Below are 134740 nucleotides of genomic sequence, written 5' to 3'. Positions count from 1 at the left end.
TGAGTTATTTTTTTTAACTGTTGCAGTTTGCATGATCAGTGTAACACATGTAACAGAACATGAATTAATATGTCAACAATACAAGAAGTTTAATAAAGCGATTCACTGTTACCATGATTAGATTTTGAAAAAAAAAAGAAATGTCTGTAGCATGTTGGAGATGCAACTATACCCTACCGCAGCATTGATACAAGACATTCTGGAGTAGTTTAATAGTTCATTTATCTAACTGTAAAAATATACTTTCCAATAAATAAATATATAACATAAATATATGCATCTAGAGGGAATAAATAATTTGTTACACGAGTTGCTCTTTTTCAAACGGGTGAACACAGACGTAAAGAGAAACAGAACCATTCCTTCAAAGTCCTTCTGAACAGACCACGGCGCTCCTGCTGCAACCGCTGCTAAAAGAACCATTTCAGAGTTCCCTCTGGCTCCATTCTTCAGCCCAGCTGGTATCTCCACTGGACCCGATGAGACCATCCTCCACACAGCTCTGGTTCCAGTCATCTCCTATTCCAAGCAAGAACTTTTCAGGTCACCTCTAGCTCTAAACAAATGACCCGCTCAGGCCAAGTGCTCAGACATTCTAGCCCATCTTCTTGGCTGTTGAAAAATGGACCACGCATCCCTTTAAGAGGCGCCGGTGCCTTTCCCCACGTGGGTCGGCCTGCTGTCCCTCAGCCTGCTGCGGCCACATCTGCCTCTTCTTCCCTGTTCCCTGCCTTCCAGGGCTTCAGCAGCTACTCCTCAGTGTCACCAAGTCCTCCACGTCTCAGCTGTGTCCTAAAATATCCCTGTACAGCTCTGGCACACGGTCAGGGTCCACCGGCCTGGGCAAAAAGTGGGTAAATTTCTGGTGCCGCCTGGATTTAGTCCCATCTCTGGGGGTCCCATCTTTGTTCAAAGCCACAAAGTAACGTGCCCCTTTTTCCCCATGTTTGTAGAGGTTGGAGGAGTAGGTGTTGTACCAGTTCTCTTCAAACTGCTCCCTGAAGACACATTCTGATGTGAGTTTATCCTGAAAGAAAAACAAGCAGGTAAATAATAATGAAAATAAGGGCGAGAAAAGAACATATCTGGTTTATTCTGCATGCCCCGTGACATATCTGATATGATTAAATGATATTAATATAATATAAAATGGGATGGGCGGTACGTACAGAACCATAAAGTTCCCCTTTGTCATTCATGCCCAGATAGAGTCCACTGTCCACCCCTCTAATGCTGATCAGTCCAACTGCCAGGCTGATGAATTCTAAAATACCTGGAAAAGAAGGCACATAAGAAAATGTATACTTTTAAAATAAACACAACAAATACACTATTGGCACTATTTAAACACGAATCACTCTCTTATTGGTTATGTTATTATTCTGACCTGGTTTAAAACAAGTATCCATTTATAATACGCGTAACGATCGGTTTCTTTACCGAAACGACTGTGGTCCCTCCTGGTGCCCTGCACGGTGCCGTCCGGAAGTATCTGCAGGTGAAATCCAGTCCTGCAGTACAACTGTCTCCTCCGCAGGATCCCCTTGAGGTGCGTCAAATCCGTCGCTGCGCCCCGAGAGAGTCGGTCCCCGGCGATCAGCGGCTCCCCGAGCAGCGAGCCGGAGCTGTCCCCGAAAGGTGTCAGCACAAAGCGGGAGCCGACCTGCGGGATACCTTCGATCCCGAAAACGCCTCCAACTTCCCCCAGAAAGGCAGCAGAAGCCACCGCCATCGTGTTCAAGCGCAGCGGGTAAAGTTCAGAGAGGAGGTCCTGAGGCAGCGCTCCTGCGTACTTCACCTACTGCATGTTTACTTCCAGGAACGCGGACACACGCACGGCCCAAAACACCGAATCTCCGCTCGCGAGTGCGCCGATTGTCAACAGTTTTGTTTGTTGCGGTGTTGATGGGTCTGCTGTCAGTGGTGGCGCCGCTGCTGGTGCGCAGGTAGTCCCGCGGCAGAGAGGAGGCGTTGGGAGGGTTTGCGCTCGGAGTGCCAGCGGTGGAGAGGCAGGTGCAAAACCCACAGGGTTATTAATGGGCGGGGCTTTACAGTCCGGGCGTGCCCGGGCAGGCTCTCACCCCCCCCCACCTCTCTCTCTCTCTCTCCAAGATAAGAAGAGAGACGATGGTGGAGCGTTCTATTTCATGCAAAATCCTTCAGAAAACAAAACATGCACAAAAACAACAAAATAATGAGCGTGTTTTTGATCCTTGTTGGAGTTTACTTCCCCTAATTTGGACAACCTGTCATTGTTCATCGTCCACGCTGTCCTTCCTCAGCAGGAGCTGCATCTTATCGGTTACTTATCGGAAACAGATTAAGTGGACTCGGACACGCAGCCCCCAGCGCCTGCCCCCCCCTGCGGGTGGTGCTGCAGTCTTGCCCTGCAGAGGTCGGTGGAGGCTTCGGCTCCAACAACCGTCCCCGCCTGACATCATTACCTCCACGTCCAGGCAACAGGGGGACATTTGTGGGGGCCACAATCATCACACAGTCAGGAAAAAAGAAAGAAAATCTCAGACGAGCTTTGCAAATTCCCGCTTTGAGTCAGAACCAGGACCTCGTGACAGTCCCGTTATGTTAAAGGTTCTGGAGCTGTCCTCCACCTTTGGTGCTGAAATGGTCAGTTTATATGATGTCACATAACACGAGGGCGGCAGAATCCACAGAAAAACCCAGAGTTGTGCTGCAGGTTTATGGAGTAACCGCAAAAAAAGGAAACTAGATGAAATCTAAACTTTGCAGGGATCAACTGACCCATTCGTGTTTTGTAAGATGCAGCCTTGTGATGTTGGCGCTGCTGTTGACCTGATGAGGCTATTCTTTTTAAATTAAAAATACCCAAAGAGAGTTTAGTTAATTAACTAGTAAGTGATTCCTGCATTAACTTCTCCAGAATACTATATGAGCCTGTTCCATCCACTTGTTGAGGTTTTATAGATTGAAAGAAGTTCATGTTGGCTTTCTAAAAATTGGTTATTGCCTGTAGAAAGGTCAAAGGTTAAAGAGTTAGATCTCCAGGATCACTTGGAAAATATGTATGTAATATATATGTTCTTCTTTCGTAGTCCAGCTTTTACTCACCTCCTTATTTATACCGTTGGGTTTGTTATACAACTGTATTTTTAACTACAGGTCAAGACATATAATCAATCTATAATCAAACGTGTTCATTTTTATTATTCAGATGGATTTGGTTGAACTTTCATGCTGTAAGATTTTCAGGTATTTCTTATATCACAATGCTGTGTTTACTGTCTAATATCTGCATTAGAGCCACGTTGCATTAGTCCCCAACATGAGATGGGGGTGGGGGGGAGCAACAGGGCTTTAATGTGCATCTGCTGGCGTCCAACTTCTCCCAGTAAACAAACATGGAAACTAAATCTGGTTGACACTTAAAGATAAAAAAGCTTCTTGTTTCTTATCTATTGATGCTTTAATTTGACAAGTGTTCACAGGCAGCAGGAATTCGGGGACATAGGAAACCAGACACTGGGACTTGGCGGAGGTGTTGACATCTGATGAGAGAGGGGGTGGTTGGAGGGGGTTTAATGGTTAAGCAAAGGGGGGCAGGCATTCCCTGGCTGTTTGCTCTGTGCCCAGTGGACCTGGCACTGTTCCACCTGATGGAGAGATCCATTCTGTCTTCACCAATCTGGCCTTCTGATCTGGCTGAGGTTGAGCACTTGTCTGGACATTATCTGGTGGACAGAGATGAAAAATAGAGCTGGCATCACACGTACCCCATTAAGGTCCGGGGCTCTTTGTTGCTCCACATGACTGAGACTTTTCATGTCCGAAAAGCCTCAGTAGATTTTATTAAAACATTTATCAGTCGCCCAAATCAACAAATCGCTGCTGTGATTGAAATGTCACCGCAACAGCAATTTGTTAACAAAAGGTGTTGCTTCAGTACCATGAGAGCATCTGCACTGTTGTCTCCTGATGTGAGGGGCGTCTCAATAACCCCTTGATCAGAAGCAAACACACTCACAAACTTTTGAGAAACTAACTGAAAGATTCTCAATGCTAAAGGCTAAAGCTGTTCGTCAAGCTCTCGAGGAGTTCAACCTTAAATTAAATCAAATTAAATGAAACAGCTTTTGACACTGTTACTCACGCCTTTGGGCAGAGGTTTTTGTCTCCCTCCTGTGGCGCCATCATTCATTACACAAACATTGTTGCCAGTCCTTCACACAGGCTTTAGCTGTCTTTAGCTTTAGCAGCTATCCAGTTGGCCTGTTGGCCAGCAGCCAGGGGAGCCTTCGCTTCTTCCATCACATCTATTCCCTAATTTAAAAGGAAAGTTGTTGTCGCTGGACAAAAGGCAGTGACTTGATGAGTCACTATCAGTCAGTCATAACACCTGCATAAAGATAGACATCTTTACCAGCAACCCCGCTTTTATGGCCCATTTATGTGGCAACAACCTCGTAGACACAAGGCGAGATGTTATGTGTTCGCGTATGTGCCATTGTTCTCTGCTGCCTAATGGCGTGCCCTACAAAATCCCAGGCATGCTGTTTTGCAGTTTGAACCTTTTTAAGACATGATTCCACGTTCTTATTTTTATAAAGTCCCGAAGCAGCAGTGATTGTTTTTAGAATAAATCATGAAGGAGAAGGTGGGTAATGGCCTTTAAATGTCAGCAGTTGATGTATGTGTTTGTAGTCAAAGATGAGAAAGTGTTTACAGCCTTTTACCTTTTTTCACATGTTGGAATATTGTTGATAATAATTAGAAAATACTTCATTAGTCTAAACTCAACACCCCAGAGTGACACAGAGAAAATTATTTAACTGACTTGAGCATCAGCTCCTGATCCTGTAGTTCTCCTGATCATATATATATATGTGTGTGTGTGTGTGTGTATGTAGATATATGTGTGTATATATATATGTGTGTGTGTGTGTGTGTATGTAGATATATGTGTGTATATATATGTGTGTGTGTGTGTGTGTGTGTATGTGGATAAATGTATATATATGTGTGTGTGTGTGTGTATGTAGATATATGTGTATATATATGTGTGTGTGTCTGTCTGTGTATGTAGATATATGTGTATATATATGTGTGTGTGTGTGTGTGTGTGTGTGTGTGTGTGTGTGTGTGTGTGTGCGTGTGTGTGTGTGTGTGTGTGTATGGAGAGAGAGAGAAAGTTCCAGAGGGTTCAAGGCAGGACTGCATCAATCTGAGCTTTATGGAAGGTGAAGCACTTGAAAGCTCACCTGGAGTGGATCTGAAATAAAGCACCTTCATGAATCACTAAACTTAACTAAACAGGATTCTCTGATCTGACCAACTCAGTCAGTGTCATATTAGGAAGCCCAAAACCCAACAATGAAGTATGGAGGTGGAAGCACCAGAGAACCTGTTCAGAACATGGTCAGGATCTGAGACTGGGCTAAATGGTCACCTCCCAACAGGTCAGTGGGCTTAAGGTTAGGGTTAGAACAAGGGTCTGGTTAGGGTTGGGGTTAGAACAAGGGTCTGGTTAGGGTTGGGGTTAGAACTAGGGTTTGGTTAGGGTTGGGGTTAGAACTAGGGTTTGGTTAGGGTTGGGGTTAGAACAAGGGTCTGGTTAGGGTTGGGGTTAGAACAAGGGTCTGGTTAGGGTTGGGGTTAGAACAAGGGTTTGGTTAGGGTTGGGGTTAGAGCTAGGGTTTGGTTAGGGTTGGGGTTAGAGCTAGGGTTTGGTTAGGGTTGGGGTTAGAACAAGGGTTTGGTTAGGGTTGGGGTTAGAACTAGGGTTTGGTTAGGGTTGGGGTTAGAACTAGGGTTTGGTTAGGGTTGGGGTTAGAACAAGGGTTTGGTTAGGGTTGGGGTTAGAACAAGGGTTTGGTTAGGGTTGGGGTTAGAGCTAGGGTTTGGTTAGGGTTGGGGTTAGAACAAGGGTTTGGTTAGGGTTGGGGTTAGAACTAGGGTTTGGTTAGGGTTGGGGTTAGAACTAGGGTTTGGTTAGGGTTGGGGTTAGAGCTAGGGTTTGGTTAGGGTTGGGGTTAGAACTAGGGTTTGGTTAGGGTTGGGGTTAGAGCTAGGGTTTGGTTAGGGTTGGGGTTAGAACAAGGGTTTGGTTAGGGTTGGGGTTAGAACTAGGGTTTGGTTAGGGTTGGGGTTAGAACTAGGGTTAAGGTTAAGGTTAGGGTGGAGTTACGGCAGAAAAACTCCAAATCCACGTGTGCAATGCCTGTAACATCCTACAGGATGACTGGAAGCTGCAACTGTTGCCAAAGTTACTTGAATTAGGTTCTCAATAAAGGCTCTGGGTACTAATTGTTCAATAATCTTTTCAATTTAATACATTTTATAATTGTTGTTTTTCCCTCAGGCCACCAAATAACAACGTGAGAGAAGAGACACTGAAAAGTTGCCAACTGAACTGTAAATGTCCACGCTGACCATGAAGACCCTCTTTCATCTTGTCGCTCAGGCATCAGACTTTTGTGGAGGTCTTAACAATCAAAATTAGTTCCTGGCTTTAAAATGTGTCCGTGGTGGGTTATCGTCAGTCATCAGGACAATTTCTTGGCCATTTTTTAACAACACCTTCCATCTTATCTCCTCCTTTTATTGACCATTGGAATGTGTCCATGGCGATATGTCGTTGTGTTTCCCTGCACACCAACACCCGTTTTCACTTTTGTCTCCTAGTTTTACATTCTTTGTGCTCAATTTAGTGCTTACATGCTTTATTATGTAATTTATCTCGAGGATCTGCTAACTGCTAAGCTTTTGGCTGTGTTCAGCACTTAAACCTCTAATGAATGCTGGTTACCTGGGATTTACAGCTAAAGGAGTGAATTAGGATTTTCCTCTTCTCTCGGGAATTACAAAAGGTCGGCTAATATCTGTTTGCAAAGGAAATTGCAGAAGAGATCTTCAGTAAAAAGGATGATGGGCCACAAAGGAATCCACTCAGATTAAGGGTTTATTTCCAACCTTAACTTCATCGCAGGAAACATGACATCAGCCCATCCTGTTTGACTTTAGAAAGTGAATTAAAAACATAACTTTGAAAGCTGAACATCACCGGTAAACACAATAGCACTTTTCTCACCCTAACGGGAGGAACAAGGCCGATTTTGGAGGTAAATTTAATTTCCATAGTCCTCAAAATTCCCTTGAAGTTTAGCTTTCATCTAATCCGGAGCTCGAGTGTGTTGTAAATACTATCTTATCTCTCCATCAGTCTGGTAACGTGCACATGTCACCGGTGTGCATGTGGATTTATTCTCCCGCTCACCCTGCAGGAAGAGAGCCTCCCGAATCCACACACACAAAGATCTCCTCAGCGTTTGGAGCTTTGTCACCCTTCAGCTGCAGGAAGGCAAGATTTGATGAAATGTGATGGGCAGCCACAGGAAACGTTCAGTGACATAGATCATCAATCAACCCCCCCCCCCCCCCAACACACACACACACACACGCGCGTGCGTTGCTGAGGAGGCCGCAGGTCCTCAGATCTGACTGTACCGCTCTGTCCTCTGTTGCTCTAAGTGCCAGCGTTGGGATTTGGGCCTTTTAATCCGGCTGTAAAATGTTGTGGCTCTGTCAGGGGGGGAAAAGGGCCGCACCGAATGGGGAACAAAGAATGAGAGAGTTGTTTGAACCCAGCTATGTCGAGACATGTCCCGCCGGCCGCTCCCGATCACCGTGGACATTATGAAGCCTGAGAATGGCATTGGATTACATCTCTGCAACTGCCACTCTCTATGAAGTGTTTCAGTGGAATTCTTTGTATTGTCTAACAACATCTACTTGAGCTCTGAGGCTCACAGAGCAGAGGGGGGGTTGCCTTCCTTTAGGAGCGAAGGTGTGTGGTATCGGAGAAACACGACTGGAATCTCAAAGCGTTTAAGCTTTAGAGGCTTTGAAGCGGGAGACTTGTGATATGGGCTGGTACCTGCCAAACAGGCGGCCTCTTTTATCTCTTCTGGATGGACGTCTTTGGGGAGGTGTTCATCGCTAATTCTCTTTTCACACCTGAGGTTTCACATCTCATTCTTGCCCTTACGTCATCGTCTTCGCATTTGACTTCCAGATTCTAGAGGAAGTTTTTTTCTCCCACCTCTTCCTGCAGAGATCTCCCTCCACAAAACTCTGTCCCCGGAATTCTTTTCCCGTAACACCAGAAGTCACCCAGAACTATCTATGCTCAATTCTCAATCTTCCCAAGGAAACAAAAGCTTGGGAATGCTTTCAGAGTCAGAGGGGAGCAGCATCCTGAGTTGAACGAGACACCTCCCGACACTTACTCCTTCCTTGTCCGTGTCACACAACAAAGGGAGCTGAAGGATGTGACACAAATCCCGAATCGGCCATTCTCCGCTAGTGACAGATCACTTGAGGGTGTATTACAACTTGTTAGTCACACATGATCAGAAGACAGGGGCCTTAAATTTGTTTGGGTTCATGTCCCGATAGGTCAGCTTTAGTTGTAAAGCCACTGTTTGTGTGAGGGGAAGGACAGAGATCAGGTAAAAGACACCTTTTAAGATGTTATCAGCCAGTGCCAGATTACTCTTGTCTGAGGAAGACCTGAGCATTTTCTTTGGAAATGGCTTATTCTTCTCAGGCGGATGGCTTTGAACACTTTGAGTGTCTTTTAGCTGAATGATTTATGCTGTTTGATGCTGCTTTGGCAGAAACGGAAGCCTTCCGGTGAGGTTTTTGCTCCTGGATCTAAACTTTGATTTCCACTAATCCAAATATAATATCAGCGAACCACACCGCAATGTGCTCAATACATAAAAAAACCAAACAATGCCCACCCATCCTCAATTTCAACATGGCCTCTGTGTCCACTGTAACATGCAGGGAAACGCCAGTGTTCCTGCTGGCAGAGTTCCTGGAGAGAACCCAGGCTGCACAGAGGTGAGTGTGGTCATACAGGGTAAAACATGCCTGAAGCTTTCATCTCTTTAAGGCTGCCCTCTGCACATGCAGGTGGATGTAAACAGGCAAGGCTGAAGGGAGCGATAAAAGCAATTCTTTGAGGTCTTATCACACAAACACAGCATGCACAGCGCCGGGGCAAACGTTAGCATCTAAAGACGGCCTCGCAATAATCTGAAGCCCGCAGGAGCATCAAAAAGATCATTAAAAAGGCCACTTGAGATTTAGAAAAATTATGATGCTTTGCAAAGACACAGCTCAGGATAAAGGATCTTGAAAAGGTTGTTGATTTGGGGAGTTTTATAAATAAAGCGTTATGCACTCCAGCATCTGTGCAGCCATCATACGTACAATATATTAGATAATTACTGTCCGTCGCTGTCTGACAGGGAAAATATCATCTGGGACATTAGCGAGTCCATACAGAAGACTGTGTGTGTGTCTGTGTGTGTGCGTGTGTGCGTGTGTGTGTGTTAAGGGTTGACAGGACCCGTATTTGTCGCTGTTAACAACAGATAACCTCATTCACGTTCACTGAAATTGAAACACACTGTATGATCTGGAATATTGTGTGTGTGTTGGCGTGCATGTGTGTGTGTGTGTTCTGTCTTCACATGGTTCTTAACTGAAGAGTGACAGGGTTCCCCCAGACCCCCGTGCTTTATTTTTACAGTTCCTGAAGGATCGGTATTTTGGCTCAGGTTACCTTTTGTGGCAGGTTTGACCATGAAAATGCCCATCATGGAGAGGCAGCACGGTGGAAACCACTCAACAAACACAGACGTGCCTACAGCCAACAGGACATGGCCATTGTTTCAGAGACCGAAGACACACACACACACACACCGGGAGTGTCTTTTTTGTTTTTGCAGGTAAGGTTCAAGCAGAAAGTTGAAACGTCAAAGCTTTGGTGGAACAGCAGGCGTGTGTTCAGTGTTGTGGTTGGGCTTTCCCCACAGCGTCCTAATTACAAGTGAATCGGGACTTTTTTTTTCCCCCCCTCACAGGATGAGAACAGAGCTGTTCCACAATTAGTTGAGGGATCAGGCAGTAAATCTCTGCCTCACAGGAAGAGTCATGTAGCGTAGAGGGGAGCTGTTTCATTAGCCTCAGATCCACCCTGAGGCTCTTCACATGAAAAACAAAAAACATAGAATAAACATGATGGAATGAAGTCATTCTGAGAGGGATGTTGAGACCTGAAACATCGTGATAGATGGAGCCGAATGAACGTGGTTCTCGTCGGGGATTTTCATCTCCACTAGCTGAAAAATAGCATCTGACACCTGCTGTAGGATCCTTGAGGGAAAGTTCTTCTGAATACAAAAAGAGGAGCGATTTCTACTGATCGACTCATTCCGTTTGCTATTTCTCATAATTTTCAGTGTTATATCGTGGATTCACTTATTACTTATATTCCTAATATTAAGATGCTTGAAGTAAAAGTGCAGCACAAACCAAAGCTACACCTGAGCAGATGTCTGCTTGTGTCCGAGTTCTCTTTTTTACAGTTTTCTCCTCCTTCTGATTTAGATTTTACTCTGAACTATAATCTGATCCTGCAGATTACACCTCTTTTTCTCTGAAACTCTTCCATCATCTTACATAAGCGGTATTATATTCAACTTCTGCTCCGTCCAACGTGAAGGTTTGTTTCCTCCTCCTTTGTAGGAGGGTTTAGGGTTAGGGTTGTAAAACATTTCTGATAATGACAAGAAGCGGGCATTCTGCTGAGATGTGTTACCTAACCTCTGGAGGTCTGACTGCCATCCTGCTTTCAGCATGTGTGAGCTGTGCCAGGTCGGCGTGCTGCACAGAGGACGCACGCATGGCTGCAGAGCTCGCCGATGGGCCCCTCAGATACTCCGCTGTCATCCGTCGTCTCGTTCTGCCTGTCTCCACCTCCTGTCTGACACGTTTGTCTGCTGCAACATGTCTGCCTCTTCAGTGTTTCTGCCCATGCAGCTCTCTTATACTGCTGCAACCAGGGGCTGGTATGTTTTCAGACACTTTAATGCCTCACTGATGACGTCGCGCTTGTGAAAACAACCCGACCTACAGCGATACTGCACATGCCCGGCAGAAGCGTAACATCTCCTGGAGCACCTATGCTTTTAGTCAAAGGAAAGCCTCCAACAAAACTGCTCTGTTTTCTGTTAAAAGGTTTAATAAATGACTAACGAATCTGTCACACATTCTTATCGTGCAGAAATGAGAACTGCCAGTTTAGTTTCAGGCACAGTGAAGCATTAAACATTAACTCCAAATAATTATTCAATAGCAGAATCGAGGCATGGCTTTGCACATCCTCACTTACATCTTGAAGCACGGTTAGATAAATGGCATTGTTAATGTTTACCGGCTGCTCCCATTAACATATATTAAAACGGAAGAATCTGGCTTTAAATCGTACTGGTTGTTAAAGGGATTCGCTGGAAGGTGCTCCCCTCTGTCAGCAGGTAGCATGAGGATGAGGAGACGCAGCCAAAGGAGTCTCAGAAGACCTGGAACGTCTAAGAGCTCAGCCTTCACTGGTTCTGCTGGGCGTTACGTGGACCTGCTGCTGTCCACCTGTACTCAGCTGTCTTCCCGTCCACCTGTGCTCACAAGGGGCTCACGCAGGAACCTTGTCTGTTGATTCAAAGTCTCTATTTCTAGCTCGAACGCTGCAAAGCTATCTGTCTGGTTCACATCGTAGTCAACGTGAAGACATTTAAATATACACCCGGCATTTACAGAAAATAAAAACAGCATTTCATTGAATGAAATTTTTCATTTGCCTTCCCCAGCACTTAAATGAGGAAAGGTTAGAGATGACTGTGCACTGCAGCCCTGTGGCGGTGTTTTCCACCTCAGGACAGTTCTGTCCCGCTCTTCCCCCGATGCCAGCCTGCTCTCGTAGCTGCTGAGTGAAATGGGCTCTGTTTAGCTTTAATTTGTTTCCCCTCTTGGCCTCTGGGCCTGTTTCTTGGCCACCTCAAGTAGCTCGTTGCTAGATCTCCATTGATTATCAAGTGGGTCTCATGGTTGAGCTGAGAGATATTTTATGGCCCACGTCTGGTTAAAACAGCAAAGTGTCTTAAATTAGTCATTACTCCATTTGTTGGGCCATGTTGCCTGTGTGTCGGGGGCCCCGGTGAGGGAAGGAGCTGGTAGCTGTGGGATGGTTGAGTGGAGATCAATAGGCTCGCTGTTTGAGTCGTCACTGGAGCTTGAGGTGTTTGGGGGTTCTTCACTTTTTGTTGTTTTTGTTTATGGGAGTATCGGGTTAATCTGCCTTAGAAAATGGCCTGACCTCTTCACAATTGCAACAATCCCCTCCCCGCTGCTGACAACTCGGCAGCATGTCCGTACTGCGCAGGGGAAAATCCAGCAATGTATACTTTGTCTGTTTGGGTGTGTTATCTAGCTGATGGCTTCAAAGTCCCCCCACACGCTAAAGGATCCTGTGCAGGATGAAAGGAGGCAGATTATGTGCTGTGAGAATCGTAGCACTAGCCTGGGCTCCGGTGTTGACACATGCGGCCATTAGCTTTATGTGCCACTTCACATGCTGCAGGTTTGATAATGAACACATTGTTTTATTGTTGTTATCTGCAAGGGGATCGACTCTGAGGAGGTCAGGGCTCACTCGGGGCAACCTCGGCGACGTAAAAAATGTAATGTAAATGTGCGACTATGCTAGTTGTTGGAACAGCCAAGGTTAAGTTGAGGGGAAGCAACTTCGAAAAACACTCCTAAATAGTAAAACCATGGGAGCCCATCTCCTGTCAACTCCACAGGGGATGCTGCAGCCTTCGCCACTTGTGTATGAACGCTGAATATCGGGAATCCGCCCATTAAGGGTCACCCTGTCTTCGTGATTATTAAGGTTCATAGCAACAGAAGTTAGATTAGCAGTTGGACTGTGTCTGAAGCTGTTGTCCTCCCAGTGTTGGCAGAAGTCTGGCGGCTCATTTTGGGCCTTTATCAGTCAGGTCCTTCAGGACTTGCTGCTCCAGAGTTCTGTTCAGAGTGTGACATGTGGGCCAAGGTGTCCCTGAGATCTTGGTACGGTGTCTTCTCCTCTGTTCAGCTCTTCTCATCTACTGAAGAGGCTCAGAACTTCAGAGATGACAGATTAAATCAGGTGATGTTTGATCTTCCTCATCTGCTGCTTGGGTGAAGGACAGTTTCCTCCAAAGATGATTGCTCTCCTCTTGCAGCCTTTGCGTTTCTTACTTAAAGTTCTCTACTTCCTCCAGATTTTTGCAACCGTCCTTAGATCCTCCCAGCTTTTCCTTCTGTCCTTGCCTCCGTTTCTCCATCACACGAAGATATTAAAGGAATATTATCCAACAGAAATGCACATTTTGGCTTCTCCTTGTGCAGAACACAACCTTGAAATCTGACGTCCTTGATTGATAAATGTTAAAACACATTCAAATGGAGACCTGTAATTTTTAACACATGAGCTGTTCCAGGATCAGTTGTGCATCTACACTGTAATCATTCACTTGCACTATCACACCAGCTGCACCTGAACAAACTGAGATGGTTTGTTTCCGTCTCTGACCTCACTGTCGGCCTTCCTTCTCTTCCAGGAAGCGGATCGAGCAATAATGTCGCATGGGCAGCAAAGCGCTACACAACTTGTCTTCTTCAGTCAGGATGGTGACAATGAGCTTTTTCACCAAGAGTTCTGAGGTATAATTCATGCACGGCTGCACTGTTGGTGCTGCACGGCAGATCCATTATATCTGTGCATGGGATGGCTGCTGCAGCTACTTCTGTTAGCTGGATGGAAGCAGAGCAAATATGGGAAGATCCTCAGAGAACAATGATCTTTCCTCAGAAACTGACGTACTTGAGAAAACAAGAATCAAACTTGTCTGAATTAAAGCCCTGCCAGTTGTTACAAGTGTCCACTGAAGAGAAGCTGTCTGCACTTCCATCATTTCATGCTTTTTTACAGCTTAGAGTGATTGAACATCAATCGTTATTTTCTGTCGTTTATTGTCGTTTATTAATGCAGTATGTCACATAGCTGATGCCAGCTGGGAGCAGCCCGCTGGGGTAAAGGTCTGCGGGCTGTTTTCTAGAGGAAACAAGGTGAGATGGTGCTGCCATCTTCTGGCTGAGCATCCTTTAACAGACAGGAAACTCAGCACCGTTTACTGCTCAAATCAATAAAGTAAATGTTTGAAATAAATTGATCATTTCATAAATCCACGACAACTTCCGTCCAGCTAACGTAGCTCATTAATCTGTCATCAAAAGCACAGACATTAAAAGTAAAGGACTTTTTCATCCTGCTCTTGTGCATTCATACTCTCTGCGTTTGGGTGGTTTAGGTCAGGGCTGGAGGGTTCGTTGCTGTACTGTACAAACAACAATATCTATACATACACAGGAAATTATAGATATAAGAAACTGAGATGTGTGAAACCAAATGTCTTTGTCAAATTTAGGTTTTCAATCATGGAGAAATCGTGAAAGAGACAGTTTGAGATAAGCTTCTTGGCTCTTGACAAGACTTAAATAATGTTCAATATGTGTTGCAGTTGTATCATGATTTATTATTATTGGTGTTATTATTACTATTATTGGTGTTATTCCTTGTTATTATTGAATGTACCGCGGATTAACGGCTGCCTGTAAACGCGCACACATGAAAACCTGATGTCTGTGAACTTGTTGAACCCATGTGGTCGCAGACAGAAATGTGCCAGACTTGCAGCATCGCAAGAGTGTCATGGCAACCGGTGAGGAGGCGGTCGCGTGCGTATACACCTTTTCTCCTTCTCCTCCTTCGCCTCCTCCTTCTTTCCTCCCGGTTTTCGCCCGCCTGTGTGGCTGAACAGGGCGGCGGCAGCGGCGGAATTAGCGGCATTAGCAGGAGAATGGTGCGATGTTGCGTCTGTGCGGCCCAATAAGCTGATAAGCGCCGCTGCAAGCAGTCACACACACACACACACACACACACACACACACACACACACACACACACGCGCGCAAGAGAGAGAGAGAGAGGTGGGGGGTAGGAGGGGGGATAGGCTTGCGCACAAGAAATGATCCGCCTGCTCAGACTATGGCACCGACGGGCTCGCGTACTATCAGGAATGGCTGTGAGAGAGTTTTGTACTGGATCCCAGTTCTCTTCATCGTCCTCATAGTGGCGTGGTCATACTACGCATACGTACTGCAGCTGTGCGTAGGTAAGCAAACCTGGGTATAAACAGAGGTAGTGTGTGTGTGTGTGTGTGTGTGTGTGTGTGTGTGTGTGTGTGTGTGTGTGTGTGTGTGTGTGTGAGCATTTTTTACAGCATCTTGTGTTTGCAGCTCCAGTCACACTCCCTGTCTATTCAGGCTCAGGCAGCATTTTCTTGTGCTAACATCATTTCTGTTTAAACCGAGAGGGAAGTTCACCGTTTTGATTCTGACTCGGGGCAGAATCGTCCCGTCTGATCTTATCTTACACTCTCATCTGTATGGGTTTCTATAACTACTAATAATCACTGGAGCTTCTCTCACAAGTTATTGCAGCGTTCAACACCACCACATCAGTATATTCCATCCCCGGAGGCTTGAGGTCTGGATTCAGTGGATCTCTAATGGTCTTCTGTGGTTCCAGATGATCCTTCTTAGTGAACACACATTTTGACCCGGATAGAGAGGAGTGGTGAGAATGCATCAAGGTGTGTGTTCCCTGAGAAGGATCATCTGGAAACACGGTGCTCCACTGTCAGGTTGACCCAGAAAGAGAAATGTCTGCTATTAGTCTTACATCTGATCCAACTGCATAGAACACATCAATAGGTGTGTTTACATACATGCAAAAAAACTGTGTTAGTTCCCTTACATCAAATGCATGTGGTCGCGCTGGTCCGAAGGTAGCTAGAGCATGTTGTGAGCATGACGGCGCACTAGCCTCTGCGCACGCGCTACATTTCACTTATATTTCGCTGACCTGGGAGCAAAAACGTCCCACTGAGTTGTTTGCAAACAGTCCGGTGTGTGGGGCATGTAAAACAATAGCAGGTGGCGGACTTCACCCATAATCCGACGACTGCAAACTGCTTTGTGGGGGGGGGGGTTGTACACAGGAAGTCCGGTTTCAATTATTATTCACGCCAATCGGGCAACATAGTGCAATCCAAAGACCATAACTGGTGTCCATACTGTCCCACTTGGTGTCCCACACCTAACTGTCAGGAGACCAAGAACAGCAGGCGCACAAAGAGCAACCTCATTTAGCCTTCAGCTGTCTGAGCTCCATGCAGAACCTTTTTTCTACACAGGTAGTTTCAACAGAATCAGTAAACACGAATACGATCAGCTCCTGGTGGTCCAGATCTTTCCAGATTCGTCTTCTTTATTGGGTTTACTGGCTATCCACACTGCATAGTGTCTCCTATAACCAAACCAAGGTGTACTGTTCCAAACTGTGTCATTCTGAACAGATGTTAGAACTCATGACCACCCTCTACCCTCTATGTGGCCTTCAAGCTCCCCCAACCCTCTTAGCGTGGAGGCTTGGCATTCGGGTTTCCAGCGTGACCTTCTTGCTTCCACCGATCGGCCGATGTGAGACGTGCTGGCTCTCATTTGTCCCTTCAGACCAACAGAACGCAGCAGCACCCACTCTGAGTTTGCAACAACAGAGCAAAGTTGTGTTGCCTTCATGTCACATGGGACAGAGACATAACCAGCAGCGGGGCAGCAGCGTTGTTGCTCAGGGCCGGCATGTGCTCTGCTGAGAGACACTCAGACCCTTGTGTGACTGTACTATCAGCTGATACCTCTCATTCAGCATCTCAGTTAATCCCATTGTCTGCCTTATATAATTCACCCCAAGAAATCTGTCTTTGACCCAGTTATTTTAGAAGCCCTGAACGCAGCGCAGTGCCCGGGGGATGGGGGGTGGGGGGCTTCGTCTTCCTTTCCAGTTTTAATGTGTCAAATGTTTCGTTCCTTCATTCTGACAGGAATGTTTTGGAAGATGAGTTCAGGGACACATGGTTATGTGGGAAAATTTGGAAGCGGCAATCCAGCCTAGAGGCAGCACAGGCGCACATGCACATTCTCTGCCTCTTTTGTGGCACAATATTCCTGTTTTGCAGGAGGCTAAAGTTATAAATACCATAACTCTAAATAAGTGCTGGGGACAAAACAAGCAGAAAAAGAAAATTTCATTATCTGCTGCTTCTGGAACACTCAAGCTCTCTCCCCAGCGATTTCAGAACTGAAGAAGCCTTCTGGATAGAAGGCGAAACGTCTTCAAGAGAAGAAACCCAGTCCAGTTGACATAGAAAACTACCTTGGATACAATGACCTGGATGATTGAGAATCTACACAGACATCTGGAACACAGGTCACCTGTGGCTGGAACATCAGCCATAAAGAGTCCTCTGGTCACCTGGTCCTTACTCAGGATCTCCACTGAGGCTTTGGGCTCTAATGCCCAGGTTGTTGGTTCTCATGTTGAGTCCCATGCTGAAGATTTTGGTTCTGATGCAGTGTACATTGGTTCTATTGCTAGGGCTTTTGGTGCCAATACCCCATTTTTATAGTGCTGAGGCTTTTGGTTTTAATGCTGTGGCCCATGGTACTAATACTGAGGCTTTTGGTTCTAATACTGAGGCTTTTGGTTCTAATGCTGAGACTTTTAACTCTAATGCCCAGGTTGTTGGTTCTAGTAATGAAGCTTTTGGTTCTAATGCTGAAGGGTTTGATTCTAACACTGAATCTAATGGTTCTAATGCAGCAACCTTTGGGGAACAGCCAGCCAAATATGCATGTCTGACACGGCTTTTGTCAGCAGAACAGCAGATTCTGAAACGATTCATCCAGTTTCTGCCATCTCAGACTACAGCTGTCCCAGTGGAACATCTGCACTTACTTTTCCAGACATATTGGTGATTCCAGAAAATGCAGACCATCATTTTCTTTCTGATGAGTAAGATTCATCTATAGATGCTCAAACTGCAGCTGGTCGAACTGAAGAGCATCAGCTCTTGTACACAGAGTTGGCTCATAGTCGTGTTATAACTGACATCTGTAATAACTACTGTGACTGATGGGTGTGACATCACTGACTAACTGGTCAGACTGGTGCATCTGGCTTCATGTTGGCAGGATCTGTGTTGTGGCAACAAATCAGTTAAAAACTTGGTGCTTGGAACTCCTGGAGTCTCTGTGTGTGTGTGTGTGTGTGTGTGTGTGTGTGTGCGTGTGTGTGTGTGTGTGTGTGTGTGTGTGTGAAATCAAATCAAATCAATCTTTATTTATATAGCGTCATCAAGGCGCTTTCCAGAATCCCAGGGCCTGACCCCAGACAAGCAACAGTGGCAAGGAAAAACTCCCCTTTAACAGGAAGAAACCTTGAGCAGGACCAGGCTCATGTAGGGGGACCCTCCTGCTGATGAGAGGGGGGTAGAGAGAGAGGAGAGGAGAGGAGAGGAGAGGAGAGGAGAGGAGAGGAGAGGAGAGGAGAGGAGAGGAGAGGAGAGGAGAGGAGAGGGAGAAGGAGAAGGAGGGGGAAGAGGAGAGGGAGAGGAGAGGAGAGGAGAGGAGAGGAGAGGAGAGGAGAGGAGAGGAGAGGAGAGGAGAGGAGAGGAGAGGAGAGGAGAGGGAGAAGGAGGGGGAAGAGGAGAGGAGAGGAGAGGAGAGGAGAGGAGAGGAGAGGAGAGGAGAGGAGAGGAGAGGAGAGGCACAGAGCACAGAAACACACACAAAAATACACTATACAACGGGTCAGTGTGTGTGTGTGTGTGTGTGTGTGTGTGTGTGTGTGTGTGTGTGTGTGTGTGTGTGTGTGTGTGTGTGTGTGTGATTGGGTGAAAGAGGAACTCCATGACCGCCAACCAAGCAACAGGAAGAACCCTCAGGACCAGGAGGATATAGGATATATTTGGAAAATAATCCACAAGGGGTCGTTTGAGAATTGCCTAATTGTTTCAACAGAATCTTGACTTGCCTTTCATTTGTTTTCAGATTCTATCGAGGACACAAAAGAAAAAGGTGATTAAGACTCAGCACAGCAGAAATCACATCAAATACAATCCAACGTAGCAAAGACGCCGAAGGACCAGACACAGAAACAGCAACTCAAGCCGAGTTAAAAAGGACACTTTACATCTAACTTTAGGACTCAGCTAATGTTGTCCATCCCTAACATTTTCACAGAGATTTCAAATAACTTGACAGTGAATCAAAGTGATATTTGGGGGGGGGGTCTTGTTAATAACGATCAGCTGTTTGTGGTTGTTTTTAGTCGTCTACCTGCTGGTGTACCATCTCATCTTCATCATGTTCATCTGGACTTATTGGCAAACCATCTTCACCAAACCAATGACACCCCTGAAGGAGGTTAGTGTGTGTGTGTGCGTTATGTGTGTGTGTATATGTGTGTGTGCTTTCATGCATATACTCTACAGGGAGAACGATTAATAATAACACAGCCTATTAATAAATCATAGGTGTTGTTTGTGTGTTCTGCCCCACGTAGTTTCATCTGTCCCACGCTGACAAAGAGCTGCTGCAGCGGGAAGATCGGGAAGAGTCCCAGCAGGAGATCCTGAGGAGAATAGCCAAGGACCTGCCAATCTACACGCGCACCAACTCTGGAGGTGCACCGCAGTACTCAGCACTGATGCTGCCAGCAGCAGGGCCAGTATAGAACGATGTGGTCAGGGCAGGTGTTGGTCTGACCCATGTGTGTCTCCTCAGCCATCCGATTCTGCGAGCGCTGCCAGTTGCTGAAGCCTGATCGTTCTCACCATTGTTCAGTCTGCGATAAGTATGAGGCCACATAAATATGGAATAAAAACACCACTGCGTTTTCATTCAGACCCCCCAGATCAACATGTGTTGACTGTTACAGATGCGTCCTGAAGATGGATCACCACTGCCCCTGGTAGGTGCTGACACCCACATCTTCGTCTAAACGGCTCGATCAACATCTTCCCCGCTTCTTTACATTGTATTGCACAAACCCGTATATCGGGACGGTACAAACTGGATACTTTATATATTTTGGTCTGTAATTTCCCCAGCACCAGCAGAAACACACACTAAGTAGACCAGCAGAAATTAAGAATTTCTTCTTCTTGTAGTCAAAAGTTGGATTTTTTATGCTCATGCATGAGCAGAGCCAGTCATGCTTACAGGCCGAGCCTGTAAACGCGACATTTTCCCACTCTGACCAGTACTTTCCTGTTCCAGGGTGAACAACTGTGTGGGATTCTCCAACTACAAGTTCTTCATGCAGTTCTTGGCTTATTCGCTGCTCTACTGTCTTTTCATAACTGCTACGGATTTCCAGTACTTCATTAAATTTTGGATGGTGGGTATTTTTTGTCTCAGAAACTTCATTCATGATGATCTAGATGTCATGGTTTTTAATTCTTCTGAATCGGTTCTATCAAAACCAGATATTTATGATGGGTTCTCGCATCGTCGCTAACATTTCCTTGTATTTATATCTAAGCATGAAGCTCTGGTCCAGATGTGTCCTCATTAGTATTCACACTCTGGTATTGATCTTCCTCACTAGGCCGGAGGTAGAGCACATTTCCGACTGAAAGAATACCTGGTATGAGCCGACAGTAGCCAGCTAGTAGCGCAGCTGTAGAAGTATTGTAGCGGGATCGGCTGCTGTGGTAGAAGCTCTCAGAGTGGGAACGTGCTGTGCGTTCCAGCCGTGCTGATGTTCTGTTGTTGTTTATCTTAAGAACAAACTCCCGGACACTCAGGCAAAGTTCCACATCCTCTTCCTCTTCTTCTCAGCCTCCATGTTCTCAGTCAGCCTGGCGGCACTTTTCATCTATCACTGCTGGCTCGTCTGTAAGAACAGGTCCACTCTGGGTGTGTATTTACCGCCTGTTTTCAGGCTTTGGTGGCAGTCTGGTAGACGGCGTAATGGGAATACGACGCTTCCGTGGTGACTCAGTCTGTGTGTGCTTGCAGAGGCTGTGCGCTCTCCGGTTTTTGGCCATGGCACAGATAAGAATGGGTTCAGTCTGGGCTTCAGCAAGAACCTCCTCCAAGTTTTTGGTGATGAAAGCAAATACTGGCCTGTCCCCGTGTTTTCCAGGTAAGGTCTGCTCCGAAATACTGAACGCTCTCCTTAACTGAGTTACTTGGTTTGTCTGGGTCCCTTTTTACTGTTCTATTTTGGTAGTCAAGTCATTTAAAAGGTTAGAAATACAATATTATATCAATTTGACTGAATGATTGAATTATTTTATTTCAAATGTATTTAAAAAATAAATAAAACCAGAAAAAACAACAACAAATAAAGCAAATTTCAACAATTTTCTAGAATATTCTGTAATGTGTAATTAATATTAATTACAGGACATACATTGTAATGCCCCCCCCCCCCCCCCCCAGGCTCTAACGTAGAGGTTCCACAGTTCATTTCCTGTTCATGACATCCTCCATCTTCTGGGAATACTAAAGTTTCTCCCTCAAAGCCTTCATCAACAGCTTCCATTTATCTGTCTCGTCTAAATAAGGCACATCACCTGGAGCTAAGTTTGTCTGAGGCCCTTAGCTTCTTACCCTGGGTAGAGATCTCACTTTCACTACTCCATATAAGTAGTAAATCCATCTGAGCTGTTCCTCATCTTCTCATATTCTTTGAGTGCTGTCTCTGTTTCCTTTGTGTGCTACCCTTAGTTGTTCTTCTTCAGATTTGATCGTTCAAGACACTTTAATCACACTTTAATTACAAAAGCTTTTGTCTCTGTATTTAAATCTCGAGCCACCTCTGCGCTGTGCAAAAATCCATACTCATTCATCCAGTCTTTTTGCTTGGTGCCCAAACTTGCTCTTTCTGACTATCCATACATCAACCTGATTCTGTGGCGTGTTTTTGGTTGGATTGAAGTTTAGGGGATGGATGTTCGTTCCCAACCGGTCCGGTGAATCTGGATCCAGAACAGCCCTCGTCGCCCAGTGGCTCCAGCCTAAATGGGTGAGTTGCGATGATGAATAAATATAAACTAATAAACAACGTAAAATGCATTGTTTCAAAAACTTGTCTCTGTTATTTCTAACATTTTGGCCCATAGAACTCGCTCACATACGTCTGTTTCCAGGGCAACAGAGGCGCGCCACTATCCCAAGCCACTGAGGGAGTCTCAAAGCCGGTTACTCATCAGCGCCCACTCGTGGTCAGAACGTGACAATGCAACAGACAAAGACAGGGGTCAGTAAGGGGTCTCATTAAAACCCTGGTGCAACCTAAATGAACAAATAAACTATAGAAACTATACTCTGTGTGTGTGTGTGTGTGTGTGTGCGTGTGTGTGTGTGTGCGTGTGTGTGTGTGTGTGTTCAGGTGCCAGCAACCCAGGAATGGTGATGGAAAATGAGGCCTAACTAGAAGAAGATGTTGGCCTAAATGCAAAGACGTAAACCTGCATTCACTCTTTTGTCATGAATGGAATTGTCCTTCTCCCCCAACAGCTTTCTGCTGGCCTCCTCTCGCTCTTTATACCGGTGGTAGTGAAATATAACCTATTATAATAAGAACGAAGATCATCAGCATTTTAGTCCCATGATCAGAGCATCAGCTTCTATTGCAAGTGAATGTATTTGGTCTTCGGGCCTAAATTCCAATTTTCCTGATCCATCTGAGCTGCTTTGTATGTATCTGTGAGATGATCACTATTTACTTTTTACACCATACGCTGTCATAAGCCACAGCCACTGCCAAACGTTTTGCATATTACCTCCAGTTTCATGAGTATCGTGTGTGTCCAGGTTTCCCACTATGAATATAGGCGTTGATGATGTCATGATAACATTGAAATGATGCATGAGCTCATCTCAGGATATAACTTGGAAACAAACATTTGAGTGTCATGTGAATAAGGGCTTTTCTGATGTTGTAGCATGACTGAGCGGTGTCACTGCTCCTCTGCTAAACCCGCTCTGCTCCGGCAGCCTCCAGCACACAATAAGCAAACGTTCCATCGTCCCTCTGATGCTGCAGCCTGGACATCAGGCTACTGCATACGTGTCCTGCTGTGGACGTGCTGTGGCTACGGGCAGAGTCAAAACCTGTACACAAACCTCCTCGGTGAGTGTTGGTCTATATTTTTCTATTCTATATGACTTGAAACAATGTGAGATAACATCTTGTACAGTTGTGAAGCCTTAGTGTGTGTGAATAAACACCTCCTGTCAGTGACGTTCTTTCTGGGGCCTTGACAGAAACAGGAAGTTCGGAGGGAGATGTAAAGGTAGAAAACTTTCAAGCCTTTATTTACAGATATTTATCATCGTCAAAAAAAACCCAAAAACACCTTGCATATTTTTTTTACTGTTCAAACGGAGTCACCCTATGGAAGTCGGTGTGTCTGTTGCGCCTTGGCTTCAGCACAGACATGCAGAATCGATTCAAACATTTCAACAGATGCAGCTATTCTGCGCAGCGAGATATGGGTGTAGAAGGCAAATACAAAAACAAGCCCTTCCAGAGGCTACCGGGCAGCCAACCATCAAAGCTTTAATAACCCGGCAATGAGTAAAAGTCCCCTTTTATAAGTGTAAAACTACAAAATTCAATTCAAACACTAAAATGTGCTCCAACAGAATAATGTGTGGGGACTTTAGGAGGTCCTTCTTTAAACGGTTTTTATTTTAAAGGTCGGATGAAACTGGATTGAAATCAAGGCAGGACCACAGAGGTGCTGCATCAGGTGTGCTTGTCTCCTTCAAGCCTTTTACAAGCACATTCCTCCAAAGGAAGCGTACACATATACATTAAGTACTGTACATCCCCCCGTGTGCAATAACACAGCAGTATAAATAGCAAAAGCAAAACAAGTACACTTAAGATGAAATACCGGTGGGCTGGTTTCATATCCCGTTTACAAAGAAGCAGAACACACTGGCTGATTCCGTCTCAGAGGGAGTCGCACTTTTTTTTTTTTGGGGTTGATACAAACAAACTTTATATGAACGATGTGCATATAAACAGACCGGCAGATTTCCTGGTCTCGCCGTGGTCGTAAAGATTGCACGACGGCGGCCGAGCCCGCGGTGTTGCTTCCCCTGGTCGCTATCAGGTCACCAACACAATAAATAAAAGGTTAAAAGATAAGAAAACTGCTAATCTTAAGGCTGAATGTGGTGACAGCTGCTGCTGTGAGAGGTTTACACGTCCACGATGTAAACCAGGAACACAGAGAAGGCAACAAAGAAGAGAGAGGCGGCAGACACGAGTTCAGCTTTTCCATATAAAATCAGGTTAGAGCTTTAAAGTGCAAAACATCTTCTACAGAACATTTTAGGAAAACTAAAACCCCATCTTCACAACCAGGATAAATGAAAGTGCCACTATCACTGTAGAACTAAAAGGGTTATCTCATACACACACACATGCAGCGAGCAGGAGCATGTGTGAGGACATGTGGGATATTAACTGGCGTGTGTGTGGCGAGCAGAGCCTATGACAAGCAGCAAATCCTAGTGGGTTGGTCTTCCGTCATTGGCGTCCAAAGCTGGAGTAAAGGTGCATGTAGAACCAGAGGAAGAGTCCCCGGAGCCGTGTCACGACTGCTTGTTGGCGTCTTCTTCGTACGCGTTCCCGGTTCCGTTCTGGACGTACGCCGAGCCGGAGCCCAGCCCGTACAAGTGACCGCAGTACTTGGCATCGTCGATGTGGTCCTCAAAGAACATCTGTGGGGAGAAAAGGGGTTACAGGCAGCGCAGCCCATAACAATGTCGGGCACAAGAGTCCATTTAAAGGGATTTTACACAAAGCAGCAACAGAAGATGTTGACACTTTTCCCAGGACTAGCAGCTGTTCCTGCACTTATTCAACATCACTGATGACCACCGGTCGGTCCCGTTCGGCCCATTCATGGCAGAACCACAAGCTCGTCCGCCTGAAACTGTCCAGTAAGTTGCAGGAATGTTTCACAGCATGGCCGTCTTAAATTCGGGGTATTTTAGCCACGCGGATGAAAACAGCCGCTCAGTCAAACTGGGATGGTGATCTAATATGTGTTTTACCAGCAGAGGACCCACCTGTTCAATCCACACCAGCTTCATATCAGGCTGCATTCATTCCTGCCGCTCCAGCCTACCTCTCTCATCTTGAAGAACGCCATGCCTGTGAGTAACGAGTCTGAGCCGGCTTGATGCTGCGGTCCGATCCTCTCCAGCTCCAGCTGCTCTGCCACTTCCTGCAGCCCGCCCTGCAAACCAGGCATCAGTTACCGGCGTCCGCCTCAGCGTCCGGGTGAGACGGGACAAATCGATGCTTCGGCTCAATAAACTGGGAAAACCTTCAGGCTTTTGCAACTCTTCATGAGGTACTTGACATCGTAAATGACTGGAAAATACAGGCGAAGGATCTCGAAGAAGTCCACCTCCTCCTCGGGCAGGTTGGCGTTGGACAGGATTTTGATCAGGTATCCAAAGTCGTAGCCGCTGCAACACAGATTAGACAGGAGCTTGGAAAAGAATCCCTGGAAAACCCACACAGCGTTCTGGTCCATCCCAGCCTTCGGAGGCGGCGCCACCCACGCCCTACCTGTGGAAAGACAACCATTTGACGCCGTCGCAGAGCACCACTCCAGAGGTCATCAGCAGCTCTGCGAAGAAGAGCGTCTCGATCCCCTCGTCCTCGTGCTTCTTGAACTGAATCCCTGAAGTGGTGAGAAGCTCGATGGAGTCCTGCGCGTACATATCTTCACTGCGGACACACAGACGTGACAAATATATCCATAAAGAACGTTAAGGTACGAGCGAGGGTGGGACATAAACGCCCCAAACAGTTAAGCGAGTTTCAAAAAGGTCAGTTTAGAAGATCCAGATTAACAGACAACCAAACAGGACGTGTGTTGGACACCACTAACATGGGAGAAAGACCGGAGATGCCTTACGTGAGGTTAAATTTAAAATTGAACTGCCAAGTCGATGTCCCTGACGGGTATTCCCCTTGTTCATTCATAAAGGTGAGTCCCAGCTGGATTATCTTGAGCAAATCCACATTGCATCGCAGTAACTGGTACTGATAGTCGGCGTTGCTCCTGAACTCTCCGATGGGTCTGGCTACCACTCCTGGAAACTCAGTGTCCTGGAAAGAGACAGGCAGCTTCTCTTTATGCACAGCAGAGGTGTTGGCGTGCAGGGCAGCTGTGGCCCAGCTCCGCCATCACTCACCATCGCTATGTAGTTATACTTTCTGATCACATGCCGGATCCTCTTCAGCTCCTCCTCTAGGTTGTTGGCCCAAACCTCACATATTCTTTGACTGTGATCCACAGTAGCAGCGGGCATAGTGCCACTTCAGGAGAGACAATATGGATAAAGTCAGAGGCTTCCTGACAGCTGCTCACAGGACATGGACAGGCAGCAAAATTATATGGAGAATAATCCGAAGCGCTGCGACATCAACACATCCACTCTGCTCATGTCGACTGACACAACCCGCAATCTGTGCCCACAGCCGCTGGGTTTTGATCTAAAAACCCGCTGTGCGTGAACGATGAGGTGGTCCTGGCTGCTGACGGAGACCCGGAGCGCGTCGCAGGGGTTGTCTCCGTAGCTAGCTAGGTTAGGTAGCATGTAGCCGGCTACAGCCCGCAAACGGTACCGAGGGGCCGTTGGGGAGGTAAGTTGGAACACCCGTGTGGAGACACACAACTGTGCAGATGAAACTGTGTGCAGGACATGGAACACGCACACACGCACACGCGCGCACACTCGGTGTCGCTTTTAACTGTCAAAGCCAAGTGTAGCTCCGTCCACTTACCGTTCCCCAAACCGTGTTTTGTGCACTATCGGAAAACTGTTAGGTTGGTCTACGTGAATGTGTCAGGGGGGTTCCGCTAACTTTGAAAGTGTTTATTCAGTGTATCGATGTCAACCCGCGGCTGCCATCATAGCCGAGGCTGAAACACGTCACCCCGTCGGGCTGCGGGCGCGTCCCAAACTTACGCACGCACGCTGGTGTCGCCGCTCCGCGTCCGGCTACTGCCGCTCTCCGCTTCCCTCACATTTATACACACGGATATTTAAAAAGTTAGTGGTCTGTTTAATCTCAGCATTGTTTCGGCTCATGAGTGGTATGACCACAATTCAATTAAGTCAAATGTACAAACGACAAAAGTAGAATTTATGCAAATTCTAAGGCTTTGCGGATGGTCAACTTATTTTATTGTTTCAACATCAAAGAACAGTGTGCTAATTATCCAAACGGACTTTATTTTTCATTCAAAATGCTCTGTATAGTGGGATGTCTCCACGCATGGGTTCTTAACAGTCCAGACATTAGGAGGTGGTAGATAAATATCCCAGTGTGATCAAGATGGGCCAAGGTGGGACAAATGGGTCAAGATCTCAGTTTTAATTTCCTGATCAATTAGCATAAGAGTGAGATGCTTCAACAGGACACACACACACACACACACACACAGATGCGCGTGCTCCTAAGAAGATCTTAGAATCTTATGTGGTTTTGTCACAGTTGAAAACTCAATATCTTTGGAAAACATGATCCAGGCTTTCACCAGATCCTCAAGTTAGACAAAAAAGGAACAATTATTACACAAATAAGTTACCTTTAAAGCTCTGTCATCACGATGTTGATGGGGTTTGTACAAAACAACCACGCTGTTCTTTGCTGGGGAACACGAGCCGTTTGACCTTGACCTTCTCGCTCCGGAGAAGGCTACTGGAACCGGTGGTGTGTGTTTACTCTGTTATAACTTTAAGACCCTCTTTTGAATCAGACCTTTGTCTTGTTTTGCTTGCCTGGGTTTTTTAATAAATGTGCTGCTACATGACTTTGGATTGTAATAAGGAGGTCTGAATCCTGCCTGGAAGACTTGATTCAAACCAAGCAGAATACACATTTTCAGTTTTTAGATAGCACACTGTTAAAGTTTTACCATCCTGACAGCAGGTTGGAGAGGGACATGTTGGTCCGGTGGTGTTCCAGTTCTAAAATTGTCTAACTTTTTAATTTTTATTTATTTATTTTCTTGCTAAATCCCTGTCGGGGTCACAGGGAGGCTGCTGGAGTCCATCCCAGCTGCATATGGGTAGGCAGAGGACACCCCTGAATAAGTCACCCTATGTGAGCTTTTGGGGTTAGGTACCTTGCTTAAGAGTACCTCGGCAGTGCTCGGAGGGTGTCCCATTACCTCCCCCTGCTACCAGAAGACCTCTCACGTTTTTGTCCACACCAGGACTCGAACCCGTGACCCTCTGCTTCTCAGCCCAGCCCCCTCCAGACTGAGCTGCCTCTACATTTAATTAATACGAATAATCTACAATCAAAACCTCAGAGTGACAAAGTAAAAACATAAATTCTAAATATGGTTTATTCTCCATGTTGCAAACAGATCAAATAAAAACTAAAAGATTGTGTTGACACAGGTATCGAGACGCTTTGCTGTAACACTTGAACTCTGGGGTTTCTCGCTCAGCTTGGAGGTGTTTCCACACCTTGATTGGAGTTACCACGAGGTCACCAGTTCAACCTCCAGAGCTCCAGACTGGGTTGTACTGAGGCACAGGTCTGAAGATGGCTGCAAAAAGAAACAAGCTAGAGAACCTGGGGAAAAGGTTCCCGGGATGAGACATGAGCAAGAACCAGTGGGGTCACTCTGGATGAGCTCCAGAGATTCTGGGTTCCAACCATCACATTCGAAGGAAAGCAGCATCCGACCCAAGATGACCGGAGGCTGTACTGGATGTTTTAATGTTGGCACAAGGTCACATAAAAAAAGCAAACGTCCAATCATACTGATGTTCACCAGTCTTGCTTTATTACATATTAGTTAAAGTCTTCTGCTTATAATACATTGTTAAACCAGTGTTGCCTTTGTGATTACGAAGCAGGCAGCCCAGGTAAAATCAGGAGTCAGCCGACAGATACAGAATCATGTAACTCTGTAGATCTCAGAGCCTGAGGGAGTGCACACATAATCCCGTGTTGCTCCAGTGATTAATGATGTTGACAGTGATGGTTCTGTGCAGCCCCCGCCTTGGTATGAGGCTCTGCACGGAGGAAGGCTGTCAGCTGGGTGTGGAGGAGCAGGATTCCGAAGACTAAAATCAATATTACAGAATCATGTAAAACATACTCTGATTAGTTTACCAGACAACCATGGAGACCTTTTATCTTCCAGCCAGATAAAGACCATAAAAACATCAAAAGCCAGACGGAAGTAGCTCACCGTTCGATACTCTGGAGTGATCGATTCAAAGAGAAAATGTGGACTGAAAAAGGCCTCTGTGACTCTCTGGATATCTGGTGCTGAATTCACCTCTTTGTCCCCAGAGAGCAACAAAGGGTGGGGCAAATGCTCCAGACCCACTGGAGAGATTTCTGTGTCTGCAGGCTGTTATCAGGGTTTCATATTATAGCTGGGCTAAATCTAATTACCCTCATTCTAATTAACAGAGGCTGAAGGACCTAATGTGGGATGCACGTCACCTGACTGTGGAACAGGTGGAAGGATTCATCTTCCTGGACCTCAGCTCGCTCATTATTAACACTCTGCGTACGGTCAGAACTAACGTTGCGTCCGATCGTTGATTGTTTTTGGCGCTGAAGCAACAAACGTTACCCTTTAAATGAAAACACCATATTTGCTAAATCTCTCTGGGTGCAGCCTAATAAATGGCAAAGTGTTCAAGTTTATTTTGAAATGATACAACACAAAACAACGTTTCTTTTAGGTGCGTTATACAAAAGTAGGAAAATGAAAAAAAAAATCTTCGTTTACTAATGGAGGTCTTTAAAGTCAGCTGTAGCCTAAAAGGAGAAGAAGATATTCCAGATGTTTTTCTTCTGTTTGCTCAGTTCTTTCAGCTGTTCCCAGTACGGCTGCTGAACTGGACACTGAGGGAAGTTAAATGAAGACATTGTGGTTACATTTTACAGTTTTTAAATCTTACTGTAAAATCCCATAATCCTGTTTGGCTTCATGCTGAAGAGTAAGTTCAGTTCTGTCGCTGCGGTGACCTCTAGCCACCTTTAGCCTCCATCGTATCCTTTGATAAATAAATCACCCAATAGACGATGTTAAAAGCCCCAAAGGACACTGGGAAAAAGATCCGCGCGTACTTGTCGATCTTGCTCGTTCCATCGATTCCCGCCGTGCTGGGCTGAGAGCAGGGCGTCTGCTTTAGCTCCGGGTTCTTCCCCATCATCTGGACTCGCTCCAGTTTGGGTCCCAGCAAGTGGTGCAGAGACGGAGTGCTGGCCGTCTGGTTCCAGGGCCTCCCCGCGGTCACATCTGGCGTGGACGCTGCAGCCTGTGGCCTGTTTCTCACCAGCTGGGTGGAAGAGGAGGCCACGCTGAGAAGGCTCAGAGATTTGGGGCTGGAGGGAGTCAGGGAGGAGGAGCTATCGTTGGCTCCTCCGACAAGAGGCTGCGAGCAGCTCACTCTTCCCATTCCTGAAATATTGGAAGAGGACTGAGCTTTCTGTTGAGCTCTGGACGCCGGGTGGGAACTGTTATTCACGCGTTTCCTCAGGCTTCTATCGGGATTCTGTTAAGAGATTTAAATAGAAAAAACAAAGGTTTCAACTGGCTGCGGGTTTAAAATGCACTTTAACTGTTAATCACAGATTTGCTTCTGAAAAAAATGTATATTTTTCTAAAACTGCTTGGGTCTGGTTCACAAAAATGGCTTTTTACATCACATTTGACTCATTTTGACTGCTTATGTGAAATGTGAGTGTGGCAGCAGAGTAAGACGTGCACAGGCTCTGAGGATAGCGCCAGGTTTCAGTTGGATCAGCTCAATTAGTTTGACTTTATTCTAGTGTGACCTTTGTCATTTTAGAGTAGCCATTTTTGTGAGCCAGTGTGGTTTGGGACTAATATTATTGACTTTTGTCTTTTCTTGTCCATGTCTTCCTGTAATGTCCCACCTGTGGCATGTGCTCCCTCACCTCCTGTAGAAAAGCTAAAGATGTGCTCTGCATTCTGTCTCTTGCTTTTTCCCTTGTATTTCAGGTTTCCCAGTTTATTCGTGTTGAGTTTTTTTTTCTTTTTTGTGTTTATTCATGTCCGACTTGTCTCCAGTGGTAATCGTCCCGATGCTGATAGATCTTATTTTTAGTGTGTTTCATGTTGAAAGAACTGTTTTAATGTTTTCAGGGACAGTGATGGTGTATGAACCCAACACACAGGTAATTAGCAAGGATAAATGTGACTTTTTTTTGTTTTATGTAAAGGTTTTATTAAGTAGATGTTCATGCTGCTCTTGTACTTTTTTCTTTAAATTATTCTACTTTATTTGTTGTTCATATTCAGCTGGGACCATAAAAACAAAATTATGCACCATCTTGTATAAATATGTGGTGCAATGGTAAAATAATGATAAAGCTTCTTCAATCTTATGTGAGGATGTAAATACCAAATAACTTTTGTCCCTTCTCAGCATAAAAAATTGCTTTTGCATGCATTTTGCATTTGTCATTGTCATTACTGCATCATGGATGATGAACATTTGATTCAAGTTAAAAGGAATTATCCATCAATGTTCCCTCTAACTGCAAAAAAAAAAGCTAATTAAGGTGCCTGTCAGCAGGAAGGAGATTAGCAGGGAGCTGGAGAATGAAGATAAAGTGTAATAGCATCTCGCAGAGAATAAAATCTCTATTGTTATGTGTCATTTTCAAAAATGTTGACATCTCTGACACCATGGGCTCATTTAGGTTCAGTGGGTGTTGGTGAGAGTTGAGTTTCTGAACCACGACAAGCTACATCAGTGCCCCATAATACTGGTACCTTTGAGGAGCAGAGCTCAGTAACAGCAGCACAGCTATGAAGTCACATAGGCTTCACGGACTGCTGGACATTTTTTTATGTAGCAGGATCTTTATATCTTTTCACCATGGCTGAAGGCTATAAAGCTATAATTTCGAAAAGGCTTTTTTTAAATTTCAAAAATAGAGACGTAAACATCAAGAACAGTCAGGGGTTCGAGTAGGACTCGCTAAGGCGCCCCCTAGTGGTCACTACCAGCAATACTTCTCAGATTCAAGCTTGTCTAATCTTCACCTAAAAATCAAAAGGACCTCCTTGTGTCATTAAGTTCGTGGTTCTTGTAATGATCATCCTTTCAGTCCCTGTAATTAATTTAACTGTGTGTCAACAGTTTAGTTAAGACAGCAGTCATCACCTGGAGCACTTCCTGTGTGTCCTTGACCTTCACAGGTGTGGTTTGTGGTACTGGAGGACACTTGGCCGGCTTCCCTTTGGGACGTTTAATCTGTTCATCAGTAAAGTAGTTTACAGCAGCAAATTCAATAAGAGCCGAGAAGACAAAGGCGAAGCAGACAGCGATGAACCAGTCCATCGCTGTGGCGTATGAGACCTTGGGAAGCGAATGACGTGCACTGATGCTCAGCGTCGTCATGGTGAGGACAGTAGTGATGCCTTCAATGACAAAAAAAAGCAATACATATAAAAATAAAATAAAAATATATATGTATATACTGTATATAGACAAACGAAGGTTGGTTAATACTTTATTATGGCCCTATATTAAAAATGTAAAACATCATTTGAATCAAAATATTTCTTCTTCCCTGAAATCGATTGAGTTCTGTGTTTGGTCAAGGTGAGCGTGCTGGAAATCCCCCCATTTATGTCTGTGGCCGTAACCAATGGGTCAGAATCTCCCAGAAGCCTGCCTGACTGGACCATCGCCTCTATCTGCTCTAATGACAACACGTTATGACTGAAATAATCAGGCCAGGCTGAGGCTCTGGTCCATAGAGCAGCATGTATAGGGTGTGTCTGCTGTCATTTCAAGCACATTAATACACTCTTATTCTGTCCGTAATGTGTAATATACTGTATTTTTGATATATATTGATAAACCCATGCTAGGATGTATAATATTAATTCCTAATCAGGGTTATCAGGGTTGCTGGAGTCTATCCCAGTAGTCACGGGGTGAAACTAAACTGGTCAGGTCACCAGGTTGCACAGGCCATGCGCTCCAATCAACCTAATGTCTACGTTCTTGGGATATGGGGGGAGAAGCCAGGCACCATCCATCCATCCAGCATGCATCTATGAATCCACACAGAATGGCCTGAGCCACAGTGGAAGCAACATGTGTCAGAATAGACTCCTCAGAACAGGACTGCACCCACTTTAAACCTCCAGAGAAACTCTGGCTTCAGAATCCATGCAGCCTTGATATTGTGCCAAAGACATGAGATGTAACAAAAACGGTGCCGAAAGATATTCTTGCATAAAGTCTTTTGTTCCGTTTTCCATTGACCGGTGCTTTTAGAGGTTTAACGTTGATGGACCTTTTAGTGTTGTACATGATCTCTGCCTCTGGAAACACTGAGGGATGCTAACATCATCAGGTAAAAAACACAGCCTGGGTCTGTCTTGTTAGAGCCTATCCTGATTCAGCATCACACACACACACACACACACACACACACACACACACACACACACACACACACACACACACACACACACACACACACACACACACACACACACACAGGCAGAACAATGACCTTGTTTCAAGAGGAAATGCTAAAGCGGATGCAGCAAGCTCACGCTCCCTACTTCTACTTATATGCTTCCTTTAAACACACACACACACACACACACACCACCTGTGCCTTTCAAGGACATGCAGGCCCAGGCAGTACACACAGTACAGTAGAGGAACTGCAGTGGAGAACGGTAACTGTGTTCTTGATGAATGATTTAGTTCAAGGTGGATTTTCCATCTTATGTCTTTCTGGTTCTCAGGATCTTGCTGGTCTGCAAGACTAGCAACTAAACTAAAAACTAAAAAGGCAGACAGACAGACAGACAGACAGACAGACAGACAGACAGACAGACAGACAGACAGACAGACAGACAGACAGACAGACAGACAGACAGACAGACAGACAGACAGACAGACAGACAGACAGACAGACAGACAGATAGATAGATAGATAGATAGATAGATAGATAGATAGATAGATAGATAGATAGATAGATAGATTTGTGTGAACTTCCTAAAGTGCGCCTCTCTCTGCACCACCTTCAAGGTCAACTCATCGCTACGCACTTCCCTCAAAGTTATTGTTCTAATTATCGAGAAATGAGTTTCACTTCCTTTATTCAGCTTAAACCTGCCTAAAGTTCTGTCCTGCATGGCTCTGATCCCGTTCTGGAGGTATTGTTTCAGAAGCACAAAGGCACATCTGGTGGCAGAACATGGACCTCTGGGATGACACACCGTCCAGGATGACAGTGGGAGCCTGTCCAGATATTTGTTCAGGTCAACTCACTATTTTTGTTGCCAGCATAACGTCCGTTTGTCACAATCGGGGGATCGTGGGGCGTGTATTTGTTAAAACAATGTGTGTTAAGGATAAATCAAGTCTTCATTTCCCAGTTTGAGTCCCTCACAGACTTTTGTGTATGACTAAACACTTGCAACTTTCAAACCAAACCAAAGATTTAAACAATGTTTATATTTCCTTTAAGAAAGGCGCTCTAGCTCTGAATGAAGAAATGAGATAATAAACATTGGGGGCTGTGAGGGAGGAGAGTTGTGTTGTGTTGACTTACCAAAGACGGTGCGAGCAGGAACTGATTCTTTATTTATCCAGAAGGACACTTGGGACAGGATCACAGTCATTATGCAAGGAATATACGTTTGAATCAAGAAGTAGCCGAGTTTGCGCTTTAAGTGGAAGTAGACTGTCATCACCACATATTCACCTGGAGGACACAACATGAGTTACTCGGATGGGGAAAGATTTCAAACGTTGGGGGAGCAAAAGTGCAAAGAAGCGGCCTCACCTGTGATCGACTGAATGGTTTCACTGGAAACGGTCTGGCCGATGAGATCATACTGAACCAGGCTGGAGGACTCGGGAGGAACCTCCACTGAGTGCTGAGGGCCTTTGGTCCATGTGTAGATCATCTCAGATTTAGGATAAGCATCTGTGGGCAGCCAGCCAGATCCCCAGGGATTACTTATTGAGTAATCATGGAGTAGTTTTATATCCATGGTGAAACTTCTTGCCAATGTTCCCGGATGGGTGAGGTGTTGCGTGGATGCTACGCCTGCCTGACACCTACAGCTGACACCTGGGGCTTGGCTGGTTTGGCTGCTATGCATCCATCCCTCCCCAGCCACTCAAGCAGGTTCCCAGGGGCCTCAGCTAAAGGACCAAGCTGGCTGTTTGATGCCTTTGTGAGGGCTTCAAACTTCAGTCTCACTGAAATCAGTGCTCTTAACCTGAATTAACTGAAATTTTGCAATGCAAAATCAACCAGTTAGAAATAACTATTCCTATTAAGTGGCCCCCTAGCCAGAAGGGTTTGAGGTTGGAGTGTTTTGGCGTGCAGCTACTCCAGCGAAGGTGCCATTTTGGCCTCCCTTGTCAGTCTCTTTCCTTTAGAGTCAGGAGGTGTTAACAGATGGTGACTCTCAGCAGATTTACATATTTGATATACATTTATATGAACTCCAGCTGGTGTTCAGAGACTTGGAATTCGAGCCTGTTAAGTTAGGTTATTGAAAGGGCTATTTATTTTACATTTTATGTTTATAGATCATGGTATGTCCTTCCTGTGTGAAAACTTTCCTTCTGACATCAATGCTATTGTTGCCCACAAAGATAGGGTACAACTGTTTTTCCCTCATTTGGTTAATACATTCAACTGATGAGGTGAAACCATGACCTATTCCTTCTCATGTTTGATTCTACATTCTTTGGGAAGAAGAGCTTTAAGTTAAAGTTTGGTTTATCAGCCTAGACCCCACAGTTATTTCAGATCCATGTGAAATAGATAAATGTTCCCTAATAGCGCCTCAACATGGGAATCAACATGCTAAATGTGTTTAACTTTCAAGTATAACAAATACATCTTCTCTATTTTCCCTTTTTCCCCTTTAAATGTTCAATTAAATACTGAAACATTGGGATTTTACTGCAAAGTCTTGTATGGGACATTAAGAACAGAGTTTGATAAATTGTGGGAGACAACATGTGTCAATACTATGAAGAATCTAAACATTTATCCTCCATTCGGAACAATGAAACCACAGCTCAGCGTTATTGTTCATAGTGGGCCGACTGGTCAGCAGAAATGAATTATCTCAGACAGAGTTTATCAAACGGAGCAGCTACAGTCGTCTTATCAGAGAAAGGCAGCAATTTGGCAATTAAATCTGCAAGAGGAAGGAAAGAAAGGGATGACAAAGTTTGCTTTTAAACTTGCCCAATCTGCCATCAATTCTCCAGTGTGGTGACATTGCAGAGGACAAAACAGCATTTCTCCGTTATTGTCATCCTCCTCTCCTCCTTCGTGCTCCTCCTTACAACATCCTGCCTGCCAGGAGTCACAAGGAACAGACCTTACATCCCATGTGGACTAAAGCAAACCAGAAAGGTCAGAATCCTCTGCCTCAGGATAGCACAGACCTATGCTTCCGTCTGTGTGTGTGTGTGTGTGTGTGTGTGTGTGTGTGTGTGTGTGTGTGAATTAATAAATTTGAATAGCCAGAGCGGAGTATGGAGAGAAGAATATGTAAGGAAGGTGGAAATGCACTAAAAACAATCACTGACATGATTACCGGTACACACACACACACAAACTGTACTTACAGCTTCCAAACTTGAGGGGACACGCGTGTCCGTCCATGGGGAAATCCACAAGCTTCATTGGGCACTCAGCACTAATTGTCAGCCTGTTTCAGAACACACGAGTGTTTGTAATGGAACATAAGCAGGCACAGGCTTGTCCGTGGACTGCTGGAGAAAATGTCTGGCTAACTACGGCTAACCACTAACCGTTATTTGGCTTTGAAAAATAGGTCTCACACACTGTTTTACTCAATTGATTCAAATCAAATCAAACACAGAATAACTACTTTGCCCTTGACGTCAATTGACACCAAAAAACACGTCTGTACGATGTCTGTTTAAAGGGTTTAGGTGTGGAGCCTCACGGATCCTGTCTGATAACAGAGGCGAAGCCTTCACTACCTCATGGTGTATAAAATGGTGCCGTTCTTCATGATGCGGAACAGTTTGTTGGGGGCTGTCATGTTGTGAGCCACCGACTTCTTCCCGTTCCTGAAGAAGGTGTCAGGGGTCCACACTTTAGTCACCATCAAGTTATTGAGCCTCAATATCTCTACCTGGCCCTCGTACATCAACCTCCGGTCCACCCATGTCTGTCGAAAGAAGACATCCATGGTGTACTCCTAAGACAGGGACAGGGATCAGTACAAGAGACTGCTTGGAAGGACGGGGAGTCCTCGTCTGATGCAAAGTGTAGCGATTAGGGCTGCGACAGTATGTCCGCTTCATAACTAAGACCTGACCCCACCTGGCCTTTCCTGCACTGCCCTTGCACGTCCCAGAATCTCTATAATGTTCTATAAGGTATTAAAAGTGTCCCCTCCTGAGGTAAATTTAGCATCAATAACACTCGGTGTACGTACCATTTCAACATCTGACACAGGCCCAAAACTTGTCACATAAATATCTGTCTTGACCTCAGTTACAGGACCTATGGAGCAAATGAACAAATGACACAAATCTAATGAGTTTTGTTTTCGCTCTGGAATTAGAGACACAGCTTAGTAACACAAAAGGACATACAAATGAATTTGGAGGCCGTTGCTACCCGTTCTGTGAGCTAGTCCTTTTCTGACAGCATTAACATAATTACATATGCTTTGACACGCGTGCATGTAGCCCCGTCTGTTGTCTGGAGAGGACAAAGCATGATGTCACATTGAGGATCTGCATGATCGTAAAGCGCTACGGTCCTCACAGTGCAGGTCAACCACGCAACCAAGATTACAGCTTTAAAACGTAGAAAACCAAAAACCCCCTTGGTATTCACAAGCAGAAGATCGACTACTTTTAAATGTAAGTGCAGAAAATATACAAAAACTATATTAATAGATTATATTTAACATATAGAATAGAAACACTGAATAACCTAAATTATATAACAATGATTAAAAACTCAATTAAAAAAATAACTCACCCCCAAATCCAGGTCTCAGTCTGCTGTCATAGCCATCCAAAAGTTGGTCTAAAATGCGGGTGAAGTTCTCCGGGTAAATCCTCTCATCGTTCTTTGTCTGTCCAGAGATTTTCTTTATACTGGGAATAAAGAAGCTATGATTAGGAACTCCCCCCCCTTGTCAGCGTCAGAGGAGCATCTGGTTTCAGCACCATGGACAGACACACTGAGACTCACCAAGTGGCCAAAAAGAAAAAGTCCAAGAGGGTCCAAATGAAAGTCACCATTTCTTTCTTCTTGGCCAGGAGCATCTTTACATGCCATGCTTTAAGCCTCTTCACATGTCACCAAATCAGAGGTCTGAGTCCTGGGAAGAGAGGCTTTACAGCGACACAGAGAGGCAAAGTAGCGCAGAGAGGAGGCAAACTGAGCCTCTCTCGCTCCTGCAGTTTCCTCACCTACACACACACACACACGCACACACACACACACACACATGCATGGAGAGGAGGGGGGATTTGATCAACTCTTGTGTAGGCTGTCAACGTCGGTGGTGTTGGAGTTGAAGATGTTGAGGGAAAAAGAAACAATTTTCTCTCTTTTCCTTCCCTATTGCGTCTTATTTGTGCCACCCGGTTTGGTGCCTGCTTTAGTCAAGGCACAAATATTAGGTTTGAATTGCTTTTAATAGATAAAGTGAACCATGCTATTTAGTGAATAAATTATGATAAATGCCTGTTTTCTTCTACCATCCTCTGTGGCCCCTGTAGCTACCTAGCATAGCCTACATGTTGAACTAGTTTCAGGAATCTATTGGTGAGTGCCTGTATTACTCAAATGGGTCAGTCTTGTCGCAATATCCCCCCCACCACCTCTACACACCCACACACACCCACACACCCACACACACTCACACAAGGCACACAAGTCACACAAGTAGAGGAACTGGGACAAGCCACATGCTGCTTCACAGATTTCTTTGCACCTGGGATGAGTATATGACCTTCACTCTGTGTGTGTGTGTGTGGGGGGGGGGGGGGGGGGGGGGGGGGGGGGGGGGGGTCGGTCCTGTCACAGAAAAGACAAGATGTCTGAGTTCCACTACACTAGCTTTCCTGATTAGTTTTGAAGTACGTGTGGGGTAAAAGCACAAACATAAACCCCAAAGCAAACACGCATGCAGCTAAAACAGAACTAAATATTATAGATTCAAAAAAGAAACAATTAACAAGTTGGGACATGAGTTTAAACATGTTCTGCTGGGGACACAAGCTGCCATTACCCTTCCATCATTTGATGATTATTTTCTGAACTTGTTGGACTTAAATGGATGTTATTCATCCAGCATCTGTCCTCTTCCCTGGAATGTCAGAAGTAGTTTTAGGAAAAGTCACACGAGCCTAATTATGCCACAATGACCTTTCCATTTATATCCCTTGTTTAAATTATAGTCTGTGATGCAGAACTATCATCACATTTGCAGCCTAAAGCGCATGTAATTCTAATGCATACGCCTGTGGAGGAAAAAATGCTGGGGTGGGAGATATTGCACCACGAGAGCGAGGGGCTCCAGTAAAACCAGGTCATCACTTTTGCCTTTTGTCAGAGCCGCATTATGATGGCTTGATAAACCTGTACTAAATCTTCAAGCACTCATTGATGTGTTAGCTATGGTGGATTGATGGATCATGTGCAGCGTTAAAAACACGTGGCAGCAATATTGCACGATTACATGAAATGTTGTTTTGATCTGTTTTATTAGCTATTACACTGTCACAGTGGTGGGAAACACTCATGTAGCGCAGTGAAAAGAAGATATAGCTTCATTTTGTCTCCCTGTCATGACGGACTATAAAAAGGCACGCTGGAAATAGACTTTCACTCTCAGAGGAGCCTCCCAGAAGAACACCAAGACTATTAGACAGATTTTTAACACTTAAATGTAGGTTAGAATATTTTGACATCTGGATTCCATGTCACTTTCTGTGGAATCCCTTCACAGAGTTCCCCATGCCCACTGTTGTATTACAAATATATATATATATATATATATATATATATATATATACCTCCTTTCCTCACCTGGCTTGTTTAGCAGGAGCCACTCTACACTACTCTAATTATCTCACACTGCTACTGCACTAAAAAGGGATCTACATATATCAATTATATTTGATTTCTTATAGTGTATTTTTGAAATGGACACACTACAATATAAAAGTTTAATTTAAACCAAAGTGTGTTTTCCTCGATACTACTAAACCAGGATCTGGAAATCTTTCCCCCCTCAAACAAGCTCGTAAATAATTCGGTAGATTTATCTACTTGAATCACGTGTTCTTTTTCAAAACTAAAAAGTCTTGCAGCATAACTGAGGCGTTAATGTGAAAACGTTCTTCCTCGGTCGACAAAATTACAAGGCGGCCCTGAAGGCAACAGTTTCCATGGCAACGGTACACCATCGGCCTGTAACCGGAGGCACGCGAGAGGTCTGATTATAATATACATAATTATTTTATGCTAGCCATTTATTTACCGACGATTCTTTAAAACTGTTGCTAAAAGTCAATCATATGTTTCTACTGTATAAAAAAAACTAAACCTTTCAATAAATTAACGAGTTTGGCAACGACCGTCAGCTTTTATGTCGTTTCCACAGTAAACTCTTGTTTGAAAGAATCGCGTAGAATGATATAAATCAAGGATTTTACATGAATAATGAAAGCAAGGATTGAAATGAAGGCGAAATCTATCGGCTTTTTGGGGTCAATTCAATAGTATTTAAAGCAACTGCTTAGATGTCCAAATGTCTAAAGTTTTTTAGTTTGCTGCTAAATACGTTTGTAGATTAAACCAAGGTAATTGAGAATAGTCAACACTAATGTTGTGTTAATAACTGGATTAATAACAGGATTTTTACTAAACACAAACAAGGTTTTCAAACATGGACACACAAAATAGTGAAATTATGGACACATTAATGTTACTAAAAGTGATAGTGCATCAAATTGATCATGATTGATACTCCAATATGGAAGCTCTAAACACCTTGTCTAAAGAAATATATTTATTTATGTATCTGTTTGTGCATTTCCTTCATTTTTTTGGTCTCTTGAGCAGTAGGGAGAATAAACAGTGGGGCCAACAAAAGGTTGGTCTGTGTGTTGCAGTAGTGCAGAGTTAATTACAAGGAAATCAAATCACCCTTTGCAGGCTTATTTTTATGCACAGACTCATGCAAAGCAACATTATGAAATGTTGAGCAGATGATCCACACAGCAAACATGACGAGCGTAGTGGAGGATAAGAGGGAGCTGGAGAATGACCAACTCAGGAACAAGACGGTTCCGGCTGAACTGGCAGCCAGCAGACACGAGTTAAGGATGGCCCTGATGAAAAGAGGTATGCCATCGTCTACTGGTGTCGAAGCTCTGCATATGGCATACGGTGCTCACTGACTAATGTAAATGTTAATTTACCTCCAATATCTGTCTCCAGAAAATATGACAAAGGACAGCAAACATGATTTGATTGCCACTGAACGACAGAAGGCATTGTTGGAGGCAAGTACATCCAGTATCCAGTAACATTTATCCAATTCAATGTTTCCCTGCAATCTATTATGCACAGATTTGATTGATTATTGATGATATCAACCTGCTCATTAACAATAATTGTTTTGTCACGTGCTCTCTCTCTGATCAACAGTTGTCTCTGACAGTAAAGACGAGGGAGATTTCAAAGATGGACCTGGCCATTGAAAAAGAGGAGAAACGAGTGAAACAGCTGGAACAGGTCCTCGAGAGGGAGAATCTCAAGTTTGAAGAGTTCCTCAAGGAGAATGAGAAAAAGTCTGTGGAAGCCAGGACATTGTAAGCTCACCCGATACTGGCTGGGATCATAATCGTGCTTCCTTTTTTAATGTAACGTGCGAGACTTGGTTCTTGTAATGATTTAAACACTCTGTTGTTTTCTCCACTGGCAGTTTTGAAAAAGAAGCCAGGACCAAACAGATGAAGAATGCTGAGATCAAGAGGCTGACAACTGAAATAGTCACAATAAAAAGGTATTACTCTCATAATGGAAGAGCAAACACATCGCTTATTTCAGTTTTTGGTGAAGAAATGCAGAATTACAAATGGATTTGTCACCTAATCCAGATTTAACCCTATGATTGTAGTGAAATGAGCAAGTTTGAAGAGACACTGACCGACTATAAGAGATACAAAGAGCTTCTCTTTAAGCTGTCTCCTCCAGAGTGGCAGGAGGCCCACAGGACCACGACCAAGAGAGTTAAAGGCATGTACATTTAAAACTAAGGGAATCAGCATCACTGTGAGGACCGAAGACACATTTGTTAATGATGCGATTTGGTCTAAGGAGCTCTTTTCTACGAAAGGGGCCGTGTGTGATAGTGTGATAACACAGAATGTGTTAACAAGTGTGGACAGTGAGGTTTCCTTCTCTCCAGGAGGAGAGACACCCTCCATGGAAGACTCCAGCCTGCCCCAAACACAGAGTGACACACAGTAAGAAAAGAATAGCAATTTTTGAATGCTGTAAATAAATTAGGTTATAACATTTCTAAAGACCTTAGTATAAAATAATCATTCCACACAAGTGGATTTGGTGATAAGAAGCTGCAATAAATGTTTTTGAACACGTTAATACTTGGTGAATAAATATAAAAATGAACAATCACAAAGAGCAGATATTTTCCACATGAAACACTGTTTACAGATTTGTCTTGACTCTAAAACACTGCTGAAAACACTCTTGCAGAATTTTCACACTTTGCACCTGAAACTAAAACTTTCTCTCTAGAGAAAAGGAAGCCAATGACCAGGAAATAGAAGACATCTTGGAAGCCGAGGTCGCTTTTCTGAAAGAGTGAATTGTAGCTTTCTGAATCATTCACATAATCCTTTGTGGAACTGTAAATCTTGTATTTATTGCGTTGTGTGATTATTATTTTTTTTGGGTTGATTTCTGCAGGATGATCTGGATCTGTTCTTCACTGATCCACAGCAGCTTCTGGATCTGGTCACAGAGCTGACACAACAGAACCTCTCTCTGTTTAATATTTCCACAAAGGTGGAAAAGACATTAAAAGAGCTCCAACAGACCATCGAGACAACTAAAAACAACATGTAAACATCATGACGGTTGTTAGAACCTCAGTCTGACTTTACTGCTACAAATGGAAGAAATAATTAAACCCTTAATATAGGTTCCTGAAAATAAATTTTAAAGGCATAAATTACAGGCAAACCCTCAAATTATTATTATTACAGCTTATATTTGGCACCCCTGTGACCACTCATGAAATTCTATTTACCAAATGCAGTGAAAAGGATGAAGAACCACTACAAATACAGATCAGTGATATGCACCAAAAAATAATCAAGGCGAAGGAAAGAGGTGCCAGGCTCAAGCAGAAGGTTCAAATCCTCGGATCGCTGAATACAACAAACCAGGTAGGGACACAAAATGGAGGCTACATTCTAATGTAACTCCCAGTGTGCTCCAGATGGAGGAACAAAGACACGAGGGAATTACACAAGCATAGAAACATTGCTGTGGTTAAAAATAAAACCTCCTTTATTCACAGGACAGCATGTTGGAAGCTTTAGACCACAAGGTAGGTGAGGTTTACTCCTGCTGTGTGGACGATGGGGCCACCAACATCAGCACCTTGGACAAGTTAACCCAAATTGAAAGCCACGTGTCTTCAGTGCTCCAGAGCCTCAACAGCATCCCTGAAGACAATTTAAAAACACTGAATAAGATAATGAATCATGAGAGGAGGACCAGGTTTGTCATACTTCTCTCTAGATTGTGTGTGTGTGTGTGTGTGTGTGTGTGCATTAAAAGTATCCTTTTTTTAAACTTATGACAGACAACGTGAAGAAAAGCTGAGAGAGCAGAGAGAGAAACAAGAGGAAAGAATGAGGAAATATGATGAGAGAATGCGCTCCGAAGCTAAGAAAAAAGTAGGACATTCTTTGTAATGCCAAGCCCACAATTGTCTACTGTCTTTAATAAACAATAACAGTTATTATTTGTGACTGTAACTTCTCCAATAAGCTGCACTGACTTCAGTTTCTGTATTTGTTGAATATGTCACAATAGGAAATTGGTATTATATTTGTGAATTCTGTGCTATCAATCAAATAAGATGACGCAGTCAAAGCATACAGGAAGGCTTCATTTTCACATCTTTTTCTTTCAGGTTGAGAAAAAGGTCATGAAAAAATCTGTCCCTGTTGCCCAGAAGGTCAAAGTGTGCAGAGTGGACCGCAGACCGGCTGAAATGGACACCACATTCCTCTACGCTTCTGATGACACTGAGTGAAAAGAAAAAATACAAAAAACTGGATGTGTGTTAGCTTGACTTACTACAAAATAAATAAATAAAACTGATAGCAGAGCTCTGACTAAAGTACACTGATTTATCAAACATCAACACATTTTGTACTGTAGTTTAGTGTGTTTAGAACTACCTCCATACTTCTGTCTGTTTTAGTTTACTTTACATAAAGGAAAAAGATTAGAAACACTGATTTTGATATAGCTCAATACAACAGCATGGCTCCTATATATATACACACATACACACAACTATGGCTCTTATTGACTTATGACTCTTCCGTACTGGATCACGTGTGATTGCCTTACTTCATGTCAACATCTGTAACTGACGCTGTTGCTACGGCTGCTTTTGTAGTTTTTGTCTTTGTGACAATGATGAGATATTGTATAGAATGAGTTAAATACAAAATAGCGTAGGAAAATTATTTTATTCATTTTATTTTCCAATTCTGACCGATAAGAAAGGCTGGTTGCGGCTCCTGGCCTGTAGGCGGCGCTGTGGTAATAAACACGCCCTCGGTCTGCTTCCTGTTCCATTCTGCGCTCTCCGCTGCTTGTAGACCGCGACGCTCCAATTGCGACTTCCGAGAGCAGCCAAGAACTTGTGACACGCTTAAGGACCGAGGCGCGACCACTGTAAGAACTAAACCTATATAATCCACGGGTTTCCTCTGTTTCTGCTGTTGTATAGATATTTTTTTTGAGGTTTGTGGACTCGGAAGTCTGTTCGAAGTCATCAAAGGTAGAAAAACTTCATCCACTGGGATCTGTATTGGGAATGGATACATGTTTTACGAAGTTAGCTACTTAATATTCTGTCTTTGTAAAATGATATAGTACCAGTAGCTCTAATCTTAGCGATGGAGTGACGCTTAAAAATGCACGTAAATCGCAAATGATCTCCGGCTGCAGTTTAAAAGCGAGCACTAGTTTGTTGCCTAGCGGAGTGATACGCAGTCCGCCCCTTCACGCTGTGCGTTAAAAATGGGGAGAACATGGTTGGAGAGAGATGATAGTGAAAGATGTTGAAAAGATTTCCCCCCCCAGTTCGATCGGTTGTTAAACATTAGAAACACTCGGAGGATGGCGACTGAGTAGGTTGTTAAAAGGTAGGTGAGAGCGTGTCGGGAACGTTGGCGCTGATTGGCAGGATATGCTGCGGCATCGCTTGTGCACTTTCTCTCGGAGGGCTCAGTTGTGGAGTTCACAAAGTTTCTGGAATGGAGGAAGGGAGAAGTGACTCTGGATAAACATTAAGAGGTGGAAAATTCTGACTCACACAGTTATATTTAACAGACCGAACTATTCCTTTCGACCCTGGATAGTGCTACATCGTCTTGGGTGGCTCTTGATATGTGGTTAGCGACAGGCTCAACCCAAATTGTTGTGGGTTGGCTAAAGTTGTTAGCAAATTGTCGCTCCTACTTTAGCTTGCGACCAAGGCAAGACTTTGCTGATGCTGTCCCATTTTAGACAGTTTAAAAGGCATAGTGATGTCGGAGGAGCTGTAAAACTACATTCATATATTTTTCAGCAAGTTTGACGTGGGTTTTTCGTTAATAATCTCTCTTTTGCGTCGGGATTATTTATCCATCGAACGCCTGGTCCGGATTGAGACTTGACACATTTTTGTCACATTTCTTCTCTGAACCACTGAAGTAGATTTGTGACAAAACAGTGTTTCAAGATTAATTGCAGTCTATTTTGCCTCCCAAAAAATCCCCACCCGCTCCCACAGGATTTAATAATACCGGGACAAATTGACCCGTATATTAACCGCTTTAGCTAAAGTTTAAGAAGTGCGTTTTCTATTCAGTTTTAAAGGTTTTGTGTCTAATTTATTGTCCGGTTGCTTTATGGTAATCCATAGCTTGGATAAATCCCCCTTAAAGTCACAATTGACCCTTGTGATTGCCTCGTCCTTGACTCACGTTAACAGTGTTTTTTTTAAGATTCCCATTCCTATTTATTTGCTCCCCCTTGATGAACCTCTTTGACAACATAATGTCTCATTTCTGTTTAGTGTGGCACACAGATGTGTCTTCCGTTGAGACCCTTTGACCCAGGAAGTCTTGCTGCTGCTCACCACTGCCCCGAGGCAGAGGACTGACGGATGACCCCAGACGATTAAACACAGGAATCCTAGTGTTCAACCCATCAAATCTCTTTTATTCCCCTGTCCAAAAAACGTACTGCCAGAAATCTGTGCTAACGTTTGAGTCGAATCTCTCCGTCCAGCATCAGATCAATGTCCAGATAAAAACCATCCTGTAACCGTTTGACCTGGAGAAAGACTTTCCTGCCTGCCCCGTTTCCCCCCTGAGTAACTCAGATCATTGCAGTGAGTCTTTGCACAGGTTTTAATGGATGACTGGTCTCCCTGTAGCAGCAGCAGCAGTAGCGTGTCCATTTTAGAATTTTTTAAAAGTCACCGGTTACTTTACAGCCGTGTTTAGGTCCAAGAGCTGTTGACCCCACACCAGCCAAGCCGGCCTGCAGCCCGGGATCCTCTTTTAGACTCTTTTGGTTGTTCCAAAGTCGATGTAAAAGGCTTAAACAGAACGGCACTTTACGGTCAGGGCCCCTCGACTTTGGAACAACCTACCCCGGAGAGATAAGGCTGCAAGGTCAGTGAATTATTTTAGGTCTCTTTATAAGCAACACTTTTATAGACAGGTATTCATGTGATTTGTATCATCATCCTACCGTCTGTATTCAAAATCGGGTGACTGACGTGGCTTTTGTAAGATATTCTATTAATTCCAGCTGCACTGTGACACACTAGTTTATCTCATCTAAATGTGAGCAGATTATAGATCTGTGTTTCAGAAGCCGCTCTACCCTCTCCGCTGTTTACTTCCATCATCTGTAAACAGCAGTGATGGACTCCAGGTTGCAGCTATACATACAGATACATACCATAACATGCCTCCAGCATGTGTGCTGTGCGATGCGATCATTATCCATTCTTATTTGTCTGTATCTCTAATACAATATTCAAGGTTTTGTTTTTAATACATTTGAATAATTCTAATAAGAACCTATTTTAGAATTTTTTCAGAGGAACTGTTGAATGGTGCTCGTTGTTATATTTCACATCTGTAGAGGTTTATCTTTAAAGACCTTTCATAGACATCCTTAATAACTGGATTTCTCTGTGTATATGATGTAGGGATTGGTTTCACTTGTGTATATTCTTCAAAGCAATGTTTGTTGTTTCTTTTTTTTTTTTTTTTTTTTTCGTAGGTCATTTTTAAGAATCTTTCTAAGATCAATATTGGATCCTGCTGGTGCATTTAGGATACAGTGTCAGTGATACAGTGTGATACAGTGTTAATGTGTATGTGTGCACATGTGTCAGGTCATTGGTACCAAAGAAGTAGGTGATCTACAAAGACAAAGGACTTTCCTGTTGTTTGTCACAAGATTCCCTAAAGAAATTCCCCATTAAGCCCTTTCTTATTTTTTTTAACAATTGTTTCCAGGTAACGTGTGACTAATTGTGCGTTTTCCTGTTGCAGAAGCCTGGTGCAGCACAGAAGGAGGGCTGCTTTAATCCCCGCTCAGCCCACAGAGGTGCTGGGAATTGAGTTCTTTTTGTTCCTCAACACCCTACCTGTGTCAGCGCTAGGAACCAAAATTCGGGGCACTGTGCTGAAGCGTCCTTCCTGAGCAGCAGCAGCTGTGTCCTGCTTGCTGACTCCCCACCCTCGCCAGCTTCCTGTCCTCTGCTCTCTCCTACCCCACCCCTCGGCTCCAGCAGCCTCAGAGACAGACATTCAAGTGGTTTCTCTCACTGACCACACATTCACACGCTGTTTGAGGCTATTGGCAAAAGCTGAATCTCATCAGTGGGGTGGGGGCTCTAGATGTTTCTCTTCCTCCTGGAGTGACCTGCTGCTGCAGAAATCCTCCCTTGTTTTTTTTCCCCTAATCTACAACCTCAAGCATGACCTCCATGTCAAGCCTTTTTTCATTCACAAGCCCAGCAGTTAAACGGCTGCTCGGCTGGAAACAGGGAGATGAGGAGGAGAAATGGGCAGAGAAGGCTGTGGATGCACTGGTGAAAAAACTAAAGAAGAAGAAAGGCGCCATGGAAGACCTGGAGAAAGCTCTGAGCTGCCCCGGGCAGCCCAGCAAATGTGTCACCATTCCGCGGTCACTCGATGGCCGGCTGCAGGTTTCTCACAGAAAAGGTTTACCTCACGTGATCTACTGCAGAGTGTGGCGCTGGCCAGACCTCCAGTCCCACCACGAGTTAAAGCCCTTGGAGGCGTGTGAGTATCCATTTGGCTCCAAACAGAAGGAGGTCTGCATCAACCCATATCACTACAAGCGAGTGGAGAGTCCTGGTGAGTACATCCAACCACCCTCCGCTCCTTTCATTTCACAAAAAAATCAATATGGTTTGCTTTTTCCAAGTCTTATTAGATTATATGCATTAGACATCCCTAATGGGGTGCAGCTTTCTAAACCACTTAGTTCCCAGCTCCCAGTTATTGCTGCTCCACTCTGCAGTCCTCTGTCTTCATATATGCTATATCACTAACCATTACAGGTTATTGTCAAAAAACAGGGCCGTCGCCAACAATAACATGTCTTAATATTTAAAACCAAACTGTATTAGTAGGCATTTACTATGGGATGGCGTCCGTGCTCCTGTTAAAGAGAAACTTGTTTTTTCTCTCCCCACCCTGTCCTGTGTGCAGTGCTCCCTCCGGTCCTGGTACCACGTCACAGCGAGTTCAATCCACAGCACAGCTTGCTGGTCCAATTCCGCAACCTCACTCACAATGAACCACACATGCCACTGAACGCAACCTTTCCAGAGTCCTTTCAGCAGCCGCACAGTGGGGGTGGCAGTAGTAACACCGGGGGAGGCAGCTCTTTCCCCATCTCTCCCAATTCTCCATATCCTTCATCTCCAGCCAGCAGTGGTACTTATCCCAATTCTCCTGCCAGCTCAGGGCCATCCAGTCCATTCCAACTTCCAGGTATTTTCATTTAGCTTTCCTGCTTTGAATCAGCTTTTAATGCTAACAAGTAGTCTAACAGGGTTAACACAATCAATGTAATTGTGTGCATGACCAGTCACGTGCTCATACACTGACATTAAACCAGCTGCATATGCTTTAGGCTTCTGAGGACTGAAGCTTATGCAGCTGTTTTAATGTCAGCAGTAAATGTATATGAAGTGAACTGATAACTGTTATTTACACCTGAAGTACAGGAGTAGACTCCTATGGGTTCAGGAGACCTCGACAAGTTTTGCCAGTGTGATTCTAGCATAAAGTCAAGCTGTCCTGGGCATCATTTTATGTTGGCTATATGGCCACACATGATGTGGGAATAGGAGGAACTGCCTCACACATTGCTGGAGGGCACGGTATTTCCAGGGGCAGTATAAAAATAGTAATCCTGTGCCAAATCTACAATGATCAGTCACAGCACACTGTGGTAGGAACAGCGGAACAGAGTTAATGCCCAAGCTAGTGAAACATCAACTGTTATGAAGCAAAGCTCATAAAAGGTAAATGATTAGTGTAAATGCTTATTAATGCCCATTATTAGCTTTTAACTCAGGGTAAGTTAAGCAGTTGGGGGTATAATGCTCTGACCTGTGTGGAACCACCTTGTGATGTCATTTTTGTTATCTGATGTTAAACATTCTGTATGTGCACAGTAAAGATCACTGACAAACAACTGTATTCCTGAGGAACAGCCCTAGATTGGCTACTATTGAACAGTTGGGTATCCTGTAAAATGCAGATACACATCTTTGCTTTTACATTTTAATACATTGTTTTGGTTGTCAGGATATCCCCGTAAACAAAAAAAAATCTGGACCATTTCCATATGTATTACAGTATTTGTGCTGCACAGGAGAAGTAACATCAGTTGTAAATACACTAATAAAGGTAGCTCACTATATTTATGTGGGTCGGTACGGGAAGCATATGTGAACTTAATCACTTATATGTTGTGCATGTAAATGGAATGTTTGTGTAATCAACAACTGAACTTGCTCATCTCTTACTGTCTTAGCTGACACGCCGCCTCCTGCATACATGCCTCCTGATGAGCAGCTCGGTCAGGAGAGCCAGTCAATGGACACAACTAGCAGCCTGGTGCCGCCTAACTTAGCGAGGGGAGGTGAGGAGAACATGTAGTCACACCATAATCAGAAGTAACTGCAAGGTTCATCTTATTCTTCTGCATAGACACTACAAAGTTATTGGGGATCTTCTCTCCAAATGTACACTACAACTTGTTAAAGGAAATGCTGTGGCTGAAATTCTTTGTCCCTGAAAATGGAAGATGAATATAATTAAAGTTGGCGCTGCGGTCTTCTTTTATTTTGAAATATGTTTTGGTGTATAGAGGAAAAATGATAAATTGCACTCTTGTCCAAAAATTTCTGGGCAAAACTACTTGTAAATTACTTTTTGGGGCCGTTTTTGCCCCGTGTGGGAGGTATTTCGCCACTAAATCCATGATTCACTTGTCTTTTTGTGATCTGTGATTGCTTAGATGTCCAGCCGGTGGAGTACGAGGAGCCAAGCCACTGGTGTTCCATCGTCTACTACGAACTCAACAATCGTGTTGGAGAAGCTTATCAGGCCTCATCAACAAGTGTGCTGGTGGATGGTTTCACTGACCCTTCAAACAACAAGAACCGCTTCTGCCTTGGACTCTTATCCAACGTCAACCGCAACTCGACAATCGAGAACACCCGCAGGCACATTGGCAAAGGTACGGTTTACATACCGCAGGTGGAGGAGTACGTCTTCTCTGCTGTGCTGAGTGATGCCACTCAAATGTATGAATTTTATTTTTTGGGACTTGTCCTAATCACCACTTCTGTTTCCCAGGGGTGCATCTGTACTACGTAGGAGGGGAAGTGTATGCGGAGTGCCTTAGTGACACCAGTATTTTTGTCCAGAGTCGGAACTGTAATTACCACCACGGCTTCCACCCCACCACTGTTTGTAAGATCCCCAGTGGATGTAGTCTCAAGATTTTCAACAACCAGGAGTTTGCTCAGCTTCTGGCTCAGTCTGTCAACCATGGCTTTGAGGCTGTTTATGAACTTACCAAGATGTGCACCATTAGAATGAGCTTTGTGAAGGTAAGGCCTTGATGAAACCGGAGGCGTGACAAGAATTGTCGGTGAAGAGGCATTTATGAACATGCTTTTAATTGATTTAAATCTCCTCCAGGGCTGGGGAGCCGAATACCACAGACAGGACGTCACAAGCACCCCCTGCTGGATTGAGGTGCATCTGCACGGGCCGCTTCAGTGGTTGGACAAGGTGTTGACACAAATGGGTTCTCCTCTTAACCCGATCTCCTCTGTGTCTTAGTGATGGACTTCAGTGCTTTGGGGAGTCCTTTCTAGTTTCCTTTTCCCCGGGGCTGCAGTGATTAACGGTCTTACTGGCTAAAGTGCATTATCTTTGGGATGACACATTGAACTCTGGCTGGAAATTCAGCAGCTGCCTGGCTAAATAGCTGAGAATGTTACAGACAATTAAGAATGAAGAGGATTATAACAATAAAGAGTGAATTACTGCAAAGTACAAGTGGAAGGTACACCATGGACTTCCTTCTGCTTGACAATGCTTCATCTGTGAGAGTTGAGGGGGTTTGAAATCTTTTTTTTATGGTTTTCATAAATGTTTTAATTTTTGTGTGGACATAAATGATTCACAATCTGACAGTGAGAGGACTTAAGAACACTACCTTATCTCAGAGCATCACAATTTTTACTGAACAGTTTTCTTACATCCCCGCCTCCGCGTCAGATTATTACATGCAGGTATAGAAATGCTTAATTTACCATTAGGCTTAGGTATCCCATTGTTTTTATAGACTGTTTAAAATGAATACTGGGCTGCTGTCTTTAAGATTCCAACCTGACTATTTGATGGGACATAAATCACTGAACAAGTTAAACACGCCATAAGCTGACAGCATCGTGAACGCTTCGTCTTGCAATAGAAGTAGCCATTTATAATATAGTCAGACAGTGGACGTTATCATTCTTATTCTTTTGAGTTCAAGTAAGAGTGATTTTTTTTATTTTATTTTTTTCATTATCACTGTAATAACAAATATGTGCACTCTTGGATATTTTTTGGAGGCATATTAAAATCTTGGCATGACTACCAAGGCATTAATGTTGCTAAACAATTGACTTTATTAGCTCACTGAAATAAAAGGGCTATTTCTTTATACTGTTTGTCTGTTTCTATTCTTAAAAACTACCCAAGGAATCAAAACATCAAACAGTATTAAACTTGAGTTGTGGGATGATGTCCGTCTTCAAAATTCAAGCCAGTTTATTTTTTTCCCTCTTCATTTGCTATTATGACATTGTTTTTGGTTTTTGACAGGAGCATGACCACGAGTTTGTTTTTAATTTCCAGTGATGCATTTAAATTTTAAGTCTGACGGGATCAGTGAGGTCTGTGTTTTATTTTAATCTGGAGCAAACCATTTCAGACAGTCTTGGCGTTAACACGCTCTTTATTTTGTTTTAGATTTGGAGCAAACTAATCTTTTTGTTACACTTAATTTTAAGTTTGTGCAGGATTGCTTTGTGTAGGACTGCCCAAGAACAGTTGGAACTATTTCATTGGACTATGTCGGAAAAAAATAAAAGTTTGCAATAAAATGTTTCTTGAAAAAAAGTTGAACTGCGTTTTTAGGAGCGTTTGCAAATTTATTGAAAGACAAAATATTGAACTGATATACGTATTCAAACCCTTTCTTGAGGAATCTTTATCAGCAGTTATCCCCACAGTAATCTGGGGTATGATGTCCCACACTTGGGAATATTCTGCCAATCTTTTCTGGACATCTTCCCACGTTCGGTCAGGACGGACGGTGACCGTCAACATTTCCACATCTCTCCAAAAGTGTTTGATTGGATTTGTCAGGGCTCTGGCTGGTCTGTTAAGGACATTCGCAGACGTGTACACAAGCCGATCCTGTTTGTGTGCTTAGGAGCTTTGCCTCGATGGAAGGTGATTCATCTGAAAGCCCACTCTTTGAATTTTTACATTTAACTGAATGCTCCTAATATGTAGAAATGTATATTACGACAATATACAATTTTTATTGTTAGGCCTTATACTAAACATTCGTTCTTGATTTAATAATTTGGGTATAAGGCGTCTTTATTACTCTGAACGTATCCAAATAAAGACACTAAATTATTTCCGGGTGTTTCCGGGGTAACTTTTTATTGGTCCACGTCGGCACTTACCGTAATTATTCAAAATGGTTGGTTACGACATGCGTTAGAAAAGTTAACTGCAAAAAAGAAATTCTTACATGTGCTGGACAAAATAAAGTTTCTCGTAGTTCAGTTACTCTGCGAATATTATAACGTTATCCTTTCAACAAATAACAATACGCTGCGTCTTGTTTTTCATATTGTCTTGCGTGAAATTACCGTCCAAGCCGGATGTGAGGTGGCTCCCTGCGAGCAAGCCTGAGATAAAAACACGTAGCAAGACAAGCAGGGACGAGGATAATACATCTTCTGAAGGCTTACTACAAAAGAATGGAAATGTAATAGCTGTATATTTTTAGATATTGTCAGATAAGGCCATATTACCCAAGTACAAGGTAGGTTAACTCTTTTGTGACACGGATTCGGCAACACCAGCATAGTTCTGACAGCTGTATCGTTACTAGGTAGTTAGCTAATAGTAGCTAACATAATTAACTCAGTTGTATTTGATCAGGACCGTCTGCAAAGTAAACTTAAGTTATTAATACATATTTTACTTTTGTGGCGTACAACTAAGCCCTGACCATTGCGTTGGAAATCTCTCACAGGTTAGCGAGGTTGAAGAAACGTGATGATTCCTCGTTAGCTTCACAGTTAGCGAGTTAATTTTGAGTGAACTAAAAAGATAAATACCAAAGTTCGGGGTGATTACGGGCAACATGAAAATGATCCAAAAGCTCTAAGCGAGAGGCTCTTGGAAGTAACTTCTTGCAGTGTGCGCATTGCAAAGTCGAGGGCGTTATGGTTATGTACGTTCATTTAAAACAAGAAATCATTTTGCTTTCATTTTTGATTGGTTTTAAATGAAATGGCCTTAATTCGGAAGCAGTTGCCTCTCGTGTGAGATATAATTCTTAAGCCAAGTTTTAAGTTTCTGTTCAAGTGATGATTTCATATACTGTATGTAGAGCTCCCAAATCACCTACTGTGGTACTTGATCCAATACCCTTCCTTCCTTCCTTCCTTCCTTCCTTCCTTCCTTCCTTCCTTCCTTCCTTCCTACCCACCCCCATCTTGAACAGTACTCTCCTCTCTGCCACTGTGGACCCTAGGAGCTACTAGTTATTCTCCTAATTGTAGCTATATTCTACAGAACAGTGCAACAGGAGCCTCAGGGCAAGTGCAGTGACGACACGTCTTAATCTCAATCTCGAACCCGCCGTCTCCATATAGGCCAGTTTTCTGAAGTGGACACTCTACCCTAGAAATATAAATGACTTTAATAAGTGTTGCACCACTTTAACAAATAACATTGTTCTGTTTTGCTTCCCCTCGGCCATGTCTGCAGCCGAGTCCATGATGGTACGAGCAGTCTTGGTGACTGCCACCAGTCTGGCATTGACTGGGGCTGTGGTGGCACATGCTTATCTACTTAAACACCAGTTCTACCCAACTGTGGTCTACCTCACCAAGAGCAGCCCGAGCATGGCGGTAAGGCCAGTACAAAATAAAAGTCAAATCCTTAATGTGTTTTTAGGAAAATCTTTTTCTCACACCATTATTTTGAAAACGGAATTGAGCATTTGCCCTGTGGTTTTTCCACGCTGCCAGGTGTTGTATATTCAGGCCTTTGTGTTGGTGTTCATCCTGGGAAAGTTCATGAGGAAGGTCTTTTTTGGACAGCTGAGGGCGGCAGAAATGGAGGTACACTTCTGTCTGTGTTCATTCACGTCACTTGCCTTTTCTAAATGCCTCCTCTGGTTTGTTATTTGACCTATTTTTGCCATTGTTCAACACCGCCAGCATCTCATCGAGCGCTCCTGGTATGCAGTGACGGAGACGTGCCTGGCATTCACTGTGTTCAGAGATGACTTCTCTCCCCGCTTCGTTGCTCTCTTCACCCTTCTGCTTTTTCTTAAGTGCTTTCACTGGCTGGCTGAGGACCGGGTGGACTTTGTGAGTGATGCTCTTATTTATACTGATACTTCAAGGGCTAAATGCCACATCTTTGAACTAAAGCGTCTACAATTATTCTCTTTTTCAACTTTGTCATCAGATGGAGAGAAGTCCAAATATATCATGGCTTTTCCACTTCAGAGTATTGTGTAAGTCCAGTTTATCAATAGCAGGTCTCATTCTTTCTTCCCTCTGTGTTGTTGTTGAAATCTTTGCCTTTGCCTTTTCTAAATGGTCCATTGCTTCTCAACATCAGATAGGTGGAAAATAAAGTTGTATGCAAATCATTTCCTTTCACTACAGCTGCACACTGTTGCGCCATCAACGGGCTAGAGTTGACTTTAATTATGCTGCTGCAGCATTAACAGTGTCGTAGTGCTACTTTATAGCCCTATTTGTTCATTTTATGTCATTGCTCTTATATCTAAATTCGTTGGAAATACACACAGCCAGTATTGTGAATTTAGGGCAGATGATGGCTTGATCTTCAGGGCTTTCCTAGTTGGCCCATTGAAGTCTTCCAAGAAGAAACACTGTTGCTTTCACACAGTCTCTTTATACAGTATATGGGGTGAAATTAGGAGTTGAACATGCTGACATATTAATGGGGCTCTGTGATGCACTATATAAATTTGAAAGACAATGTGATGTTTGATTGAAAGATTCATATCATGTAAATTGAAATATTAGGTTCATTCTAAAAGTAGGTGTATGAATAAATGAAATATAAGTAATTAAAGCTAGTAGTGTGCTCCACTAATGTCTTCTTTGATGTTTGACCTTAGAGGGTTGGATTCTGTATGTAATGGAAAATGTCACAGATTTCCCAGGGAATGAGCCTGGGCTACACATCAGCCTGTCACATGACTGCTCCTCCAACAGATACATTCCTCACTGGGTAAAGTTTTCTTGTTCACTCTTGTTGCAGCTCTCTTGGGGATGTTGGGTGTTCTGGATTTCCTGTTTGTCAACCATGCCTGTCACAGCATCCTCACCAGAGGAGCATCAGTCCAGCTGGTTTTTGGATTTGAGGTTTGCCATTAGTTTCACTTCTATTTTGCAAGAAACACAACTTCAGTTTTTGCGAGGTCATTTTTATTTAGCAAAGCTACAATAAACTGTCATGTCCTAATTTAGACATAAAAAGCACAAAATGTCTCTTTTCTATTTATCCTTTAGTATGCAATCCTGCTGACCATGGTGCTGACAACATTTATCAAATACCTTCTGCACACTATCGACTTGAACAGTGAGAATCCCTGGGAAAATAAGGCTGTCTACATGCTCTATACTGAGCTCTTCACAGGTACTGTATATAACGATGAAGTCAGGCATTTACATGCACTGCTACTGAAGTCAATAAAACTTACAGTCAGCCCTTTACACTTTACATGTTAACAGTTACTCACTGATTCAATTGACAGTATTATATTACAGCAATCATAGGTCAGTTAATTGGTGGTGTATCAGGTGCACTTAAGGGTCTGTTGTGTCATCATCACATGGCTTCTCACCAAACATGAATTATGGACGTCCGGAAGTGCTGCACCTGCTGGACTGATGCTCTGACTCCAACTCGGCCAAAGATAAATAGAACTGAAAGAGCGTTTGAGCTCAAACTTCGTGTGTTACACCAGAATAGAGGAACGGGCCAAAGTATGAAAAGCTTGTGGAAACTCAAGTTGGGTCAAGACACTGCTGCCAAATTTTGGCTGAATTTAGATGTTTTAAGTAAAATCAGTTCGGGGATTGATCCAACCATTTAATCACTGGAGAGATTATGGTACCCACTAAACTGCAGTTGCATTTTCCATGATCCCAAATGTCAACCGAGTTATTCGTCTGCGCTGTTTTGCTTTGGATGGTGCGTAATGTAAAATAAAGTGGAAGCAGTGCTCACTTCTCACTTGGTCCTGCAGGTTTCATCAAAGTTCTGCTGTACATCGCCTTCATGACCATCATGATAAAGGTCCACACCTTCCCACTGTTTGCCATCCGGCCCATGTACCTGGCTATGAGGTAAGTTTCCTGTTTGTCTCTGTATCTTTATTGATTCATTGTTTTCTGTTTTAATACATTTCTTTCTGAAACGTGTTTGGCCATGTTTTTATTGTGCTTGTTTGCCTTTTTTTCCTCAGGCAGTTCAAGAAAGCTGTGACAGATGCTATCATGTCTCGCAGAGCCATTCGCAACATGAACACGTTGTAAGGATTATTCCCTGATCACAAGTTGAAACTCTCAGTTTTCAGTTTGCCTTTTTTGTTGAAAGCATTGATGGATCTGCTCGCTGAAGGTCTGGATTCTCTCCTTTTCTGTTGTGCCTTCAGGTACCCTGATGCCACCCCTGAAGACCTGCAGGCTTCTGACAACGTCTGTATCATCTGTCGCGAGGAAATGGTTACTGGAGCCAAGAAACTGCCTTGTAACCACATTTTCCACTCCAGGTAAGTTGCGGTCACAAACTTGATCTTCAATAAATAAGGGTTAAATAAAGCAGGAATTATCTTTGCTTCAATGATAAGCAATTGGGGAACAAAAAAAAACGATGTGCTAAGACGTTACAGATGGTGCGGGACACGCCAAATGGACCGGGTCTGTAAATATTTACAGACTTTTACAGCCGAGACAAAGCGGGTAAAACATGCCCCAATAAAATCACATTAGGATTAACTTAAAGAACAGATGTGGTACTGGTGATTAGTCGTTATCATGACTTTACGATGGCAATATAGCAGAAACGTTGTTGTAATTTTCATAATTAATATAAAGACAGACCTGTTTTTATTATAGAAAAACCTAAATTATTAACTGCATGCAGCCACATGTATGTTCTGTCCTGCAATGATGTCATTGGGCTGTTTACATGAACTTAGAAAACTGTGAGTACTCATGTAATTGCAGAAACTGGATCTGACTCGTTTACATGACTTTCAGAAATGTGATGATAGAAATATCTCAATTTATATGATTTAGTCCCTTTATAGGATTTCATAAGGAATAGTGATGTGAGACTTTGTAAAAAGTATATTTTTTCACATTTCAAAAGAACAAAAGTAATCAGATAATGGGTGAGAATCAGAAACCTGCCTTTATTTGTTAATGCGTATTACATTCTGCTGTTTACAAGATCGCTAAAGTAATCTGACACCTCCAGGAATGATCAGATTTTTACTGTCATGTGAACAGGCGTAAAAATGAATCAGGGACTGGCTCTTGTGTATCTGCTAATTCATCACTAAACGTGGCCATTTGCTCTTATAAAGCCTGAACTAATGCCGTCCTTTTCCTGTGCTCCCCACAGCTGCCTGCGCTCCTGGTTTCAGAGGCAACAGACTTGTCCGACCTGTCGAATGGACGTGCTCCGGGCCTCTAATAACAATCAGACCCCAGCGCAGCCACAGGCACAACCCCCTCTTCCAGCAGGCCCTCCAAATGCACCCGCAGCTCCACCGGCTAATGGTGAGGCAGAGCCAGAATAAAAAAAGCATCTAACTCTTCAGAGGGACAGCGTGGAGGGGTCATGGGCACGTGGGCTGTCTTGGGTTGCTCCAGTTTCCTCCTGTGGGCCTGCTGCGTTGCCTTTGGAGCTATTGGCTAATTTAAACCGGCCTTGGGTGTGAATGAGGGTGTGAATGGTTGTCTGCTTCTGTATGTTAACCCTGCAATGAGCTGGTGACTCCAGCTGTGTGGCTCAGACCTGGAGGCACCTGGGACAGGTTCCTGTACAACCCATTAAAGGGAAAAGTGAGAGGATTGAGAGTTCAGTTTATGTGGCATCACAGTACAAGCGATGGTCAAGTGTCCACTAAAGCAGTGGTCCCCAACCTTTTTATCACCGCGGACCGGTCAGCGCTTGACAATTTGACCCGGGGGGGTTGAACTGTCGGATAAGTGTGCCCTCAAAGGCTCACAAGCGCTACTCTCTCCTACTCGCTACGATAACGTGTAAACACCCCTTCAAAATAAGCTACAGATACGCTACAAAGACGAATATAAAGGACATTTTATTTTCATGAAAGTTTTAACTCGCCATAATGACAAATCAATGGGAGCCCTGCGCTTGTTTCTCTGCAACGAGACGGTCCCATCGGGGAGTGATGGGAGACAATGACACCCCAAGTGTGCTGCTTATGCCCAGTCTACTCCATTGTTTTGTTTTAGTTGCTGTCACCGCAGAAAATCCCGCTTCACACAGATAGAATGTCGGAAATGGCAACCGGGTTTTCAGTGCTGAGGTGGCGATTTCAGGGTACTCTGCCGTGACTTTAATCCAGAATACTGGAGCACCAGGTACGATGCTCTCAGTGCGTTCACATTTACTCATGTGGGGGCCCTTCTTCTGCCCATCGTGTTCCTGTTTTTTTTCTTTCAAAATACTCCAGCGGCTTGTCTTCTAAACTAGTGTGATGTGGCGAAGTAGTTTTGAAAGCTTCATAGCCTCATTAGCAAGCCGGCCACCATAAATTATGCAGAGTGGGCTCGGTATCACCTGCTGGGTTAAGTCCATATTTTCAGTAGAACTCATGATATTGTCTGTTAAAAGCTCTTCTCCCGTCTCTTGATTGGGGCTGTTCTTTTTCCCTTTTTTTTTTTAAAAAGACGTCTGTTTCTTACTCATTTTGCTCGTTTGTGGGTTCAATTTTGGCGCTTAAGACGTAACCAAGAGAATCCAGTCATTTCCCAAAATGTTTTTCAAAATAAAAGATCATTCAGACTCAGCTAATGCATAAAACGGAAATATTTAATTATTTCTTGTGCGGCCTGGTACCAATTAATCCGGAGGTTGGGGACCGCTGCACTAAAGGACGGACGGTGGGAAGAAGGGACAGGACAGACAGTGACAGCTCTGTGAAGAAGCCTGAAGAATCAGAGGGGTTAAAACCACCGGAGAGCTGAACATCCATAGAAAGCTGCTTGTTGGCAACCTCTCCGACCTGCTATAAAAGGAAATGTGCTGTGCTGTGCACGTTGCAACGTGTGTCAGGTCCATAAATGTTTGGTGCACACAGGCCACAAAAGGCTTTTTTTCCAGCCACGGTAAAAAAAACAAACTCCAAAAAACCCATTTTTTAAAGCCAAGCTGTGCAATAGTCAACAGTCGGTCATAATATCTGGGGTCCAATGTCATAAAGGACAGTTAATCACTGACTTTTCTTCTGTAGTTCCTGGTATGTTGCCTGGTTTTCCACCTGGGATCTTCCCATTTTGGGGTCCCTTCCCAGCGGTGCCCCCTCCGGCGGCTCCTCCAGCTGCTGCTGATGCTCCACAGAGCAGCACAGAGGCTCCGCAGGCATCTGGTGAGCATTTACCCTTTTCCTGCCAGAAAGAAGAAAACCAAAAAGCCCAACTGGGTTGAGTTTATTTTGCATCATGTCCTTTTTTCCAGGTTCCAGTCAGCCCTCGTCGTCAAACGCAGACACTGGTGCTGCCGCCGCCCCGCAGGGACCATCAGTGCCAGGCTTCCCCTTCTCCCTGCCTCCCCCTGCCCCCTTCCCCGCTGCACCATGGGCACCGATGCCACCACTTCCTCCCTTTAGTAAGCACATCCACTGAGACCCATCTGAACAATAAGACCTCTTACCTTTAGAATAGATTTGAAATTACTCAATGTGCTAGAAGTGTTTTATTTAAAAGCATGCAGCGGGGGACCTTTATTGGAACATGGTTGTCTGCTTAACCGCTGGTTTATCAAAGTAAAAGTGGATTTTATTTTGTCTCGTCCAGTGTCATCAATGCCTCCTCCTCCCCCTTCTCTGTCTCAACTGTCCGAGGAGGAGCTGAGGGACATGGAGGCGGAGGGACGGCGGGGGCTGGAGGCCAGGCTACAGTGTCTCCAGAACATCCACACCCTCCTGGACGCCGCCATGCTCAACATCCACCACTACCTCAGCACCGTCACCACACTCGCGTAACTGCCACTCTTTCCCCTTGAAGTCAAAGGCAAATCAAGTATTTACACAATTTGATTAAACGCTTGAAATCTTCATTGTCCGTCTGCTGTTGATTCCAGTCCTCCCCGTGCTGACGGCGGGCCAGATGTCAGTACCAGTCACATCCATTCCTCCCCTGTGGTTGGCAGTAGCACAGATGTGGAGGACGCTCCCAGCTGTGAGTACGCAAAACAAGTCAGCCAAGGCCGCAACGCAGAGAGCCGCCCAGCTAAGGATCTTTTGTCCTCTCTAGCTGAGCTGCCTCACGCAGCCGAAGATGCGGCCGTTTCCTTGGATACGGAAAGACAAACGGCGGACGAAGGAGCAGCGGCGGACGAGGAAGGAGAACCGAGCGCCGCCGAACTGAGGCGGCGCCGCCTTCGCAAGCTGGCGTCATCGCCGTTCACTCCTCCTCCTCCAGAGAACTGACCCACACACACTGACTCACTTTTCTCTGGACCAACGGGAATTCCGAGCCGGTTGCTTGGTTGCCTCTTTGCGCCGCGACAGTGCAACCAGATGGGAGAGGAATTTTGATTTGGAACTTTGGGTGTGAGTTTGGATTTGTGTTGGCTAGTTTTATTGTCAGTGATGGATTTGCTTGTACTTTAGTTTGATTCAGTTCTCTTCAGTATAAAAGTTCTTCCCTTTGACCACATCGACATGTTACACAAGACCTGGATCAGTGACGGAGCCTGGCCCAGGTCCTCTCGACGGACGATGCCCAGCTACTCTGGCTTTGGCTTTCTTCTTCAGCGTTTGTCTCTTCCATCCATCCTCTGTAGACATCATAACGTGGATTTCTTTGATTGTGTACATACTGTAAAGACTTTCAATAAGAGGATCTGTACATATTGCAGAATAAATTGATCAATTTAAACTGCAGCAGCTCATCCTGGAAACTGTTTTTCATCTCCCCTAACTGTTGGAACGGTTAAAAAGAGGGTGCTTCCTCCGCCACCCCAGTCGGCCTTTATCCCCATCACTAAGAGGATAAATAGGCTTTGTTAGAGGTAGATGGTCCTAGTTAAACATCAGAAAACTGTTGGTGTCTGCTCTTCCCGTGGCTCGGTTATACAAATACAACAAGGTTTTTTCAGTGTTTACATCATATCCTCCAAACAGTGAAGACTCTTCAGAGAAAACATATTTATTATCCAACTGTTTCGCTGCCACCTGTCAACACCTTAAGCATCCAGAATACGTCCTGAAACGTGAGCTTTTGATGCTGACCAATATAGATTTTAAAATGGAGGAACTGGTGTCCAAAGCCAGAAAAGCTTTGCAGCAACATAAATAAATCACTTCTGCATCCAACTCAAAAGCATAAAATCAGTGGTTCCATCTGAATAGCTTCATTTACTCAAATCTGGGGAAAATATATTCAAATTAATCTCATTTTTTCAAATCAATCGGGAACCTTAAAATCAAAATATGGACCCAGTTTTGTCAGTGTCTTTAACTTTACTCACCAACACTGCAAAACCATCTTTTCAATCCCTGAAACCACCTTTGTAGCACTGAAGGAAAGAAATTGCTCAGCTTAAGAATATTTATTCACAATCTGGCATCATTTGAGCAGTTCAGTGGAAAAAAAGTTCTCTTCAAGCAAACTGTTGTGCATTGACCCACTGCAATTGCAAATGTCATTCACAGCCTTTACACAGTTTAGAGAGCACACACAAATATGAAACGGTGACAACTGGTAATACTGGTTCACAAATAGTTAGCACTTCTAGTTCTCATGCTGTGTTCGTGCTCATCAACAGTGTCACATTTTATGATCCACCCAACCCTGTTATAAATAAATGGAAGCGATCAATGAAAAATGGATCAACCTTTTTTTATTTTATTATGCAAAATTAAAATAATCTAATAATTAAAAACAAAAGAGACCAGCTTGAATCTATTTTAAAGGCTTCTGTAATATATACAAGGAAACTTTAGATTTGATGTAGGCGTATCATTCTGGAACCAACATTTCCGGCCACAAACTCGGCTCTAGCACACAAAATAGCTGAGGAGGAAACACCATAAGATCAACGCAGCTCTTTCCAAAAGGAACCAGGACAGCAGTTCTGGTCCGAGTGTGTCCCAATATGAAGTGCTGTCATTCCATGGAGAGCTGCACGCTGTCCCCCTGGCTCTGCTGCTGCTCAAATTTCCTGGCTTAATGACACATGAGAGGAAAAATGATTTAGATTAGCAAATCAAACGAGGAGTTTAAAGTTATATATGAGAGCTAAGGCCAGGTCCAGCTACAAAATGGTAGCACATTATAATTCAGCCTTCTACTTCCCAGAACTTTCCACCTTGTGTAACTTCCACGTGTCGATATTAGTGGTTCCTCCAGCTACTTAAATGACCCACAGTCCTGTTCGTGTCCAGGTAAGGAGACATGCAGCAGCTGCCCCGTGTCCTCTACTCACTCTGCCTGGGGACGGGTTCTGATCTGTGGGTGCTTGAGTTGGTCAGGTCCAGTTTCGCTAACATTACATTAAAAAGTTGAGCCGACCACCATAATGAAATGAAGGACCAGGTTATTCCATCAAAGGATATTTATTCCCCGCTGCCACAGAATAGTTTTGTGCTGAATTTTTAGGTCGTGGGAGAGTTTGAGGCTCATCATCAACTTGTCCTCTCCTTGTTTGATTTTGACTTTTGTGTTTGACTTTTACATATTTATCTAGTTTGATCCTTTTCTCTTTGTATTGTTATCGGTACCTGGAACCACTGTTTACTTGCATTGTGCAACATTTTGGTCAACTGAGGCTATTTTGCAATGTACTAAATGAATAAACTTGACACCGAATCGAACGCGCACGGTGCTAGTGTGTTTCTGTGCGTGTTTCCAGATCACAGTGCTCACCCAGGGAGTACATTTCCAGCTGTTGACGTAGACGGACCTTCTGCAGGCTGTCATAGAAGTTTGGTTCCGTGTTGTTGCCAGCGGATGGAGGCAGCGTGAAGATGCGCATGATCTTCCTCTTGTTTCTAAATCACAGTAGAAGCGAGAGAAGACAATCATAATAACTGTTATAAATATACATTACTCTGGCGGTTACATGCAGCAATATATTAAATATCAACGTCATAACGCCGCAACAGCCATCATTTTATTACGTCGTAGGCACCGATGGGAAATAATGTGATAGAAATGACAATTTAAATATCCGAGGCGGACAAAAAGATATGATTACATGCTGACTTAATGCAAACTTGTTAATTAAAGATAAACTGCTTACTTTTTCGCGTATATCAGCAACCCAAAGCTAACCAGGATAACTAGCAGATAAACATTGGTGGCTTCATTCCAGGCTTCGTGCAAAGAATAGTCAATGTCCCCGGGCTCGTTGCCCAAAACACCATGAGCACCCATTTATAATCGATTATAAATGGGAATTACAGACACAAGGATAAATCTACCGACTGAGAGGAACTAATGAGGAAAACAACAACTGATACAGGCGACGGCGGGATATAATTGCGGTACATTCGTGTTTTACTTTATTTCCGGTTCCCATTTTTGTCCCGCCCCCATCGGCCTCTGATTGGCTGTCTGAAGGATCTTAACTACGTAATCATTTAATGTAATTTCCTGAGGGTCTCTCGCAGTGTAAAAACTGGTTAGGTGCGTTTCTGCTTTTATATTTATACATATTAATTCACTGAGGAAGTCAATTTGCTTTTTGGAAAATAACTCCATTTTCAATATAAGAATATATATCAGGTAAATACAGGCAAAAAGAAATCATGACCAAGGTAACACTTCTGAAAGCTGTTATGCAGTTATTTATTTATAACATATATGTTATCTGTATTATGATGCATGTTGTCTCAAAGACCACATTGTTACAAGGTTTAGGGCGACCATTGGAACATGCACGGCTTCAGTGCTCCCTCTAAGCCTAAAGGATGAGATGGAACCATGACTTCCAACAGACAGACCTGCCCAATTTCCCTCACATCATCATTCTTACAAGATTTTTTTTTTTTTTAAAATTAGGCCTGAAGTTTCAATGAACATTATTCCACTAACCCAAACCGCCCAAGTAAGATTGAAATAATCACCCCCATTTCTTCATATCATAGGCAAAAACCTTTCTTTTCCTCTTTCCTTCAGTCTTTAAAAGCTTCAGTGGCCCTTGACCTGTCACACTATCAGGCATGTCAAACTCAGTCCTCGAGGGCCACGATCCTGCCGGGTTTTCTATCCCACTGAATCCTCGAGGACTGAGTTTGACACACGTGCTCCAGAGGTTACCTTCTCCTAAGTGAACAGCATACAGGCAGATGTGTGTCATCCAACAGAAGTAGCATCTCCTGACAATCATCACACCAACTCTGCAGTAAGTGTTAATGCGTTAGCATCCATGAGCAAGTCTTTGACATATCGAGCAAAGGTGACTCATTAGGTGTCTGAATTGCCAGCAGCTCCTTTATGGATGTCAGGCAGACAGTTTTATTCACTACATTTGCCACAGCTGTAGTCATGATGGTACTGACTGTGCTAACACAGAAAAGCTAACGAGTAGCCACTACAAGCTCTAACTGCTATCTACCATCATTCAAAGGCTTATGAGGTTATAGGTGGATTAGTACCAGGGCAGGCATAGAGGGAGCACTGATTGATTCACTAGTGTCACATCAGTATGTCCAAGTCATCACAGTGGTCATCCTCCTCCGTCACTCTCAGGGACAACACCTCCTCGTTCAGAAACAGTCCACTCAGGCGCTCTTTGCGAGCCTGCCGCTGCTCTTTCAGCTGCCGCTTCCGAAGCGCCTTTTGCTGAAGTTTACGTTGCTTCGATCGTTTCTGAAAGACGGCACAACAAAACATTCACACATGATATTTAGAATAACTATCTGAACAAGACGCTAGTGTTTGACTGGAGCTACACTATCAATTATCCATCTTAAATATCCCCCCTTTAATTACTATCAACAGGTTTTCCTTTTAGCTATTACTTTTTGTACAGCAATTTACAGTCAACATGTTACTGAAAAACCTCTCACAGTCAGCTGAATTTCTCATTAGGGAATGGAAAAATATGTCACATATGTTCACTGGTGATTGGGTGGAGTAGTTTTAAACATTTTCAAACCCGAGGATCACTTTTCTTACTTTAGAATCTCGTATACGCTCTGCAGCGCTGGAAAGGTTCCCATCACTGTAAGCTCTGCTGATGTTAGCCACGCTGCTCCCCCCACACGATGACGCGATACCACCTAGGAACAGGAGGAATTATTGGGATTAGAATTGGTCAGAAATAAGTAAACTATGTCAACGGACCATGTGCTAGGATTAAAAGACTTGACTGCGACTTCAACATGAATGACCTCACCTGCTACGGCGTTGGATGTTGTCGAGCCAGTGGAGGAGCTAGCAGAGCTGACCATGCTAGCATTACTACTGCTAGCCCCACTGACACCACTGGTGCTCGCGCTACTCCTCTTCCAGCTTTCTCTAGTGCTGCTGGCTCGCTGTCTGGGGCTGTGCTCCCTGATATAGTTGCGTACCTGATGTCACGATGACAAGATAAGAATTAGATGGAAAAGAAAAAGTGGACACACTTCCAGATGTTGAGCTTGATTAGAGAGCAGCTGGAGTAATATTTGTTTTCTTTCCTTCCAATCATTCTGACTATAGCTTTGGTTGCTAATACCCACCTGTTTAAGTTTTTCATCAGTGAGGCAGTTGAGCTCTATGATGAACTCGCTGTCTGTGGGGGAGATCTGAGCACAGGGGTCGATGATCTTGATGATGTCTAGCTGTTCCCTCAGGCCCATCTCTGTGCTGACCTTCCGACTCAGATACTCGATGTACTCCACCTGTAAGGAGGAAATCATAGCTCATTTGTTCTGGATTTTCTGCTTGAGATATTCTTCATACAGTCATGGAAACCAGTATCTTAATGCTAGTGTTACATTTTCAATGCACGTTTAAAATGACTCCTCTAGCCGGGAATGTGCATTTAGTTGAGAGAAATGTAAAGGGACATTAATAACAATGCCAATAATGCAACTGAGCACATTTGTGTTGAATGTACTGAAAACAATCGAGTATCGATCCCAGGTACCGGTTTTGGGACGATACCAGCCTTATTTCAAAGTATTGGCCCTCATAATGGCTGACAATATCAGTCTCAGATACACAAAGCAAAGAATAAATTTGTGTTGAGTAGAGTTCTTTGCCAGAAGATGGCAGGGCCACAGGGTGACATCACACATCGTCTCGACTTAATTTACCGATCAATGATGGCACTGACCTCTTGAAAATTTTTGCTGCCATTGCCCCTAAAAATCTGTATCGGTACACAGTCTGACAAAAGGGGTACTGAAAATCGAAAATCTCCAATAACAATAAGAATAATGCACAAATGCATGTTTTACCTGTTCATCATTAGTCATGGAACTCCATGGCAATTCATCCAGATTGCGGTGAGGCGGGGGCTTAGGCTTCCTCTTGGAAATAAAACAGGGTGAACTTGGAATGCTTGGTATGATATCAGACAGGACGTCGCTGCCACTGGTGATGTCACTTCCTGGTAACTGGAGACACAGCAAAGAATACAAAATGCAATGAGAAATTTTGTAGCAAATGATTATCATTTTAATTGTGCAAGATCAAAGTAAATTGTACAATAAGCGTTTCTCCAATGCTAAAGTGGCAAACAACCAACCTGCCATTCAAACTCGCTGTCGGACCAGTCCCAGTAAGTGCTAATGGAGGAGGAGACGTCGCTGCACACACTACCCTCTGGAAAGAGGTCCAGAGACGTCAGATCCTGGTCATCCAAAAGGGAGTAGCAGTCATCCTGGTCCCCCACTGACACAGAGGAAAAGAGCTCCTCACTGCACTCTGAGCTGGCAACGCTGGTTCCACAGGACGTCAGGTTCCATCTGGGGAAGACAGCAGCCAACTGTCAATAGAACCTAAACCATGAAATGAGTTCTGGAATGCTGCATATTGCCCCCTATTTTACTTAAAATGGATGAAGATGGCTTCTACTCTGGCAACTTTGGTGTGAGTGGGAATACTTTTTCCATTCCTATCCATATTTTTGGGATTAATAATGTCCAAGTCGATGGCAAACACAGTTGGTCAGGTTTTACTTGCCTATTAGTGTGGAAACGATGTAAAGGGTCCGTTCTGTGACAAGATGAGAGCTGACAGCCAAAGTCACTGACATCGAGGGTTCCCACATCGCTCAGGTTGGCTCTTTGGGAAAGGAGAGGGAACGGCTCCTCCGGGGCCAAAAACTTCTCATACAGAGATTCAGACATGGTTTTAGACATAGACCTGCAAAAGAAACACAAAACTGTCATTTCACCATATCTATTAAAGCAGACTAATGTGCATAGTTGTTAAAAAAGGCCAAATATCTTTCCATGGCTGGAAAACTAAAGCGGAATGTTTGAAAAGAAACCAAAAGAGTTTGTAAGAAATAATGTCAAATTGGAAAAGCTAATTAAGAGTGCATTTAAACTATTTCAATAACAGTGTCTAACTGGTAATAACTAGTTGGCATTTAGATAACCGAAATCTCTTTTTAAATGGACGATATGAAGCCAAACTGGACCTGAAAATGTTCTACTGAAGATGGCGAAGCTCTTCGGAAAACACGTAAATCACGTACGGGCAGCTGCTTTTAACGCCAACGCTACTTTCGGTGTAAACAATGCGTTTGTGTAAGAGGACACACAGGTGAGAATCCAAAAATAAGATGTAGTTATTAAGTACAACTAGTGTGCGAACTACACGAAAACACAAGTCTTTGCGATCCCAACGTTACAACGTTAGCCCTGTGCTAACGTAGCTAATGTCTGCCTATCCTTTACAGAGCCAGGAAACTATTTTTCTGGAATCTTTACTAATTCCGACTTCTCTTGGAAGCAGCTTGGAAACTTCAAATTGTCACCTTCCATAGCTGGCTGCATTAGAAACGTACCTTTCGTTGTGAAACGGTCATGTCTACGACCTCCATTTGCAATTTGATTCTTTAACAGATTATCAGCAGAAGCACCGCGAGACTACACAAGAAAATACGTCATATGACGAGAACACAGATCCTCCTCATCAGCGTCTTCTTCTTCGATCCATTTGAGCAGCTATTAATAGTAGAACTCTTTTCATTGTCAAGTCAATTGATTTTTGAAAACGCAATTTTCACTTAATACTGCACCACATTTTAGTCAGTCCACGTGTCTATAAACATTTGAATATTTTGACATCGAAATAAAGTATTTTTATTTATTTCATTACCAAAACATTCCTTCGCTTCGCCGCATTGCGTCACTTCCCTTTTGCGACGGAAATAACTGCCCGTCATGTGATAAATGTGAAACGTAACATACATTTTAGCTGTTGCTCTCTTCAAATTATTTCTCTTTTTTTTCATCCGTATGTGCAGTATTTCACTGCACAATGGCCACAAAGGACAGCACCTTTTTAGGAAGCAGAATACCTCCAGAGGTAGATTCACTGTCGAAAAATCTAAAGGATGTGGACCAAGAAACATTCAGGAAAATACTGAAAGGTAAATACAAGTGATGCGACGATAGGAAAAAAAACATGAAGTGAGTCGTGCTACGTATTAGCAGCTGCAGGTATGAGGTTATAAATGCAGCAAGAAATTAAAAACATCGTGAAAAACAGTGTTCAGCTGCAGGTATGAAGCACATAATGGAAGTGTATAAGGTGTGTGTTGTGTGTGCAGTCGTGGTCAGCGCTCTGGAGGGGAAAGACTGCAGGGAGGCCATGAAGACGGTTGCAGATAACACTTCCATCCCTCACGACAGGCTCAGTCACGTCGTGGCGGGGATGTACAGAGTCCTGACTGAGGCTACCCGCATCCCCACATCATCACTTAAACAGGAGGTAGGGGGATGTTTTAATGTGCTGGGGCATATATATTTATGATATGTATTAACTGTGCGTGTCTTTATTCCACTACACTGGTCAGGATTCTTATTTTTATCAATCAAGCTGTGGTAGATGAGAACCTGGGGAGGTGTGAGTGTGTTACTGGCCACAGGAAAACATGGCAATTACAAGGGTCTGCAGTTGTGACCTTATTTTAGCTGATGTGGCTACTTCAGATTTTTGCCCGATTCTATAGTTCTTGCTGCAAAAACAACAGTGTTGTTTTAGTTCATTTGAAATTGGGTTGAGAGGGAAGTTTTATTAGAACCATCTCAGGAAATTTAACAATAATAGTGATTTGAGCACAGTGCAGGAAGAGTGTTTGTGTCACTATGAGCTCAGGGCACCACTTCAACACTGTGCACGTGATGGATGATTTTTCATGTTACCTTTCCATTTCCACAGCAATGAATAGACACACTTACAAATTCTTTAGCATGTTTTTGAATTGTGAATAATCATGATTCATTCACAGAAACAGTGTGAATATTCTTATAATCCCCCATAAATAATAATTTGACATTGCTTACTTTTTGTCATGAATATTATTTTTGTTGTAAATCTGAAACAGCTTTGTCCAAATGTGCATTAACATTGTTCTTCTGAAATAAAGACAATTGTGTGATATTTTAATGGATTAAATTCTTAATCCTCACTTCCTGTTTTTTGTTGCTCTTCAGGTCTTCAAAGAGGATCTCAGAGAACTGAGGTAAAGACATCACATATTACACTCTAGATGCACAAATAGGTTATTTATTTAGATTCCACAAGTTTTGATTGAGGAATCTATTTTTGTCCCCTTTTCACCAGGATATCTGAAGACTTTATCACCGATTTGGCAAGTGTGGTTTTTGGCAATCGGTAGGTTGAGTTTACATCCTCATACTTTTATTCATTCGCATTGTTAGTCGGTCAGTATCTGACCCAGACATCTCTAAATTTAGATGGGTCAAATTCCCCTTTTGAGGTCATTTGCTTTGTAAAATGATTTTTTTTCCTCAAAACATTCAAGTCACTGTCTTACAAAGCTTTTGTCACTTGAAGACGTGCAGCTTTAGAAGCAGCATTGGCCATGAACGATCCCCACTTCCCCACTATGGAAAGCTTGAGATGGAGAGTGGATGTAGCCATTTCCACAAGGTAAAGACCACTTGTCTGATTTTGACATGTAGCCTTTCTAACAAAGTGTAAATTAGATTTATTACAGCCGTACTGTTTGTCCTCACAGTGCTTTGGCCCGCGCCCTGCAGCCTTCCGTCTTGATGCAGATGAAATTATCAGATGGGAGTTTTCAGAGCTTTGAGGTACATAATATGGTCTTTTTACAATTTTCAAATTCAATACATATCATCTTAGATTCGGGGTTTGTTTAAATTGCATTATCATTGATTTTGGTTTTATACAAGTTATTTTCCACAAATGTAAACTTGAGGTCGTTTTTTGAATTCTGCAACACTACCCTCTAGAGGTTTAATTGAAAATGACACATTGTCAAAGTGTACAGAAGATAGTGAGTTTGAGGGACTTTTATTTGAGGCACAACTCAAGCTTCCCTCATGTTGTCAATCCAGCAATGTTGGGTTTTCTCCCTTGAGCTACGCCAGTTTTATCATGGTCTGAATGAAGGAAGATGTCAGACAACCAGAGTGGGTTTCATTTATGCTTCAGTTGCTGCTTCATCATTACAATAAGAACTTGTGCCTTTATGGATGTCTTACAGGTGATAAAATTTAATGGTAAGGTGTGGAACCTAGTTTTAGAGCCCCAGTAGACCCTCAATTGACCGTTGTCCAGTGAGGTGGTAATATTGACAAGAATTACTATGATTAACTGGAGTCTGCATTTAGCTTGATCTCAGCAGGATTCACAGTTGTACCAGATGTAGGTGCAACAACAGAAACATGCAGTTGTTAATTATTTGCTCTGATAAACCGATATAACAATTCAGAGTGCAACATTTCAATTACCGGGGATGCAACTGAAGGCAGATTCAGCACAAAAAAAGCATCAAATAAATTGTTTGAGCAAAATTATTATTTGTGATAACACAGCATCTCACTAAATATAAGCAAAAACTTTCCAACAGGTTCTTTCAAAATGTGTTTTGTCGCCTTTTGGCTCTTCGATCTGAGATTCCTTAGATTTACTTAAATCACCTATGTATAAAAATATGTGAATCGTCTGTGTGATACTGTTGTTTTCCTGTTCAGGTGCGTATGTCTAGATTCCAGGAGCTTCGCTACAATGTGGCTTTAATTCTGAAGGAGATGAATGATCTGGAGAAGAAAAGCATTCTCCAAATTCAAAGCTGAATTTCCCCTGCAGGGTTGTAAATAAGTCTGGATGTTGCGTGATAATAAAACCTGTCTGCCATGATGCTGCGCCCTGACGGCGTCCACTGATCTGTTTCTAAAGTCACATCATCTCCAACAATTTCTGGCCTTGGTTAAATATAAGAGGCAAATGGCCATTTATTCACTACTTTTAGATTTTTCTATGTATGTACCATGTTTGTCCAATTTATTTTCAAAAAATGTAAATTTATAAACCAGAATTCTGAGTCTGCAGCTTTAATTCAGACAACTGAGATGTTTCGCGGTTCATCAGGAATTTTAAAAAAAAAAGAAAAACTGTACAACAATCTCAAAAAGGATTTTTCCTCTTCAGTAATCTAAATAAACCTCTGTCTGGGAGAACATAAACATAAAAAGCCCTAGATGGATCCGGCAAGTGGAAAACATCTTTTAAGAAACCTTTATGGGGATTTTAGTTTATGTAAAGAACAAAAAGGCTCCACTCTAAAGTATGAAGGTGTTTATTGAATAAACACAGTTGGTATATCTTACAGTACAACATACAGAGTATAGAACAGTCATCTAACACTAAACATGTTGAACTATTGTGTAACTACAGTGAGTCAGTATTCTGAAGTCAACATGTTTTATCTCTAAGTCATTGATTGTGTGACATTTAGTCCTAACTCTTTATGTTGGCAGGAAATCCACATATATAAACATGGTATTTACAAAATAATAGAACTATCACAGCAATGTTGTTATCTATGTTCTGTTATTCTCAGGCTGTCGCCGTCGGTCCATCGCCATGACGACGTATCCATTCATTTGTGCCGTAGCTGTTCACTGATACCAGCTTCACTCCTGACAGAAAAAAAACACATTTGAATCAACTTACAAATTAACAAATCTATTAAATAAAAGTTGCCTGGAGCTTGTTCTCCTCAGACAACCGACTGCGTCTAACAGTTATTGTAACCTCATGAATATCAGTCGGTCCAAAATCAGCTCAATCCAGCATCTAAAAGTATAAAAACAACTTTTGCTGTTGCCAGAGTGTGAAGACCCGAAACAATTGTGTTTAAAGATGATACAACGTCTCGTGTTAATGTACTGTGATATTGAATTAAACAGTGGTCCCACTAGTTACAAACAGCTGTGAATCTGCTGGGAAACCACAAAAACAGAGATGTGCACTCCAGATGCCCACAGTTTGTATATTCTTCTACCCCAGCTGGATCATCAGTTATTGTCAGTGTATAAGCTGCCCCAGCAGGAGGTGGAGGCCATCTGGCTCTGATGCTCTCAGCCAGATCACCAGCCTTTTGATTTTACTTTTGATTTTATTTTTATACTTCAAATTAGAAGAATCGGCGGAGGGTTGCTCCTTAGTACGGCTCACAAATTTAGAGCTTCAACAAAGCAATATGGTGGTAAAAGAATCACTACTCCTCTAAAAGAGAGAAACCGTCTAGCGCTGATCACCAAAGAATTAAAGTTCAGAGGTAAAAATCACTCCTGGCTCTGCTATTCTAAGAGTTTATTAACAACATGACAACACACATGATTTATTTAAACCGTTTTTGAACTGCTGCTTCTTTTGTTGCAATGATGAGTTTTCCTGTAACTTATGAGGTCATTTTCCCTAAAACTCAACATCTTTGTGAATGAAGTCAGTGTTGACCCGTCAGGGTTGTGACGACGCCTCTCAGAACCGGCGAGAAGCCTCACTGCTGCTTTTTAACTATTTGGAGGAGGAGAGAGACTTCAGGGGCATGCTGGACAGAGCGAAACGTGGACAAGACGAGCCTGGATCTGCTCAAGGTTTCCTCCTGTTCAATAGGGAGATTACCCTGGTGACCATCACACACACTATGGAGTTGATTTGAACTAAAGAAAGGTGTCTTTGTTCAGAGAGGCTAACCCGGGGAGAGATTTCAATATTAATATGTAAAACATGTTACACACGTGTGCACATGTTCAACAGTGCTGCCTCCTTTTTATTGTGTATGAATCACAGAATGCCACACACACACACACACACACACACACACACATTCCTCTGCAGCACATCCTCTATTCTACCTCTCCAGGCCATCAACCCCAACAAACTTTAGAAAGAGGAAGGGAAAAACCGTCATCATCAGATCATCAGCCTGTCAGGCAGCAGCAGCTGGTGGAAACAGGCAGAGGTGTGCGTGTGTGTGTGTGTGTGTGTGTGTGTGTGTGTGTGTGTGCATGCGTGTCTGTCTGTGTGTGGTTTTAGTTTGCGTGCCTTTTCTCTGCCCTCTGCCCCTTCGTGGCGCCAGTTCCACTTCCCCCTCCATTCTAAACATCTGGTGTCTGGAACTTTCAGTGCGCGCACACACACACACACATACACACATGCGTGCGCGCACACACACACACTAGCATTCACACAGAGAAGTTGCTGGCAAACAGGGAAATCAAACAATAACACTACATAAATGTGATGCAGGACCTAAACACTTCACGCTGTATTTATTGTTACTACCTCCATTCTTTCTTTGTACACTGTAAAAAATGAACAAGAGTTGAGACTTTGTACAGTGGACCCCACAGCACATTTAAGAAACAAAATAAAGTGCTTTGTGACTCATTGTTGTTCAAGGCCGTGAGATAAGACTTGAACATGTTTCAAAGTTTAATGTTTTGCCAACTCTTCAAGCAGAAGGTTTAAAATGTTTTGTCACATTTAAAATTAAACCTCAACACTGACTTCATTTCGTTCTCAACATGCAGAACGTGGATTTTTGACTCCTAACATATGCGTGGAGACGCTGAGCTTTGAAAGAAAGCAACGCAAGTACTGAGTTCACGAGGGGGTTTTGATAATTACCGCTACATTAAGCAGTGAGCTGAAAATATTATTGGTAAGAACTTCATTTATAGGGGATTCTCTGATTAACTAGTTAGATTTTCCAAATATTTGTGGTCATAATAACTCACATTTGAAAAAATTGACAATTTCTGAGTACCGTAGTCAAAGTAGACAATGCTAATGCGTATAGCATCATGGCACACAGTCCCAGCCCCATTCATCATTCCTAAAGTTCTTTTACGTTGCTTTTTAGCTTTATGTTGAGCTCTGATGAGGCTTACACCTATTCTCTTCTTCCAATTCTTTGCAAAGTTATTCTAAAGGTTTTCAATCGCTGCTGCACGTGCGCTTGTCAAACACAACAACATTGTGAGTTTACACACAAACAGGAAATGGAAGGAAAGAGATATTAGTCAAACTTGATTGAATGGAAGAACAAAAGTCTTGAGTTCTTCTGAGTTTGAGCAAAACCCCGAAGTTCCGACCCTTTAAACTATGTTAGATTTGACTTGATTTGACTCTTTGATTTTGACCTCCAACCCTCCCCTCTGACAGTGCTTACTCACTTTCCTTTTCTTGCTCCGGCCCTCGGCCTGCAGGGTCCTGGTACATTGTTCCACACACTGAGAGAAGTTCACGCTGTTGTGGTCGTTGCTGTAGTCCAGCTCAGCCAGCTGTGCCAAGGACAGGATGTAGTTGCAGGCGATACGCAGAATAGCCAGCTTTGAGAGTTTCTGGCCATATGAGTAACATGGCACCTTGGGATGGAAAGAAATGGAGGATTTGGGATTTTAATGTGACAAGTTAACCAATTGAATTGGTTAATGTCAGATAACTAAAGGTCAGTGTAGATGACACTAGCAAAAACGCAACTTTGTATGTGCGAAGAAAAACAGGGCTCCATCAACAATCAACTCACATTTGGTTTATGGAGGGGAAAGTAAAGGAAAAGGACAGGAACCTTCAAAACAATAGCAATGTGCACTTGTCTGTCTTCCGGTCATGTTTCAGCAGCTGTTTCTCCTGACATGTTCTTGCCATGTTAGTGCTTTTGGACTTTCAAACATCAGAGTTCTGTCTACAGTGTCTCTGAGGGGGGATAGATTCTGATGAGCGTCTGTCTGTGGAACATATGCGTGCATGTTGGGAGTTCAATATACATCCAGGACAGGTTCTGGAGTTAAAGGAGTCAACATGTGTGACCTCTAATTAGTGATGTTTCAGTCATGACGGAGGACCTGACCTGCTTCCTTAGGGCCTCGAACGCAGCACTGATGGTGTGGACGCGAGTTCTCTCCCGGGCATTAGCCAGCAGCCTCCTGGTCTGCTGGATGGCTTTGACCTCTTGAATTTGTCCAGGTCCATCTTCTGTCAGTCCAACCCGCTTCCTGGGTGATTCCTGAGTGTAGACAAGAGAGCTGATCAAAACAGGCTCAACACTCTAAATTGAACACTTGTGTTCCATGAGTTCAAGTGTGACTGCCACAAAAGCGACATTGTCATCCGAGACTCGTCCACAGTGCGTCCGTCATTTGATTATCACCAGTGTACAGAAACGTCTGTTAATATTTTCTTCTTGGGTCATTTGAGGCTTATTCAACAACTTAAATAAACTAAACTTAAATAGAGGCTGTGAACTTTCCTCTAATCAAACCTGGTTGGGATGGTTAATGTCACATTTGTGGGGGCTTTGCTGGACTTCGGAGACTTTTTTCTCCTACATTTTCTCCTTCTTGTGCTCTCAAAACCCTCAACTTTTTGGGTAAATAAGCCTTGTGACAAAGTATAACAAGTGAGTAGTACTATTATTAGATTTGTTATCAATATACTTTTTTTTTCCAATCCATATAAACAAATTAAACCACCTCAGTTGACTTTGTGGTAGGATTAAGGACCAGATCTTCACTTTGGAATCTGGGGTAAATGTGGTTAAAACCATTGATAATGGATCATCATCGTTGAGGCTGAAATGTCATATTGCATGACTAACTGATCAGGTGCTTAGTTGACTTCTCCTCGCCCACATCGATACCCCGCCTGGCGTCTACGATGTCACAAGATTTATTTCTGTCCAGTGTTGCATTCACTTTTCACTAACGTCTTGTGTTGATGTCGGGACAGTCAGACCACCAAAGTTTCTCTAGCTGCCCCTAATGGTTCCCAATCCATTGATGGACCAACCTGGTCGTTCAGTCTCTTCCTGTCATCAGCTGATCTCATTCTTTAGGCCCATAATGTTCCTGGACCTGAGCAACCCCAGATCAGAGCTGCCCCCCGTCAGCTGGCCTCTCTTCTTACCCCGATGCCCCCGTCACTCTGGAGGAGGGTAAATCTGGACTCATCAGATCACCTGACCTTCTTCCATTGAGTCCGGTCTTTATGCTCCCCAGTAAATTCAAGCCTTTTCCCCCTGATTAGCCTCACTGATTAGTGGTTTCTTAAGGCTCCACAGCTGTTTAGTCCCTTCAGTTCCTTCAGAAATGCTCTTGAGTTCACTCTTTAACACAGCCCTCAGGCCTACTGTTGGGTTACTATGATCTGATTTCACCAAACCTTGAAGTGATCAACGATCGTGATCCTTCAGGATTGTATCCCGACCTCATTTCTTCCTCAAAGACAATGGTCCCCCTTCAGTTTTTAATAATTTTTTGCACAGTTCCAAACCCAATCTTAGCAGTTTCTGCATCCCCCAGATCTTTTCTGTGCTTGATGCAGCTGATGATTCGACCCTCCTCAAACAGACTAACAGCTTTTTCACGATGCGTCCTTCTAAATGGTTGTTTAAGAAAGCTCAGAGGCTCCTCAGTGCATCAGTTGGGGTTAAATAACTTGCTGCCAGCTGAAAAATCATCACCCCTGCAGTAATTATCCAATAGGCTCCTAAATATTTGCTTAGTTGAATCCAGGTGGTGACTTTCCTTTTTGGCCAGGGAGCGTATAACATAGAAACATCTGAGAATGTGCACAGAACATAAACTCACCTTGAGCGACTGGACCTGAGGATCCATGTGGTTGTGATACTGGGGGGTCTGGGATGCTCTGGGGCCAGGCAGAGTTGCAGTTTGGCCTGCTAAAGAGGGCTCCTGGTTGCCTGGTGAGCGACTGCTGCTGCTACTGCTGCTGGTGGATGTTGACAGGGTGAACGGTGAGCAGAGGCCCAGTTTGAGTCTGTTGGTCAGAGGCTGAGAGATGGCTGGGGGCCACTGGGAGATCTCCAGGTTGGGGAATGTGGAGGCAGGTAACTGGGCCATTTTAGATGGAATGGCAGGTAAATTGATGCCAATTCTCATGTCTATAGCGGCGCTCTGAGCGAGAGCCAGGCTGCCTTCTGGTAGTCCTGACAGGATCCCTGGAGGACTGGCCATTACGTCCTGGGACATGATCAGCTTCCTCTGCAGTGGAGCCAGCATGCTGATGTCACAAGTCTGAATATCATCTGCCATGTCGACATCGGACATTTCCGATGGAAAGGTTTTTAACCTTTTAGGCTCCCTGGACTTCCTCTTGAACTTCTTATTAGGCTCTGGTGCTGTGATCAGGGTCGGCTCTTCATTAATGGATCGAGCCCAGGTGTTACACAGTGGATGAGGGTTTTTCATTTTCCAACACTTAAAGAATGATCCAAACTCAAGAAAGACAATATAAAAGAAAGCAAAGTATACAGGCTGAATACAGGGCCCTAATACTCTTTACACATTTAAGTTCAACAAGGGTTTTAAAGTACTGCACGTCCTTACTGAGAGGACAGCAACCGTTGTTCCGTGTGAGAAACTTTCTACTTTTAAATACACTTTATACTATAAGTCCGAGTTTTAAACAGTAATACAAGCTTAAAACCTTTAAATCCTCAGATGCCACATGTGTAATAGAAGCTGTGGAGCAGCACTGACAGACGTGTTGCTTTTATTACTTGAACTTTACTTGCCAATTTTATGTGGCTCCACTCTGTCTGCATAACAGCATCCTGAATAATCCACATTAAAAGACCAAGTCATACATAACATCTGCTCCTCTGCAGAGTTGTCCCTCAGGATTGACTTTTTTTTCTTCCTTCAGCTGTTTCTCTCAGTGTGAGCTGCAGGGCTGCAGCCGAGCTGTCTGTGTGTGGCTCCAGTCTGTCTGCATAGCAGCACTGAGAATAACCCACATTGATACACACACTGAACTGTGAGCACCAACAGGCTGCAGCTCTTATGTTCACTTTCCAAAGTAACTACAGAGAGATTAAATAGATAGATAGATAGATAGATAGATAGATAGATAGATAGATAGATAGATAGATAGATAGATAGATAGATAGATAGATAGATAGATAGATAGATAGATAGATAGATAGATAGATAGATAGATAGATAGATAGATGCAACTGTAAATACTTCACTGCACCTCTAATAAAATCTATCACAAGAGCAACAATTAGTTAAAAGGGCAAGTGATGTGGTCCAATAATGATGATGATGATAATGATGATGATGGGGGGGATCTTGTCCTCTGCATGTTGTCCTTGTTGTGATTTATTCCCCAGAAAGTTTCTTCAAAGGTGACGTCTGCCCAGGGAATTCCTCAGCTCAGAAAATCGCGTGTTGACCGTGTCGACAATGGAACTGAAAAAAAACTGTAATCCACAAAAGTTTCATGAGTTCGGGGTTCTGCTGTCAGTGGCTCCGCGTCTGCCTCACAGCCCCGATGCCTCCGCGCTGCTGCCCCGGTGACAACTGCAGCTTGAGCCCCTGTGGTTGCTGGCGTCTGGCTGGCTGGAGAGAGAGAGAGGGGGGGGCAGAGAGAGGGAGAAAGAGAGAGATAGAGGGAGGGAGGGAGCAAGAGAGAGAGAGAGCATGGTTCCTGTTGTTTTGTACTGGGACTGTTTCTTAAAGGTTAACTGCAGAGTTGGTCCGTCTAATGTGTTAAAAATAATAAAGTGCATTAATAATGGCTTTACTTATGAAAAACTTCTTAATGTGCCAGTTTCAGTTCCCAAAAATGGTATAATGTGGAGTAAGATTTGTTCATTGTCATAAAATAACCACACATTGATAAGTCCTCATCAGCTGTTATATATTAGCATCTATACTAATGTTTGCATTCATGCCTGGCTGCTACTCAGTTTATTACTCTATACAAGAAATCTGTTGTGTTTTTAATGCACTGTTTTGTTGAGTAAGGCATTTAATCATCTATGTATTTAAATAATACCATAAACTTTCAATTGAGAAGTTTAGGAAAGTCTTGACAAAAATACTGGTTTTGGTGTGGCTGCCAAAATCCTGTCCAAAGTTTTAAAAATTGTTTTCCCTGCTTAGTCTCCTTCTATGAAAGACATGTTGAGTTATCTTACACCCACGCCTGGCCTCATGCTGGCGTAACACCAAATAACGAGCCAAAGTATCAAAGTTTTGATTCAAAGCAAAGAACAATATTCACTTTGCTACATTGAACTGCAACTTCCTCCTATACTACCAGTATCAATTAACTTCAACCAGTCAGTGACTATAGAAAGAAATACAAAATGCTTGAGTATTGTAAATAAAAGTGGCTGTCAAAATTACCATCTCAGGCTACTGAACCCATTTTATTAATGAATCCTGACCGTCAACCCATTCTGATTGCTGCTTATCTGACGAATCAGGGTATTGCAGTCCCTGTCGCCACCCATGCGATATAATCCTGGCCATCTGGTGGCAGTAGTGCACCTTAGATGTTTTGGTAAGTGTCAAATAAGCCTCGAAGAAGAAGGAAAACAATATGGCGGAAAGCGCAGTCACCGAACATTCCAAACTGCCCTCTAATTTAGGAGAAGAGCCTTTAAATTTATCAGTCTTACTCGATCGTGGGTGGAAGATTTTTGAAGATGTAGACAATACAAATGAGGCACTCAACTCCGATGCTGTCCAGAATAAAGTAAAGTCAGGCCTGAGTATGTTGGAAGAAGCGTCACGAATGGTAGCTCAGCTCAACCTTTTCAGTCGCAATGAAGAGCTTGAAGAAATAGCCACGGTGGACCTGAAGTACATGCTGCTTCCAGCTCTGTTAGGTGCACTGACACTGAAGAAAATTAACCGAGACAAGCGACTAGAAATAATCCAAGCCGCCCAGGCTTACTTTAATGATTTCTTGAAGAGATGTAAAGAATACAACGTGACAGATTTTGAACTGCCCAAATCAACGGATGAAAACAGAAGCCCCGGCGCAGGAAGTGACCTGTCTACTGTAAGTTGTCTGGATATATCATCGCAAATCAAACACATCGTATAAACCGTTTCCAAAGATTTAGTCTATAAATGAATCACAACTTACCTACACATTTGCACCATCTACAGCTACCTTAGCTGGTTCTAAACCTCTCAACAACATCCCTTACCTGATGGAACTAGATGATTGTTAAGTTCTTGATACAGGCGTACTAACCCTTTCATTTATTCATTTTTACTCGTGATAGGCAGGAAACACGTAGCAATAGCACAGAAATGAATGAGCCAAAACTGTGAGGTGTGCTTGCTGTTCCAGGTGGGGCCCTCCTCAACAGACCTGGTTTCCATGGCAGTTCAGAGACGAGCAAAGATAGAACGCTACCGTCAGAAGAAGGAGCTGGAATCGAGGCTGACTGATGTCCAGCGAGCCGTTGAGAGTGGGCAGGCGGATGAGGAAGCTACCAGAGATTTTTATCTTCTCAATATAAAGAAATGGATTACTGTGGGTCTGGAGGAACTAGAGAGCATTGCCCAGGAGGTGGAGATCCTCAGGAGCATGGGTGGAGGGAACCAAGGTGCTACCAGGCAGCCTGCTCAGCCAGTCCGACCTCCCATGAAGCCATTCATCCTAACCAAAGATGCTCTACAGGTGGGTTTATGTATAGAGGACACTCGAGGTGCTAGCTGGTTTTTCTGATTTGATAAGTAACAACAATAACATCTTTTTAGAATTGGTATTTTGTTAACAGAAAACACAGGTGAAAGTAATGACTTTTATTATTTTCCATTATATATGTAGAGTTTTTTCTAATTTGTATTTGATTTCTATTTTTCAAGTGTTAGCTATTTTTTGCTTCATCCACAGGCTCAGGTGTTCGGGTCTGGGTACCCGAGCCTTCCCACCATGACAGTAGATGACTGGTATGAACAGCACAGGAAACAAGGGGGCCTTCCTGACCAGGGCATACCGAGGAAGGTTCCTGTGGAGGAGGACCCTGTGGCTGAGGAGAGAGAAAAGGAAGAAAATGAGGAAAAAGAGGACAAAGATGATGAGGAAACATTAATGAAAGCCAGAAACTGGGATGATTGGAAAGACACTCACCGTAGAGGTTATGGAAACCGCCACAACATGGGTTAAATTTAACAGAACTTCCTCTGCCTTCATTGAAATTGTAATGGTGTTTGGAAGTTGATGTTCTTCATATTGTGAAGATCACATGATCAGATCAATTAAGTCATAACGCCCGTGCAGTTAAGACAATTATGAAGAATATTAATTTCTGTCGTTGCAATACTGTCAAAGTAGCAACAAAACTGTTAAAACGTTGGAGATCTTGTAAAGTTTTTATGTTCTAATATTCATTCTTCATTAAATGCAATTGCCAAATGTCTTTGGTGTTCTGATGTTAAGATGAGACATCGTTGAGCTACTCAAGCTGGAAACTGTGGATTTCCAATACGAGCCATAAGAGCCATTCTGCAATTTGTTTAATTAATTACAATTAGCTTATCCTTAAACCTAGTTTCATTTTTAGCAACTGCCAGACAAGACAACAGTGATGTCACCGTCCTGCAGGGAATTGAGTTAAGGTGGCGCAGTAGTGAGCAGAGGATGTTTCCACAGCAGACGTTCTAGAGATGGAAGGAGCAGAATCTCTGCAGTGTTAGAATAGTTTCAAATCCGGAATTGCTGAAAAAGCACAAACCTCACTGTAAAAAAAAAAAAAAAAATTATTTGATTTTTCTCTGGATTAAACATTTTGTGCAACTTTCATCCACTAAAACCGCTCGACAAAGCTCTTCAAATGAGGCCTCCAGTCTCCAACAGGTTTATTGAATGTCCAATACTACAATCTCAATCTATTAAAAAAGTTACCAACGAGCTAAAAGTAAAGGTATTTTTATAGCTGTATAAAATGTGAAGTAATATCCATAGAGGTCGGGTGGTGGTGTAGCATCTGCAGATTCCTTAAAAGTGAAACAATGGCACTGTATGAGGAACTGCCTTCGTTTGAGCAAATATTCGTTTGAATCGCGTTCACTTAAACAAAAAGCAGCGCTTGTTTGTATATGATATGTATTTATGCTTTTATTTGCCCGTGTCTGGTGACCTGGGGGTGACCTGGAGAGCCTGATCCGACCCTGGACAGCTCAACAGTTAGTAGAACAACGTGGTCCGTCAATTCCAGATTTGTACAGGTCAAACCAAATATAGTGTTTCCCTTCAAAATAAGATACGATTTGATGTCTACGCTGCAAATAATGCCGCAAAGTCCTGACGATTGTAAATACAAACATGTATATAATTTTGTTGCACATAAATTAAGTCATTTTACTATTTTAAAGAATCTCTTTCACATTTCTTTTCCGTATCATCAAAAAGTTGGACACGTCAAAGGCGAAATGATATTTTACTTTCAATACATTGGCAGGAAGTAGATGTAGTTAAAGGTAATTATTGACGAAACATGATTGAATGATTTGTCCTTCTGATCGCAGCTGTCAGCGTGGTGTTCCAAATAAATCACAAGGTCGCCTGTTGGAGGTTAGTAAATCTAAATCATTGTTTTTGTAATAAATCAGTTCTTTGTGTGTAACTTTACCGTTAGCAGAGGCCTTATTCAGTAGCGAGTAACCGCAGCTATGTTAGCCTTCTTAGCTAAGTTAAACTTCATGCAGGACGCATTCCATTTATAAAAATATGCGTAATCCGGAAGGTCAGCGATATTATATAACTTCAACCCTCGTATTATCTCATCTTATTTCCTCAACATAAGCGCCAACATTTAGAGTTTCTGTGGATATGAAGCGAGTGTGACCGAGTTTCGGCGGAGCTCCTTCCTGTCAAGATTATTGGTGAACAGAAGTTCAGTGTTTTCCTTGGGAGTTTGATCTATTTAATCTTTGGTTTTAAAACTTATGGAATCAGCAATAGTAATACTAGAGACAGTAATAGTATAGAAGACAATAGTGTCAGGTGCAAAAAGAATGTAGGCAACCGTCTGAACGCCAGTAAATTTGAGATTTTCGATATTATTATATGAATTAGTCTGATAAAACAGGCACAAACGCAGAAAAACATCGTAGTTGAGCAATATTGACACCTTTTAACTCATTGTTATTATTACTGATTACTTAATAGAAAAGATCACGCATTAAGTGTGGCTTTCCTTCAAGCCACGTTATCCTTTAAACTACAACAACGTGTAAAGGCTCCTAAAATGTAACAGTTAAATAAATCAATGACATAATTCAAAATAATATTTTTTTTGGAGGAGCTATGTTCCACAAGTTTTTCTTCTGACAAGCAGTTGAGAAAGCTCCTAGTGGTGAGATTGTGACATCTACTGGCAATGTTCGGTATTGCACCTCGGTTTTGGAATCTGCATCTGAAATCACGTTTATCAACTGTTTGATGCCATTTAGATAAAATTATCTTATGGAAGGAATACGACTGTCTTAGTCCTTCCATATTCTGTGTTGCATTATATGATGTAAGTATAATTGTCTTCTTAAATCTGTGTAGATGCCAGTTGATGGTCCATGGGTGTGAGCAGACTAGATGTATTTTACAGAAGACTGCTCCTCACCAAACTGTTCATTGGAGGATGGGGAAAACCTGAAGATCTCAAAAGGTGCAGGAAAATGAAACCCCACAGAATACACTAGAGTCACACCGTGATAACAAGCAGACCCCATCTAAGGGTTGTTTCTTTACTGCAGCCTGTTACCAGTATAAACTACCCCTCTCCTTGTGATTTCCCGATTTTTGTTTCCAGTTTATTGGTTTGACAATCTACAAAAACAAAAACCCCTCACTAAGAGTTTTGGTCAAAATGTTGCAATTCTTCTCATTAAAAAGGCTGTGTTTATCATCATGTCATGAACAAGATGAAACAAGTTTTGTAGATGCTGACGGGGTTGGTCACCAAAGCTTTATGCCTGGAAACAACCTAGCCAAAATCGTTTGTGAGGACACTTCTGCTCCTCTAACGGATCATAATTCTTTTCAAAAATGATGGCGGTTGCTACTGCTCCTGTAATTGGGACAAAAATGTAAAATCAGTTTCAGTATTTCAATGTGTTGATGTTTTTAATTAAATGTGGCGTTTAAGTGTTTGAAGCATGATTTTAAATACCAATTTCACAACCCTTATGAAAACCATTCTGGAATGACTTGTGGTTAATGTCCCATGCAGTCAGTTCCCATTCTGTGGTAGAATACATGATGTGCTGAGCTTTCTTCTGTTTTGTAGAATCTTTGAGTTTCGTAAGATCATTGGAGACAGAGAAAAATGCAAGTCCCTGGTGCCTAAGGACTACCCAGTTTACATAAACAAGGTATTTTTCCCTGCTCTCTCTTCACGGGGCCCTAATCTGATTAGGTTTTGACGGCTATCTGTGTCTCTGTTTATCAGACAGAGGAGAATAGTGACTGTTATATCCATGAAGGGTACTTCATCTCTCCACTTGAGCACTTTGTTTCTGGAATTCTTCCTCCAGAAGCTGTCAAAGCCAGGTAGAATCTGTGAATCCTCCTTTACCCTCAGCTTTTAGCTCCAAAAGCTGGACATGCTGTCTCAAATGGCCTGTCGTCTAATTGACACCTCAGACTGTCACTCATTTTGAAAACAGTTGTGTTTTTGTCCAGTTTATCTGTTGTTTGATTTGGTGTTTGTGCAGAAATAGGAGGAAATGTCACTCGTGGCTCCTGAACACACATAATGGGAATTCTGTTGGATTTCAGGTTCCAGTTTATAGTTCCCAAAAGGTGGCAGAAGAATAGACCAGTATGTATCCACTTGGCTGGGACTGGAGACCATGTAAGGCTCAAAAACATTCCAATGTGATGTGTAGACCTTCAATGTAACAGCCTTCATCGTTGACCAAGCCTTTTCCCCAGATGGATATTCGTCATCTCGCTCTCTTTGCTGTGCTCACAACTTGTTCTGTGTGTGCAGTTTTTCTGGCGCAGGCGGACCCTGATGGCCCGACCCATGATCAAAGAGGCGGGGATGGCCTCTTTGCTTCTGGAGAATCCCTACTATATCCTTTAGTGTCTTTCCTCTTTTTGTTTTTGACTGCTGAAGCACACCTCCGTACAAAGGCTAACAGATTAAACACTGTTTTAGCGTTGAGAACCTAGTCATATGTTGCACATGTTCTTGGAGATGTCTGCTGTTTTTTTTCCTTGACTGATCTTTTTACATGGCTATCGTAAACCCAAAGACCAGCTGTAAGTTCTAAACCTTTGACCTTTGGGATTTGACTGATTGCAGATGCAAAACATTTTGTCCTTTACTTGATTTTACAAGAAAATATGAGACTCTACAAGAAGTCAGGCAATTATTTTCAATTGTACATTATGGTGCAACTCATATTTCATCAATCTGCTCACAGTAACCAAGAATGACAAATACACTGAACTTTAGATTGGAAATAATGATAAATAACAACTAAAACATTTCCCTGACATCTGTGCTCTCACAACTGATGACGAGTTCTAAGTCAACCATGAGGTCAGAAGACTGTCTCCACAGCTCAGAGAGGATTGAATTGAGGCACAGATCTGAGAAGGATACAAAAAAAAAGAGAAAATCTGCTGCACTAAGGGTTCCCAAGAGCACAGAGGCCTCCATCCTTCTGAAAGATTTGGAAGGGCCATGACTCAGAGCTGGCTGAGCATTCGGGGGGAAAAGGATCTTTGTAAGAGATGTAACCAGGAAACCGATGGTGGCCCTGGCTGAGCTCCAGAGAGCCTGTGTGCAGATGGTGCAAGGTTCCAGGAAGTTTGCTGTCGCTGCCATAAAACCCTGATTAATGGAGTGTTGCACAGTGGCCTGACAGAAGAGGCTTCTCAAGGAAAGTTGGCAAAGAAACACCCAAAGGACCAAACTGTGAGAACCTGGTCTATTGGGTCTGATGAGGCAAAAGTTGATCTTTGTGGCCTCGACTTTAATGATCACCTTTGATAGAAAATCAAAAACTGCTTCATCAGCTGCTCAGCAGCCTCCCTTTGAAGCCAGGTGGTGGCAGCATTAAACTAAAGACAACCTGATCCAACCTGAAAACGCCCACAGACACTCACAATCTAACCTAGTCCAGCTTGAGAGGATCTGCAGGGAGGAATGTTCCCCAATCCAGGTGTGCAAGGATTGTAGCATCGTCCCAAGAAGACTGTAACTGCTGCCAAAGCTACCTCGACTCCTCAGCTCCTCTAGGTTGCAACCTAAACGGTGGGGAAAGTAGAAGAGTCTGAGCTTTGCCAGACTGTGGTGCACCAGTGGGCTTGAATGTGTTATAGGAAAATGTACAAAAATATCTGTAAAATGATTGAAAACATTCCTAAGATGGAGACTTTGGCTAAAGTGTTCCATGTGCTGCAGTCTTGCAATTTTCTTGATTTTTGTCATTTATTGAATATATTGAGTGAGTAGTTTATATATTAATATGGCATAATTTATATATTTGAGCTTATAGATGCTGTAATTGTTTTCTGGGGGACCAATATTTACCCTGATTACCTCCTGGAAGCCATCAAAACCACACACAAGCCTGTAGTTCAGTTTACAGTAAATAAAACAAAACTATTACAGTCTTAAGGCTGTTTTGGGAACTGATTTTGTGCTACAGAGATCTAACCACGATCAACTGATATGTAAATGCATGTGAGGCATTTATGGATCGCAGTGATTTCGGATGCCTCCTATATACATATACACAAACAAACATATATTCATGTTTGTTTGCCGTGGCTATAAATGGTAGCTTCAGTGGAGGTTTTATATGCTGAATCCTTTCTAAAAATGTGTTTTAGGCGGTCCAGTCTGAAGAACGTCTCGGACCTGTTTGTGATGGGAGGGGCCTTAATCTTGGAGTCGACGGTGCTGCTTCATTGGTTGGAGAGAGAAGGCTACTGGCCACTGGGAATGACCGGCATCTCCATGGGAGGATACGTGAGTGATATGAGCAACACTGGTTTCTATCCGCTGAACCATTTTTAACCTACAGAACATCCCGGTCACACACAGACCACACCCACAGGCATACCCACTTTTGTCTGATGTCTCCCGCATTCCAGCCTGCACATGTTTGGTTTCCTTGTGTGTCTTTTTGTTCAGATGGCATCTCTGGCAGTGACTAACTGGCCAAAGCCAATCCCCCTGATTCCCTGTTTGTCCTGGTCCACTGCCTCCAGTGTCTTTACCAGGGTAACACACTCCACTAATGTCTAACGTATAGAAACTCGGACGCAGTTATAACCGCAGCTATTATAACCGTCTCTAGCTGGAGCATACAGGTGTATCACCACAGCAGATTTTTCCAGTCATCATCTGAGCGGAATGGAAACACATTCAGTAAAGTAAAGCAATGAGAAGAATTAAGTAATACGCGACTGTTTCGCACAGATCTGCAAAAATCCTCAGAGGAGTTTTCCTCGCTCAGGTTGATTTAAAACTTAATTTAAAACCAGAAATCAATCAATCTTTATTTATATAGCGTCTTTTACAATCAAAATTGTTTCAAGGCGCTTTCCAGAATCCCAGGGCCTGACCCCCAACAAGCAACAGTGGCAAGGAAAAACTCCCCTTTAACAGGAAGAAACCTTGAGCAGGACCAGGCTCATGTAGGGGGACCCTCCTGCTGAAATGAACATGAGCCACGATTCAGCAGGGTTTAGGAGATGCTGGGAAGCTTGGGCCTAAATATATTTATTTGGAGCATAATGCCTCCTGCACGGAGGTTTTATTTAACCAGTTGTAGACCAGCTTAGGCTGCAGCATCACACCTTTTACAGATGATGTAAATCGAAGAATATTTGAGGAGGTAATAAGATTACTTCATCTAACTATAGAGGTTATTATGGTTGCTTTGGTAACTTTGTGTTCTGATGGACATGAACATGATTGGTAGCCTGAGTTTGTGTGTTTGTCTAATGTCTGTGCTATCTTTAACATTGTTTTGTGTGCAGGGTGTCCTGAGTAAAGCAGTAAACTGGGCAGAGCTGGAGAAGCAGTACGCCATTAACTCTGTGTACGAAGAGGAAATCATTAAACTGTTGGAATATTGTGGGGTATGTTAACAGTCCCAGTAATTTGTAGTTGAGACTTTTTATTTTTTAACACCTTAACAAGTTATCAAACACTGGTGACAACAATGAGGCTGCTTTTAAATTAGGTATGTTATTGAATGATTGGTAATATTGTTTGAAGCCAATGCACTACCCAGAACAATAGGCGGCGCTGTGTCGCTGTTACTCAGGTTTCAGGAGGCCTTGAAGAAGAAAAAAATGCCAGATAGTCTGCTTTAGTTAGTGCCTTTGCCTTCACTCTGATTAAATGAGCTGGAACTTTGGGGTCAGCTACACTGAGCTGAGTCAGGACCCTAATGCGAAGTCCTGTTATAGTTGTGAAGCGCTCTTGCTGAATCCTGGCAGGTTTGGACAGTAGTACACACACAGATGCTCCTGAGATCATTGTTCTTCCCAGTCTTCTCACAGCAAATGGAGCCATGGCTGAAGCAGACGTGAATATACGGGGAAAATAGAACAGTCAGTGGCCTGAAAAGCCGTCTGTTCCTGATGATGTAAAGCCACGTGTGCCTCATGTATTCAATTCAGTTTCCCTACAGGGATAAATAAAGTACATCTTGAATGTAGGAAGCAGTAACCAAGTTCATGTCCTACTGTGTGCTGAGTGTAGGTCAGCCAGGGACAGGGGAGGACTCTTAGCTCAGTAAAGAGGAACTCGGTGGGTCGTAAGCACAACTTAAGTCTCCAGTGGGGGCAGAGCACCTGTTGGTGTGAGCGCATGTCAATAGACTTTCAATAAATGAGACTTTTGATATATTAGCAATGTCTTTTGCCATTGTATTCACACATTTTCATTGATGGACACCAAAAATGATCCTGTTTTTAGAACATTTACATTGAAATCTGAATTACTATGTACTGGAAATCAAACTGTAACACAAATAAGCACATTATATTTCTGTTTTGGTCCATTAGGCCGACTCATTTAAGAAGAATCAAGAACTTGTCAAAACTACAGAGTCTTCTGAGCGTCTGGTCCACCTGTCTGGAAATGAAAGGCGATCAGCATACTCCCAAGTACACATGGAAGCACGAGCCACACAGATCCTGTTGAACCATAAAGACCCTGAAGGCATCGGGTCTGGAGACAGACTCTCCCAGCTCTTATCATCTTTGAAGAAAAGTGGAAAACAGCTGGACTTTAGGCAGAGGTCAGCAACACTTTTACAGTTTTAGCTGCTCCTTTCAAACCATTCTGAGACAGAACCAACTTATAGCTGACCTTGAGTCATCCCCAGGAATTACAACCCCCAATTGATGTCATTTAAAGCTGACGGAGATATGATTTATGACCTTGTTTACTGATGATTTACGAATGAAAAGTGATCTGGAGTCAAACAAATTGATATCTGGTTTTCAAGGCCTCGCGCACTTCTTTATCCTGTTTCAGAGGCGGCCGCGTGAATACGGTGCTGGATGAGGAGTCGGCCGCTTGCTGTCAGCGGTCGTTACAAAGGGAGTCTCTGAGCTTCATGAAGGGTGTGATGGATGAATGTACACACATGGCCAACTTCTCTGGTTAGTGTTATGGTACAGGTTAAAGGAATGCTTCTCATCAGATAAACGAGGCATCTTCTCAAAGATGAATTACCATAGCAAGGAAGTGATCAAAGGCTGCAGCAGAGAGGCAAAATGATCAACACGGGTGGTATTTGAGCTGCAAGGCTACTTCAGATTAGCTCCTCCAGGCTTTGAAACACAAACCAAACTGGTAGTTTCTAAAACCATCTTTTATATGTCCACCCTTTCATTTTAGTGCCAGTAGACACCAGTCTCATCATCGTGATCCAGGCCAAAGAGGACGCCTACGTCCCTCGGACAGGGGTTCTCAGTCTGCAGGACATCTGGCCTGGATGTGAAGTCCGATATCTCAACGGAGGACATATCAGTGCATACCTGTTTAAACAGAACGCCTTCCGGTAAGCTGCTGCTGCTGGGACAAGAGTATGTTTGGTCCAACTAGACCTGGAACAGTGCAGTGTGTTTCTGATGGACTTTAAAATGTCCATCACGAGTTCATCCATTTATTCAGAAACGAAGGCAAAGCTGTTAAGTGTCAGCATTAGTTGAAACTAATGGACACAAGCTGCTTCTTAATATAACGCTCAGCTGTTAGGCTGCTGCCATCAGCTGAACATTTATACCGTGAGCATTTAAAAAATTTGGAATATACCAGACAGCTGGAGAAGAAACACATGCCAGGGACACTTCAGCTGACCGGGGGCTCTGGAGCAGGACTGATGGGAGCTGATCGCTGTCCAGGATTTCATAGTCAGAATTGGGAGATGCGTGTCTGACTTTAGTTTTGACTTTAGCACCTGATCTATTTGTTGTGTTGCTGCTATTCACATTGTGGACCGGAGCTCTTCTGACCCAGAGACCACGTTACGAGTCCATCGGTGTGGTTACTGTCTGGATTTACACTCACTGGTTGAAGTCCATCCTGAATCAGAGCCGAGTGGCGAATCCAAAACTCTCTTTACAATTTTCTACTAATAAAAAATAAATTCAATTTTCTTTTAAAACAAATATTGTTGCCATTAAAGTGTGTAGAATTATAACCACATCCTAAACTTCCTTGTCTTCACTCAAAGTGAGATTTATACATCCATGTCAATTTTGCTGCCTAATTTCTGTTGTGGCTCCACTTTATTCTGTATAATTAGATTTATTTTTTTAAGAATGGGGATTTAAAATCCTCTGGGTTTTGGAAAAACCTTTTTCTTGTATTTATTCTTGTATTTTCTTTTCAGACAGGCCATATACGATACTTTTAACAGATTCTGCTTAAAGTATCCCGACCTGTAACTCCCACCTGGAAGTGGACCCGGCTGGACATTGGACTCGTGCACCCAGCTGAACTGATGGCGGATCACATGTGTGATCCTCTGTCATGTGTCTCTTTGTGTTGACCTGCACACATTTCTTGTGCTTTATTTTTCTAACTAATCTGACAATAACCTCAAGTTTTCTACTGGCCGACCCATTTAATGGGCCATTTTCGGGCCAAATGTTAAAGCAGCAGGGTATTTTTAAAGGTCCAACATTGTAGGTGTCTTCTCAAAGTGTCCCCCTACTCCCAGACCAGAACACCCCCACAACACAAAGACCAGAACAGTAAAATTGAGGATGTTGAGAATATTCAGGTGAAACCAGACCTGCCTGTCATTTCAGATTTGGTCGTTTTCTGGATACTTGATCAGCTCTTTTAAAATAAATGAAGCATGACTGATTCTATCTAATGTGTGTGAATATTTAGGTGAACGTTAATATTTATACTTGAGTTAAACTGCTGCCAAATGCAAATCCAAGACCTGTAACCACTCCTGACCTTTCCTGGTTCATTTTGGGTTTGGTACATATAATTTTGAAACATCTCACATCTTGTTTTATTTCATCTCCTTGTGGTGTATTAGCACTAAAAAAATGAAAACATTGTAAACATAGTTTATACGAGCACTTCTTATTGATTTGATTGATTTGTATTCATTGTCTTGTTTTAAAAGTATTATCTTGGACCCCAAATATAAAGAAACTGCTCAATCACATGTGCTGAGGTGTTATTTGAAATTTTAAATAAACATGATTATTACATTTGTGTTAAATATTGTCCAAACTGACTGAAAATATTGACAAAACTACTAAATGGTTTGCCCACAGGACAATTACTTGTTATATTTTGAAACTTTGGTAAGTGCTGTCTTGTGATCATTTAAAAAAGCTTTTTGAATCGCAGTAAATCTTTTTACCTGATAAAACCTCTGCAATCATTGTCATTTTTTCCTGTAAATCCCCATCTTTGTCACACCCCCACCAACACACGCTGCACTACAGTAAATAGATCAAAAAAACAAAGATGGACCAATATTGTTAATTACAGCAGAGGGTGTGAGTGCTAGAACACAACCACACACACACACACACCTTTGTATCCAAACATTGTTCATTTATTATTTGAAAAGTTACACAATCCCCATAGGGTATCACATACACTATGACAATGGTAACACCAGGACTACACAACAAAGGGATTTTTAAGATATTATACATTTTTTTAATCCCTCTTTTATTGTTAATTGATGGCACAGACCACATCATTTACAGGTATGACTCACCATCACCATTAGAAACAAAGTCTTTATTGATTTCTTCATAAACCATCACTGATGTTAAGGGAAGACATATTTCATGGACGTTCAGTCTCGTGAGCGGACGGACGTTTACAAGAATGTGAAAGAAAGTAAGGGAGGATGAGGGGAGCCTCCTGGTGTGGCTGGGGTTTAACGTAATACTTCTTGGGTATCAGCCTCAGCAGAGGCCCAGCAGGGAACTAAAGCAACAGTATTATTGTGATAGATCTAAACGTACCTGTGAGACCAGACCACAACGCTCCAACGGAACTGCAGCCGTCTCGGAAGGTTTTAATACTATAGAAGGTTTCTTAAACGAGGTTTTGTAAACTCTGAGGTCTTCTACATCTCTGACCTCATTCCTTATGTTAACCTGGAGCCCGATACACTCTCGACCGCCCTGCTACTCGATTTCACCAAAATCTGCTTCTTTCTCCTGGATCATACAGTAACAGGCAGATGAGTATTATTCACAAGGTCATGCAATTAAAACTCAACTCTGCACTTACAGGTAGGTATAACCGTGAGGATGCAGCAGCCATACTGTCCTAAATATGTGACGTGGAATCCACGTACAGTCCACCATTACACGTGCGTACTTTTTAATTTAATATTTCAGCATCAATGTTATTGCACCTGTCACACAGACCTAATGTGTATGACGCTTTTCATTTTGGCTTTTAGTTTCAAGAGTTAGAATTCTCTACGCTTGACAGGAAGTTCCCAAAACACAGTAACAGACACACCACATCCCTGTGATAAAACAATACATTAGATAAATCTTTGAAAATCGACCCCACACTGTGCAGTAGGGACCTTTTTTTTTGGTTGCAGGGGGGTCTTACTGACTTTGGGTCACCAATTCTCCAGAAAGAAAAGTCTGTCTGGCCACAGGGAATGTTTGAAGCACGTGACCCTGAACAAACAGGCCCAACCAATCAAACACAGATCCCAACCTAGGATTAGGGAGCTGTGATTGCTGGAGCTTCCACCCGCTACCCCACAAAGCCAAAAACAAGAAGGAATTTGCAAGGGCTGGCAGGTGTTTAAGGCCCAAAGGAGCAGAATTCCTTAGGTGGTTAAAAGACGGGGATAGGTGAGTTTTTTTTGTTGCGGCTGCTAACGCACATTAACTACACCCGTCATTTTTGTACATGTAAATCATTTGCAGGCCGAACAAGTTGAGGAAATGTCAACATGGTAGATTCCAGAGGTAAAAACGTTATTGTTAAATCATAAGAGGTGAATGTCAAGAGTCGGCATTCTGTAAGATGACTGGATAAAAGCTATTACTACTGTACATGACCTTGTGAAGATGTAAACCGTTGGAGACAGTTAGTAGTTTCATATACACACCAAAGAACTGCTTCACTATACAGAACATGTCTAGAGCCTGGTCGTACCGTGTTGACCCGTAGCAGGTTTGATGAGTCTAAGGTCACTTTTCAATGAAGGCGTCCTTCTCTAAACTGGGTTACCACGGTAACCTGTGTTAGACACACACCCTGGGCAGACTGAAGTAATGTTTAGCATTTTAAATTAAAATCAGATACTAAGAACGACCCACATTCTTAATTCCACAGGATGTTGTCAAATGCTACTTTTAGTAAGAGGAGGTGAATAATAAAAACTCATATTTTTATACAAATTTATCAGCTGTAACTAACACAACTGCTCACCTTCATTGGTTATATTGCCTGAACCATGAGCAACAGGGGAAACAATTCCGTATATCACCAGTGGAATACACCATTATCATGAAGTGTAGTGTGGATATAATTCAGGCTGCTCTAAACACCACACTACTGCTTAGAGCTTGTTTTAGCAGGTGAGACCTACACATGTCATATTTCCTCTCGTAACCATATGAGGAAGAGCAGGGGGATGAGGGCTCATCTAACATCTGATTTTAATCTACCTCCACCTTCAATACACAGAAAAGTTGGGCTTTAGACTCCACATATCTGCTAACCAATGAGTCAGAGCAGCCACCAGACCCCAAATGAGTGAAAGAAAACCCCACAAAACAGTGTTAAACTAGTCAGATTACCAGGACATGGCCACAGTCTACCTAGTAACCTTGTAACGTGGTGCATTTGCGTCTGTAGTTGCCTGGTGGTGTTAATCCCTCTGCAGTTCCACAGTATTCCAGTGTCTGCACCACTGATTCACAGGTACCGATTCACAGTCTCGGGCTTTAACGATTCTCAAAAGTGGTTTCAGTTTGTCTTTTTCTATCCAGTCCTCACAACCCTCCCTCTCACACACTGGTGATTGATGCAAGGCAGTTGTTGGGCTTCTGGACTTTCTCTGTCTGAGCAGCAGCCGGTTCTGGGATGGTACGGAAGGAGAAGGGCGCGCCGTTGCCAGTGGTGATGCCGATGTGTCCAGGGCTAAGTGCCAGGTTCTGACGACGGTTACTTTCCAATATGGAGGAGGTGTTGGATGCCAGGCTCTCCCTTGTTCTGCAGACAGATATGTTTAATAACTTTAAAATATAAAACATACAAACAACAAAACTGAAGAATAAAATCAAAAGGACAAAAAAAAGTAGAAAATATTCCAAAGGATTTGACTGGGCATTTAAGGAAGCCAATTGTAATTTCTGGTCTATTTTTTAGTTATAAACCAACATACAGAAGACAGAAGCAGACAAAACAACAAGAATGTGACAGGTATATGATCTGATTTTAAGTGAAATGCCATTTCTGGATTACTTGAGTGTTCCGTAGATCCTTTGGATCTGCTATAAACACACATGATCCCTTACATTCACTCATTATCTCTGAACCTTCAAACGAAAGATGAGCAGCGACATATTTAAAGTGTGATCTTTTATCCCGAAGAGAATGCGGCCCCATGGCAGAGTGCCAACGCCGCCTCTATTTTAGCTGAACTGCACAGCACCGGTCCCAGTGTTGGCCCCGCCAGATAACGCGAGGCCCCCTTGTTGCCCTAATCAAACTCTGTTTCCCACAGTTTGGCCAAAACACACACACAAGCACCCTTCTGTCATTTTGTAAAGCTCTGGCACCGCACAGAGAAGCAGTTGCTGTTGCTGTTGCTGGGTAAATTCCCTTTCAATGGTGCTGTCCAGCTATTGGCGCATAGTGCCCAAAGCTTCCATTAGGACAAAGGTTTAGTCTCCAAAAACACCAAAACACAACAGACAATAATGTCAGTCAGCCTGCTGCCTCGCTCCTACAGATTAGATAGTAGATGTTGATGATTGCATATAGAATACGGCATGTTCTTACCTTGGGGAATTAAAGCCACTATCAACAGTGACAGAGCTGGAGTCCATACTATCCAGTCTGGCTGAATGGGCTGAATGCTGGTTCTGACTGGGCTCTGGGATGTTCTCTTTAGTGCCGGGGAAGGTCAGGGTCTTCTCAAACTTTCTCTGAAGATCCATCTCTTTCTCTCTCTCCAGTAGCCACTGCATGGTTCCCGCTCCGCTACCTGCTCTCCCAACGACTCTTTCTGCGGTCTTCTCGCCCTCTCTTTGACTTTTGCCCTCCCCCTCCTCGAGTTCCTCATCCTCCGAGACATTGTAGTAATCAAACGAGGCCTCGGCGCCGCTAGTGGTGGGTTCAGCAGCCTGTGGGGGAATAACCGGCGTGGCCACTAAAGGTTTGGGGGCATCATCATCCTCCAGGGAATCGACTGCGTCACAGGATGAAGACAAAGCAAACGAGGTAATGACTGGGGCTTTCCTCAGAGAGCTGTAGCCAGACAACGGGAGGCTTGGAGGAGGTTTGAAAAGCGTGTCTTTACTAAAAATGTCTTTATGTTTCTCTTGAACAGAGGAGGCACTGTGGGGAATTTGTCCATTAGGTGGGGGGGCATCTGGGATAGAAAGAGGTATCGGAGGCAAGCTGCCACCGTTAATTCCCATCTTTGACACGTCTTCCTTGTTTTCTAGCGGATGCGGTGTGTATGAGTCGGCCTGCCTGTCAATGCTTTCTAACTTTAGTCTATCACTACTACTTTTCCCCAGAGTTCTCAGTGGGTTTGCCGTTGAGAGCACAGCCTCAGAGGAGCCGGTACTACGGAAGTACTCCTCAGCCTGGACAGACCCAGACCCAGGCACCAGCTTCGGTGAATATGGGGTAACACTGTCTGTGCTTTTGCTCTTCTCTAAACTCCTACAGCCATCCAAGCCCAGAGACTCACTAAGAAACTTAGACGAGGGTGCTGTGACGTGAGAGTGGGAGGAGCTCTGATTGGTTCTCAAAGTGCCGGTATCAGTATAGTAACGGTTTCGGTCGTGATAATCAGGTGGTCCCATCAACCCAGCTCTAAAGGAGCCTTTGCTATTGTCCATGGATCTAGAGCGTTCCTTTGCTTTGACGCTGCGTTCGTTCCTTGACTTCCTTTCCTGTGTGTGGGACAGGGAGCGGTGGACTTTGGAGTAGTGTGTTGTTGGGCCGTGGCTCGGCTCAGGGAAAGGCATTTCTGTGCGGCGTTTGGCAAGCTCTCCAGACACATCCCATTCTGGTGTGCTAGGCAGGTGGGACGAGTCTAGGATGTTTGGGTTGCTGTGTGCTAAATGAAGCCTGTTTCGCTGCCGTTCGACGGCCAAAGCATGTTCTCTTGGTGACCGAGCGAGAGTGGAGGAGTACGATTTGTAGTTCCTGTCGGCGAGGAAACAATCAGCCGACTCGCCTCGCAATGCCCTCGCTTTGCTGTGCGAGTGGCTGACTTTTGCTTGGGACTGCTTCCTGTGCCTACCTCCGCTCCTCCTACTCCTGGAGCTTTGATTGGCCGATGCCGCTTTATTCCGCTGTGCGCGCTCTTCCTCCAGACGCTTCATAACTGCAGTATGCCGAGCAAGGTTCTCTACTGTAAGGTCGGGGTTTATCCTCCGGATGATTTCCATTTCTACTGGCCAGGGCAGTTGACTGGGCACTTCTTCATCGTGCAGCGGCCACTCCTCAGGGGGGAACTGTGCAGAAAAGGTGGCCAGCTGCTTGGCCTTTTCTTTTTTAAAGCTCAAACGGAATAACTTTAAACCAAATTTCCGACCTCCTGTACCGATTCCTCCGACTGCTTGTTTTTCCGCCTCTCCAGAGACCCCTCTTCCGCCCCCTCGTGGCTTGGTAAAACTATCCATCTTAAAAGAAAACCCAAAAGCACTGCGAGTCTTTTCTGTGTTGACGCCTGCTTGCTGGGGAGGTGTTTGTGGAGATTGTGTGGGTGAGTGTACTTCCCAGTGGTCTTTAGCAGATGGATGCTGATGGTTAGATGCTTCTTCTCCACGGTAACTGTACAAATGGCTGCCACCTCCTCCACCACCCCCACTATGGTTTTGGCTGGACTTGGGGAAAGCGCGATCTCGCACACCTCCCGAGGGGGATGGGGTGACGGTGCCAGAGAGATATTGTTGCTGCTGTCGGTCAGCGGATTGCTCACCTAAGTGGTACCAAGAACCGGTCTGGATTAGGCTCGGTGTGATGAAGTAAGTCTGGGGGGTTATATTAAAATATCCGTTAGGCGTTGGGCAGATCTTCCTTTCATGGACAAGCATGCTTAGCGTATGGTGCAGAACCTCCTCTGATGGGGTGGGAACACCTAAACACAATTACAGATGAGGAGTAGTTAGACTGGTCCAAACACTGTGTGTACACTTTACAACCAGTAAACACAGAGGGTTTTTAAAAGGTACATTTTTTTTAAATAAATAAGCACAGGCTGTTTTTTAATGAAATGTTTTGTCTTTTGGTTTAACCATTCACTCATCTGCACCAAGTATGCCAATAATAACTGAGGGAAAGATTTGTAAACACTCAGATGGTTAAACAAGTTCTGAATAGTTGAAAACAATAATTAAATATCATTTCACAGAAGAGTTAAGTAATTTGTCATTTGCAGCTCTATTTAGGAAACAGAGGGAAACATCAGCCTGTATATATCATCACAGATTATCATAACCTGACTTAATGGCTGGCTTAAATTCTGATGGTGAGCTGCATTTCTATGGCTACAGAGGTACGTTTATGTTACAATACCTCCCAACTACAGTGCCTAAAGAATGTTTCTATCTCTTGGATGTTTTAAACCTTTCCTACACAATTTAGAATTAAAAGCAAATTTGTAGTTAATATACAAAATAAAGAAAATGTGGAGTGTAAAAACATGTTTAAATGGTCCAGTAAACAGTAATTGTAGAAGTGTTTTTGCTACAATTACACTATGAAGACCAAATAGCCCCGGCTTTAACGCTGAATAAGGGTTATTACAGGGTGGGGTAAATCCATCCTTGATAAATACAGTTAATATCTCCACTAAAAACTGACCCAGAGCAATGTGGGAGAAACCAATGTTGGATGGAACAAGTGCAGTCGAACAGAGATTTAGTAGTTTTTCAGTTCTTGTCATTTTGTCTGATAGATAAAACTGATTCGGAAGAAGGCAAAAGAGGAACTAGACAAGGTAAAATAGTTTTTTTTTATTATCGAGTGAAGAAACTAAAAAATTGAATTCCAGCAGACAAAAGAAACTGAAAATAATAAAGTAGTTTTGCAAAACGATGCCAAAATCGGACACCAAAGTTTCTATATCAAGCCCTCAAATTTTAAATTAGGATGCCATGAAGCAGCTCATTTCCCCTCTACATCTGTAGGATAGTGAGTGTGTGTGTGTGTGTGGGGAAGGGGGGGGCTAACAAGACGAAGTTACATAACACAGTAGGTCGCTAGATGAAAGTCCCCTGGCTTTGATCTTCGGGAGAAAAAGGCAAAAGTCTCCCTCAGAATCTAGAAGATCATCAAAATTAATCATCTGTTCTGCAGCCCATTAACATTTACTGATAATGTCATTAAAATCTGTTCACTTTGAGTTATTTTTCTCACACCTAAACATAAATGCCGGCTGTCATGTAACCTTGCTGAAAGTAATTAAACGCATGCATCTATGCCTTAAATAACATCTTAATGATGTTACTGTATATGTCTATATAGTCTAGCTAGTATAGTCCTAATATGTGTTATATTGGTAATTAACTTGTGCACTCAGGAGTGATGATGATGGCTCATACAAATATCTGAATATATGAACTTATTTGCTGAATACACCATGAATTAATTAAAAAAGTAACAACCAATCAAATGGAAGTGTGTAGGTGGGCAAACAGTGAATGGGGGGGGGACACACAAAGAGGGTTCTTAGAGACTTCAAATACCAGATTTGATCATAAATGCAGAGAAACTAAAAATGCTCATAATACCCAGGATCAGGATTAATGATGATTAAGGGTTAACGAGTCCAGATAGTATTCTGAAAAACTCCAGGCAAAGCAAGTACAGGACATTCAACTATGTTCCCTTCATATAGAAATAGACAAGTGATACTAGTTGTGTCAATAGTTGTTACCTGGAAAACATGTCTGTAGATGTTCAGTTAGTGTCTCCTGAGTGACAGACTTATGGGCAGAGTTCATAGCAGAGATAGCCAATAGCAACACCTCGCCCAATGGGATGAACTGTGATTGACTGATGGGGGACATACTGATGGGAGGCACATCACCTGTTGAAAGACAGAAAGCACTTTTATTCATGCTGGATTCAAAGGTCTCAAATGGAGCCAGTACATTCGGGCAATTTGTACATTTTAAAGTCAAAGTCGATATCTAATTATGGCTGTTTGGAAGTCCAACGTGCCGCTTTCACAAACTCACATTCAATTGCATTGACAGAGAGGATGTGTTCAAGGCCTTCAGCTCCAGGGCCTTGTCCACCCGAGTCCACCTGAGATCATTTCGACTGCCTGCTTTAGAGAGACAAACGTCGTCTACGCGATGTCTCACGGCTAATGATGCATGAGTAAAACAAGACCATGAAGTCAATAGGTGCCGGTGGAGCAACTGCGGTCTGTACCTAGCCACAGCTCTCGGGAAGGCCACAAAAAAACGCAGCGCTCTGAAAGTTCCCAAGAGCACAGTGGCCACCATCGATCTGGAATGGAAGACGTTTAGAACAACCAGTAGAACCTCTCGCCTGTAAAAGACACGTGACAGCCCTCGAGAAGTTTGCAAAAAAGAATCTTAAGAATGCTCTTTTTCAAAGAGTTTGAGGATTAGCTAGGTTGCTGATCTCAAGTTTGATTTTTTTTTTTTGAGAAAAAACAGGCACCGTGTATCACCGGCCCAAATATCCCCAGGGAGAAGTGTGGAGGCAGCATCAAGCTGTGTTTTATCAGCACTTGACAGAAAGACTGGTCAGGGTTGGGGAAAAGGCAAACTGGTTGGTCATGAAATATGGTCCGATTTATCACCCACAACCCAGCTCAATGGGGCATCTAGGGAGACCTTGTAAAATGTGACACATGTGAGCGGTCGTGAGTGCACATATCACATCACACATTGTATAGTGTGTATATATAGTGTACAGGCAGTAGGAACGCAAGGTTACGTAACATCGGAGGTTGCTTTCTGATCAAAGCCCCGTGGCTTTCATCTAAGGAAGATGAAAAGGTCAAAGTCCCTCTGGAATCCAAAACATCATCAAAATTTCATCAGCTCTTCCTTGGCCCATTATTAACATTTACTAGAACATTTCATTAAAACCTGTTCATAACATTTTGAGTAATTTTGCTGAACAAACACCAGCCATCACATAACTTCCTTGACAGGGGTAGATGTCAGAGAAAAGATATTTACAACTAGGCAGAGTTTCTGCAAGACAGTTCTGGACTTTACTCCATATTTATGTGCACAGAGCACTGTAGAGTGGTTGAAACAATATTTCAGCCATTTCTTCATAGTGCATTTTTAGAATACAACTGTTTCAATTAAAATAACCTTGTTCCTGGAAAATATGCCAAATCCACAATTTCATTCACACCTTGCATTAAATAGCAAATCCTTGAAAGCTTGCCGGTATTGAATGACACCAATAATGCCCAAGTTACACTTCGTAGCAAACTCCTAAGACTTTTAATAGGAAGGACAAGGAAAGTGTTTATAAGAGGAGGAATCAGAGTGTGAGGATGGGAGGAATATGATGAGGGAAAAACAACAGTTTGTCAGGTTGGCGGGAGATTGAGAAGCAGAGATGAGGAGACGATGGTATGGAGGAAGCAGCAGTCAGGACAGGGGCCGCTGATTGTCCATGCCTCCCTTTGCAGTGGTAGTAAACAATCAGCCTGCCTCCTTTGTCCAGAGCACTAAACCACGCCCCCTCTTTTTGTCATGACCTCCCTCTTCTTTACATATTTCCCCTACTCTCACGTCTCTTTCACTATCTCTTCCCCCAATGAATAAGCCCTCTGTGCTATTGGTTCACCAACATCACGTCTCCGTTCTTACAGTCGTTTCCTTTCACTGCTTATTAGTGCCTTTCCGAAGAGCTGTGACGAGATGTCGCTAACGCTAACTAGCTGCAGCCGCTAAGGTGCTAGCTCATAATGACATAGAAAGAGAGGACAAGCGGACAGTGAGCCCGGAAGAGCCTTACCTTAGCTTGATTGTAATCCTCTCCCCTCAAAATCCAAAATCCACGTCAAAGATGCTGTACGGTTCCTGAGGGCAACAGCACTCTCCCCGTCTTCCCTCACGCATACTAGCTAATGCTAATGCAGCACTCTCCAACACAGACCCGGCTCCTCCTCCTCAGAGGTCCCCCCTCCCCCTCACTCGCTCGCGTTCACACACACGCGCGCGCACACACAAATGAGCGTTCATTCAATGACTAACCACAATCCCTTGCGCCACACAAAGACAAGGGGGTGTGACCAATCACGCTCTGTCTCCCTCTGTGTTGTTCCCACTCCCTCACTGTTTGATGCCTCCTGACGTACAAGTTTGTGTGCGGGCTGTCCAAAAGGTTGTCATGACAACACATCCCCCAGTTAAGCTTTGTTGTTATAACTTAGATCGTCCTGTTCACGCAGGCTCGCCTTTGGGCACCTAAAAGAAGCGTCTAAAATAGGATTGTTGCATATCACGTAGTAGACGGTGTTTATCTTTTTAGGTTTTATTTGTGATTTGCAGCGGAACCGTGTGTGTTGGGCTCATCTTTCATACTATTATTAATCCATTTTTTCCTGAATAAAACATAAAACAAATGCTTGTGATCAACTTGTGGGGGTTCTGATACTGCTGCTACTAATAACGGTGATTATATGGATTTTTATTTAAGATTTAAAGTTTCATCAGGATTGTTCCTGGAACTTGCTTGGTGGCGATTGGACTATTTGATAGTGCTTTTAGGACCACGGCCACATAAAGAAAGATAAAAGATAGAGAAACGGTGCGACGTCACAATGTAATTTTTATTTACTTTTTTAAAAGGTTTTTGGTGTTGTTCAACATTACATCTGTGAATTCACACAGTCTCTTTTAATAGTTTTCTGTGTTTTTTTTTAATCATTTATACGTAAAACCCGAATTCTTATAGTAAATAATGGCCTATATGCTCTGTACATTAGTTCAGATAGAAGCATAAACTAAAGTTTAACAAATAGTGTAAACTGTCGTTTACTCCTACTGTTCTCGTATTTCTTTAGGTGTTTCTGTTTCCCTTAAGCGTTTTTTGCTCCCCGTGTTTAAAGCGAATCCTACTTTTAGTATTTAAGTTTACTTAAATAATTCCCAGTGTGTCGTTTTCTATCACACTGACCATTATAATGAAACCATTTCAAGCTCAGTCCGCCTCAGAGTTTTTTTTTTTAAAGAAAGGCCATGTGCATTTCTTTCCATGTTTTGGAGCGCGACTCGTGAACAAATAACCCAGAGGTATTTTTGGCCTGTTGGTGATCACAGTTATCAATATCTGTTTATCAGTGCGCTGCCTGGCAGTCCTGAGTTAGCCATTTCTATTGAGAGGCTGCTGAATCAGCAGGCAAGGGAAAGAAGCAGACCACGTGACCGTGTGTGTGTGCGTGTGTGTGTGTGTGCGTGCGTGTGCGTGCGTCTGTGTCTGTGTGAAAGGGGGAAAACCGGTACCTTAAACGATTCATAGAGGAACGGAAAATAAAGAGGAAAAAACTAATAAAAAGAGGCATCTGGGTATAGAAATAAATGCATCACCCACCAACCACCGCCAGTTAAAATATTAAACCAGTTAAACTTCGCATTTGGAAATTATTTCCTGCAATACAAATGGAAAAATGCAGAGATTTTAATGCTGTATTGAAAGAATTGTTTCCAGGCCGTTGTGTCCCCGAGAGTTTCGCTGGTTTATAAGGTTGATACTATATGTTGCACATATTTCGGGCTCCATAAAGAAGCACTGGGCGGCCCTGCTCCGCAGGGGCCAATGATCGCTGAGGGCTGTCGTTGGCAGCAGACTACCTTTGGACCCTGACCGTCTTTGCCTGCTTGATTCGGCTGCAGTCATGGTTCTGAAACACCTGCTGCTGCTGCTGCTGCTGCCGCCGCTGCCGAGCCTCGCAGCCCGGCCGCTCCTGGTGTTTCTCATCGATGGCTTCCGTTATGATTACATGGACAATCTTCACAACCTGCCAGGATTCCGCGAACTTGTGGGCAATGGGGTGAAAGTGGACTACATGACCCCGGACTTTCCGAGTTTGTCCTTCCCAAACTACTACACGCTGATGACGGGTAAGAACACATGACGCTTGTAACGGTTTAGATGAATCCAAATATATTTTGCACACTTTTGTTTATGATGTTGAGTTAATATCTAATGCACTTCAGTCCAGATGTTTAGTGATTTAAAGTAGTGATTTACTTAGACTCCAATTCAACTGTAAAGAAAACATAAAGGAAAGAAAGTGCGGATTTCTGATTAACCAGTTGTAAATCAAGCCAGAGGAGCAACATGTTGCACAGTCCGAGAACATAAAGTGATTCTCTAAATAGTTTGAAAATAATTCGCTCTGCTTTAATAAGGGACATCTTAAGGGGAGTGGGGCTGTGATCAGGATAATAAGGCTTGTAAGCCAGTAACAGGGCCTAAAACTTCTTGCAGCTGAATTTGTGAGCTATAGCTGCAAACATGATGAGTGGAGCCTCTGTGGTCAAGAGACAGAACAGGTTTAAGATTTATTGGCAGCTCTCTCTAGTGACCTGCAGGCACATCTGTGATGTTCACATGTCTTCTCTCCAGTCTCCTATGTCAATCCTCTGGAAGACACATGTGACTGCCTTCTGCATAAAATGACAGATGCGGCTGAAGTCTGCTTCTAACTATATTCAAATGTTAAAAGTCTGTTTTCCCAAGCTTTAAACTGGGATGTGTAAAAAATATCCAGTCAACCTGGGTATTTTTTTGAAGTAGACTGATTAATATAGTCAATAGGAGGTGCCACAGAGCCCCGAGAAGCTGCTCAAAGCCATTTGGAAGAAAAAGAAGAAGCCACAGCAGCAGACATGCCTGTCTTTAACCCTGGTTAAAGACAGGCATGTGTACTAGCAGTCCCCCAAATACAGGCAGCTGTCAACCAGCTGTTGGACGTTAAGCTCTGGGATGTTGCCGGAAAGGCTTTGAGATGGTTATGGTGTACTGAGAGGTGTGCATAAAAGACTTCTTTAATGTGTATGGTCATAAAATGAAAACCTATTAAAAACCTTGTAATGGTCTGATGGGACACAGTCGCCCTTTAACTCCCCTCTAAACTACCCTTTTTGCAAGTCTTGACTCATTTTTTCCACAATGCGTCTCCCAAACTAGCTGGAGTGTTTTTATGACTGTTCCGTTACAGGACTAATATCGTGTGAAACACAAATAAACACAGAAACAGCATACACTATTTGTGCCTATAATGTTCTTACACTGTATCAGTGGTCAAGATTGGGTGTAGGCCCAGGACAATATTGGCCCGTGCGCGGGAATTTAACAAGCAGAATGTGAATTCTGTGGCCTCCATCAGGGCTGCACCCATGAAATATAGTCTCGTGCTATAAACGTGTAGGGAAGACTAAAAGCTTGGCGCGGCGTTCCATCACATGGACGTAAGGTGTCAAATGCCAGGCTATTATTACAAATACTCCTGGGTTGGATTGATAGGTCCAGCCTATTTCTAAACAGGATCGGTTCAGTAGTAACGACTGGGCAGTTTAGGCTACATAAACAGAGGTTCAATGTTTAAATGTTTAAACATATTGCCAATTAATAACATGGAATGGAAACATAAATGAAGCAATGTAACTGATACACCCTGAATTAGAGCTCATTACAGCACGATTCTAAAGGATCTCTGATGTGAGAGGGCAGATGGATGGCTGTTGTTACACATTTCTGACACTTAGATAACACACATCAGTTTTATGATATGTGTCACGAACCAGATGAGAACCCAAATGCGACACACGAGTCTGGCTGAACACCGCTTTATTGTCGGAAACAGACAACAGACAGGATTCACCGGGGAGCGAGCAGAACAGAATAGTCGGGGACAGGCAAGGTCCAGATCAGGCAGAAGGCGGACAGAGTTTACAGGGGAGCAGGCTAAACAGAATGGTCAGGAACAGGCAAGGTCGGAACCGGGCAGGCAGGCAAACAGGAATACCCTGGAAGGTCATCGGAACACGAATTACGATCTGGCACAGAGCAGGTGCGCCTCCGGAGTTTAAGACGAGCGTTCATTAGAGTCCAGGTGTGCGGGGCGAAGCGTCTCACGGGCATGATTGCCAGATATGCTTGAAATGAAAAATATTTCTAACCCTTATAATACCTTCTGAATTCTAAACTAAATTACAGTATATCATACTGCTGCTGGCTTAGAGGATCATAAAAGAAGACTCAGACTTTGCAAAGCATCATTTTCAGAGAAGACCTGTGAAGGTTTTAGACTATTGTGTTGTCTGGCCACCACATTCTACAGCTAATAGAACACAAGTTTAAAATGAACACCTATACAGAAAGGGAAGGCAGTCAGTTTTCAGTAATTCTAATTGCAATTTTAGATTTCACATCTTCATTTACTCATTTCAATTTGTTTAATGTTAATTTTCTACATTGTTCACATTTGAATTCTTTCTGCCAGGCCGTCACTGCGACAGCCATCAGATGACTGGAAACTACATGTGGGATGAAGCCTCAAAAGCAGAGTTTTTGATTGGGACGAATCCGGACAGCAGATTACCTTTATGGTGGAATGGATCGGAACCAATATGGGTGACTCTGCAGAAGCTGGGAAAGAAGGTTTATATGTACTTCTGGCCTGGTAAGCTGTATACTCTATACTGATGGGATTTTTTTCTTTTTAGATACCAAATTGAGTTTTTTGTAGCATTGACAGAGTGAATCCCTGTGTGTGTGTGTGTGTGTGTGTGTGTGTGTGTGTGTGTGTGTGTGTGTGTGTGTGTGTGTGTGTGTGTGTGTCCCCTCAGGCTGTGAGGTGGAGATTTTAGGTGTCCGTCCATCATTCTGTGAGGAATATATCAGTAGCCCATCAGAAAAAAACCTCACAGATTCGATTGGAAATGCTCTCAACGTGCTCAAGTAAGATGAACACACACACACACACACACACACACACACACACACACACACACAGAGTTGAGATACGATGAATACCTGTCAGTGTCAATAAGAGTCTTTCTGCTGCCAAGAAATGTGTTTTTTTTCAAGATAAAGTGAGTTAATTGTGTTCTGGAGTCATCAGGTTCAAGCTTCACTGGTCAAAGATAAGATACACGTAGGGTGTGTCTGATTATGGAATGAGTTGTGTAAAGAAATAAACTGGCATCAGTTTAAAAAGCAGTAAGAGACTCTGGGTGATAAAAAGGCAATGAGGCAGAGATTTGATAAACATCATGAATAATGGTTCTCCCCCTCTTTTATGCTCACAATTTCTCTCCTTTTCTCAAAAGTAGAAATTTGGAGTCAAACACAAATAAATAAAACCACATTTTAAAATTCAGAAAACACGAGCTATAGTTCAACACCTATAGAAGTAGCTTAGATAAGTTAGCAAAGTTCTGTCCTCTAAGCCAAGCAAGCGTCCTGGCATTTGGTTTCTGGTCAGTGAGACTGTTAATGTTGACCTCATCAAGTCTTATTATTCATTTAAAGGCAATAACAGACCTGACCACCACTTGTGCCTCTCCTTTGTTTGGATTTCTCTTTCCCATTATCAAGCTTCTAAAATAATTCAGGATTCTAGACAACCTGTCTTTCTGCTCAGTGCCAGGACTAAACAGTCTGAACTGTCTCATTTAGAAATACTCCTTGATATTCTCTGAATTTTTTCATATACTATCCTGTCGACAATCAAACCTCACATTTCTCTGCAGTTCCCACTTTCATAGCTATCTCACTATCTCAAGGATGGTCTCTCAGGGCTGGCAGGCCTTTCCTTTTTTGTCTCTTGCTGGTGTCTGTCTGTTTCTTTGGCACCTTAAACCTTTCATACTCAGTCAATATAGTCAATATGTTCACAGCAGTATTCATTGTGATCCAATTTGTTTGTAATGGCGGCGTCGCCACTAGAGGGTGCAAGAGCGCCTGTAAATGAAACGTTGGAATTCAGTTTGATCACCGTTTGTAATTAATGTTTTGTGGATAAATAATGATTTTGTGTGTGTGTGTGTGTGTGTGTGTGTGTGTGTGTGTGTGTGTGTGTGTAGATCAGGGGATGCAAACATGGCTGCTATATATTATGAGAATATAGATGTGCAGGGTCATCATTGGGGTCCAGACTCTCAACAGGTCAGAACAGCTGTGCAGCAGCTGGATGATGCCATGAAGACGCTCAACAACAAAATCAAAGTCAGGTTCTTGATGGGATTCTTTTCATGATTAGTAGCCTTACACTGAACTTGTCAGGTAATTAGCTAATTATTTCTCTCTGGTTATTTTTACAGGAGATGAACATGGCCAACAAGCTGAACGTTATGCTATTTTCAGATCATGGTATGACAAAGATCCAGTGGATGGAGAAGGTCATTGAGCTGGACAAGCATATTAACATGTCAGACATTGTCAAAACGATGGACAGAGGACCAGTGATCAGTCTGTGGCCCAAAGTTGACAAATACCAAAAAGTAAGATTAAATCCAGTGTTTTCTGCTCAGCTATGACATAATTTATCACTAAGGACCAAAATGGACAAAATTTCTTTTGGTTGGAAAGTTGATGTTGCTTTCACATTTTTGAAGCTGTCCACTCATTTAACACCCACCTATGTTGAGAGAATCTGAAAACAGAACATATTCAGCCAGCAGCAGTTTTGGTTAATGCAGAGAAGACGTGCTCGGGCAGCAGAGATCCAAATAATCCCTAAATAGAAAAGAAGTACAGATAAGAAATACCTTTGACTGAAGAACACGACTTCAACAGAAAGATTGAACAACTTTAGAAGTTAGCTATTGTACAGTTGCACCTTTTTCTGTGGACTTTTTGTAATTCAGAATCTGTTATTGCTGTTTTGGATTTTTAAAAATATTCCTTAAAATATGTTCAATGTAAAAACAATATAATCTGTTGTTGGAACCATGGTTCCACCTGGCAGCCAGCAGAGGGAGAAAATATTTTAAAGTATGTTTTAATGAGCTAGTTACTAGCATAGATTAGTTTACATTGCTTTTTGTAAGTCTGTGCACTATGTTATTACAGGTGTATGCTGCATTGGTCCAGGTCCCTAACATGCGTGTTTATGGCAAACAAGATGTCCCTGAACGTTTCCATTATAAGGGCGGGAGGTTTGTTTCACCTCTGACGCTGGTTGCAGAGCCTGGCTGGTTTATAGCGAAGGTACCGTATCCTGAATGTGTGAATGTCACCTTTAGTTCATGAGCTTTGTTCTCATCATCATGACTTGAGGACATCACCTGAAACCAGTTCGCCACCCCTCAGTTCCAGTATGTACAGTATACGCTACAGTAAATGTACATCTTTACATGGTGCAGAAACTATATGGAAACTGACATTTATGTAAATATGACTCAATCAATGCTGGATTATGAAATGATTTCAGGTGGTTGTCAATGTGAATAACTCCAGTTTTCTGAACTATAGGAAGCAAAATGTGTGATATCGTAAGAATGAATGTCATGTATTAAAAGCTACAGTTGCCACAACAGTTTAAATCTTATCCAGTTTGAATAAATTGATCTATTGTTGTGTGTTTGCATAGAACAAGGCAGACCTCCCGTACTGGAATAATGGCTCTGCGTCTTCCACAGCCTGGCAAAATGGCTGGCACGGATATGATAATGAGTTCCTGGATATGAGAGCTTTCTTCTTGGCGACTGGACCTGGTAACAAGACAATCCTATTAGAATCTAAAACCTGTCTTTTGTCACGCGAGTTCACGCTGCTTTCTCATCTCTGCATCTACCACTACCTTCTCAGAGACTCTCAGGATTTTAGTGTGAACAGGGACAGTTTCTGCAGGCTTTTCAGTAAACGGACAAAAATGTATTTTACTGTTATATTTTCATTGTGTTTTTTCAATTCAAAAGGTTCCATTTTGTCCTTTTTTTAATACAGATTTTAAGCGGAATGTCCAGGCAGCTCCTATTCGATCTGTAGACGTCTATAACCTGATGTGCCGGACGTTAGGAATCGAACCTCTGCCCAATAACGGGTCCTGGTCTCGGGTGGAGTACCTCCTGAGTGGTTCTGATGGTCTGTTCCAGCATACAATGGTCTGGTCCTGCTGCTTGTTGTCGGGAATACTCGTCGCTATGTGGGGATAAAGCATTTGACTTGTTCTCCTAGCAGTGTATCATTTAATAATGTCAATAAAGGTTTTTTTATTGGTCCATTGAGTGCAGATGTGGGGTAATATTTAACTCAACTGGATTACATTCACAAGACCTGGCTCTCCATTTGCCAGTCCTACAGATGTAAACAACGAAGATAGGTGTTTAATTATTAAGAGCGCAATTTCTTTACTTTTCTTTCTTTACTCAAAGGAAGAAAGCAAAAAGTGCCTTTATAAAGCAGCAGGATGAGGAGGAGCATGTATTTCCTCCTTTAACCATGTGGGTGGGTGTGTGAATGTAGGTCCATGTTATGCATCAACTACCATTGTGTCTTTTTTCATCATCTATCACTCCATTTAGAAAATGCACATTTTACACTCTCAACTGTCTGTTTAGTCACCAGTTGCATTCTGTTTAAACCCTGTGTAATTAGTATAAATTGGTCATAACTGGTTGCTTGATGAAAAGCCTACTAGCAACAGAACTTTTTCCCCCTTGAATAAACACATCTCATATTATGTGTTTGAAACAGGATATATTCAATCACTACTTTTGCTTTCTCAGACTTTATACTCACAAGATTAAAAAGTCAACAGTGTGTATTGTTTTAACAAAGAGAATATAAATATGATTTTCACTATATCTGTTGAATTTGAGCAAACTCAGTAATACTTGTCCACTGTTGCAATCATATGATGTCGTTCTTGAGAACTTTTGTCATTATCATGCACTTGAGATGCTATTTCAGATCTTTAGATTGCAACAGCATGTATGACAATAAATACATTTGATTTAAATAAAAGAAAACATTGTTGGTGTCAGTCCTGCCATGCGTTCTTTTTTGTTTTACAACCTTTGAAATACAAAAAAATAGATGACAAAGTGCTTGAACTAATTATTGAGCATCCACCTGCATCTCCCCTGGTCCAAACCCAGCAGTGGCAAAACCACTGTCCACAGACCAGTCATTTTCTGCCTTATTGGAGGATGTAAATCAGAAGAAAGTGATGTCGATGAGGAGAAAATGCCTCATCAATTTCAGGAGTAGCTGCTGATGGAGGGTGGGAATGAGCAACTGAACCAGACCGACCCTGCCACTAGGTGGCGGTGTGGCGAGTGATGCGGAGAACAAACAAGCCCCGCCTGTTCCGGTGACGTCAGATGCTGTATTGTTTTGGGGTACCGCGTCTTTTAGCCTTGGCGCGGATCACTGTAGCCTTTTTGTGCTCAGATCCTCCCAAACTATCACAGAAGTAGAAGAGAGGAAACATTTAGCAGCAGAAATGTCTGGTCGCACACAAGACAGTCGATCTGACACTCGTCACGACCAACAGGGAAACGGGTACATTTTGATCTTCTACTGTCTTTTTCTACTAAAACAACTTTCGCGTGCCTTCTTGCGTTGGTTTGAGGTTAGCTTGTGATTTAAATCCATACAAATGTTTCTGGTTGTTACAAAAAGCTATTGTATTATTTAAAAGCAAAACACAACCTGTCTGCGTGTTCCAGAAGTTAATTTGTTTAATATTTTCCGGGTTTAGCTTTAACAAGATCCAAAATAATCTTTGTAGTTCTTCCACTTAGCGAACAAACCAAAATGACAATGAAGATGTATTTGATAATCGATCATTAAAGGATGAGAAGCGTTTGTCGATATTATCAAATGCTTTCTCTTTGAATAGAAATGAGAATTTCTTGTCCTGCGACTTACGAAACTTAAAAAATATTTGGCGGAAGTAGAAAGTTCGTGGCGGGAGAAACTGTTAAACTGGCCACATTTCCACGCGAATGGGCAATAAAATGCTTTTAAAAACCGCAGACATACAGCGTTTTTAGTTTATTTGTTACAGTTACTTCATTATGCCAAATTGTGACATTATTGGTGATTGGCCAGTCTGAACGATCTGGTATCAATAGGTTTCCGTCTTTGTTCCGAAACAGCTACATGAATTAATTTGATCAGTACACAATTAGGCAGATGGTCTAAACGATGCTTTTTTTTATTTATTCATGGTACGCGGGGCTGATTAACCACGTTTGAAGTAATGCATTTAATAAAAATAAAGCAACTTGTGAGGATATTTGTCCCAATAATAATCGTCGACATCATCATGTTCTATGGAAAACGGAGAACTTTTATCTTATTCAGGGTGCACCGTTTAATTAAATATCAGACCAGCTCTTTTTATTTTGTAAGTGCATTTTTAATAATTTGTCTATCTGATAATCGTACGGGGAAAGACAGATTAGATAAAACATGCACTCAAGCCCAGAACATGAGTTTTGAGGAAGACATTTTAGTTTAAGTTATGCGTGGTGGTAGTTTAATGACTGTCCACTGGATCCTAATGTTCTTTTAGGAGATGTGAACAGCATATCTGAGTTGTCTTGATTAGTGCTGACTATAGATTAAATTGATAAAATGCTTGTTTGGGCTTTTGCAGACGGTATGGATCATCTCGCTGGACCCACTGCAGGAAGCGAGGGGTCGATGGGATGCTGCGCACAGACAGAGAGTGTGAGGAGAGGGAGAACACTAAATATTCTGACAACAGAAACTCCAGGTAAGATGAAATATGGGACTGCATAATAACCCAGATGTAAATATCCCCTAATCAAAATGGTGAATAATCTCATACTCGTCTGTAGTCAACAAATACATCAACATGACTTATTTTAATTTGTCCATATGGGGGAAGGTAAATTGACATTCCTCTTAATTGTTTTCTGTTCAGTTTCACCACACCTGAGAGCACCGGTCCAGTGTCCCGCTGTAGTGAGAGACGGACGGACTGGGGTAGCCAGGTGGAAGATGATGAGATGCGGAGAGGTGTGCAGAGAGACATGCAGCGGTAACTAAACTAGCTCCTGATTCTGTTTTCTAATCATAGAATTACCTGTCTGAAATCTGTTAATCAATGGTTACTGACTGTGTTACAGTTACAGGAGGAGAATACTGGGGGCAGAAGGCGCCCATAGAGAGAGGAAGGCTTCTTCTGGCTCCTCTGGAAGGTATGCTTTTTCACCAGTTTCATATCGGTGTTGTACTTGAAAATGATAAAATGTTTAATGCACAATCAACTATTGTTTCTTTGAAGTTTGTCATTGTGTACTGAGCCTTTCTTTCTTCCTTAGCTGTGACTCCAGAGAGGGTGACAACATGGAGACCGACGAGACCGTGCTGCTACGGCGACAGAAGCAGATAAACTATGGCAAGAACACACTTGCCTATGACCGATATATCAAAGAAGTCCCAAAGTAGGTTACAATTTTTTTTCCTGTTCTTTGTTGATCTGTTTTCCATGTCAGTGTGAAGGGGTGGAGATTAACAAAGCTTTTTCATGTTGAATTTCAGACACATGCGTCAGCCTGGTGTTCACCCCAAGACACCAAATAAGTTTAGGAAATACAGTCGTCGCTCTTGGGACCAACAGATCAAACTGTGGAAGGTGAAATTACACGCATGGGACCCCCCAGCAGAGGAGGGCCAGGACGGAGCAACGGACAGCATGTAAGACCTGCTTGAAGCACCATGGCTTTTAAAATGATGACGTCGGACGCCGATTTTATGAATGCATCGTGACAATCAGTGTAAAACTCATCGGAACATTTAATTCCTCACACCTGGCTTTTCCATTAGTGTCTCATTAATTAAAAAAAATAATAGGCAAGGTGACCACCATTGGTATAGAAAGTAAGAAAAATGTTAATTGAGGATTTGGTAATGATATTGCTGGTTAGTTTTTTTTTTATTCTAGGGGATGTTGAGCTGCACAAATCCGTTATTGCAGACTTTTGACTGTTAGACAAATATACACACATCTTTTGCTCCTAGGCTCAAATAGGAGCTGTAAAAATATACACTTACCTTTACTCACTCTGTGTGTCATGTTCCTGCAGCGATGAACTGGGCCTTGACGATATCATGGATATTGAGCTGGACTTTCCAGTCCTGTCAGACCCCAGTTGTGCCCCAGCATCTGTTAATGTGCATCGAATTTCAGTGGAGGTAAGGATCTCTGAGCTGTGCATGTTCAATGAAATGTGACATACAGGTCATTTGGAGAATTACACTTTTTAGCCATTTTGTCTTCACATCACATCTTAAGTCAAGTATCTTTACATATCTGTGTAGATTCTCAATCATCCAGGTCATTGTATCCAAGGTAGTTTTCTATGTCAACTGGACTGAGAAGAAACCCAGTCCAGTCGACATAGAAAACTACCTTGGATATCTTCACATAGTGCACGTCCTGTTAGAATGTGTTCTTGACTTTATGATTATTGAAACATTGAAGCAAGATAAGAGTCAGTCAAGCAAATGTTGGCTTTGAAAGTTTACATGTGTCCTCAAAAGCTCTAAATCTGACGTCAAAGGTTGAGCCCTTAAGGTCTGTGGTTGATATCGGGTAAATGGTAATTATATTTCTGTTTTTCTTTTTTTGCTCAGGAGGAAGACTGTTCTGGCACTCCAGTTAAAGTACAGAAGACAGAATCTGCAGCAGAGCTTGAAATGTCATAACTCGTAAATGTTGAAGACCCTACACACATCTCGCAATCTGTTATTTTACACAAAATAGATCGTGCCTCTACACACATGCATCTTGTAGCTGGCAGTTGTTTTCCTTAAACATATATATTGTAACCGATTACAAATTCACTCAGGGAGTCTTCTTTTATGATGGGATTTTAAGTGGACGCTTAATGTAAAAGTCAACTTCCTGTGAGGACATAAGTCATGGAAAGAACATGTTTGAAGTTGAAAAATGAACAGTGATTTTTCTTAGAAAAAATATGTTTTTGAGTATGTAACATAAATGATTAAAGAATTTGTTTTGTTTTTATACTGGTTTTCAAATGTTCATGTTTTCTTATGGACCGAAAATAATTTCAAATAAAACTAAATTTAATTGTGTGATTCTAAGTTATAGTTTCAAGTCATATCCATGTGGATAAATAGAACATTTACATAATCCCAGCTTTAGAATTTAATATTTTATAATATGTAATGTTTAGACATAAATTTCACTAACAACTGGGTAGTAGCATGAGTGGTTGTTGCATCAATAAATGAGTAAAATACAAGGAAATTGTATAGAATGTATATTATGTTTGACTCTAACCTGGGCTCAGTCATGTGTTCGAATTCAAGCCAACCTTTTGTTATGTCTATACGTAATAAACCATACTATTAAAATTTACAAACAAGTGTTTGGCTTCTAAACTAGGAAAGATTGTTTTGCTTTGTTTTCATTCTGCGTGCACTTCTGTTTCACACGAACGTCCAGTAGATGGCGGTAACGCACCATCAGTTGTGTTCTCATACCAACAATATACCAAAGCGGAGAAAAAGTGAAAAGGCCCAAGAAGAAGAAGAGTGACGTATTCTGTCTGTCTTTAAATAGAGTAGAAACGTTTGATTGTTAAGTGCAAATTAGAGGAATATTGTCAATAAAGACCATGCTGAGGGCCTGTTTGAGAGGAACTGTTCACACTGCTCGGGTAAGTAAGCGGACGAGGACGGACCGGTAGAAGTAGCTTCTATGCTAACAGCTACCATTTTGACCGTACATGACCCACGGCTCAAGGTTGGATCTTTAGCAGCAAAATGCGATAATGGGAAAAAAACAAAACATTTTTCTTGTCACGACTTACACGAAAGTTTCCGATATTAAACATGTTTTGGTGATTAATTGTTCATTTATAGTAACGGGTATCTAATGCTATATCAGTCACTCTAAATAGTTGATGTGTCAGGAGGTCAGGGTAGCGATCTCAGAAAATGATCCTGCAATTTTGTTCACTTGAAAAATGCTCACCGGGGTTGTGAACATACTGTGTACTTTGGTTGCACTGGTGTGTTTTTATCAAGCACAATATTAATTGGTTTTTCCTATCGTTCATCTCTCCCCCCATAATAAAACCGCTAGGTTGCAGAGTTGACATGTCATGGTAGCATACAGCATTGCTTGTCACAAGCATCACTAATGATTCTGGATTGGTACAGTTGGTTGAGATAAACTTGTGATACCATGCGTATCTACTTTAAAAGCTTAAAGAGTTTACTTTTATTCCAACCTGTGGGTACCATTATCCAGTTTTAGTTTCCCCATTAGATGTCGAATATGGAGGGTAGAAGTGCTAGTCCAGGTCCAGGGTCCTCTTTGTTTTAAATATCTGTAAATACATTTTCCAACAGCTTACTTTGTCTTTCTCTGCCCCTTTTATGTTTCCTATATTCTAGAAGAACTTTGGGAGGAATAGTGTCATAAACTTGCAACATTGCCGAAAATACACAGCGGGTACAGGCGGGAACAGGTAACACACACACACACACACACACACCCACACACACTACCTATGATCTTCTGATGGTCATGTTATTAACACAATGAAATATAAAAATGGGAACCCTGGAGAATTTCTGGTAGGTTTAGATATTTTAGAAATTTAGCCAAAGAAAATACAATTAAGGTGATACATTTACAGAAAGCTTTAAACTCCTAAACATCCTTATGAATTTGTACACCTTGGTTTCTTGAACTTCTTTGCCTGCGTTATCAGGCACCACTGCTATTATTGTTATTATCAGGGGTTTTAGAAGCTGCAGTAATGGTATTGAATTTCAACGGATTTTGAATTTACCTTTTGCTCTCGTCTCATGATTGTTCTGTGTTGTCTTGATTCAGTGCAGCAAAAGTAGTTGCCGCTACTGTGCTGACTGTCGGTGGCGGCGTCGGAGGTACAATCATCTATGCCAAATGGGACCATAAATTCAGAGCAGCTGTGGAGAAGAATGTTCCTTACTCTGACTGGTTGTTTAATCTGGCCTTGGGACCCTCGTCACAAGATGGAGGCATCCCGATCAGAAAGCAGGTCCGCATGTTGTTTTTTTTGTGTGTGTGTTGATTTTTTTTTATTTTTTTTTAACAATTGATGTCTTTTGAACAAATTCTGCATTTCCTCAGAGACATCAGGAGCACATCAACTGTGGGAAAATCATCTAGTTTTCAGAAAATAAAAATTGACTTAAAGATAAAGCCAATAAATTCTATTTTGAATATGTTTCAGTGCATAGAACAAAACACATGAGATCTGTTTTCTTTAATATTTGATAATGAAAAGTCAAAAAATATATATCTAGATGTAAACTATATAATTTCAGCCTTTAGTTTTTCTTTATGTAGGAAAAAAAGAACCACCGAGTCCTGAGTGCAACAAAACAAATCATAGTCTGAAGGATTTAAGACATTTTTAACCCAATATACATATTACACAACAGGCGCAAGTGACTCCTACATTCTGCTCTAAGTAAGCATAGGTTGATTTAGAGAATATTTTATTTCTTTTTTTTTTCTTTTAGTGTTTTGCAAAGGCCAAACACTAAATGTTGGTGGAGGGTTGTAGCATCCTGACTGCACTGTATCACATTTCATATCTGCAGAAATACTAACGGGAGCAGGCCTAAATATATACCTGGTGTAAATTCAGTAATATAATTGGTCAATAGAAAGTTTCACACTTTCGAATTTAGAATTAGCTCTTTGTGTTTCAAACATGTATATGGGACACAAATGGCTGCTTTTTCTATTACCGGTAATCAGGTTGAACTGGTGCAGCCTCCCTCAATGATGGAAAAACAAGCCAAGACAAAACAAAAGGCGAAGGTGGCGGAGAGTCCAGCACCCGACCAGAGTCCTGTTCAGCCTGCAAAGACTATAGAGGGTATGTTTCTGCTCATTAAAGTCACTTCATAATATTCTGTAAGGGGATTTCAGGGAATTGGGCTTGTTCGGTTTTACCTTCAGCCACCTTCAGTTGCTGCTTGTTGTTGTTTTTTTTCCATCTTCAGTTTTGCTCTTCTGAGGTAGAGATAAGGTGAACAAAGTGACCAATGAAAAGCTGCTCATCTCTTTGCGTAGAAACTCTTAAGTTGCTTTAGCAGCTGGATCAAGGCCATCATCCATCTGCATGCTGATGTGCTCTCGTTCATGTGTGGAAGCCACTGAGTTGTGTCACACAAGCAGTTAAATGAAATGTCACCCTCATCTTCTGTTGTTCTCATTCTAGATTGCACTCTTTGAATTCATGCATGCTGATTGATGCTCAGAGACATCTCACATATGCATGTTGTGTCATCTGTTCAATTTGCCAAATTGGTATCCTTGTGTATTTTTGTTACATCCAGAGGCTTCAGTAGAGGCAACACACATCATCTCAGCTATTAGTGAGGTCCCAACAGTCCCTGCTCCTTGTGATACAGAGGCAACAGTCAAAGGTACACAAACTTCTCTTGGGTTGGTGTCCATATGGTGCTCTGTATCCCATCATGATATCCTGGAAGCTTCAGATGTCAAGAGGAGTCGGTCTATGACATCTTCCCAACACGTGCAAAAATAACCCAAATCAGTGTGTTTATTAATGTTTATTAATGCTATATATCTTTGTTTAGTATTATACCAGAACTAAAAATGAATGCTTACAATTTACACTGGAAAGCAACTGGAAGAATATTTATGAAACTATTTTTTTAATGTGGGACAGTGGCTAAATGGAGTGGAACATAGAACCTAGTGGAACATGGACCATAGAGGATAAAGTAGGTAGTTATACTGGCCTAGGACAGAGGATGACTGGACAGGTGGGACAGAAAGGGGGGGGAAATTAATGATTTAAAAGACAGAATACATTGACCTGTAATACTTTTTAAGAGATAATAGATGGACTGGTTATAGTGAAACAGACAGATTAAATGGTCTGGTTATACTAGGACTGGATAGGAGGATACATAAAGTTGTTAATTGGGACAAGATATGGAACAGAGGATAAATGAACTGGTTATATCGTGGAACAAATAGACAGTGGGTTAAATTGGTTCATGCAAATGTAATTAATTGTCAGCACTGGGGGATAAATCTAAAAGGTGTGTTAAGTTAAAAGGTGTGTTGCCAGGAGTGCCTGAGGCTGAAGCCACTGTGGTGGATGGTAATGCTGCTGTGTAAATCCAGTTTGACCACTGCATCAGCGATGCTCTGAATATATTGGGAGGGTCACACAGCTCCATGCTGTAAACTGTAATTTTCAGACCCTTGGTTCTCCCAGTCTGGGACGGTAACCATGGTCAGTGTATGTATACATCGTGTAGACTGTAACTATTATTATGGCCACTTGGGCAGTTTTTACTGATATATTTTTAATTAGTAACTAATTTTCATTCAGAGGACATTTTTAGATATGTATAATCAAGAAGTGTTTTTGCTCACTGCTGTTTAAACGGGGACGTACCACTGGTGTGACACCTCAGCTCTGAAAACCATAATATGCTGAGGGTTTGAAGAGCTGTCTTTGTACTTCCAGATGAGTGCAAGGACTGTCATAATCACCCGAAGACTCCAGAGGCAGCTGCAGTCCAATCTAAGGTGGAGGCTGCTGTGGCAGAAGGAATATTGAAAGAACGTCCCGCAGAAGAAGTGGCAGCTAGGATAGCTCAACAAAACCAGGAGGAACAGGACATCATCGCAGGTAGGCTGGCAGGACTAACACTAACAGGCAGAAAGTCTATATTTAATGGGATGTGTGGTCTTAGGTTTGGAAGGAAAATAGCTGCAGATGGACCAGATCTCTGAAAATGTCTCCAATAATGCTGAAGTTTACTCTCTCATATTACATCTGACTTCTTCTTCCCTGGACCCTGTGGATTTTTGTTGTATCAATGGTTGTTCAAGCATCTAAGCTTCTACCTAAATGTAATAAAGGGGATCGATCTCTGCTTTGTTGTTGCTTCCTACATCGAGCTTTCACATTCACGTCTGTGTTTTCCAGCTGTATCTGCAAATCTTGAAGAGTCACTGGCTAGCTCGGCTAAAGCTACGCTACAGGCCATTGGCGCTCAAGAGGCTGCTGTGCAAGCAATCACACAGCACACATACAAACTGAAGGCAGCTATGGAGGCAGAGGTACACCACAGATCACCAGGAGACGATGGTGTGATCAGTAACTTATGAATCATTTCTGTGTGCTACATTAAATACAATATTCATCCTGTTGCACATGCAGCTACATGGAAATATTATACCAAGAATACATTTTGTTCAAGTCATGTACATGTCTTCTAAGGTGACAGTGTGACAAAGTGTCCCCTTATACACTAATGTTTGGTTCATATCAGTCAGTTTATTTCAACATCATACACCAAATGATGTGTAATAAAATAAGTAAGGCAAAATATTTTGCAGTAAATTTGCCAGTTGCACGTTTTTAACAAAGTGTAATTTCTGTTGATAAAACCAGGATCCAGAGTCGGAGAAGTCGGCCCAGTGGAAAGATGTTGAAGCGGCTGTCGCTGTTCGAGCCTCTGCAGTTAATGCTGCCGAAGCTTCCTTCTTGAAAGCCAAGTAAGATATTACATGCAAATGTTAATCAGTGATTTAACCCGGGACATTCATTCATTTGAAAGATGCAAAAATGACTGAATAGTTTCATGGCCTGAAACTGACTCCACTGAGGTTCTGTTCTATTCTTTCTACTTGTTTTTCCCTCCTCCTGTAGTGAAGTCTTGTCCAACCTCAAGGCTGAAATCAATAAGTCTAAGCAGATGAAGGTAGCTGCTGTTCGCCCTCTGATTTTAGCAGCAGAGGAGAACCTCCACAGCATGACGGTGGACTTGGACAAAGTGGTTACGAAAGTATGAAAGATTCTTGACACAATGCTGCTTATGTAGGCAATATCAAAGCTCATCAAGCCCTTTGTGCACATCTGCCCGCAGGTTCAAACCGCAGAGTCGGAAGCTAAAATTGTCTCCCAGTACAGTGAACTGCTTAAAGAGGCCAAACAGCAGTTCCAGAGGGAAGTAAGCAGCCTAACTCCAGAGATCCAGGCCAACTGGAAGGGACTCAGTAAGACTACACACAGATGCAGTATTGGCTGAATTTTGATGGCTAATAAACCAAATATTGAGTAAAACAGTTATGTACAGTAAGGCTGCTTTGTAATAAGAATTACAGGAATTGGGACACGGTTGTGCTCTTTTTTTCATGATGATGCTGAACATTGTTTTGTCTGTTAGCTGGTAAGCTGTCGGAGGATGACCTGAATGCTCTGATAGCCCACGCACACCGTCGCATCGACCAGCTGAACCGAGAGCTGGCTGAGCAGAGAGTGACTGAACAGATCCACATCGATGCAGCGCTGGAACAGCAGAAACTAGAGCACCAAAAGTCCTTGAGCAAAACCGTCAATACTGCCTTGCAGCACGTCACGGAGGAGGCTCGCTTGGAGCAGGAGAGGAAGGTAAAAGGAAGGGATCTTCCTTTTATTCCACCCAGTATTAGAATGTGTCTCCTACTGCTGTCAGTGTGACAGGAACTGTGTTTGTGTGTGTGTAGCTGTCTGAGTTGAGGGAAGTGATGGAGGCAGAGATGAGAACTCAGCTCCGGCGCCAAGCTGCCGCTCACACCGACCACGTCCGTGACGTGATTAAAGTCCAGGAGCAGGAGCTGAGATCTGAGGCTGAACAGGTAATGACGAGTAAACTTGAATGATTAACATGTAGGCATCGACTGGCTTTGCTGCCGAACTAAAACCTGCTGGAGGTTGACGTAAAAGACGTGGCTCTTCTTTTTCTATTACTAATTTGGTCACCTCTACTGGTGTGATCAGGTCTTGAGCAGTAAGATGCTCGAACAGGAGACCAAATTCCGTCAGCTCAGCCAGGAGCAGCTGGATAACTTTACTCTGGACATGAACACAGCCTATGCAAGACTGAAGGGGGTGGAAGAAGCCATAGACAGTAAGACTTGTGCATCAACTGTTCTAGTGAATTCCAAAACACCTTTGTGATTAACTGTGCACCACGGTTGCTGGGACGTCTCCTGCCTCCTATAACGTGGCACAATCTCTGGTCTTTCGCCTGCAGGCCATGTGGTTGCAGAGGAAGAAGCTCGTAAAGCTCATCACCTCTGGATCTCCGTGGATGCTCTCAACTACACCTTAAAGACTGCGGATGTTGAGGCCCCCACCGTGCCTCTAGAGGGCGCTGTTCGGGCTTTGAAAGACAGCTGCCCCAGTGACGATTTCGCTTTGGCTCTGTCAGCAGCCTTTCCTGAAGAATCCCTGCAGCGCGGTGTGTACAGTGAGGCTTCCCTTCGCGCCCGATTCAATGCCATCCGACCACTGGCGCGCAAGGTGGCCCTCATCGATGAATCCCATAACTCTTTGTACCAGTATTTCTTATCCTACATCCAAGCTGCGCTGCTGTTTGAAAAGAAAGAGGAAGCTCCACCTTCTCAGCTATGTAGTGAGGATTTAGACCCATTCAAGCTTCTGTCGTATGCAAGCTACTGTTTGGAGCATGGAAATCTGGAGTTAGCAGCTAAATTGGTGAACCAGTTGAGGGGAGAGGCCAGGAGAGTTGTGGAAGACTGGCTGACTGAGGTCAGACTTACTCTAGAAACCCGGCAGGTTGTCAGTTTACTGTCAGCTTATGCAAATGCAGTCGGTGTTGGAACCACCCAGGCTCCATAGACTGCTGCTGATCCCCTCACCCTCACAGGACCCCCCCCATCATACAGTAAGCACCTGCCTTAGGCTTCCGTTAAGTCACAGGAGCATCTATGTGGAGATGTCATCACCTGGGATTCTATCAGGAAGTGGAGATGATTGGATAAAACAAGTTAATTAGTGTTTGGTTTTAAAAATCACTAAATCAATGCTTGCACTTAATTGTAAGGAAATATGTCATTAATGCACCCACCATTTAGTCTTGTACATTTTTTTTCCATTTGTCAAAAGTCGGATATAATAAATTATGAAAAGTGGTGCCGTTTTATTTTTGTTAGCAATAACACATTTTTAAGAAGGGTCTAATGAACTTGGGGCAGTAACCCAGGCCAGGACTCAGTCATGATCAAACCCTTGACATAATACCAACCTTTCGTTTGTTTAAAAGCTGACATGAGCTGCCTCAGTGGTCGAAACATTTTGTCTAATTAAATTTCTAAGTATTTATCCTTAAGACTATTAGATTTGGAACCATCTTAGAACCCCATAGTGTAGAACTTTTCCATAAGCATATCTAAAACTGAGTTTTCTCCAACCGTAAAACACCAACATCCTGGAGGGAATGTTTGGGTAATTTTGTAGGATTAATGGGGGGTCGTAGATCCATTAATCCATTAATGCTGCCACCAGCTTTGAGATCTAAACTAGCCACGAATCAGCCAGGAAGGCTGAGACTGAAGTATCCTGTGGCCCACACCTGCAAAGCAATTCTGTAAGAGGGTCTGTGTATCAGTGGCTCCCCATTTACTCCTGAAAAGGTTTCGCTCAGTTTCCTAATGACGTTTCCATTTCTGATGCTCTTTGTGATTCACCTTCATAAAAAAAAAAAAAAAAAACATGACAAACACATTGGCACACTGACATTTAAAATCTAACCTTTGTAAATCTCTAAAGTAGTGCGATGCCATCTTTAAAACAGACAGAGTCAGACAAATGTTTATTTGAAGTCTGAAGACAGTACAAAAACAAACTAAATCCCATTATGATCCTTATTCACTATTAAAAACAGGTTCTCTTTTCAAAAATGTGCAAACGATTTTCCCTTTAACCCTTGTTGTACTGCTCTCGTCCTTTTGTTCCATCCATGGTCACGCTGTTCCTCTCGTCTTCATCCCAGCTGTGATGTAGAGGAGCTGTTGTCTCATCTGCAGCTGCAGACTCGCAGTCTGACAGAAAACACAAGTTAATGCACAGCAAAAATAGGACATTTCCTTCAAACTCTCTGCACTCACGGTCAGGTTGGCCAGCTTCGCTACCATCTTGTCAGATATGAGCTGGTAGACATTGTGGTCTTCACCGGGGTCATCTTCCACCATGTAGAGCTCGCCAGCGTGGATGTCACTTGTATTCGGCTGCATCAGAATTAAACTTAAACAACCCATCCAGCACAAAACCAGGTGCACTGAGGAACGTGTGCGATTCGACAACCTGGAATGTAGTTGGGTTGAATCCCAGCCACAGCGTGAATCTGTAATTCCAGGAGCGTACAGAATAGCCCATGACCTTTATGTCTTTAAGGTCAGGAAGGTCAGAGTTTTCCTGCAAACAATTTTGCAGCGATGTTGAATTATTTTGCCAGTTTGGACCATTCGTACAGATGCCATCATATGGTCACCTAATTCTACAATACTAATATAGAACATAACACCACAAGGTGTCAATTTAAAAATAGCAGTTAAATCAATTGCAAAATATTTTCCTTACAAGAGCTAAATTAGCTTGTGTTTACATCGCTTACTCCATTTAAAAAAAAAAAAAAACCAAAGCAATTTATTCCCCCCCCCCCCACCTGGGGTGAATCAGCTGGTCGAGGATACTGGCTAAAGGCAACATGTTCTCGATCCAATTCAACCGCCTCGTTTTGGATGTGGTGGGCCAGGTCGACTCCTTCAGTACAAAGACTCTCCTGGATGGAAGAAGAGTCTAACCGTGAACAATTTAGCTCTGCACAGATACTCGCATACAGTAAAGATGAGACACGGCCGAGCAACGAGAACTCCGAATACTCATGATCCATTTACGATTGACTGAAAACGGTCATTTTGTACCTTGAAAGACAGCTCACCGCAAGGGTCAAGTTCTTCAAACCCAACCAGGCTGGTGAGAGTGGGAAACACATCCACCAGCTCCACCACGTTCTGGCTCTCTCTTCCATCTGAAGAACAACAGCATATTCTTGGATTCAGGAACCCTTGACGCTTCTTTACACATATTCAAGTGTTCATTAAATTATGGTAGATCATTTACACCAATAACAGGACTCACTCTGAAAACTAAAGGCTTTTTTGTTGAAGACGTCAATAAATGGGAATGTTGAGTTTTCCTGTGGATGACTGGTGACACCCGGAATGTAGAAAATGAGGGGAACGCGCGTTGCCACCTCAAAATTAGAATATTTAGCCCATTCTCCGTGTTCTCCTAATGACCATCCTGGAATGTGGAGAGGAATTTTAAAATCAGATGGTGACAAAGTTCAGAGCCTCACACACAGATAGGATTGTACCGTGATCGGAGGTAAACACCACCAGAGTGTCTTTACTCATATTCAGCTGATCAAGAGCACCGAGCAGCCGACCCACTTGGGCATCCATGTAAGACACAGCAGCAAAGTAGTGCTGACGGATACCCAGCTGGAGGAGAGGACAGGACATTACACAGGACACGGCAGGTTTCAGCCAGCCTCCATCAGCATACCTGAAAGTCTTTAGGAACTGGGCCATATGGGAAGCTGATGTTGAGCTGTTTGACGTCGTCTCGCTTCCTAACATCTGTCCAGGGGTTGTAGGCCACAGGAGGGAGGAGTTCGGGGACGATGGGGTCAGGGGCCAGAGTCATTTTCTCGATGGGATACAGACTGAGGTACTCCTGCAACACAGCATGGAAGACCTGCAAACCTCCATGTAACAGGATGTGTCAGCTGACCCAATTCTATCAGCAAACAGCAACCACCAAGGGAGGCCACCAAGGCATCTTTGACCACTCCGATGGAGTTATGGTGCAACCTCAGATGGAGGAAACTGCATACAACAACTACTGGCCTGGTTCTTTAGTCTGTATGGGAGAATTGCAAAAAAGAAAAGACACTTCCGATAAAAGCTTAAATTCTCGCCTTTAAGCCACTAGAATAGACCCTAGATGGACCACACGGCACATGAGCATCACCACATCAGCTCTGAAGCATGTTGCCAGCAGCGTCTGGCTCTGGGGATGCTGCTCATCAGCAGGTCCTGAAAGGCTTGTAAAGGCAGAAGGGAACAGGACTGTGCAACACTACCAAAACCCTGGAGAATAATCTAATTCTGTCTGTAAAAGAACTCAATCCCGTCAAGAATTTGAGGCTGGAGTGGGAAAGAGGTTCCCATGACTGATGCCTGAGCACTTTGACAGAGTCTGAGATGGTCTTTAAGGAAAAAAATAGAGAATTGCTGTAGTGTCCAGAAGTACCAGCTCTATTAAGACACTCAGGGCTGTGACTCAGGGCTGGACAGGTCCAAAGGTCAGCTAAGGAACATGACACCATCAAAAACCAAGGGATTTTTGTATTCTGTACCTGATCTATTCATAACCAATGAGACAGCTGCCAGACATCTGCACCTAATACTGCCATTCACAATAAATGTGTGCTATAGTCAACCTGTATTTCCATCCAACATCCGAGGGGTTAATATGTTCTCTACCTGTGGTATCCTGAAGGGAATGTGTGGTTTGTGAAAACCCACAGCCAAGAAGAATGGCTGGGTATTTTGCACTCGACCCTTCAGCAGGCCGACGGCCTCCTCCGTGCTCTCCAGGTCAGGGAGCGTTCCTCCGGGCTGCTCCGTCACATTCACGGCACACAATAAATTAGCATGGAGTTGCCCATCGTCTCCTTTACACATCTGGAAACAAAGATCAAACACCTTTAATTCACAATATTTAGACAACACAACGCAGGCAATAACCACAGTAACTTAAAATTCACTTAAGATTTCAAATTCTGTTTTCTACAACAATTAGTTGATTCTCATAGAAGCTTGAGTAGCTGTATAAAAAGAAATTCTACAATATCTTTGAAGCACAAAGTCATCATGCAGGAGGAAATCCATCTTAAAAAGGACAAGTCACTGATAAAAATAGCTAACAGAACTGAGTTGTTAGATTCGTAAGCTGTTTAATTCTGTTTAAATACTGCCCATTTAATACTGTAAAAGAAAGGCTCAGTGGCATTAACAGTATGTACGCCGCTCCCACCTTTTGCTTTTCAAAATGTAAAGAAGCTGGGTGGTAGGGAGGGATGGACCAGCTGTAGGGGTAGTCGTCGGTGTGGTTAGATGCAATACCTAGAGGAAAATAGGCAACACAAAGACTGATAATCTAGGATGGTGAAAGAAACGCAGTAAACACACGTACATAACAAATCTGCATGGTTCAGCGATCTGAATCATCAGGATGGCGCCGCTGAGGGAACTAAAACCAGCCCAGCATGAGTCAAAAACACCTCAAAATAACCTTACCTGGATGAAACACCTTGCCCACAGACATTGTGAAGTACCCTTTGGATTTAAAGTACTCCGGTAGAGTAGTGTAGTTCCCAGAATGGACCCTCCAGTAGGTTTTGAAGTCATAAACCCGGGTTGTGTCTGGTCTGCGACTTGTCAGCATGGAGGTCCGGCTGGGAGCACACACAGCTTGCTGCGTTGCAGCAACACAAGAATCAGGGATTTAAGCCTCCTTGGAAGGATACAGGAAAAAAAGACACATCCAAGACTCACTTGTGCATATGCATTGAAAAAAACGTGACTCTTCGAAGCCAGTTGGTTGTTGGATCGCAGTACCTCTCGTGTGTCACTGCCAATCCGCGTGTTCTTTAAATGAAGACTTCAAGTAAACAAATGTCAATTTCAAAATGTATTTAGCAAACAGATGTATTTAGCAAACAGATGTATGTAGCAAACAGAATCAATTCAAGATACAAATATTACAGAGCTCTGGGCCAGTTCATAACCATAGCAACAACAAAGTCAATTGTCAGGGCATGAAGTCTGACGACCTAACTATCCCTTGACCCAGTCTTTTATAGAAAGACATATGTAAATTATTGATGCTAATTCAGTCCAATCCAGTCCTTCTTCTTGGATGACCCCATCTTCTTCTTCCAGCCTCCTTTGGTGTTGGTGTGGTCCTTCTTCTCCATTATCTTCTCCAGATGGCCAGGTCCGAAGTCATATTCCTGCCAAGGAACTTATCAACACCAGTAAACTACGTTGTCATGTTTTACGATGGGGGTCTACCATTTCCTGTCTGCCTGGCTCCAACTGTCTGACCAGTATTCAGGTCAAGGAAGGGTCAACTGACTTGCTTATGTGTATTCCTACTAAAGAGTATATAGTATTCCTAACTTCTAAACTAACTTTAACATAAAAACATATAGTATAACACATGCTAATAAGATAAAAGATGCTAACAAGATAAAATAATTCTCTTCAATCCCCCTTTTGGCCTAGCCTAAACTAGGCCAATACTACCAAATTATTGTCAATTCCCTTAAATCTCTCCATCACTTACTCCCATCAAGGGAATGGTTTCCCTTCGAATTTGAGCCATCTGGTAAGGAGGAGGTTGCTTTCCTTCAATTGCAGTTACGATTATACGATTACATAGAGAACGAATACAACAACAACCACACAAAATTAAGCCGGCAGTTGCAGAAATTAATGACATCAAAACAGATAGAATGATCACTTTCCATTTACCAAACATTCTATCCATCCATTTCTCTAGTGGATTAGTTACACCAGAATGCTCCTTCATTTCGTCTGACAATGTCCGCAAACCTTCCAGTGCCGGGTCACAGAACCATCTGGAGCTGTATTATTAGGAATGAATGTACAACATTGATCTCCAAACATAGTGCAAACCCCTCCTTTTTCTGCTAAAATCATATCAAGTGCCATTCTATTTTGCACAGTCATCAAAGAAGTGGCTGCAACCTGTTCTGACAAGCCAGCCACTGCATCTCTGGTGAGATTCGCCAATCGCTGCACATTATAATGAACAGAATTGATTCTATCCACATTCTTATTTGGAGTTATAGGAAACAGTGCAGAGATTAAAGGTAAATTTTCAAATCCAGCTGATACCTGGTCCACTAATTTATATTCATCAGGGACTCCCCTTGGAATTCCAATTGAATCAATATATGTTGGGGATCCCTGTGTGAGATCAAATAATGTTCCTCTCCTATGTCTAATTGGAGGTAGCACCTGCTCCCCCTTTGGACTTAATAAAGTGATAGGGAGTAGGAGACGAACCAGAGTACATGTTCCTGACCAATCGGGTGGGATTGCTGGCATCAGAGTGTGTGGATCACAGTGCCAAAACAAATCAGCTCGATGAACTGGAAAGTATGAAGCGTTACTCCATGTAGTGACATTTACCATGTACTTACACCATGTTGAAAGCAAGTCACCTACCAACCTTCTTCCCGTTCGTGACAAGCAGGTAAAATTAGATCTGACTGAAACAAATGTAGGAGGAGCTGTCTTATTCGAGACCACTGGAAAAAGAGCTGACAAAGTGGAACAATTAACAGGATTATCATACATCTGTAAACTTAACATACAATGAAATCCCTGAGGGTCTGCTTCTACAAGCAATGGGGCCGGGGCAGTATATAAAGTAGGTCTAGCAGCAGAGCAGGCAACACAATTTGTCATTTTTTGATCCTTTGCTGTAGCATGGATCCATTCCAACCAAATATTTACATCCCCATAGCCTGTAGCAATCTTCACCCCATCTTCCGCAGTAAATTTACTGAAATCTACTGCTACTACATTAGGATCGGCCACTGGAGTTGCCAAAGTTGGTACAGGGATTGAATTATTCCTAAAATTAATTTGAATTATACCTTTAGGATCTTGACCTCCAACATGTACACCTAACACTATGAATAACCTATCATCACCTTTATTATTTATTATCTCCGGAAAATAATGCATACTTTAATAGAGAATAATAAAGGATTCAACCCCTTATGATTCCGCCGTGCTAAAAGTCCTCTAGTGAATGTAATTTTTTCCCAGTTTTCTTTTGACCAGCCATGTGGAGGAGAGGCACTCCAGGCCTGCCCTGTCCACCAGTTAACATAATCCCAACCTGGACATATTGCCCCAAAATGTGGCCCATAACCATTTTGGCAAATCTGATGGACATAAGTAAACATCCATGTTCCTCCAATTTCCAGGGTCTCTACAGCCACCTATGACCTCACATAAATCAAACTGAAATGTTGTATCACTCCCTTTGATGTAATCAAGAATCACCCCTGTGTAACCCAGGCAGATCTCTCCCACGTTGCCTTGAGATCTTCCCCACAACGCACACAAAAGTAGAACTGTAATCATTGTGCCGTCTCCTTTAGGTGTTTCCGAATCTGTCCAAGCGTTCTCTGTGGATTATCTGCTGGGGTACACTGATTCCAGTGATACCAGAGTTAGGGTTAATGTGTTAGTATGTTAGGGTTAACATGTAATGTTCACTCTACAACTTCAAAGGGACCAGTCCACCTGGGCTCTGACCACTTTCACTTGATGACTCTCAGAAGAACCCATTCAGCTGTGTGTTGAGTTCCTGGATCCTTCCTGACTGTTGTTACAGAGGTTGCCTGTTGGGAGAAAACTGAGAGAATCGTTTTTAGTTGAACAAAATAAGATTTATATTTCATAAAAGTGCTGGGCTGGTCTATGGATTTTCTGCTCCTGGTCCCGGAAAGAGAACACCCCTCTCGAGCTCAAAGGGAGTGAATCCTGTTCAGGAGCTAACAGAGCTTCTTACTGACATCCAGGCTATTGGAAACGCCTGTGTCCATTTCATTACACTGTGAGCACATATCTTGCCAATTTTGCTCTTCAGTGTTTGATTCATTCTTTCTACCTGCGCCTAACGCCTTCTCTACTTCTTAAAATGAGTTGTATTATCAAACCTAATTTGTTTGGGGAAACCATGTATCGGATTAATCAAAAATTTAATAACACTTTTTGCATCTTCTGCTTTTGATTTCACATTAAAGTGTTTGCATATTGAACATTCTCTGCATCATTCGTGGTTTCCCGCAGTGTGTCAGGCCGTGGGCCTCTTCCAGAACGGCATCTACCAGACCGGGCGGGAGAACAGGTCTGCTGTCTGGGCCCCGCCAAATTCCTTCAACTTTCACAGCCCCCCTTTCCTTCCAAACTGTTTTTTCATGTGGAGAAGCTTCTTCTTGATCACAACTAAGTCTTTCCCTGTCGTATCTTGGAAGACTTTCGTGAACTGTTTTCTCTGCCAACAACAAGTTGTAACTTGGTTTATAACCTGCAGCCTTCTTTGCTGCCTGATCTGCCATATTGATCCCTTCATGTGTGTATGTTATGTGTGGTGCCGTTAAAATCTTGTCCATCCTGGTCTGCCTAAGTGAGGTCATGGTGAATGCTGCTGAGCTGACCAGTGATACCACACTATGTGTTGTAAGAACTGTCAGAGCGTAACCCATCACTAAATGTGCTGTTTTTTGTAAAAGTTTTGCTACCCCTGCTACATGCCTTACACACGATGGCTGCCTGTTTTCAATGGGGTCCAGCATTATACTTGCATACATTAATACTTTCCTTTCACCCCCTTTTTTCTGAAAGAGAACACCATTTACTGTATGTTCTCCTTCAGAAACATCCAAAAAGAAAGTATTTTTATAATCTGGTACTGCCAAATGTGCAGCTGTAGTGAGTGCCTGTTTAAGGGCAATGAATGCTTTCTCTCCCTCAGTTGTCCATGTTAGCCGGGCTGCCAAATCACGCATTCCCTGTTCATTCACCATTGCACGTAGGGGCGTAGTCTTTTCTGAATATGTAGGAATAAAATGTCTACTATAGCTGGTGAGACCCAGAAATGACAACATTTCCTTTACAGTCTCTCATACCACTCATTCTGTTCAGCAAAGTCGACCTGTGCAGCCACGCCTTCAGGCCCAACAGACAAACACAGTGATGTAATCATCCAGGAATTTCCCTGTAACTTTTCTCTAAACGCATCCTGATACACCTCATTATTTTCACGGTCGTAAAATAGGGTGACATGATAGGGATCAACTGGCGGGGCAAAAGGACTTAGCATCGACAACCAGGGCCTCCAGCTCTGAAACAATGCCACAACACCGACACCAGGTGAGGTCTCAGGCTCAAGTTCTCCCCAATAAATATCTGCCCACACCCCCTGTTCTGGAGAGGGTGTCGGACTCATCAGCATTTGTCCCTTCACACCTTGGTGTGGAATACAGCAGTTCAGTTTCGTTCCATTAGGAAATTGCACCAAAAGACCTTTGTCTCCACACGGAATTGCTGCTCCTGCCCTCACAAGGAGATCTTGTCCCAACAGGTTGATAGGGCAATGTGGTGAAATCAAAAAAGGGTGCAACACAGTCTGTCTGGCAAAACGAGTCACTAATGGCCCAGAAAACGGCAGTCTCTCCGGGCTTCCTGAGAACCCCACAAGCTCGATGGTGTCAGATCAAGTCAGCTCCGGTGATAAATTCCATGAGATGGTGGAACACTGCCTGGTACCTCCGGGTAGTTGCGATATGGACAGTTCCTTCGCCAATGACCATACCCTTTGCAGGCATGACACTGATCTCGGCCCAAGTACCCGCCTATCAAGCCGTATCCCTGCCTGCCGCGTCTCCCACACATGCCTCCCCTTGGACTGACCCAATACGGGTTTATCAGAGCAAAATCTTGTTGCGGACCCAATTGATCTGGCTGCACCTGCCGAGAAAACTGCTGAACCATCTGTTTCTCTTCCTTGTGTTTATCATTAAGCTTTTTCAGTGCTTCATCTAACTGCATTTTTAGGAGCTGTTCCTGCGCTGTCATCACCTCCTCTTTCTTTCCCTGTTTAGAACCAGGATGTCACCCTGTGGCACACATCCATTCCTCTTTACACCTCATGTGCCGACTCACTTTCCTCCCACTTAAATCTTAGGTTCTGCATTGCTCCTGGAGATACTGGAAATATCTGTCTCATAGCTTCAGCAACCCTGGTTGCACAAGGGCCAAAACGTGCAGCATTGGGTCTATCTTTAATGCCTGCTGCTACCTCAACTTTATCCAAATCCCAGAGAGACACTTGTCTCCCTAAAATTCCTCTAAAGTCTCCCACCGCCAGCTGCATGCTCTGTGTTAAACTAAAAAGGGTAGACATCCACTTGCCGCCTCCCTCTGCGGGTGGGGGCATCTTATCCACCAAACAATTAATGTCCGTGATTGCAAATGGAACATATACTGGTTCCTGTCCTCTTTTCTGTATCAGAGGGGCCTGGAACTGCGGCATTCCTAAAATGGGCCCTTTACTCCGCGTGTGTATTCCTATCTGACCCACCTCCTCATTATTTATGGCCCCTGTCAACGGTACACCTCTATACTCACACTCACTCTCTTCCCATGATTCTAATTCATATAATTCTATCTGAGCTTCAACAGGCTCCTGAACCTCCAATTCTCCAATACATGTAGCCGGAATTTTGTAGGTATCTGTCTTATTCTCGCTCTCCTCTTTATCACTGCCATAAATCAGTCTTGCCTTCTCCTCCCTGCGCTCAGCCCTGGCAGATCCTCCTGAGAGATCAACTCTTTTTACTTGTTTTGTTTGATTGCTAGATGTTTTGAAGACGTTTAATACAGATTTTTGACTA

General features: G+C 42.9%; 18 protein-coding genes across 37 annotated transcripts; 10 read left to right on the top strand and 8 right to left on the bottom strand.

Moving 5' to 3' along the window:
• Positions 1 to 331: 331 nt before the first annotated feature.
• On the bottom strand, positions 332 to 2008 carry fgf20b (fibroblast growth factor 20b). Its single transcript, XM_003970084.3, has 3 exons — positions 1441 to 2008; positions 1170 to 1273; positions 332 to 1027 (listed from the first exon to the last, which is right to left on the bottom strand). The coding sequence occupies exons 1-3, from the start codon at positions 1730 to 1732 to the stop codon at positions 782 to 784; spliced, it is 642 nt and encodes a 213-aa protein (XP_003970133.1). The 5' UTR covers positions 1733 to 2008; the 3' UTR covers positions 332 to 781.
• Positions 2009 to 14952: 12944 nt separating this feature from the next.
• Positions 14953 to 23081, top strand: zdhhc2 (zDHHC palmitoyltransferase 2). The gene is made up of 12 exons (XM_029847422.1): positions 14953 to 15098; positions 18877 to 18903; positions 19157 to 19251; positions 19391 to 19511; positions 19612 to 19681; positions 19766 to 19798; positions 20107 to 20227; positions 20616 to 20748; positions 20851 to 20977; positions 21776 to 21862; positions 21987 to 22096; positions 22229 to 23081. The coding sequence occupies exons 1-12, from the start codon at positions 14972 to 14974 to the stop codon at positions 22267 to 22269; spliced, it is 1092 nt and encodes a 363-aa protein (XP_029703282.1). The 5' UTR covers positions 14953 to 14971; the 3' UTR covers positions 22270 to 23081.
• A 49-nt stretch (positions 23082 to 23130) lies between these two features.
• On the bottom strand, positions 23131 to 26880 carry cnot7 (CCR4-NOT transcription complex, subunit 7). Of its 3 annotated transcripts, none has more exons than XM_011610385.2 (7): positions 26660 to 26865; positions 26068 to 26191; positions 25788 to 25981; positions 25436 to 25597; positions 25188 to 25332; positions 24987 to 25097; positions 23131 to 24576 (listed from the first exon to the last, which is right to left on the bottom strand). In XM_011610385.2, the coding sequence occupies exons 2-7, from the start codon at positions 26182 to 26184 to the stop codon at positions 24448 to 24450; spliced, it is 858 nt and encodes a 285-aa protein (XP_011608687.1). In that variant the 5' UTR covers positions 26185 to 26191; positions 26660 to 26865; the 3' UTR covers positions 23131 to 24447. The 3 variants fall into 3 exon arrangements, with proteins under 3 accessions (XP_011608687.1, XP_003970132.1, XP_029703283.1); XM_029847423.1 differs by having other exon boundaries at positions 24436 to 24576; positions 24928 to 25097; positions 26660 to 26880; XM_003970083.3 differs by lacking the exon at positions 26660 to 26865 and having other exon boundaries at positions 26068 to 26611.
• A 2635-nt stretch (positions 26881 to 29515) lies between these two features.
• gabra4 (gamma-aminobutyric acid type A receptor subunit alpha4) lies at positions 29516 to 38320 on the bottom strand. Of its 5 annotated transcripts, XM_029847419.1 has the most exons (10): positions 38133 to 38320; positions 37917 to 38035; positions 37363 to 37430; positions 37070 to 37122; positions 36902 to 36991; positions 36521 to 36603; positions 34707 to 34850; positions 34473 to 34625; positions 32053 to 32309; positions 29516 to 30411 (listed from the first exon to the last, which is right to left on the bottom strand). In XM_029847419.1, exons 1-10 carry the CDS (start codon positions 38204 to 38206, stop codon positions 29884 to 29886), a joined length of 1569 nt encoding a protein of 522 aa, XP_029703279.1. In that variant the 5' UTR covers positions 38207 to 38320; the 3' UTR covers positions 29516 to 29883. The 5 variants fall into 5 exon arrangements, with proteins under 5 accessions (XP_029703279.1, XP_029703277.1, XP_029703280.1 ...); XM_029847417.1 differs by having other exon boundaries at positions 36902 to 37122; XM_029847420.1 differs by having other exon boundaries at positions 34473 to 34520; positions 36902 to 37122.
• A 2018-nt stretch (positions 38321 to 40338) lies between these two features.
• cfap100 (cilia and flagella associated protein 100) lies at positions 40339 to 44420 on the top strand. 5 transcript variants are annotated; one of them, XM_029847270.1, is made up of 13 exons: positions 40339 to 40384; positions 41162 to 41297; positions 41394 to 41458; positions 41604 to 41767; positions 41881 to 41961; positions 42076 to 42194; positions 42367 to 42424; positions 42720 to 42768; positions 42891 to 43045; positions 43243 to 43372; positions 43507 to 43709; positions 43795 to 43888; positions 44128 to 44420. In XM_029847270.1, exons 1-13 carry the CDS (start codon positions 40340 to 40342, stop codon positions 44248 to 44250), a joined length of 1422 nt encoding a protein of 473 aa, XP_029703130.1. In that variant the 5' UTR covers position 40339; the 3' UTR covers positions 44251 to 44420. The 5 variants fall into 5 exon arrangements, with proteins under 5 accessions (XP_029703130.1, XP_029703128.1, XP_029703126.1 ...); XM_029847268.1 differs by having other exon boundaries at positions 42337 to 42424; XM_029847266.1 differs by having other exon boundaries at positions 42295 to 42424.
• Positions 44421 to 44768: 348 nt separating this feature from the next.
• smad5 (SMAD family member 5) lies at positions 44769 to 52960 on the top strand. Of its 5 annotated transcripts, XM_029847273.1 has the most exons (8): positions 45009 to 45376; positions 46291 to 46894; positions 47789 to 48619; positions 48977 to 49261; positions 50313 to 50420; positions 50799 to 51020; positions 51140 to 51396; positions 51488 to 52960. In XM_029847273.1, exons 3-8 carry the CDS (start codon positions 48217 to 48219, stop codon positions 51629 to 51631), a joined length of 1419 nt encoding a protein of 472 aa, XP_029703133.1. In that variant the 5' UTR covers positions 45009 to 45376; positions 46291 to 46894; positions 47789 to 48216; the 3' UTR covers positions 51632 to 52960. The 5 variants fall into 5 exon arrangements, with proteins under 5 accessions (XP_003970131.1, XP_029703133.1, XP_011608686.1 ...); XM_003970082.3 differs by lacking the exons at positions 45009 to 45376; positions 46291 to 46894 and adding an exon at positions 44769 to 44903; XM_011610384.2 differs by lacking the exon at positions 46291 to 46894.
• Positions 52961 to 53604: 644 nt separating this feature from the next.
• On the top strand, positions 53605 to 62279 carry syvn1 (synovial apoptosis inhibitor 1, synoviolin). The gene is made up of 16 exons (XM_003970099.3): positions 53605 to 53903; positions 54857 to 54999; positions 55120 to 55212; positions 55312 to 55464; positions 55565 to 55613; positions 56393 to 56496; positions 56644 to 56770; positions 57384 to 57483; positions 57603 to 57668; positions 57792 to 57908; positions 58766 to 58923; positions 60627 to 60761; positions 60851 to 61000; positions 61189 to 61372; positions 61475 to 61572; positions 61648 to 62279. Exons 2-16 carry the CDS (start codon positions 54865 to 54867, stop codon positions 61821 to 61823), a joined length of 1845 nt encoding a protein of 614 aa, XP_003970148.3. The 5' UTR covers positions 53605 to 53903; positions 54857 to 54864; the 3' UTR covers positions 61824 to 62279.
• Positions 62280 to 62932: 653 nt separating this feature from the next.
• On the bottom strand, positions 62933 to 64909 carry smim19 (small integral membrane protein 19). Its single transcript, XM_003970081.3, has 3 exons — positions 64640 to 64909; positions 64264 to 64388; positions 62933 to 63563 (listed from the first exon to the last, which is right to left on the bottom strand). Exons 1-3 carry the CDS (start codon positions 64771 to 64773, stop codon positions 63505 to 63507), a joined length of 318 nt encoding a protein of 105 aa, XP_003970130.1. The 5' UTR covers positions 64774 to 64909; the 3' UTR covers positions 62933 to 63504.
• Positions 64910 to 65168: 259 nt separating this feature from the next.
• On the bottom strand, positions 65169 to 69496 carry fam199x (family with sequence similarity 199, X-linked). Its single transcript, XM_003970080.3, has 8 exons — positions 69347 to 69496; positions 68515 to 68697; positions 68078 to 68297; positions 67788 to 67946; positions 67065 to 67226; positions 66740 to 66914; positions 66520 to 66623; positions 65169 to 66210 (listed from the first exon to the last, which is right to left on the bottom strand). The coding sequence occupies exons 2-8, from the start codon at positions 68691 to 68693 to the stop codon at positions 66037 to 66039; spliced, it is 1173 nt and encodes a 390-aa protein (XP_003970129.2). The 5' UTR covers positions 68694 to 68697; positions 69347 to 69496; the 3' UTR covers positions 65169 to 66036.
• Positions 69497 to 69694: 198 nt separating this feature from the next.
• Positions 69695 to 72874, top strand: commd5 (COMM domain containing 5). The gene is made up of 7 exons (XM_003970098.3): positions 69695 to 69934; positions 70115 to 70275; positions 71001 to 71029; positions 71131 to 71181; positions 71365 to 71460; positions 71549 to 71624; positions 72531 to 72874. Exons 1-7 carry the CDS (start codon positions 69823 to 69825, stop codon positions 72630 to 72632), a joined length of 627 nt encoding a protein of 208 aa, XP_003970147.2. The 5' UTR covers positions 69695 to 69822; the 3' UTR covers positions 72633 to 72874.
• A 242-nt stretch (positions 72875 to 73116) lies between these two features.
• On the bottom strand, positions 73117 to 80204 carry atoh8 (atonal bHLH transcription factor 8). Its single transcript, XM_003970097.3, has 4 exons — positions 78438 to 80204; positions 76700 to 76855; positions 76023 to 76214; positions 73117 to 73478 (listed from the first exon to the last, which is right to left on the bottom strand). Exons 1-4 carry the CDS (start codon positions 79053 to 79055, stop codon positions 73473 to 73475), a joined length of 972 nt encoding a protein of 323 aa, XP_003970146.2. The 5' UTR covers positions 79056 to 80204; the 3' UTR covers positions 73117 to 73472.
• Positions 80205 to 81152: 948 nt separating this feature from the next.
• igbp1 (immunoglobulin (CD79A) binding protein 1) lies at positions 81153 to 83035 on the top strand. Its single transcript, XM_003970096.3, has 3 exons — positions 81153 to 81663; positions 81961 to 82293; positions 82510 to 83035. Exons 1-3 carry the CDS (start codon positions 81199 to 81201, stop codon positions 82780 to 82782), a joined length of 1071 nt encoding a protein of 356 aa, XP_003970145.2. The 5' UTR covers positions 81153 to 81198; the 3' UTR covers positions 82783 to 83035.
• A 1024-nt stretch (positions 83036 to 84059) lies between these two features.
• abhd18 (abhydrolase domain containing 18) lies at positions 84060 to 93494 on the top strand. Of its 2 annotated transcripts, XM_003970095.3 has the most exons (14): positions 84060 to 84189; positions 85171 to 85279; positions 85901 to 85985; positions 86063 to 86163; positions 86392 to 86467; positions 86606 to 86690; positions 86853 to 86880; positions 88462 to 88600; positions 88766 to 88855; positions 89617 to 89718; positions 90652 to 90887; positions 91127 to 91254; positions 91493 to 91655; positions 92490 to 93494. In XM_003970095.3, the coding sequence occupies exons 2-14, from the start codon at positions 85188 to 85190 to the stop codon at positions 92542 to 92544; spliced, it is 1380 nt and encodes a 459-aa protein (XP_003970144.1). In that variant the 5' UTR covers positions 84060 to 84189; positions 85171 to 85187; the 3' UTR covers positions 92545 to 93494. The 2 variants fall into 2 exon arrangements, with proteins under 2 accessions (XP_003970144.1, XP_011608684.1); XM_011610382.2 differs by lacking the exon at positions 88766 to 88855.
• Positions 93495 to 93661: 167 nt separating this feature from the next.
• LOC101067262 (storkhead-box protein 2-like) lies at positions 93662 to 105086 on the bottom strand. 2 transcript variants are annotated; one of them, XM_029847784.1, is made up of 5 exons: positions 103322 to 105086; positions 101545 to 101636; positions 101241 to 101393; positions 97124 to 99440; positions 93662 to 96331 (listed from the first exon to the last, which is right to left on the bottom strand). In XM_029847784.1, exons 3-5 carry the CDS (start codon positions 101371 to 101373, stop codon positions 96127 to 96129), a joined length of 2655 nt encoding a protein of 884 aa, XP_029703644.1. In that variant the 5' UTR covers positions 101374 to 101393; positions 101545 to 101636; positions 103322 to 105086; the 3' UTR covers positions 93662 to 96126. The 2 variants fall into 2 exon arrangements, with proteins under 2 accessions (XP_029703644.1, XP_029703643.1); XM_029847783.1 differs by lacking the exon at positions 101545 to 101636.
• enpp6 (ectonucleotide pyrophosphatase/phosphodiesterase 6) lies at positions 94945 to 112302 on the top strand. Its single transcript, XM_029847788.1, has 9 exons — positions 94945 to 94962; positions 105202 to 105429; positions 107817 to 107996; positions 108163 to 108274; positions 109402 to 109543; positions 109639 to 109818; positions 110390 to 110527; positions 110910 to 111033; positions 111266 to 112302. Exons 2-9 carry the CDS (start codon positions 105204 to 105206, stop codon positions 111472 to 111474), a joined length of 1311 nt encoding a protein of 436 aa, XP_029703648.1. The 5' UTR covers positions 94945 to 94962; positions 105202 to 105203; the 3' UTR covers positions 111475 to 112302.
• A 327-nt stretch (positions 112303 to 112629) lies between these two features.
• On the top strand, positions 112630 to 116568 carry slbp (stem-loop histone mRNA binding protein). 2 transcript variants are annotated; one of them, XM_011610380.2, is made up of 8 exons: positions 112630 to 112825; positions 113928 to 114047; positions 114219 to 114335; positions 114430 to 114495; positions 114619 to 114741; positions 114839 to 114994; positions 115384 to 115492; positions 115934 to 116568. In XM_011610380.2, the coding sequence occupies exons 1-8, from the start codon at positions 112767 to 112769 to the stop codon at positions 116003 to 116005; spliced, it is 822 nt and encodes a 273-aa protein (XP_011608682.1). In that variant the 5' UTR covers positions 112630 to 112766; the 3' UTR covers positions 116006 to 116568. The 2 variants fall into 2 exon arrangements, with proteins under 2 accessions (XP_011608682.1, XP_003970141.2); XM_003970092.3 differs by having other exon boundaries at positions 112631 to 112825; positions 114424 to 114495.
• A 232-nt stretch (positions 116569 to 116800) lies between these two features.
• immt (inner membrane protein, mitochondrial (mitofilin)) lies at positions 116801 to 124298 on the top strand. 3 transcript variants are annotated; one of them, XM_003970091.3, is made up of 14 exons: positions 116801 to 116985; positions 117728 to 117801; positions 118173 to 118359; positions 119088 to 119208; positions 119672 to 119761; positions 120841 to 121005; positions 121306 to 121439; positions 121774 to 121877; positions 122032 to 122167; positions 122249 to 122378; positions 122549 to 122772; positions 122868 to 122999; positions 123142 to 123271; positions 123398 to 124298. In XM_003970091.3, exons 1-14 carry the CDS (start codon positions 116944 to 116946, stop codon positions 124003 to 124005), a joined length of 2277 nt encoding a protein of 758 aa, XP_003970140.2. In that variant the 5' UTR covers positions 116801 to 116943; the 3' UTR covers positions 124006 to 124298. The 3 variants fall into 3 exon arrangements, with proteins under 3 accessions (XP_003970140.2, XP_011608683.2, XP_029703646.1); XM_011610381.2 differs by lacking the exon at positions 119672 to 119761; XM_029847786.1 differs by lacking the exon at positions 120841 to 121005.
• Positions 124299 to 125117: 819 nt separating this feature from the next.
• On the bottom strand, positions 125118 to 128916 carry LOC115252486 (iduronate 2-sulfatase-like). The gene is made up of 12 exons (XM_029847787.1): positions 128793 to 128916; positions 128535 to 128712; positions 128272 to 128360; positions 127719 to 127919; positions 126736 to 126906; positions 126545 to 126671; positions 126307 to 126471; positions 126090 to 126196; positions 125831 to 125947; positions 125470 to 125580; positions 125274 to 125393; positions 125118 to 125207 (listed from the first exon to the last, which is right to left on the bottom strand). The coding sequence occupies exons 2-12, from the start codon at positions 128680 to 128682 to the stop codon at positions 125130 to 125132; spliced, it is 1434 nt and encodes a 477-aa protein (XP_029703647.1). The 5' UTR covers positions 128683 to 128712; positions 128793 to 128916; the 3' UTR covers positions 125118 to 125129.
• Positions 128917 to 134740: the final 5824 nt, after the last annotated feature.

The sequence above is a fragment of the Takifugu rubripes genome, chromosome 14 (genome assembly GCF_901000725.2).
Source record: "Takifugu rubripes chromosome 14, fTakRub1.2, whole genome shotgun sequence".
Classification (NCBI taxonomy): Eukaryota; Metazoa; Chordata; class Actinopteri; order Tetraodontiformes; family Tetraodontidae; genus Takifugu; species Takifugu rubripes.
This window is presented reverse-complemented; position numbering and strand designations above follow the sequence as displayed.

Coding starts and splice junctions, on each gene's coding strand:
- fgf20b (XM_003970084.3), bottom strand. CDS start 1,732: ATGGCGGTGGCTTCTGCTGCCTTTCTGGGGGAAGTTGGAGGCGTTTTC. Junction 1,274..1,440: donor GAGGGACCACAGTCGTTTCG/GTAAAGAAACCG, acceptor CTTCTTTTCCAG/GTATTTTAGAATTCATCAGC. Junction 1,028..1,169: donor AAGGGGAACTTTATGGTTCT/GTACGTACCGCC, acceptor TTTTTCTTTCAG/GATAAACTCACATCAGAATG.
- zdhhc2 (XM_029847422.1), top strand. CDS start 14,972: ATGGCACCGACGGGCTCGCGTACTATCAGGAATGGCTGTGAGAGAGTT. Junction 18,904..19,156: donor CGAGGACACAAAAGAAAAAG/GTGATTAAGACT, acceptor GGTTGTTTTTAG/TCGTCTACCTGCTGGTGTAC. Junction 20,978..21,775: donor CCTGTCCCCGTGTTTTCCAG/GTAAGGTCTGCT, acceptor GTTGGATTGAAG/TTTAGGGGATGGATGTTCGT.
- cnot7 (XM_011610385.2), bottom strand. CDS start 26,184: ATGCCCGCTGCTACTGTGGATCACAGTCAAAGAATATGTGAGGTTTGG. Junction 25,598..25,787: donor AATTTTAAATTTAACCTCAC/GTAAGGCATCTC, acceptor GTGTGTCCGCAG/TGAAGATATGTACGCGCAGG. Junction 25,098..25,187: donor AGAGTTGCAAAAGCCTGAAG/GTTTTCCCAGTT, acceptor CCTGGTTTGCAG/GGCGGGCTGCAGGAAGTGGC.
- gabra4 (XM_029847417.1), bottom strand. CDS start 38,206: ATGCTCCTGGCCAAGAAGAAAGAAATGGTGACTTTCATTTGGACCCTC. Junction 38,036..38,132: donor TTTTTCTTTTTGGCCACTTG/GTGAGTCTCAGT, acceptor CTTTATTCCCAG/TATAAAGAAAATCTCTGGAC. Junction 30,412..32,052: donor ACACACAGGAAGTGCTCCAG/GTGATGACTGCT, acceptor ATCTCTTAACAG/AATCCCGATAGAAGCCTGAG.
- cfap100 (XM_029847266.1), top strand. CDS start 40,340: ATGGCAACGGTACACCATCGGCCTGTAACCGGAGGCACGCGAGAG. Junction 40,385..41,161: donor TAACCGGAGGCACGCGAGAG/GTCTGATTATAA, acceptor AATGTTGAGCAG/ATGATCCACACAGCAAACAT. Junction 43,710..43,794: donor AATCATGAGAGGAGGACCAG/GTTTGTCATACT, acceptor AACTTATGACAG/ACAACGTGAAGAAAAGCTGA.
- smad5 (XM_003970082.3), top strand. CDS start 48,217: ATGACCTCCATGTCAAGCCTTTTTTCATTCACAAGCCCAGCAGTTAAA. Junction 50,421..50,798: donor GCCTAACTTAGCGAGGGGAG/GTGAGGAGAACA, acceptor GTGATTGCTTAG/ATGTCCAGCCGGTGGAGTAC. Junction 51,397..51,487: donor TTAGAATGAGCTTTGTGAAG/GTAAGGCCTTGA, acceptor AATCTCCTCCAG/GGCTGGGGAGCCGAATACCA.
- syvn1 (XM_003970099.3), top strand. CDS start 54,865: ATGATGGTACGAGCAGTCTTGGTGACTGCCACCAGTCTGGCATTGACT. Junction 58,924..60,626: donor CGCAGCTCCACCGGCTAATG/GTGAGGCAGAGC, acceptor TTTCTTCTGTAG/TTCCTGGTATGTTGCCTGGT. Junction 61,373..61,474: donor AGCACCGTCACCACACTCGC/GTAACTGCCACT, acceptor TGTTGATTCCAG/TCCTCCCCGTGCTGACGGCG.
- smim19 (XM_003970081.3), bottom strand. CDS start 64,773: ATGGGTGCTCATGGTGTTTTGGGCAACGAGCCCGGGGACATTGACTAT. Junction 64,389..64,639: donor TTGCTGATATACGCGAAAAA/GTAAGCAGTTTA, acceptor ACTGTGATTTAG/AAACAAGAGGAAGATCATGC. Junction 63,564..64,263: donor GCTGGAAATGTACTCCCTGG/GTGAGCACTGTG, acceptor TGTGTCATTAAG/CCAGGAAATTTGAGCAGCAG.
- fam199x (XM_003970080.3), bottom strand. CDS start 68,693: ATGTCTAAAACCATGTCTGAATCTCTGTATGAGAAGTTTTTGGCCCCG. Junction 67,227..67,787: donor CCATGACTAATGATGAACAG/GTAAAACATGCA, acceptor TCCTCCTTACAG/GTGGAGTACATCGAGTATCT. Junction 66,211..66,519: donor AGCGTATACGAGATTCTAAA/GTAAGAAAAGTG, acceptor GCCGTCTTTCAG/AAACGATCGAAGCAACGTAA.
- commd5 (XM_003970098.3), top strand. CDS start 69,823: ATGGCCACAAAGGACAGCACCTTTTTAGGAAGCAGAATACCTCCAGAG. Junction 69,935..70,114: donor ATTCAGGAAAATACTGAAAG/GTAAATACAAGT, acceptor TTGTGTGTGCAG/TCGTGGTCAGCGCTCTGGAG. Junction 70,276..71,000: donor CATCATCACTTAAACAGGAG/GTAGGGGGATGT, acceptor GTTGCTCTTCAG/GTCTTCAAAGAGGATCTCAG.
- atoh8 (XM_003970097.3), bottom strand. CDS start 79,055: ATGAAAAACCCTCATCCACTGTGTAACACCTGGGCTCGATCCATTAAT. Junction 76,856..78,437: donor CTCAGGTCCAGTCGCTCAAG/GTGAGTTTATGT, acceptor GTCTACACTCAG/GAATCACCCAGGAAGCGGGT. Junction 76,215..76,699: donor TCGAGGCCCTAAGGAAGCAG/GTCAGGTCCTCC, acceptor TTCCATCCCAAG/GTGCCATGTTACTCATATGG.
- igbp1 (XM_003970096.3), top strand. CDS start 81,199: ATGGCGGAAAGCGCAGTCACCGAACATTCCAAACTGCCCTCTAATTTA. Junction 81,664..81,960: donor CAGGAAGTGACCTGTCTACT/GTAAGTTGTCTG, acceptor TTGCTGTTCCAG/GTGGGGCCCTCCTCAACAGA. Junction 82,294..82,509: donor TAACCAAAGATGCTCTACAG/GTGGGTTTATGT, acceptor CTTCATCCACAG/GCTCAGGTGTTCGGGTCTGG.
- abhd18 (XM_003970095.3), top strand. CDS start 85,188: ATGGGTGTGAGCAGACTAGATGTATTTTACAGAAGACTGCTCCTCACC. Junction 88,601..88,765: donor GCATCTCCATGGGAGGATAC/GTGAGTGATATG, acceptor CTTTTTGTTCAG/ATGGCATCTCTGGCAGTGAC. Junction 90,888..91,126: donor CAGCTGGACTTTAGGCAGAG/GTCAGCAACACT, acceptor ATCCTGTTTCAG/AGGCGGCCGCGTGAATACGG.
- LOC101067262 (XM_029847784.1), bottom strand. CDS start 101,373: ATGTCCCCCATCAGTCAATCACAGTTCATCCCATTGGGCGAGGTGTTG. Junction 99,441..101,240: donor TCTACAGACATGTTTTCCAG/GTAACAACTATT, acceptor AATTGTGTTTAG/GTGTTCCCACCCCATCAGAG. Junction 96,332..97,123: donor AGTGGCTTTAATTCCCCAAG/GTAAGAACATGC, acceptor ATCTGTCTGCAG/AACAAGGGAGAGCCTGGCAT.
- enpp6 (XM_029847788.1), top strand. CDS start 105,204: ATGGTTCTGAAACACCTGCTGCTGCTGCTGCTGCTGCCGCCGCTGCCG. Junction 105,430..107,816: donor CTACTACACGCTGATGACGG/GTAAGAACACAT, acceptor TCTTTCTGCCAG/GCCGTCACTGCGACAGCCAT. Junction 111,034..111,265: donor CTTCTTGGCGACTGGACCTG/GTAACAAGACAA, acceptor TTTTTAATACAG/ATTTTAAGCGGAATGTCCAG.
- slbp (XM_003970092.3), top strand. CDS start 112,767: ATGTCTGGTCGCACACAAGACAGTCGATCTGACACTCGTCACGACCAA. Junction 114,742..114,838: donor TATATCAAAGAAGTCCCAAA/GTAGGTTACAAT, acceptor GTTGAATTTCAG/ACACATGCGTCAGCCTGGTG. Junction 115,493..115,933: donor TGCATCGAATTTCAGTGGAG/GTAAGGATCTCT, acceptor TTTTTTGCTCAG/GAGGAAGACTGTTCTGGCAC.
- immt (XM_003970091.3), top strand. CDS start 116,944: ATGCTGAGGGCCTGTTTGAGAGGAACTGTTCACACTGCTCGG. Junction 117,802..118,172: donor GCGGGTACAGGCGGGAACAG/GTAACACACACA, acceptor GTCTTGATTCAG/TGCAGCAAAAGTAGTTGCCG. Junction 119,209..119,671: donor GCCTGCAAAGACTATAGAGG/GTATGTTTCTGC, acceptor TGTTACATCCAG/AGGCTTCAGTAGAGGCAACA.
- LOC115252486 (XM_029847787.1), bottom strand. CDS start 128,682: ATGCTGACAAGTCGCAGACCAGACACAACCCGGGTTTATGACTTCAAA. Junction 126,907..127,718: donor TTCCCTTCAGGATACCACAG/GTAGAGAACATA, acceptor GCTGTGTTGCAG/GAGTACCTCAGTCTGTATCC. Junction 125,948..126,089: donor GCGGTGAGCTGTCTTTCAAG/GTACAAAATGAC, acceptor TCTTCCATCCAG/GAGAGTCTTTGTACTGAAGG.